This window comes from Podarcis bocagei (genome assembly GCF_964188305.1).
Source record: "Podarcis bocagei genome assembly, chromosome: 6".
NCBI lineage: Eukaryota > Metazoa > Chordata > Lepidosauria > Squamata > Lacertidae > Podarcis > Podarcis bocagei.
The window spans coordinates 51200876-51323230 of NC_138130.1; the positions used below are offsets into that span (position 1 = coordinate 51200876).

Below are 122355 nucleotides of genomic sequence, written 5' to 3' on the forward strand. Positions count from 1 at the left end.
CGAAAACCATGGCTATTTTAAAGTAGAAATTTGCCATAATGAGCAGGGAAATGAGGATACAGAATGTAGGACTTTAGATACATCCACTAATTCTGTCTGACTTAACTGATAATGGGATTTATATCTTCATGTAAGCCTCTGCCTTGTGGTTCAAGTTTGGTGTACACTGTATTAAGTAAGAAAACAATTCTTGGAAAATAGATAAGTTTATGAACTTTAATAAAAACTAAACATAGTCCTGATGGTCCAAAAGGGGGGAAAAACTGGATTTTGAACTTTAATAAATACATCAGTAGCAGTATACATATTGAAAAATACTAAAACAATTGAACAGCATGTAATATGAGTCCCTTTTTAAATAAAATAGTTCTATTATGCATCTTTGCAGACCAGAGACAGACTTCGAATTCTCTGGAATTTAAAAGGATGAACGGGGGGAAAGTACTACAACAAACAGTTAACACTTGTGCTTTTTTGGGATAAAATATACGTGTTTTTCTTTCTTCCTTTCTTAATTTATCTAAATTATTTTTAAATATGCAATTTGTATACAAATTGAGACTTTTACGCTGTAGAAAATATTGCGACTATTCCAATTGTCATAATGAAAATACTCAGCAGAATGTTTTGGTCCCAATTGTTGAGTGACTAAGGCCTCAAGCAACATTATTTTCTGCATATACAAAATGAAGGGGGAAATCCTGGCTTGTACAGTTAAGAGTGAGCACTCTGGAATGGTTGATCCAAAGCAATCTTAACTCTCCAAACCAATCATTAGCCACCAAATTTGACCAGCAATTTTAGAGGAGACCAAAGATGCTACACTGCTTGTGCTTCTTATGATAACACCCTCAACAATTTTTTTTTAAAAGCCTTATAAGACAAGGCCTGCCATAACTGGATTGGCTAGTGACCCTTCTTTTTAATCAGCGTTACCCAGAAGTCTAGATGGTACTGCTTATTAAATAAATAATAATAATAATAGGAAAGGGTACTGTTCTCCAGTTACTGACTCCATGAGATTAGGTTCAGAAGCAGGGGACTGGACAATTGCAGAGTAACCACCATATATACCCGGCACTTCAGGTTCCAACCCATTAGATACACAGAATAACATCGTTTTGAAACTGTACAGTGTGAAAAGTTAGTTGATTATGCTGGATAATAGGACAACCTGCTTTCTTATAACAGAATAAATATCAGATACCCAGCAACAGCCATTCTTAGCAAGATCAGACATAACATGAAGGACACTTTGTTCAATGTTTTGCTAATTCTTCTTAGCACACTGCAAACAAGCATCTAAAGTTAGCTCCATTTCCTTTAGATCTGTTTGCATTCTTATTTTTTTTTAAATGAAACCAATCATGTAACATAAAACTTACTTAAGACAAAATTAGTATCAAGGCGCATTTTCTTTGGCTCAGTTAGTCCATAAAATAGTTAACAGCTCCTTTCTTTGAGGACACTCTCCTTCCTGAGATATTGGTACATGTGCAAAATAAAGAGGGAGGAGTGGAGATGAATTTTGAAACCTTCTTCCCATAATCGTGCAAATCTGTTCAGAAAATGCAGCTCAAATGCAAAAAAAAAAAAAAAAAAATCAGCAACAAAAAATCCACAAAGACCAGGATCCAGAGAAATATGTGCAACTGGGATTCCCCACTCCTACTTCATTTTCAAGCACAGCAGCCTCCTTCTTGGTAGTGGGTCATAAATAGGCTCTCTGGAACACAGTCAAAGTCTTCAAAAAAAACCAATCATTTTAATTTACTTGTTTCCGGAAATTCAGTGTTCTTTAAACCTACAAGAGAACGAAGGATATCAGCAGTCAAGAAACAAGAGTTGATACATCTTGATATATAGTAATTACTACCTTCGAAGTAGGAAGCCCCACCACCACCTTAATTGCCTTTTGGCTTTCCAAGTGACATCTCACAACAGCTCAGGGCAAGGAACAGCTGTTTTAATTATATATAATTATCTATCATGGTCTTTAAGGTAAAGGTAAAGGGACCCCTGACCATTAGGTCCAGTCGAGACCGACTCTGGGGTTGCGGCGTTCATCTCGCTTTATTGGCCGAGGGAGCCGTCATACAGCTTCTGGGTCATGTGGCCAGCATGACTTAGCCGCTTCTGGCGAACCAGAGCAGTGCATGGAAACGCCGTTTACCATCCCGCTGGAGTGGTACCTATTTATCTACTTGCACTTTGACATGCTTTCGAACTGCTAGGTTGGCAGGAGCAGGGACCGAACAACGGGAGCTCACCCCGTCGTGGGGATTCGAACCGCCGACCTTCTGATCGGCAAGCCCTAGGCTCTGTGGTTTAACCCACAGTGCTACCTGCGTCCCATCATGGTCTTTATTCATATTTAATATATAGATTCATAAATGAAATCAATAAAATAAAATCAATAATCAATAATCAATAAATAAAACAGCTAAGACATTTCTATGTCCATTCCTGGGCGCTAAAAGCTTAACTAACCAAAAAGTGGTGTACAATAACTTTTGGAAAAGGTACTGTTATCACACTGGCTTAGGGCTAGTGTAAGGGAAAGCCCTTCCCGTTGTTCTTCAATACTGAGTGGCTACATATACTGCAAGTCATCTAGAGCCCAAGCTCCTTACTAGCATAATTGGTTATTTAGCACACTGAAATGGAATGAAACAGAAACTTTGTGCAGTAGAGTTTTGGTTTTATAAACTCCTTATTGTCCAGGCCTATCAAGAATCAGTATAGTGTGCCTCAGACCAGCTGCATAATCAGACATGGACACAGTCCAGTTCCACTTTAATTTCACATATTTGTAATTTTCGTAACATCAGTGGTAGGAAAGTATAAGGTGTATGCATAAAAAGAGAGTGATGTGCGCTGAAGGAGATGTTTGCTGCAGCAACTCCTGCTGGCAAAAGGCATTTTAAAAACTGGAAGAAGACCGTGAGTATCTATACCTTTTCTAGACCGCAGCCTAGGAAGCAAAGAATTTGCAATTTAAAAAGGGCAACAAATAACATGAAAACAAGTATCAGAGATATTTGGACTCATCTTATCTGCTCTTGCAACAACTAAAAGATTTTTTAAATAAATAAATAAAATATTTTCAAACAATTACTTGAGAAGCTGATAAATAGTACAGAAATCCAAACAGAGAAAAGAAAAGAAAATTGCCACATTGTTGTTGAATGGAAAGATATGTCAGCTAAATATAATGTAAACAGAATGTATTGGCACACAGGAAGTTAAGCCAAAACTTACAGGGTGCGATCCAGACTACATCGAAGTTCATTTCGTATAAGGCGGAGCAAGAACTGTATAGATAAAATAAAATGAAAACAGTGTCAAGAGCAAAAATGGCGCCTGACATGAATTCTTCATGTAAATAAAGATGGTGTCTTAAAATGAGGGACTGGAGAGCATTCAGGCAAAAGTGAGGGCAGACTGGAGGGAATGAATTCTCCTAGGACGCTGACAAAAGACCATGGCAGCTTATGTCATAATAATTTTTAAAGTCTTTAAGGTGCCACAATACTGTTTTGTTGTTCTTGCTACAACAAACTAACGTGGATACATCTCTGTAGGCCAGGTACCCGAAGCAAAGAAATGAAAGGAGGTACTTGGGTTACCTAGATAAAAGTGCTGTTTATGGACTAGTGGCAGATTACCATCTTCTAGTGTAAAGGGGCCAGGATGCACTATGGACCTAATTTTTTCATATGGGGAGCTTGGCAAACAAAAGGTTTTTGGAAGTCCCTAATTTAAACAACTGCCCCTTTTTAAGCACTGGACATACAAATTAATCCACTGGTCACCAAAAGCCCACTATAGCCCCTGTATAATGCATGACATATTAATCTGCTAGCCAAATATGCAGCATAATGAACCATGCACAGTACAGTGGTACCTTGGGTTACAAACACCTCGGGTTACAAACACTTCTGGTTACAGACTCCTCTAACCTGAAAGTAGTATCTTGGGTTAAGAACTTTGCCCCATGATGAGAACAGAAATCGCGCACCAGCAGCACAGCAGCAGCGGGAGGCCCCGTTAGCTAAAGTCGTACCTCAGGTTAAGAACGGTTTCAGGTTAAGAACGGACCTCCGGAACGAATTAAGTTCGTAACCAGAGGTACCACTGTATTATGTCTGAGACCAAGTGTAAATGTAAGTTCAGAGAAGCAAAACTGTAGCCGCAAATTGCTGAAGAGCCCAGTAGAGGGAGCGCAAGCCTATTGGGAAACAGACTGATGTGCTAACTGGGTTGTCCTTACACTATTCTGAAAGGGTATCACCATCATTTCCTTAAGTAACCAGGTTTATCTCTCTGATATAACGGAACTGTGAGGGAGAGACCCAGTCCTTTTTTTGGGTGGGGCAGGGTGCAGTGGTATGCATACCCCTAAACATTTTGTGAAGCAAAGTTTGCCCTCGTTGAGAGGCAGTATTTCAATATGAGTAGGAAAATGAGAGTACCCCTAAACATTTTTTTTTTTAAGGAAAAAAGCACTGGAGAGACCCCAGAGTAGAGTGGGTAAATGACTACTAGAGATACAAGATGTCAAAGAAATAGACAACTATCTGACTTTTAGAAGATATCTGAAGGCAGCCCTGTTTAGGGAAGCTTTTAATTGTATTTTAATATTTTGCTGGAAGCCGCCCAGAGTGGCTGGGGAAACCCAGCCAGATGGGCGGGGATTGATTGATTGATTGATTGATAGATACTATTATACACAAGAGCTTTGTGTGCATGTAATTTAAGAACACTTCTGCAGCAAAACACCTGCTGAGCTGACTGCAGCTGTCCCTGTTGCCATCTTTGTTACGCCAGAGAGGGTTTTGCTCAGAGATTAGCACTCTGGGAAATTGTACACAGTGCTGAAGCTGGAAAGGTCAAGCACTTTGTTCAGCAGCCTGCTAGATGCCCATGAGAAACCGTTTTAAAAAGAGGAACAGAAAGAAAAATGAACCCCTTCCTGGTGCCACCTGCTTAGAAGAGCCTACAAAGGCGGCCCTGGAATTTGCAGCGCCATTCCCCTCTCCTTCCAGGAGGAATTGAGAAGGGAAAGGATTTATTTTTCTTTCGGCAAACTTTTAAACTAAGTTTAATGATGGCAGGCACACCGAGGTCCTGCACTGTTGAATTTGGCTTAGCCACTGCTTGACTAAACAGTGTGTCTGCTGCCACACAACGTTTAAAACAGTAGCAAAGGGCCCCTCCCCTTCCCCTTCCAACACCATCTGATAAGTTGTGGGATGGGTGTGTTGAGAAAAAGTGGGGCAATCAGGGGAATGAGGTGAAAGCAGGCAGCAGATGTGGAGGGACCAGGGTAACTGGCTATTCAGGCCTCTTCAGGGCAAATTGCCCTAGGCTCCTTGAAACCTAGCAATGCAATGGTCGCTGGTGGTTCATTCTCAGCACTAAATTCATTTGACGTGCACAAGTACACAAATCGCCTGCATCTTCTGCAATAATACTCAAATTATAAACAAACACTGTACTTGAGAAAAACAGAAGGATTATTATGCAGAGCAAAGTCAAAATGAGAAAGTTTTTTTTAAAAAAGCAACAACAACAATAACATTTTGCCACCCTCCAAAAAGGACTGTCCTCTCAGTAATATTTCAGAAGATGGAGCTACAAACAGAGATGAAAAGATTTATCAACTCAGGGTGTGTATGTGTGTGTTGCGGGGGGGGGGGGATTATTGAAACCCTTATGCATAAATGAGGCTTGATTTTACAAATTGGATTCAATGTATTAACTCTTGAAGGAACCATTTTAGTATCTCAAGTTCCCTACCACTTCCTTAAATGAAATGTGAAGACACAAAAAAACTACCAAAGCCTACTTGCAGCTCCTACTCCTGCCTTTTAAAGGTTCTATCTTTGATAGTTTCTACTATAACCAATATTACTATGGTAACCTACCGTATTTTTCGCCCTATAGGACGCACCGGCCCATAGGACGCACCTACTTTTTTTGGGGGGGGGGAAATCAAGGGGGAAAAATTATTTCCCCCCCAGGTTTGCGCAGCCATCCCCAAGCTAGAAGAGGGAGACGGAGCGCTCCGTCTCCCTCTTCTGCCTTCAGGGACAGCTTGCCCCGCTGTCCCCCGAGTTTGTGGGGCTGGCGGGGGGAGAAGCAAGCTTGCTTCTCCCCCCTAGCCTCCAGATCAGGTTGGGGAATAGCGGGATGGCGGCGCTCCGCCATCCCCCTATCCCCCGAGCTTGTGGGGCTGGCGGGGGGGGGGGGGAGAAGCAAGCTTGCTTCTCCCCCCCTGCCAGCCTCCAGATCAGGTCGGGGAATAGCGGGGTGGCGGCGCTCTGCCACCCCGCTATCCCCCGAGCTTCTGGGGCTGCAGGCTGCTGCCCACAAGCCTTGTGAGCCCGCGGGACATCCCTCCGGGCTTGCAAGACTTGCGGATAGCTTCCTGAAGCCTGGAGAGCGAGAGGGGTCGGTGCGCACCCATAGGACGCACACACATTTCCCCTTCATTTTTGGAGGGGAAAAAGTGCGTCCTATAGGGCGAAAAATACGGTAATGCTTTCGTGGGGAGGTGGTGGTTAAATATTAATAATTATTAAGTGCCAACAATTGCATATTTCAGCTACATATAAGATTTTATAAAACTTACTGAATCCTCAAAGACAAAGTTTACCTTGCAAGAGAGTTTTCCAGTTAGGAATTGTTGCAGAGAACTTAAACGATTCTCTCAAAGGAAATTATGATATATATATTTTTGGCCCTAGCAAGGTTGGATGTTAGCGTAACTACTGATTTCACACTTACAGCAGCAAAAATAAAATATTATATTTTTCGCTCTATAAGATGCACCAGACAAGGCGCACGTAGTTTTTGGAGGAGGAAAACAAGGAAAAAAAAATCTGAATCTCAAAAGCCAGAAAAGCAAGAGGGATCGCAGCGCAGTGAAAGCAGCAATCACTTTTGCTGTTCTGGCTTCTGTGATAGCTGCGCAGCCTGCATTCGCTCCATAAGATGCACACACATTTCCCCTTACTTTTTAGGAGGGAAAAAGTGATTCTTATAGAGCAAAAAATACGGTGTGTGTGTGTGTGTGTGTGTGTGTGTGTGTGTGTGTGTATAGCCGTTAATGGTGTCTATGTAGGAGGCTTAGAGAAGTTCTAACAGTAATTGCTTCAATCAGCTTGAAATGTGAATAAAAAAACCTATGTTGGCTGGACAACTCATTTATATTCAAGTGCCTCTTTCCCACTTTCACTTTTGCATTAACAGTAGCCAGACATTTAGATATTTATAGCATGAGAGATGCTCAAAAACAATTCAAACCTCACAAGTAGAGACCAAAGCTCCCATTCTCTACATGTATTTTTTAAAATGAGGTCCATCTCCCACCCCATGGAGCTGAGAAAATCAGAACAAGTTACCTCAACATCATCACATTTATTTTAGGAAACCCAATTATATTAAAATTAAGGAGGAAATTTGATCATGTAGACTACAGCATAGTACCTTTGTGATAAAAAAGCACTATAAAACAGTGATACACTGTGTAAGTTGCACTCCTGAATGGAAATATAAATCAAGCCATTTGGGAAAATGAGACATTAAAAGTATTAAATAGAACTCTACACAGCTACAACTAGATTCTGACTCATCATCAGGAAGAACTTTCTGATGTTGTGAGTTGTTCGACAGTGCAATGGACTCCCTCAGAAGGTTGTGACTCTCCTCGCTTGTAGATTTTTTAGGCAAAGGTTGGATGGCCACCTGCCATGGATGGTTTAGTTGAGATTCCTGCATTCCAACTCTACAATTTGACGTTTCTATGAAATAATGCAGTCAACTGAACTCTACATTTTAACAAAGGAGCCTACAGGACACAGAAATATGGTACTATTCCATACTTTGACTTACTAGCAAGGCACAAGCATCTGCTATCATCAGCATATAAAACACATTGTTCCAACCAGAAGGAGAGAGGAGACCAGCTAACAAAGGTCCCAGAGCAGCACCTAAAACACAGGACACACGGGTTAAAGCAATACAGTGCAAGAAGCAGCACATCTGACAGGCTGCATAATATTTTACACGTTCCTGAGATTTCGACATCGATAACATATTCGGAAGTGGCTTCTAGGTATGTCACCACTGCTTCATGAAATCACAAATATTCGTCTTGAAATGGGAGAGGACAGAGGGCTCATCCACACTTACTTTTGCTCTGAATTTCAAGACAGAGGTCTGGACTTTCCAGGTCTGACCGCTTTTCTTTTTTGGCCCTCTGCTTTTCCTGCGAAAACCAGTTATTTACCGCTGAATCGAAGCAAATGGTCATCTGCGGAAAACCGGATTTGCCATTTGCTCTGATTAAATGGTAAAGATGGGTTTTTCTGGGGAAAGGGACAAAGCGGGGGGGGGGGGGGGAGATGCTCTGACGTGTTCCAGGAAAGTGCTTGGGTTTCTATTGAAAAATAACTGAGGGGTGATGGGCACAGATTTCCAGGTCTGCAGCTACACTTAGAGTCATTCTACAACGAGGCCCATCAACTGAACTTTTGTTCTTAAGGCAGATATTTTGGGAGCGAAAGCTTACCTACTGAACCTGTTCCATCAATGATAGCTGTAACAGTGGAGAGTGCTTTTGCATTTCCCTTGAGACTTTTATGGGTACCCTTTAAAAACAAAATGTTCAAACCTTAATAATGTTAGCACAGATAGTAGCAATATTAACAATCATTTCTCATTTATACAGTTCCACTTTTTTGAGCTCTTAGGACAGAGAGGTGGAATATAAATGAAATAAATAGTCTTTGTTTCACAAAGCTGAATGGGTGGATCTGGGGGTGCTCAACCTATATCAATCAAAACTAGACATTACAACAGTTTCTCTTAAATGCTTTTGCATTTGGGCCATTTCTGATGTTCCTCTATCTTGTAGTCCCACTACCACCACAGATCAGCAAGTAAAAATTCTTACACATGGTTGTGTTGAGTAACTGTAGACTGGGGTACTTTTCCAATACTGGGAAACACTGGCCTGTGAGCGCTCCAGTTGGAGAACAGCCTTTACCAAAGGTGTCATGGGCTTTGAAGACACTCAAACTCAGGACGCAAGGTAGAAATGTGCTAAGAGGAAGGTACGCTTGGCAAATCCACACCATGATCAACTCCCACCCGGAAACCAATGTCCCCACTGTGGAAGGACGTGTGGATCCAGAATTGGCCTCCACAGTCACCTATGGTAAAGGTAAAGGGACCCCTGACCATTAGGTCCAGTCATGGCCGACTTGGGTTGCGACGCTCATCTTGCTTTATTGGCTGAGGGAGCCAGCGTACAGCTTCCGGGTCATGTGGCCAGCATCACTAAGCCGCTTCTGGCAAACCAGAGCAGCACACAGAAATGCCATTTACCTTCCCACCAGAGCGGTACCTGTTTATCTACTTGCACTTTGACGTGCTTTGAAACTGCTAGGTTGGCAGGAGCAGGGACCGAGCAACGGGAGCTCACCTGGATTCGAACCACCGACCTTCCATTCGGCAAGTCCTAGGCTCTGTGGTTTAACCCACAGCACCACCCGTGTCCCAGTCACCTACGGACTCATTGTTAAAACCGTGTTTATGGAAGACAATCTTACTTGGCTACGAGTGATCGGCAAAGAAAGAAGACTTTTCCAATATTTACATTAAAGGATAAATAAAACGTATTTTCTGAACTCCTCCTTAAAACCATATACTGGAACTTGCTTTACGTCAAGACAGGAGCCTTTCCTAGCTTCCTTCTTCTCAAATTGTTTCCTATTGGATTATACAGATACTGGATACACCACCATAAACCCAGTTGTAGATTAGTGAGGATCTTCTTCAAGGGGCCATTCAACTCACACACTTCAAGGCTAATGGAGAGAGGAAGCCATGCTGGCCTATGGATTCTGTCCTTCTCTAGAACATTATGCCTCCTCCTTTCATGTGTCCCTGTTCTTATTAAAACGAAAATGACTAATATATTATGAGAACTAACCTGAACATTTAAGACAGATACATACTCACCAAGTCAGCTGAGACAGCTGTTGTGATCAACGCATAAGGGCCATTTACAAGAGCTCCACTGATGAGCAGCATAACTTGAAATGAGATTAAACACAACAAGCAGATTTTCAGAATTTGTGCTCGCTCTAACAATACATGGAGGGTGAAAGATCTATTAATCAATGCACATTTATTTCAAACAGACAAGTTATGAAATTATAAACAGTGGAAGCTCTGTTTTCCAAAATACCTTATAAGGTAAAAAAAAATGGTCACCCAGTAATAAATAGCCAGTGGATTGTTCTTGGTGTATATTACATTTGAAAGCATGGGAGAAGTTACGTAACAGAGGGGACTGGCATTCTTATCCTCATTTGACTTATTGGTAAAACTGAGCTGATGAGCAGACATTCAACTTAACACAGCCTTGGAAATAAAGGATGAGAAGGCATGGATAACAGAAAGAACTGGGGGCAAATAAGAGCAGAGTGTTGTGTTGTAGTCTGCATAAGACACACTGCTGCCATATCTGCCCTGCCTTGCCTTCTGCCACATTTATTTGCCGACTGCGAGGCAAATGATGGCAATCGGTCCTTGTACCTGTCTCTCCCACAGTGAGAACAAGCACAGAACGCAATAACTTGCTGCTACTGCTTACTTTGGACCTTAGTAGAACCAGTAGGCCTCCAAAGGCAAAAGAGAGGCACACAGTGAAATCCTATGCAAGTCTACCTGAGGTTAAGCCCCATTAGGTTCAGTGGGACCCGCTCACATGTACATAAGTTGGCAGAGGATTGCAAGCAAAGGATGCTATCTGCAAGCCACTTGCTGTTGAGCTGTACTTCTGAGCCTGTCAGTCCCGAGCCTCAGTGGCTAATTCCTATTTGCTACTAGTGACCACGCAACTCACAAACAGCAACACTGCAATGATCTACTTACTATATTAGACCCTTCCAAAGCAGTAATTACTATTTAGGTATACTAAGTAAAACTATGGCTGAAAATTATCTGTACTACTTATTTCCAGTTCCAGATTGTCAGTCCCAAGTAAGGAAGTAGGAAATATATTTAAATGCAGTGAGGAAGAAAGAAATGGAAGTATATTTTGTCCCTTCGCCCCCCAGACATTCACATGATTACTATCGGTTGGCTAGAGCCCCTCTGTGTGTATGTTTTGAGACTACAGTAAGGAATTCATACACCGAAGACAACATGCGCTGAATTAAGGGAGTAGAGCTAATTCCACTATCTCCCATTAGCTTTTGCAAAAAGCAAGCTATTAGCAGAGAAGCAATTTAGGCTCCAGATCACTGATGTTGCTGTAATTGATATGTGAGATTGTACTTCATGAGCTACACTGCTCTCACGAGCAGATGATTCTCGACTGGGGGGAAAACAACAAAACAGAACTGGTCTATAAATACCATTAGGAGCGACCATCTTAGACCTATGTTCAGTACTTATATTTTATAATATATTATGAGATACATTCCCAGATATATTTTTAATCATCCCAGATAGGTTAAAAAAATAACGCTAGAAAACAGAGAACTCACCTATGGTGGCCTCAAAGCCCATTTTACTGATTGCTGAAAATAGGTATAGCTAAAGTAGACATAAAGCAACAGTTAGCTCAACTCATCATGAAACTTTAACTTTTCAATAACAAGATCAGTTGTCTTTGCTGGGTATCAATTAATAAATCTGCATTATTTTGCATTGAGGGACCCGACTATAGGCCTGATGAAGCGACTATAGATCTCTGCTATGCAGGATGCAAGGCGAGTTCTAGGATTTTATAGTAATTTTCACATTAGTTAAGGCTAATCCTTCAAGGGGGAAGAGAATCTTATGTTTCAGTGGGGAACAAAGTCACTTGAACAGTTTCAACAGCAGAACATTAAAAATCCACCCCTCCATCGCTAAATCAGCACCAGCTAGCAGACACATCTAATTTTATCTCTGTAGTTGAAACAGCAGGCCGTACCGTGGGTGCTGCAATCAAAAGCATCATGCCACAAGTTGTAGCTCTTTTCTTCAGTCTGTCTGATATTATGCCTGCCAAAATTCCACCTGTGGAAAAAGATTAGGGGAACTGAATCTCTAAGTGAGGACATGTTTGCAACTACATTAGACACTAGCCATAAAGGGCATCCTTTTGTTTTCTTAAAGAAGTGACCTGCATATATTATTCATCAACAAAGCCAGTAGTACTATCGCCAATAATTTCTACAATGTAATTGATCAAAGTGGAATAAATAAGATGGGCTCATCTAGCCCGGCATCCTGTTCTCACAGTGGCCAACCAGATACCCGTGGGAAACCCAAAAGCACAAATGCACAAAATGTCCATCTTCTCCTCCTCCTCCTCCTCTTCTTCTTCTTCTTTTAGAACACACTCCTGTGGTCCCTCAGAAAGTGTCCCAGGGACCTTAGGAAGTTTCAGGTCTCCTTCTCAGGGGATGAAGAAATAAGTTTGAATTCGCAGGGGGAGATCCAACCTCGTAAGGCCCCTCCCAGCCACTGCGGAAACCTTGACAGGCCTTGCTTTACCAAGAGGTATCAGTTTGGTCACTGAAGGAAACAGGATGCTAGAGTAGACAAACCTTTGCAGGGCTCATGCATTCCATTTTTTTTTACTCTGTACTCTTTCATTGAGTAATCTTTCTTTTCTGAAGGTTCCAGCTACCACTTTTATGCGGAATGCTCCCAAATCTATTTCCCCATAGCCTCTTCAGTTTCAATCTCTACATGCCCACCGTCATTTCCCACTGGACCTCAGCACAGACACCCATGCAATAGTGACATCCAGACTAAACTACCATAGAGACTTCCGGGTTAGCGCGATCGGCTAATGGCGGATTCCCTCCGAGCTCCGGAGGGAATCGGCTTGACAGGGGGCTGGGTCTTGCCGTGCCGGCGACACGGGGACCCTTAAAAACCACGGGCACGGAGCCCGTGGACATGGTGACTCGGCGGGCACCGTTAGCGCCCTCCCGACTCGTGAAGGAGCCTTTTTAAAGGCTACGGAATGGGTGCCGGGGAGCGGTGTGGTGCTGTGAGTCCTCTGCTTCCCCTGCCGAGCGAAGCCGCATGCCATTTGTTGGAGAGCGCTGACTTCTTCCTGCTAAAATTTGGACTTAAAATCAAGAACAACAACCCGTGAGTAATTTGGAAATTGGATTACAAATAATTCGTTTGTGGATTTGGTACGAGCGGGGGAGGTGAAAAAAAAAAGGAAGTCCGTCTCCCCCCTATTGTAAACAGTTTAAAGCAAGGATCTGCCAACTAAGGTTGTGAGAAGAACTGTCGTTTTTTCTTTTCGTGATTGGATAAAAGATATAAATTCCACAGATTTAAAAGTCTAAGTTAACGTGTTGGAGGACGAGAGTTTATTTGTTTGGATTAAGTACCACTTTTCTCAAGCCCGGGAGTAACCCCTGAAAAGAGCCTGCTGAGGATCTACAGAAAACTTTTGACAGCTGTCAAATTAGCTGTCAAAGTTGGGAAAAACTGAAAGCTTAAATTTTAACCGGTTATATTGCTACAAAATATTGAAAGTAAAGAAAGATTGATACAAATAAATCAGACTTTTGGATCGGAAGTGAAAGGAATACTAAGTAACCGGAATCCCTCTAGAGGGGATTCTTGGACATTACAAGAATGGAATTAGGTCGGGAAATACGAGCTGACTTGCAGGAGCTTATTTTTCTCATGGGAAAGCTGCGAGAGATGTTCGAGCAAGGCCATGTTTTGTCTACAAGTCCTACAAAACCGAAATCAACAGAAAATATACCTACTGAGTTGGAAAGGGACTTGATGTTCAAAACACAGGCAGCTGGACAAGAAAAGAAATCAAAGATTGAAGAGGAGGAAAAGAAACTTGCTGAACAGGAGGAGCAGAAAGAAGGGGTGGCCGAAATGCTACAGAAGACAAATGAGAGCTGGAGACCTGTCAAGATGAACTCTAGTTCGACCAAGGTGAAAGCTGGACTATTTGGGACATATAGATTTAAGAAACAGAGCTGGAGCTCCATCTTTAAACAAGTAGGCCTGGCTGGAAGAAACATGGACAGTACTGAGAAGGTACCTCTTCGAGGTTGGGTGTTAAGCATAAGAGACCTCCGAAGAAGCTGGCTGAAAGGGACTGAGAGAGATTTGAGAGCCTCGGACGTAAGGTCACCAGGCTAAAAAGATGGACTAACTGAACCTTGGTTTGGGATTGAAACCGGGGAGAGAAGGGTGGGGTTTAGAAGTCCAAAGGGGGCCTGATTTTTACTTTGCAGTGTAAAAAATTTATGTTGTTTATTATTATAAGAATGGGGAATCCGTGGTTGGGAACTAGGGACAACCTTAGGAAAGGTATCTTTTCGCCTGTTTCTTTATCTCTTTTTTTATATATGATTAAGGTATATATTTTAAAAAGTTGCTGAATAAACTGAACTAAGTACAATAATGAACTAAAGGTTAAACCTATTACAAAGAAGTATATTAACAAATTATGACTAAGTAAATTAACAAATTATGGTTAAGACATTAAGGATAAAAACTTGTTTGAACAAACAATTGGAGCTGGAATACAAGAAGGGGAGGCGTGGGGAAGTCACGAAAAGAAGTTATTGAAAATGAGATTTAAAAGGTGGAACCTTTTTTGTTGTTTTTTGTGTTCTCTTTTGTTTTTCTGTTTTGTTTTCTGTACCTTTTGAAACTTTAATAAAGATTATTTAAATAATAATAATAATAAACTACCATAATGCACTCTACCTACATGAGGCTGCCTTTTAAAGGTGCTTCAGAAATTGGTTGGAGCCCGGCACTCGAGTCTGAACTGAAAGTACTGGTGTTGACCTTTAAAGTCCCTATCAGGCAGGGTTCATCCTTGGACACTTTCAAGTGGCATTAAAAACTCACCTTTTTTCATGACTTGTTGCAATAAATTGTGGTTTGGCTGGAGATTTGATAATCTTGCCTAATTCTGGTAGTTGCATTATTTGGTACTATGTTATATTTTGCTGGAGTATTGTTGGTTTCGATAAACAATGGGTTCAGGTGATCAATATATTCTAAGCAGTGTTAATTGTATTTTTTTGTCCATATGTTGATATAGTCTGTAAATTGCCTTGGGAAGAATGTTATTTTTGAAGGGCGGTATATAAATTTGTTAAATTAAAACATTTCTTGCCAATGTCTGAAATGGAGCATAGCAAAGATAATACTCTTGTTTATTCCTGACTGTTAATTTCAATCAGAAGGCAAGACTCTCTTGGTGGTCTCTGCTCAGAATGAGGAGTACAAGGGCCTGTGAATAGGCTTTTTGATCGCTCTCCCCACTGAGATGTAATTTACCTTGACAGTGTACTTGTTTTGCACACTTCTTTCATAAGGCTTTAGAGGTAGAGATCTGTGATGGGTGAAGTCAGTTTTGAGTACGATGCTACTGCTATATTAGTTATGTAGGTATTTAGATGTGAATTAGTTTAAATATTGTATTACATTTTGTTGTGCTCCACCTGCTACAAAAACCATCATCTGCTTAATATTCTCTCTCTCAGCTCAGCAGCTCAGTTTGTCCGACCAGTTCCCACTACCTGCTTTTCTCCATAGCTCTTGCCTCTGTGTTTAAGAATATCAAGTCAATTCAGAAACATATAGATTCTGTGTGTGCAATATCAAACACTAAGTCGCAAACTTACCAAAGATTCCTCCAACATCAAATAGTGTGGATAGATCGCCTGCTCGTTTAGCATCAATATGTTCTGTCAGTGAAGGAAATAAAAAAATACAGCAGGAATTGCTTAGATTTTTTTCAGGAGCCACAAAACTGGCTGACTGCCCCCATATGTGGGGGTCTTGTGTTCATGATGGAAGAAAGGCAAGGTATAAGTTTAACAAGCTGGCAGGCGGCACTAAGAATTAAGGTTACATATTATAACACATACAAAATAGGTATCTGTTCCAAGTTATTCAGGGCAAACCCAGATGTGGTGTGGCAGATCCATGACTAGTGTTTTGTTTTGATAACTAGCAGCCCTATGGGGCAACTTTCAAGGCTGCAAAAATGGTGATCTGGAAATGGGTGCTTTACTCTTTCCCAGGGTAACTCACCAACTTCCAAAGCTGCTATTAGCAATTACATGGTTGGAAGGGGTGTGTGTATCTTGCTTGATTTTGCAAGGCATCATTACTATACTCTGCAGAAGCAGCATTTTGCAAAGTATAGTAATGATGCCCTGCGAAATCAAGCAGGACCGCCCTCCTATTACATCAGCTGATAGGAGGACGCAATCATCATTAGCACTGGTTTTGGGTACACAAGAGGTCTCTTTGGGTGAGCGAGAGACCCAATTACTCAGTGGCGTAGCGTGGGTTCTCAGCACCCGGGGCAAGGCAAGTAATTTGCGCCCCCTAACCCGGGGCAAGGCAAGTAATTTGCGCCCCCTAACGCGTGGATTTTAGCACTCGAGTCTCTTCCGCCCCCCCCAGATGTTGCTTCAGGTGCAGCAGGCCCCCCTGCACCCCCCACGCTACGCCACTGCTCCCACCACAAGTCTTCAGGACAGCCACCCGAAGGCTGGCGCGGGGAGAAGGTCTCTCCGCCCCACCGCCAGGCTTCGGAGCATCCTTCTGAAGGCTGGCACGGGGAGAAGGTCTCTCCGCCCCACCGCCAGGCTTCGGAGCAGCCTTCCGAAGGCTGACGCGGGGAGAACGTCTCTCCGCCCCACCGCCAGGCTTCGGAGCATCCTTCCGAAGCCTGGCGGCGGGAGGAGGTCTCTCCGCCCCACCGCCAGCCTTCGGAGGAGGTCCGAGGACAGTGGGGTTCCTGCTTCCTCGAGGAGGGCCGGCCAAACACGCCCCCCCAAATGTTGCGCCCGGTGCGGCCGGCACCCCTGGCACCCCCCACGCTACGCCACTGCAATTACTTGCTTTAACCTCTGATTATCACTGGGGGGGGGGCTCCACTGGGAGGAAGGGCAGGATATAAATTATGATAAGAATAATATCCACCTTGATAATACTATCCTCCCTTTTGTCAGCCATTACTTCCCACTGTAGCAGGAAGGTAAACGGCATCTCCATGTGCTCTGGCTTCCGTCATGGTGCCCCGTTGTGCCAGAAGTGGTTTAGTCATGCTGGCCACACGACCTGGAAAGCTGTCTTAGGACTAATGCTAGCTCACTTGGTGTGAAAAGCAAGATGAACGCCACAACCCCATAGTCGCCTTTGATTGGACTTAACCGTCCAGGGGTCCTTTACCTTTTTACATTTACCTTACTTCAGAATACGTTTATCTTTATGTGGATCACATATACATGATTCTTTAAACAGAGATACTTACCTACATTTGTGATGTACAATGGAAGCCAGAAAAGAAAAGTGTAGCTGACCAGTTTGGCAAATAACAGGCAGAGAGAGAATTCTACAACTCCCTACAGAGAACAGAAGATTAAAAAAAAAATTTTTAAGCATACTTTTTTATTCCCACCCCCCTCCAATTTTAAAGTTACAACTTATATTCGGGCCAATATTCATCATTGAGTTTCTTAGTCATTTTATACAAAAAAGAAATTTCTCAAAATGACTTAAAATAATATACAAACAGAAAAAAAACAATTAAAAGGCAAATTTAGAAAGGTTTACAAAATTACTAAAAAGCTCATCCAGCAATACAAAAAGCAGGAGAAATCCCACTAGAAGGAGAGCACCACAGGTTAACTCAATCAGCAAAATACTGAGTAAATAAAAATGTCTTAGCCTGTGTTTCTGTGGGGAGAGCATTCCACAGATGTGGAGCCACAGCTGGAAAAGCCGATTCTTGTGTAGCTGCCCTCCACATTTCCATTAGATGAGACACACATGAGCCCTTGCTGAAGACTGCGAGGCCCAGGCTGGTTCATGGTTCAGATATTGCACACAACCAGTGAGGGAAAAAGGTACCTCCAATTGATGCATTGTGTTTTGTTTCCATGGCATGGCTACTGTCACTGGAGAAGCTGACATAGTAGAAGCTATTACTATTACTTTCATCTTCTGAAAAAGATAAGGGCCAAGCCTCAGTCCAGATTTGAAGATGGCGACGTATACTCACAGGTATTCGCAAAGCTCCAGAAAAACTTATAGCGGACTTCCTGTTTTCAGTTTCCTCACAGCCTCCATTGTTATGATTCAGTGACTTGTTGCACTTCTCATTGTCAGGGAGCAAGCAGTGCTTCTCTGGATCCTACAAAAGACCCCATCAAGTTCAATGAAGGCAATAAACCAAGCCACTCATATATTAATGTACTGTTAATGTACTGAAATAATTTTGCATTTTAATAGGTTAATTGGAAGCATAAACTACTTTTGAAACACCAATGGCTGAAGCAATTTAAACTTACTTATGGAATCATGTTACCTGCCGCAAGACCAGTTCTCATATAACATATTCAACTTGACAAAAATGCCATTATGTATGGATTTATTCAAGCTTATGCCACATGGCCTTATTAGCTAGTACTTTCTTAGGGGAGGTCTTTCCTCAAGATATTAACAGAATTAGCCCCATTCCAAGAGGTGTTTTCTTAAAGGAGGAAACACACTAACTGGACAGTAGGACATAGCAGCTTCATATGGAAGTAGGTCGTTAGATTATGGGTTTTTGGTGAGTAGTATCTAGGCGACATCTCATGTATTTGAAAGTGTAAGGCAGCCTTTCTCAACCTGTGGGTCCCATCACCCCTAGCTAGCAAGGCCAGAACTCAGGGATGATGGGAATTGTAATCCAACAACATCTGGGGACCCACAGGTTGAGAACCGCTGGTGTAGGGTGATTAATAGGAAGACATGTAAGCACACCATGAGCAAATCAGAATGAATGAAGGATGGATGCTCATTTTCATATAACCACCCACAAACAAATCAGAAAGAAATAAATCACAATAAAGACTGGATGCAATCTGAGCACCCCATAAGCTTTGCGCCTGCAAATCAGGATGAATGCTGAACAAACAGGCCATTTGGAGGAGCCCTGAGTCTGTAGGAAGAAGTGGAAGACCTTGGTCAAGGATAGTTGTTACTGCTCACACTATTATGAACTTTCTTGTCCAGGTTTTTGTGCATAGAATCTGTGTACCCTGTTCTCTGTGTGCAGAGAGCTAAATCATTATCCACATTTGGGTGGTGCTGTTAGTTTTACAATCAATAAGATATTGCATAAGCCACTGGGCAATAAATTTTGCAGAAAGAAAGATACTGCTAAACATACCTATTGCACTGCTAACTTGAAGCAAATAAATACATATTTACATGCCCTCCAACATCTCGCAGGATAAGACAGGGCCACTCTTGCATACACAAAACACCCCTGTTCTCATACTAATGATCTATTATTACTCCTTGCTGAAAGCTGCTGTCTACATGCTACTCAGCACACCCACATTTCTCTGCAATGCTTTCTAAACCACATGTATTCGTAAGTGTCCTCTGTTAAAAACTTGAGAATGCATTGCTTAAGCACACAATGAATTTGGTTCTAAATAAATAAAATAGCTGAAACTGAAACACATTCACTGAAATTAACTGTCAGGATATGCAGTTGCACAGGGCTGGAAGGGAAGCTTATGCACATGTGCATATATACTAACATTCTTTTAAAAATACATCTTCCAAGTCTTCCCAAAGGCAGAAGGGACAAAATAGAAACACTGATTTACCAAGGGCAGATAACAGAAGGTCACATCTGTCTCTCATAAACAGGGACAGTTGGAAAATATGTGATTAAGCAAATGTTGCTTCATGCAATCATCCCCCCCTCCCTCAAAGCATTAAGGTAATTTGCTTAAATATGAATTCATGCAAGCTTTGAAAAATCTAATTATGAAAGTATTTTTGATTTACCCAAGATAAGCTTGTTTTCTTAGCGCTTAATTCTGGTTTCTGAATGGTGTATCTATCTGGCCCATTCATGTAACTTTTTGAATTCTGAAAGATATTTTTATAAGAGATATTAAGAACAATCCTACTTGAAGGAAAGCCTTATTAAAGTCAATGAGGCATCTAAATAAACATTAGGATTAGGCTTCAATCTTTTTTCTCTTTTAACTGCAATGACAACTGGAAAGCTTGGTAATACATAAACTCAGATACTTTCCCTTATACTGCACATGAGGCAAACATATTTAGCCCATTCATCTTGGCCCATGTGGGGGTTTTTTGTGTGTGTTTCATGAACACTTCCCTATTTTCCACCCCAGATTTTTTGGGGGGAGGGGTTCACATAGGTTTATTACGGGAAAGTAGTGCTTTCAAGCCTTCGAGGTGTACAGAAGTCTTTCAAGCAGAAGGTTCAAGAAAAAGAGGGGAAATGAGACCCCCCCAGCTTTCACTCTGAACCATCTGCTTTTCTCCTTTATGTACACCCTCCATACCCCACATATGCTGGTTGAAAACTAGTATTGTGAAACTGGAAATGGAGAAAATGCAATTAATGAGGTCCCTAAAAGTCATTACTTACACTGGATGATGAACTTGTACAGTTTGCATCCCTAGGATCTGAAATAACACAACAGAAACACAGAAATTCATGGATATCTTCCAAGCGCTCATGGAAATGTTTATGGTTTGTTTTATAAAATGCTGCTAACACACAATATCTAAAAATGCATGATTATCATGAAAGCAGGCTTCTGACTGGATGCAAATTTTAGTAACTGCATTGTGTCAACTCCAAGTTACCCATAATCTTGGTTTGCAACCAAACCTGGAGGTGAGGATATAAGACTGCAGAATCACATACACATTCTTCTGCTCCATTCATCCACTTACCCGGCATGCACACTCAACCTCTTTTTTTAATGCAGCACAAGCTAGAGGATTTTGTGTGTGTATGGTCTATGAACAATATTGATCAATTACATTTATTGCAACCCAGAACCTGCTGTTTTGCAGAAATTCATTTCAGAACAGGTACTTACGTTCAATAAGAAACAGGAAGCAGACAATCCCCATTAAAGCTATTATAACGCCAGGCACCACAAAGGACAAACCCCAGGAGGTAGACACCCAATAGCCAGCTATTAGGGACCCTAAAATATTCCCCACTGAAGTGTGCGAGTTCCATAATCCCATGATCAATCCTCTCCTATAATAAACAAAGGAAAATGGTCTCTTTTAGAACTTCTCATCAACATTCATTTTACCCAGGTGAGACATTAGTGCATTTAAGTTTTCAGTACTTGAAATACTTCGAGTTGGGGGGTGTCTAGGTAGATTTTGTGTTGGGTTCTGATGTGCTTTCCTATGTATGCAGGACTGGCCCAAGAATTTGGCCTGCCCAAGGTGAAGGACAAGATGGTAGCTCCTCATTCCCCATTCAGATGTTGTTGACCAGCATGGCAACTAAATTTTACTTTAGCACTGTTGTTGGGATAGCGTCCTCCACCACACCAGAGAGTAGCAGGCTAGGATAGAGGGTGCAGGGCAGGCTAGGTGGCACAACACAGCTTTGACCTCCAACATCTTGCCATCATTCATTCACCGCCCTGCCTGGCACCCGCTTGCTACCTGCTCAAACAAAAAACTGCAGTGCAGCAGAAGTAGCACCTGCATGAATCATGTGAGCAGAGCAGTGCCTGCTAGCATTTGTGACCTATGCTGTCTGCCTCTCTGCCTGCTTGCTTAGAGAAGAGCATTTCCAAGCAGCACTCCCCATGACATATTGGAAGAAGGCAGGTAGATGAGACCAGCCCAGGTCAGCAACAAGCAAGCAGCCAGGGAAACATCTGGAAGCAGTTGCTTCACTTTGTCTAGTCTCAGGGCTTGCTCTGGGCTACTCATCCCTGCAGTCCTGAAATGCAGGTTTCTTCAACATGAAGTGCTCCTATTCAAATCCAAAGCAGCAGACAGGAACAGGCACATGACCGGTATGTATGGCTGGCAAAACCTGTGAGTAGTCTTGAAGAATGGCATCCTTATTCTCCAAGACATTTCCTATATTCTCAGATAAGTGCTTCAGTATCAAGGGGGTTGTGCCTCTAATATGCCTTTATGCCTATGTGTCAACAAAGACCCCATATACACTTCTCATGCTATCACTTTTCCCTGTCACTGTCTTTGATTACACTAACAAGGAATGTTAAATGGCACAACTTCACTGTAAAACATAGCTTTTAAAATCTGTGAGTTACTGAGTTATGAGGCAGACTATTTCACTTAGTTTGCAATGTGTCCAACCCCACCCAAGACAAACAGATTATAAAAGATTTACCTTCCTTTCCCAAACCAGTTGCCAATGCAGGTAACCACACTGGGCCAGCCAGTAGTTTGCACCAATCCATTAGCCATCTGAAATTTAAAAACTTTGCAATAGTTATCTTGAAACAACTGTTTCACCAGATAATGCAGTATGTCCAAGAAGCCAACATTAAAAACAATATTCAAAGTTGTGTTAAACATATCAGTCAAAGACCACAAAGCTTGCACAGACTAGTCAATCCTCATTGTTATATATTCTTTGTTTCCTAGACAGCAATGTCAACTCTCCCCCCCCCACTTGCCAGTCCCACTGATCGCAAGTGAATAATGACCATCCATTTATTCCCAAATGCTCTAGAGGCAAACTAAGGCCTGGGGGCCAGATCTGGCCCAATTGGCTTCTAAATCCAGTCCGCGGACAGTCCGGGAATCAGTGTGTTTTTACATGAGTAGAATGTGTCCTTTTATTTAAAATGCATCTCTGGGTTATTTGTGGGGCATAGGCATTTTTTCCCCTTCAAAATATAGCCTGGCTCCCACACAAGGTCTGCAGGACAGTGGACCGGCCCCCTGCTGAAAAAGTTTGCTGACTACTGCTCTAGAGCACCGTTCCCCAACCTGTTGTTCTCCAGATGTTTTGGAAGGCAAGTTCCATCAGATCTAGCCAGCATAGACAATGGTGAGTTGCTGGGAGTTGCAGTTTAACACACCTAGAGGGTGCCAGATTGGGAAAGGCTCCTCTAGAGCAGCTTCCACAGCTCATGTGCCAGCATGAAAGAGAAGTCATAGACTTCCTAACAGTTCAACACTTAGTAGTGATTTCCCTTGGCAACACATTTTTGTTAAGTTGTGGGTGAACATATCAGATGACACAACAATTCTTCAAACAGCTCTTGTTTATTCACAGGCCAGAACAGAACTGAACTGAAGGGTTCAGCCAGCCTGCTTATATAGAGCTCCACTACAACGCAACAGTAACCACTGAACATCACTTTCAATCCCTTATTTGCATATGTGAACCTGAGTGAAAATTATCTACAGTATAGATAGATAACAGGGTGAGAAGTTCAGTACATAACAATTTTAAAGTTCCTGATTGTGCATTGGCAGCTGCATTTCTACTAGGCCCACACCTGATGTCTCAACTAACATCACATGTGAGGCAGGTGGGCATGAATTAGGGAAGACAACTTCACAGGCCAAATCAGAACCCCTAGTAGGTCAAGATTGGTCCTCAGGCCAAAGGTTCCTCACCCCTGCAGTATCCTTTGGAACAGGAGGTGCTATGGAAAGGTTGTCATAGGAAACTAAGTGGATTTTGAGGAAGTTCCAGAAAGGCAGTTCTTTTTTTCTTATGTCTGAAAATTCCAGGTGAGAAAACAAACACAGGTGTGCCTACCTGAGCCACAATGTAGAACCACAGGCTGTGTATATTATAGAAGTAACCAAATCCAAACATGGCAGTGAAGAGTCCGCTGGCAAACATCCCTCCAGTGAGATAATACCGGATAGGCAAACGTTCACCTATTATGCCACTGTGAATTCAGGCAAAATAAAAAGGGATTGATTTCTGAAGCATGCTGAGCATATATAACCCTTAACATCTGAAGATATTACATGGGCATTTGCTAAGTAAGCTATGGTTAAAATCCAGAAAATGCAAAGTTTACCAATAACATTGTAGTAGCACTATAATAAAAAGAACAATTTGAGAAACTTTACAAAGTTGAGTTATCGTGAGTTGTTTGTATTCAGTTTTCATATTTCAAGCCAAACGTTTTGGTTTGTATTCAGTAACAAGAATCGAAGACATGAGCTGATAGTGCTCATCTTAAATCACGATCGATTCTTCTCAGCCACAGTAGGGACAGGATTTGAATTTGTTCCTTTTTAAGCAACTTTGGTATGCTACTGTAATAGGGAATATTCTGTACTCTAGAATCTACATTCCTAAAACCTAGGACACACATTGAAGAGAATAAAATTTAGGGGACCTTCCTTTGCTCCTCAAAAGCTTGTAAGCAACTGAGCACAGTAGAAGATCAGAGATTAAGCAATCATATATTTACAACTTGAAAGCATGAAAAAGGATTTTTAAAAGAGTAAAAGAATTTTACCTCAGATACATCCCAACTGCATAAGCACATAGGAATGAATAATCCAGGGCTCCCAACAACTGTTTGTAGTTGCTCTTATCTAGGAACACATGTTTGTTAAAGTTCATGAGATGGAATTTTTAAGGCACAAATAGCCATTAAAAGGTCTGAACAATACATATTCAGTCTCTTTGCAACTTCAAAGAGGGATTCTAGCAGGTTAAAACAATAGTTTGCTCCGTAAGCAAATTGAGCTTAATCAAATTATATACCTGTATAGTTTGTACCATTCATGAATAAATGGATCAGCTTGATATAACGGCCATTCATTATAGTCTCCAGAATTATACCAGGCCTTTAAAAAGTGGAACATCTTGCACAGTACAAGATTTATTTTCACAGGTGAAGTTTCAAACATGCCCGAGTCTCCCACTAGCACTGTATAACAAAGTTTGGGCATTCTCTTCCCCCTATTGCCAGCCGCCCTGCCCCACAAACCAGTTGTTATGTGCAGGAGTGCACAGAACTGTGAGGAATTGCAGAACAAAACAACACAATTTTTTCCTTTAGATTATATTCCAGTTTATGGGGTGGGGGATAGACTACTTACCAAATGGCTCCCAACCACAGCGTGACTCATTAGCAATTTTTTTAACAGGCTGAATCTGGATGGCATATTCTTTGTAGGTGTTATGCTCAATAACTTGTGGAGTATTACAGTGCTTATGTAGTTCTCCCTAAATTAAAGTAATAAAATTAATCTAACAGAACACCTCGTTGCATAGAACCAAATAAACTATTTTTACTTTACGAATATTTCAAATCAGGGCCAGCCCACCTACGACGCAAGTTGAGGCTGTTGCCTCAGACGGCAGATCTGGGACCGAGGAACATACTGCTTACTGCCGCCGCCACCTCCTCTGTGTTCTCCCTGTTGTGCCCATGGGGCGCAGAGGTGCAGGCGAGGGCACAGGCAGAGCTGCAACACAGGCCCAGAACTGTGAGGGACTGTATTGGAGTGTTTTGCCTCAAGCAGCAAAACATCCTGGACTGGCCCTGTTCAAAATAGGTTTTGCTGTTTAGAAACATTTACCAGTCAAAAGGCTTTCTTTCCACCTTAAAAAGGTTTGAATAATAACCTCAATGAAATCCAGCTTTGCAAGCTTTTTTTTTTTTAAAAAAAGAAAATTTAGTTATGTCAAGTGACTGCAAATTTCCATGAGGCCTCATCCTTCTTATGGATAAGGAATAAAAGACAAAATTTGACAGAGCCTAACTCAATCACTTGCATGCCTCGAGTCAGTTTTCCATACAGTAAAGAGTGGGACTAGTAATAGGAATCAAATACAGGCAGAAAGTTGTCAACATAAGCAGATTTTAAATAGAATAGAACCATGTGAAGCTCCGGTCAGGAGCAGTGAGGCAGTGTGGCTTGGCCTCTGTATCCAAAGGTGGAGAGGGAAGCTATTTCATTCTTTTTCCTGTCCAGTCTAGCTGGAATGGTTTTGTTTTGGATCCAGCAGATCCATGACAGCCCTGCTCCATTGCCTTGAAGAAATGTGATAGAGGTTGAAATATTTCAAAGGTTGAAATTATATATTATTTTAATAGTCTAGGCTATATATATAATTACATATTGTTGTCCAGGAACACTATAACTGCCATGTTGGAGGTTTGGTTGTGTGAGTGTTCCTGTAGAGTGTTATTTGATTGCTGAACAAGTCTGCAGAAATGATATATTAGAGCAGAGGTTGTCAATACAGTGCACTCCAGATGTAGCTGAACTACAACTCTCACAGTATATTTTCACTGGCAACACTGGCTGGGGTTGATGGGAATTAGGAGTCGAACAGCATCTGGAGGGCACGGTATACTTATTCTTGATCCATTCATTTTGTACCTAGTTAACATGTACAGTTCCAGTGGCTGGATGAGGAAGGACTGCAGAAACATGCTTGTGTGGTAGTGGTTAGAATATTAGACTAGAATCAGGGAAAATCAGGTTCAGATCCCTACTCCAACAGGAAGCTCACTGGCTTACTTTGAGCCAATAGCACACCCTCTGAGCAAGCTAACCAGGTGTGGGGGGTGGTGAGGATAAAATGATGAAGGGGCTTGAAAAAACTATGTATACCATCCTGAGCTCCTTGGCAGAAGTGAGAGTGTAAACAACAAAATAATAAAACAGAGAGATTGTGAATTAGCTAGGACAGAGAAAGCTAATTTGAGTAGATGAGTAAAGATGAGACACAAATTGGATCCCAATAGAATTGGTTGCCATGGATTGAAATGTTGAGCCTTAGCAACATGATTATGGTCTGGGTAGGAATTTGATTGCCTGCTTTGAACATGAGGAGACAGTCTGGAAAAATCTGAAGACTGAGTACATACTTATTTTCAATTTCACAGAACTATAAATGATACTTTTGCCTTTCTACACATAGCCTTTGTATATTTTCACAGATCATGGGCATCTTGACAATGAGACACCTACTTATAGTACACACAGTGCAGAAGCCCTTGTAGAACTGGATGTTCCATGTGGGCTCTCAATCACTATGAACATTTTAATGTCTTTTTATTACTGTACAGCATGTCACATTGTACTGCTGTATTGTAACACATATGGTAACAACACTTTTATGTAGCTTTAAAATGTACTTCCTTGTGTGATGTCAGATATGTTAGAAAGATATTTCCTTGTTACTTACCTTAACTATACTGATTGGTTTCCTGGATAAGTGGAAACTAGCATACAGCATAAAAGTCAGGACAAATGTGAGAGCCCTGTACCTGTGAACAGAACAAACATTTATAATTCCATGATTTGCAGCAATACACTTGCAATCATTTTAGGCTGTTCCATTGTTATATCCAGTTTCCCTTATTCATTTCCAATATTTACACTGATGTAGAAGCTAAATCAAACAAGAGTGAAAGGTTAACTACAATAGGTTAAGCAATTTCCGTTTTCATTGCACAATGCTCTAACCATGCCAAAAAAAAAAAAAAAGTACTGAGATGAACAGTTGTGGTGCCTTTTTATCTTTTCCAGAAAATGTTAATTATTATTAATGAGGTTGGGGTGATGGGGTGGGATGGCTGGGGTGGTAGGGTGATTTTTCAAAGCTGCTACCCGGTCACACCTCCCACCCCCAGCAGCTACCGTATTTTTCGCTCCATAGGACGCACCCGACCATAGGATGCACCTTGTTTTAGAGGGGGAGAACAAGAAAAATAAAATCTCCCCCTCTCTGCTCAGCGCCCCTTCAGCGAAGCGGCAGGAGAAACGGAGCCCCTTCCATTTCTCCTCCCGCTTGGCTGAAGGGGTGCTGCGCAGCTATCCCTCTCTGCTGAAGCCAGGAGAGTCTTGCTCTCCCAGCTTCAGCAAAAGGAACCCGAAGCCTCTGGAGCTCAGCAGGACCTCCCACTGCACTCCGGAGGCTTCAGGCGGCTATCCCTGAAGCCTGGAAAGCAAGAGGGGTCCCTCTGCGCTTCGGAGGCTTCGCGTTGCTATCGCTGAAGCCAAGGAGCCTGCATTCGCTCCATAGGATGCACGCACATTTCCCCTTAATTTTTGGAGGGGGGAAAAGTGCGTCCTATAGAGCGAAAAATACGGTAATTCCTGGCAAATGTCAGACACAACTGGGATCAAGCCCAGAGGTTGTGCCAAGAGGCAGCCACCAACGCTGCTGTGGCTAGTTGAGTCAGAGCAGCTCCCAGGAATCGGTGGCAATTGCTGCATAGCAGTTCTGTGAGGTGTGATAGCCAGATGATAAGCACGGCTGCCCGCTCTTCAATCTGCTCCTGTAGCTGCACCTTTCACAGTAGCTTGATGACCAGAACATAAATGTTGTCACCTGCCAAACTCCATGCTGTGGAAAGCTTCACCTGGGTTTTTTTTGCACATCATGGTATTGTTAAAGGTGTAAGAGAAGGCCAATTTCTTTCTGGTCAGATGACAACCCTAACCCTAAGTATACCTGGGTTCAAGGAGCAAGAGGGGGGCTTGTCAAAGTGGAAACGTGTCCCATAGTTATACTGCAATATTAGTTAGAAATAAGTGTGTGTGTGTGTGTATGTGTATATGTGTGTGTGTGTGTGTGTGTGCGTGTACACACACACACACACACACACACACACACACACCGCATAAACACATCCACACACCAAATTGGAACTTCACAATTCAGTTTAAAGGAGGACCTTTCTCTTCCCAAACACAATACAAAGCACAGGTATCCTTTTCAATTTTTCAAGCATAATAGTACAGAGGTACCTCGGAAGTCGAACGGAATCCGTTCCGGAAGTCTGTTCGACTTCCAAAACATTTGGAAACCAAGGCGCGGCTTCCGACTGGCTGCAGGAAGCTCTTGCAGCCAATTGGAAGCCACATCAGACATTCGGGTTCCAAAGAACATTTGCAAACTGGAACATTCACTTCCGGGTTTGTGGCATTCGGGAACCAAAACGTTCGAGTCGCAAGGTGTACATCAACCAAGGTACGACTGTAGTGATGATTATAATGTAAAGTCTATACAGAAATATACCTTTAAGCAAAATGCATCACTGTTCATTCTTATTAGAACTTAATATTTGAATTGAGATTTATTTAAGAGGAAGTCAAAGCCTGACCAGGCCAAAGCAATAGACCAGTGTTTCCCAACCGGTGTTCCGCGGCACACTAGTGTGCCGTGAGACATCGGCTGGTGTGCCGTGGGAGGAAGGCGGGCGAGTCGGGCGGTGAGAGGCGGCGGCGGCGGCGAGGATCCGCGTCGAGCCGGGGGCGGCTCCGCGGTGGTGGTGCCGAGCGGCGGGGCAGCGCGCGCAAAAGGGAGGATCGCGAGACAGCGGAGGAGGAGGAGGCCGGCATGTCCGGGCAGCAGCAGCAACAACAGCAGCAGCAACTCCCGCCGCCGCCCCCTCCTCCGCCCGCTATCGCCGCCACCACCACAACAGCCGCCGCCGCCTCAGCTGCCCTCGCTCTGCTGCCTCCTCCCACCCCGGCAAGGGGGAGGGAAAAAACTTTCGCTTTTGTGCGTCCCTCCCGGCGTGACGCTGCGCGCTGACGTCATGGGGCGGGGCTTTAATGGTGGTGTGCCGCGAGATTTTTTTCCGGCTAACAGGTGTGCCGTTGCCCAAAAACGTTTGGGAAACACTGCAATAGACTATAACTTACCACTGGTCTCTTGTAAATAAAGTGATCAAGCGAATCCCAGGTGGAAGTTCAGCCATTTACTTGAGTATCAGTTTCAGATATTAATTATTCAGGTGCTTCTGGTATTGGTTCCAGGTTTTCAACAGAACCAACTGTCACATTCATTAATGTCCTTTACATTTCTCCTTTGGTGTCACTGACCATCACTATGAGTGGCTGATTCTTCTTCCTGGTACATATTTTTATAAGAAAAGTGTTACTATGAATAACCGCACCCTAGGCCAACCCCAACATCTCTCACCACCAAAGGAACACAAGCGAACAGCAAAGAACCTGCGCAAACGCCGACACCAAACCCTACATATAGTAAGTAAAATAGAAACATCTCCCCCTGACCCCATCTCCCCCCACCTCTTTCCCCCTTTCCTTCCTAATGTCTCAGCAAATGAAACTGATTATGTAAAAATGTTACATGGGGGGGGGGAATATGAGAGAGAGAGATTGCAAACACTTTTGTAAATCAAGAAAATATTTAATAAAAAAGAAACAAACCAAAAAAGAAAAGAAAAGTGTTACTGATCATGCTACAACAATATTTCTCAGCTATGGTCATTATGAGAAGAGAACCCCCCACCCCATAAAAAAAAGTAAATTTGAAAGAGCTAATTTTAATGCAAAGCATTTTTTTACTATTTTCATGCTAATATAAGAAATAAAGAAAACAGAGGGAAATAAAAACATGATTTGAAAGAGATGACCATCAGAAACAAAGATCACCCCAGTATTAAAATCTATACAAGCAACTTGACAATATTTAACCAATCAGTAATCTCGCCCACTGCTTAACGCAACCAGGATAAACATGCCCAAGCTGTGTCAACTTAAGCATCACAATTCTGGAGCCAGTTTCTCAAGGCAACATGTACACATGCTACAATCCTCAATCCAGCTTCATTGTTAGAATGTTCACCTAAAACACTCTGAGCTGTTCTCTATGAACTGCAAACCTGCTGCCAGACTACACTAGAAAATTTCAACTATGTGCATCTCAACATACGAATTAAACGTTTACACTTACCCCATAGTGTGTAATACTTACAAAGCTTCCAAAGGGTACCATACTGTATGTACAGTAAATTAAGAATAGAACCCATGGTACAACACAGGGACAGGAGGAGGCAGAAATGCAGTCATTTAGTCAGGTTGGCATTTATTAGCTATGGAGGTCAAGTGGGAAGAGAGCAGGTGTTCTGGATGTCTCTAGCAGACTTGCCTTAAAAGTGGTGTCAAGGTTGGGGTGTATATAAGAGACTGCCCTCAAAATACTCTGCAGACTTGTCACAACAGGGTGTATGTTCCTGAAGCTGGACCTTTAGATCAAACTGCGCCACCCTATAAAGCGCTGAGAAGGGTTGCAAACCAAGCAACGGAGTTTCTGCAGGATTAGAGTTTAGAAACAATTTTATTATTCTTCTTCTGTTGTTGCTGAGGTCTCCAAAACCATCTTCTGGGAGGAAGAAATACCAAGGTAAAACTAAGTTGTTCAGTAGCACCTGGTATTCCTTCAAATTTACATGTAGTAGTGCTTGAAGATTAAGACCATGCTAGGCTGCACTTTACAGATCTAGTTGCCTTAGAGGTAAAATGCCATAAACTCTGCTATATGGAATTCTTTACAAGAGACAGAAGTGCAAACAAGTCAAAAGTCAAGTGTGGAACAGTTTCTCTCTCACAATAGCATAAGTAAACTCTAAGCCAGTTGATAGTCTACACTGCAGGGCATGTATGTAAACAGCCTCACTGCTTCTGCCTTCAGGTTAGCACTTTTTACCAAACTGAATCCAGGAGTTTGGATTTGCAAACACCAAGATTTGCAAAAACACATCTGAAAAAGTACCTTTTGTTTTCATCCCAGCTCTTCAGGAGGATCAAGCTGGTGAAGTGATTGTATCATATCTGAAGAATAGTACTGCAGATGTGTGCAAATAAATGTGCAAGACATGGGGAAATAGTGCCATCGAAGACTGGATCTGTTAAACTCAGTTGTGTAACCAAGATTCTTTAGAAAGATATCTTGAATATTCTACATGTATGGTCATCTGTCATAAGACACAACTATGCAAATTTGTTCAGCAACAAATCCATTGCCCTTAAGCTTCTTCTGGGCTATGTCTCCTGGCAAGGGAGTGTCCTCTGGGTGATTTCCCCATGAATACAACTTCCACCTGCAGTACACCAATAGGTGGAAGTGAAGTCTTTTGGCCCTGCTTGAAATACTTTTGCACCTAAAATGGCACCTCCCATGACAAAATACTAACATTAAATGACAGTTTGGTGCTCTTTAATGGAACTCCAAAGGGCTCAGTGATATAGCAACTGTCCCTGGTTCAATCCTACATCTCCAAGCAGGTCTGGGAAAGTCCCCTGCCTGGAATCCTGAAAAGCCACTGCTAGTCCATGTTGATACATACTGACCTAGATGGACTAATGACTCAGTACAAGACAATTTCCTGTGTTCACTAAAGTGGCTTGCTTATTTATTTAAAAGACTATACTGTACATAGAACACTTTGACCACATTGGGACACTTAACCTAATAATATAGAGGGGAAACCAGAAATATATACAACAGTAATAAAAGCAGTCATAACACCAGATTTTGAAGGATTGAGAGGGGGGGGGGAAAGGTAGGAGTTGGGGTTTTGTTGTTGTTGTTTGCCAAGAAGGCAAGTGAAGTTCCTGGGGAGGGGTTCCACAGAAGCTTACACACACACACCCTTCCTTTTAATCAAACTTAATGGGCAAAATAAGCTAAAGAGCATCACCATGGGATTCTATGTCTACTCAAAAGCAAGTCCCACGAAACTACATGGGATTTATTCCAACATTGCAGGGGGCTGGAGTCTAGCCGTTGGACTAGATGACTATCGGGGTTCCTTCCAACCCTACAATTCTGCGATTCTGTTCCTAGGTTATAAGGCTTGCAGCCGAAGAGGCTAATGGCATTAAGTTATCTGGAGTCTGTGCCCTAAAAGAGCGCGCGCGCGTGTGCGAGAGTGACGACACAAAGCAAGCGAGCCCAAACGCGCTCGCGCGCCCCAGCCTCCTCCTCGTCGCCCCCGCTCTGATGTCCATCAAAGGGGTACTCCGTTTCCAGTCGTCTCCATCAGCGGCAGGTGCAGCGCCGACGGAGTACACGCTGCCTCCCCCCTCAGGGCTCAGGCAGAAAGGAGCTGCCTCCTGGCCGATCGCGCCCCCGCCCCAAAGCTCCCATCTCCCCCCTGCCCGCATTGTTCCCTCTCGGAGGGTCCCACCTGAAGGGACGACGACGACCGTCTCCTCACCTCTACAGCTCCCTGGCGCTCCGAGGCGGAGGCACCGTTTCCTGGCAGCCACTTCCTGGTCGAGGCGCCGCTCCCGGGCGCGGTCTCGCTTCATTCAAGCCGAGCCAGTTCTGGTGCGCTGCTGCTACAAATAGTGACAGGAGAACCTGCTCTGCTCGCCGCCAGGGCCGCCTCCCTCTCGCTCTGACGGCAGCAGCTGAGAAAGAAAGGCGCTCCCAGGCAGGGCCCGAGGCGGCAGGGCTCGAAACTGCCGCCAGAGAGAGAATCCGGCTTCCTGATCATAAAACCGTATATGCCTCTTCGCCTTCGCCACACCACCAGGGAACTGGTCTAGCGAGGGAAGCTCATAGCCATGCCATTTTCTTTGAAAGAGATTGCTGGCTGCGTCGACTTGGCAGCTGCCTGGCAGGCAGAAACCCAACAGGGGCAGCTTTCCAAACCACGCCAGTTAAATGTCTGCTACCAAGCTTATGTCTGCAAAACAGACAGCAACCTTAGTTATCCATATTATGCCCACTCACTTCAAAACTTCCCTATCGGCTTGTAAATGCAGGACATGTCTGAGGTGCCTACGGCAGTGACAACTGAAAAGATCGTTTTCCTGAACATGTACAATCTTTTTCTCTCACTGCTAACAAAGTCAACCCAAATACATATGAGATTGCATCAGTGACTTTTAAATCTTCTAAGCCGAGTATGTGAGATGCACAACGACTGAAGCTCAGTGTTCATGTAAATTTCTTTTTAGCTCATAAGCTAAAAATACTAGCTTACTGCTGCTGTTGTTATTGATACAGTGCTCCCAGAATACATACTGTTTTTACAGTGTAAGTATAAACAGGACAGAGAACAAGAACCCAACTGTACGCATGTTTACTCAGAAATAAGTCCTGTTTAATTAAATGGGCATTACTTCCTAGTATGCAGCCTAAAGCTGTAATCATGCACAAATTACCTTGGAGTTGTACTAAAAAGTATAGAGGGGCTTCTGTGTAGATATGTATCAGATTGAATCCTAGAACATAAATAGTATTTATGGTCCATGAATAAACAAGCAAGCAAACTGGCTTCAAGTTACAAGAAAGGAGATTCCAATTTCCAACTAAACATCGGGAAGAACTTTCCAACAGTCAGAGCTGTTCAACAGTGAAATGGACTCCCTCAGGAGGTTCTGGACTCTTGTTCCTTGCAGGTTTTTAAGCAGAGGTTGGATGGCCATCTGTCATAGATGCTTTAGTTGAGATTCCTGCATTGCAGGGGGTTGGATTAGATGACCCCCAGGGACCCTCCAACTCTACAATTTGGATTCGATGAAACTGAAGACTAAAATCCTATGCACACTTATTGGGGCGTAAGTATCACTAAATGCAGTGGGATTCACTAACAGCAAATATAAAATGGTTTGGGCCTGAGGCTACGTGCACACATTTTATTCTAGAATCAACGGAGCTTGAGTACTTGTTTTTTCTACATAGTTCACACACACAATATAGTTCTCTTGCACATCTTTTTGCTCCTGAAAAGTGCTTTTTGATTCAGCACTAAAGAGCGGGTTTTCTGGGGGAAAGCAGCAGGGCAATGGCAAAACCACTTGGACCAGTGCCTAGAAAGCAGAGTACAAGCAGAAAACCACTCTGGCCTATGCTTTCTAGGCACGGGGCAAACTGAAGTATGGACAAGCCATTAATGCATTCCACATTCACCATGAAGTGCTGACTTGCTGGTGTGATCATTCCAGAAATCAGCTCACCTTGAACAGTATACTGTGTGATGAAGCAGGGGCCAGAGGCATACCTATAAAGGAGAGATGCTTCATGCATATATTAAACTATACATATGTTAAACTATGTTCCCATGGTTCTGATTAGATTCTGTTGGTTAGTGATTATACAAAGGTGTCTCAGGATTACACATTGTTCGTTTAAGTTTTGTCTAATATACACTTTCTCCAAGATACATTAAGGAGCCCTTACACATCCAACAGCACAATCCTATACGTGTCTACTCAGAAGCAAATTCTGTTGTTTTAGAATAGGTCTTACTCTCAGCTGAGTGTTGGTTGGGGCTGGCAGTGCACCAAAACAACTGCAGGGGAACCAGAGTGAGGAAGGTTGTTATACAGGACTGCAGCAGAAAAAACTGTATTTCCCTTCTCCCTTTCAGAGCTAAAATATGTATTTCTGAAATAATTAAGTTTTCCATGTAGTTGCATGTTCTGGCAGTAGTAAAGGGTTCTGCAATTTCCTGTAACTGCTCTCATGACTCTGCTAAATATATATTTTCCCAAGCTGCTTCTTCTAAAAGCATAAGTAACCTGTCCTAACGTCTTTTAAATGGTTAGCTGCACATTAGAGTCACGTTTGTTTCACTTTTGACTTAACTTTTTAGGGTTATTTTGAATACATAAGTACAAATGCATCAAATGTAAAACTGGAGTATTTTCTGATGATTTAGAACTAGCTCTACATGAAATCAAATTAATTAACATCAACATATGAAGTACCACTTTTGGATTTCAACAAGACAGCTCTCATTTTAAAACGGAAATTTTAAAAGCTGCATATACCACTTGCTTGACCAGGAAGACACATTCTAATGTCAATGCTGGTATCCACTCAATGAGAAGGGCGTGTGCTGACCTGTTTCCCCAAATAGACCATTATTATGTACCATGAACTGACTGGCATGCCATGGACTACACCCCGAACAGCAAAACTATGCTAAATTGTATTGCTACCTCTTGTGAAAGAAGCAGCATCCCCTGATAAATCCTTCCCAAAGGCAGTAGCATCAACACACATCCCACATCTTCTGGAAGCGTGGGTGGCACTCCAGACGCTTTGGAATACAACTCTGTCCAGCCCGGCTCCCACGGGCAGATGTCGTCCCTCCTGCGCAGCGCCGGGGCTTCCCTGGCCAATCGGGAGAGAGTGCGAGGCACGGTTGCTATTAGCGACCGCGCGCTCGGAGCCCCGCCTTCTGGGAGGCCGGGTGAGAGGGAGGCGGGGTCCAACGGGCGAAGCCGTTTCCATGGTGACAAGCCCGGACTGAATCATGTCTGATCTCGGCTCGGAAGAGATCGAAGAGGAGGCTGAGAATGATTTGGGGGTCAGTGTGCGGGGAGGGTGGGGGGAGGAAGATGTAGGAAGGGGTGCGTGTGCAGGTTAATAGTTTGGGTCAGAAAAAAAGCCCAAACGCATTTACTAGGAAGTAAGCGCCATTGAGCACAGTGGGACTTGCTTCTGAGTAAACATGCCCAGGTAAGACCATTTTCTGAATGAACTCCCCACACTCTTGAGTGGAGAACTTGTGGAGTAAAGAAAGAGGGGGGGTTTCTTGCAGAGAGTTTCATGCACGTTTGCATTATGGTAGAAACAGTTTGGGAAAGGTAAAACACCAGTTTCCATGAAGTAAAAAGTGGAACTTTTTATCATTATTATTACTGAGAGTTTGATTCAAAATCTGATCCACAATATGGAGACACACTCTGGTGCCTCGCCCTATGTTTCCAGAAATTTTTAGTCATTTACTTTGTCCAGCCATTGCAAAAGCCTCAGCGTCCAAATTGTGTGGCTGCAAAGGAGCCTTAGGCAAACTCTTGATTTACAAGATTTATTTAAAATAGAGGAAATGGCATGGTGAATTACGGAATTTGAGATTTTACAAAGCATTCCAGAGAGAAAGCTGTTGACTTTAAAGCTCTTGCTTAAGGTGCTTACTTGGCAGAAATCAAAATAGAAATAATTTAAAAACAATAATTGTATGGCTAGAAGAAATACTATGCATAGAATGCTGCACTGATGGAAGAGTCTATACAACAACATCTTAAAATTATTCATATTAAAACAAAAGAGAAAACTATTTTCAGGGTATCTATTAAAGACACACGCCATTTCACCTGCAGTTGAACTTAATAGGACTTACTTCTGAGTACACATGCATAGATAGGATTGCACAGAACGACAAAGAAAGAGATATTTGCAGTATATCATATTTTGTATTCACCTTGTTCTTTATGAGGAGAAGCCATAGCTAAGTGCATGCAGCAGGTCCTGGATTTAGGCCCCCAGCACCTCCAGTTTGAAACTAGAGAGCCGCTGCTATTCAGTTTCCAGATGAGTGGATGTGTTTGTCTGTTGTAATAAAAACAAGAAAGAGTCTTGTGCTAGCTTAAAAACAAACAAATTTATTATAGCATAATATTAGTCATTGTTGAGGTAATACTGGATTAATGGTCTGACTTTGTAAAAGGCAGCTTGCTTTGTTGGATGACCAGATGCAAAAGAGGACAGAGGTCCTTTCTCTTTAATAATTGTGTAGAAGGGAATGCTGGAGGCATAGTTTACATGACAAGCTACAGTTAAAATTACTGCAAAACCTGCATATACCTGCTGAAATCCTCTCTTCTACTACACAACTACTAAGAGTGAAGGAGCCCTCTCCTCTTGCTTTCAGCTACCCTATTCCTCTCTCTATACACAAAAGATATAAGTAGACTTCAGTCATGTTGACTCTGTTTTAGCTGAATGACAACTATCTGATCTCATTTAAGTAGGAATATGAAGGAGAACGCAATGAAGCTGGTGAACGGCATGGACAGGGAAAGGCCAGATTACCCAATGGTGATACCTATGAAGGACAATATGCGAATGGTAGAAGAAGTGGACAGGTATGACTTATTTTGAAAAGCATTTGCCCATTCTCTGTACTAATATCTTAGCCTATAATCCAAACACCCTTTGCTGTGGGGTGGGGCTAGATTGGGGAGAGAGACTCCCGCCTATGAAGTCACACCAGTATCACTCTGATATGGTGGAGCTCTCCACTCGAGTCACCAAATGGGTGGAGTGACACCTCAAAACAGAATATTCCAGGGACAGGAACTGGACTCAGCAAGTCCAGGCACCTCTAGTTTCTCAAGGTGGCCCTACAACCAACATTTGACAGGATCAAGGCCAATTCAGGCCTAACTGCTATGCCAGCTCCAGACTGTTACAGCAGTTTGTTTGCTCCCCTGCCTTTTTGTGAGTTTCAGGGCTGCAGATGCCCCAGTGATTCTGTCGTTGCCCAGCTGGGGTTTGGATTGTCTTGAAACTCATTTTATACTTCTTATGTAGTGGCATCATCCACACACAGGAAGGAAATGTTAGCATATTTGCAGAAATATTTCTTTAAAAGTAGGAAAAAAAAGTTCTAAGTAGAGCAGGGACCCCAAACCATCCAATGGGGACTGAGCATGCTCAGTAGACATGTAATGCTGACTGATGGGGGAACGAGGGCAGTTGCAGTTTCTGCTTGTTTAGTGTATATTGGCCATTTTCATAATATATATGCTTTAGTAAAACAACCAGAGCATGAACAAGAAGTCTCTACAATGTATATGTTTCAGGGATTGTACAGATTCAAGAATGGTGCACGCTACATAGGAGAATATTTTGAGAATAAAAAACATGGCAAAGGAATCTTTTATTATCCCGATGGATCCCGATATGATGGTAAATTGTATTTTCTCTGTTCGGATTTAAATGTGAGGATTTTGGTGACTAGTGAAGTGTACCCATTCGTGATCAGGTCCTGCTTGTGAGCTTCCCATATGCATCTAGCTGGCTATTGTGAGAATGCTGGATTAGATAGGCCTTTGGTCTGATCCAGCAGGGCTCTTCCTATGTACTTAAGATAACTCAATAAGTGAGTTGGCTGGGCCACAATGGTGGGTGCGAAAGCACAGCGACACAACGTATGGTCTTGCGTGAGTGCCAAATGCAGATTAGCAGAACCAGGATGTTGCCTCGCTGTGCCAACAATAACTACTATGATTAGATGCTGGCTCAAGTGCAATCGGCAAAGCGGCTATGTGAAACAAAGAATGAGTAGAGTGAGTGACTGGGGATGTTGAATCAGCTTCGCAGAACCCTAAAAGCTTGACTGTTTGGCTCCGAAGCGCCCTCTCCGATTGCATGGAGCCCGGACAGCCCCGTGGTTTTCCACGGATCTGAGGGCAATGAAACAATCGTTGAGACGGCTAGAGCGCCGGTGGCGGATAACTCATTCCGAATCTGACCGGACACAGGTTAGAGCTCAACGTCGAGCCTACCAAGTGGCGATAGCGACGGCGAAGAAGAATTTCTTCACCGCCTCTATTGCATCTGCAGAAAACAGCAGCAGGAGACTTTTTCAGGTGGTTCACAATTTAGCGGAACCACCTGCAACATCGGGGCCCAGTACGGGCCACATGTTCTCCTGCAATGATTTTGCAAAGTTTTTTGCAGATAAAATCGCCCAGATTCGGGAAGAAGTAGACTCCACCGTGGGAGCAGGGCCGGGGCGGGAGAGTGCTAGAGTTCTGTCTAGTCAAGTTGAGTGGGATCAATTTCAATCTGTTACCTCCGAGGATGTGGACAGGCTGCTTGGACGAGTGAAACCAACCACCTGTCTCCTGGATCCTTGCCCATCCTGGCTTATAAAAGCTAGCCGGGAAGGACTGGGCGATGGGCTTCGTGGGGTGGTGAATGCTTCCCTCCGTGAGGGAGCCTTCCCAGACCCGCTGAAAGAGGCGGTTATTAAACCGCTTCTTAAAAAACCATCTTTAGATGCGGCCACGATGGCCAACTATCGCCCAGTCTCAAATATTCCATTCCTGGGCAAGGTGATTGAGCGAGTGGTTGCTGAACAACTCCAGGCACGCCTGGAAGAAGCGGACCATTTGGATCCCTTCCAGTCGGGATTCAGGCCTCATCATGGGACTGAAACTGCCTTGGTCGCACTGGTTGATGATCTCCGGCGGGCTAGGGACAAAGGTGAGAGCTGTTTCCTAGTTCTGCTGGATCTCTCAGCGGCGTTTGATACCATCGACCATAGCATCCTTCTGGACCGTCTTGAGGGGCTGGGAGCTGGGGGCACTGTTATACAGTGGTTCCGCTCCTTCCTCCTGGGCCGTGTTCAGAAAGTGGTGGTGGGGGATGAGTGTTCAGACCCTTGGGCCCTCACTTGTGGGGTGCCTCAGGGTTCTGTCCTCTCCCCCATGCTTTTTAACATCTATATGAAGCCGCTGGGAGAGATCATCAGGAGGTTTGGGCTGGGTGTTCATCAGTATGCGGATGACACCCAGCTCTACCTCTCTTTTAAATCAGAACCAGTGAAGGCGGTGAAGGTCCTGTGTGAGTGTCTGGAGGCGGTTGGAGGATGGATGGCGGCTAACAGATTGAGGTTGAATCCTGACAAGACAGAAGTACTGTTTTTGGGGGACAGGAGGCGGGCAGGTGTGGAGGATTCCCTGGTCCTGAATGGGGTAACTGTGCCCCTGAAGGACCAGGTGCGCAGCCTGGGAGTCATTTTGGACTCACAGCTGTCCATGGAGGCACAGGTCAAATCTGTGTCCAGGGCAGCTGTTTACCAGCTCCATCTGGTACGTAGGCTGAGACCCTATCTGCCTGCGGACTGTCTCGCCAGAGTGGTGCATGCTCTGGTTATCTCCCGCTTGGACTACTGCAATGCGCTCTACGTGGGGCTACCTTTGAAGGTGACGCGGAAACTACAACTAATCCAGAATGCGGCAGCTAGACTGGTGACTGGGAGCGGCCGCCGAGACCATATAACACCGGTCTTGAAAGACCTGCATTGGCTCCCAGTACGTTTCCGAGCACAATTCAAAGTGTTGGTGCTGACCTTTAAAGCCCTAAACGGCCTCGGTCCAGTATACCTGAAGGAGCGTCCCCACCCCCATCAGTCTGCCCGGACGCTGAGGTCCAGCGCCGAGGGCCTTCTGGCGGTTCCCTCACTGCGAGAAGCAAAGCTACAGGGAACCAGGCAGAGGGCCTTCTCGGTAGTGGCGCCCGCCCTGTGGAACGCCCTTCCAGCAGATGTCAAAGCGATAAACAACTATCTGACATTCAGGAGACATCTTAAGGCAGCCCTGTTCAGGGAAGTTTTTAACGTGTGACATTTTACTGTATTTTTGGTTTTTATGGAAGCCGCCCAGAGTGGCTGGGGAGGCCCAGCCAGATGGGCGGGGTATAAATAATAAATTATTATTATTATTATTATTATTCTATCATTATGGAGCAAGGAAACAATAAGGAGGAGAGTAAACACAATGTGTGGTGGTCAGGCTCCCCTTTATAGAAAAGACAGGAGATCTACATTGCGAACATGGAAATTGTGGTGAGAAGAGTAAGAACCTACTGTTTTGATGCAACTTTGCACACATAATATTTGAAATAATCTCTCCTAATGAACATATATGTAGCTTCTTTATAAAACCAGACTATGTGTCTAGCTAGTAGAATGTATATTGGTCACACTCTTATCTAGGACATTTGTATTTATGTAATCAGTTACTTCAGTTATACTGCCTTATCACAGTACAGGATTATTTGTTTGCTTTAGATTTCTCAATTTTATTCAGTAATATTTGTGTTTTTAAGAAAATCATTATATAAATACTGAACACTTTCCACCATGATAACAAATGTATTATTTGTAATCAAGCCAAATGTTAAGTACTCTGGTTTATAAAGAAACGGATACAAAATAGTGCATATGTTTCTATTGTATTCATTGCAGGAGAGTGGGTGGAGGACCAAAGACATGGAAATGGCATTTACTACTATGTAAATGGAGACACATACGATGGAGAGTGGTTCAATCACTACAGGTTGTTCGACTGAAACTTTAGGTTTCTTTTACATTTTTGAGTGAATGATAAATTCTGGTGGGATCTGAAACAAATGGGTAGTGTATCCTCACCTCTTAGGAGTCCTGTTGTTCAGGGATTCTAGCCAGCTTCGAACAGGAGCCTTGTAGTGTTGTCTAGGCTTTTCAGGGAGACAAAAGGGTTCTTCTGTCCCTGCCTCCACTTCACATCCCAAGATCTTCTTCTGCTGTGCTACATACAGTGGTGCCTCGCAAGCCGAAATTAATCCGTTCCGCGAGTCTCTTCGTCTTGCGGTTTTTTCGTCTTGCGAAGCACGGCGCTTAGCGGCTTAGCGGCTATTAACGGCTTAGGGGCTTTAAGAAAAAGGAAACAAACTCGCAAGAACTCGCAAGACCATAGGGAAATTCGTCTTGTGGAACGACTCAAAAAATGGAAAACTCTTTCGTCTTGCGCGTTTTTCGTCTTGCGAGGCATTCGTCTTGCGAGGTACCACTGTAATGCTAGAGCACTGAGGTTTGGGGCTGACTGACAGTCCTGAACCTAAGCATTTTATTGCTGTACAGTGGTGCCCCGCAAGACGAAATTAATTCGTTCCGCAAGTTTTGTCGTCTAGCGAATTTTAACTTAACTTATAAATTAACTTTATAAACAAAACATGTCTTTGTTTTTAGACAAAGGAAACAAAGTCGCGAGACGTTTTTGTCTTGCGAAGCAAGCCCATAGGTGAAATTTGTCTTGCGAGGCAAATCGAAAACGGAAAAACCTTTCGTCTAGCGAGTTTTTTGTCTTGCGAGGCATTCGTCTTGCGAGGTACCACTGTATATCAGGTGTGCTTTCTGGGGAATGTGAAAGTGAAAACGTACCCTTTCCCCTCTTCTTCCTCCCACAATGTCCCCAAACAGTACAGTAAGGAGAGTTTTTTAGTCATTTGGCAGTCATCCTTGGCAGTGGGGTTTAAATTTGGTGCTGAATCCAAGAATTGGTTCCATACAAAATACTGGAAGAATTTGGGATTTTAGTGTAGCTGTGATTTGGCAGCTTCCTGCTCCTGTCTTACAGGAGAATACATAAGTTCTCTCTCCAGACAATGAGATTAGTTGCTCTAGTGTTTTCTTCTCTTTCTTTTTATTCTCTCAAACCTGGAAGCTCCAAATTTCTTGTTAGGTCATTTTGGTTCCTCTGCCCCCTTTCTTTCAATTTGCACATTTCAATACAGTGGTACCTCAGGTTAAGAACTTAATTCGTTCTGGAGGTCCGTTCTTAACCTGAAACTGTTCTTAACCTGAAGCACCACTTTAGCTAATGGGGTCTCCCGCTGCCGCCACGCGATTTCTGTTCTCATCCTGAAGCAAAGTTCTTAACTTGAGGTACAGTGGTGCCTCGCAAGACGAAAAGAATCCGTTCTGTGATTCTCTTCGTCTAGCGGTTTTTTCGTCTTGTGAAGCAAGCCCATTGAAGGATTAGCGGATTAGCGCTATTAGCGGCTTTTAGTGGCTTTTAGTGGCTTTTAGCGGCTTATCTGCTGATCGGATCAGCTGATAAGCGGATTAGCGGCTTAGAAAAAGGGGGGGAGGGGGAAAAACCAGCAGGAACTCGCAAGACATTGTCGTCTTGCAAAGCAAGCCCATAGGAAATTCGTTTTGCAAAGCACCTCCAAAACGGAAAACTCTTTCGTCTAGTGAGTTTTCCGTCTTGCAAGGCATTCGTCTTGCGGGGCACCACTGTACTGTTTCTGGGTTAGTGGAGTCTGTAACCTGACGCGTCTGTAACATGAAGCGTCTGTAACCCAAGGTACCACTGTATTCCAAATCCAATGGGGCTTATTCCCTGGTAACTGGATATAGGACTGCAATTTTAATTTTTAGCTTGTTTCCCCTAGAAATCAATTGAATAATCAATTTAAATTGGTTATTTAAATCACTTTGATTTAAGGGCAGGTCCACACCTCGGCTTGCTTTGCTGCTTTTCCCTGAGAAAATTTGCAGTGTCCTGCTGAATCATACAAAACAGCAACTGAGTTATCTGCAGATTGCTGTTTGTTCCGATTTAGCAGTAAAGAGCGGGTTTTCTGGGGGAAAGCTGCAGAGCAAAAGCAAAACCATTGGGACCTGTGCCTTGAAAGTATGGGACAAGTGGAAAATGGAAGCAGAAGTTTCGATGAGCACTTAATCCAGGCATGTCCAAAGCCTGTTACGGGGGCCTAATCTGGCCCCTGTGGCAGTTTATTTCCTGGGGTAAAATATCCCCAAAAAACCTCAATCAACAACTTCAATCCTTAAAAAAGGTCAACAACCTTGGTCGGCCCTCACACATGTTCACTTCATCAAATCTGGCCCTCTTTGAAAAAAGTTTGGGCACCCCTGGAATCAGTACAGCCTGTGACAATCAGAGGAAGATAACTTTGGTGTCCATAACCAAGATGTGAGGTTTCCACCTGTTTAATGTGAAACTGTTTTTTGTCTCTCCATAGGCATGGGCAAGGTACATATCTGTATGCATTAACTGGCTCTAAATATGTTGGCACCTGGGCAAATGGACAACAAGAAGGAGCTGCTGAACTTATTCACCTAAACCATAGATACCAGGGGAAGTTTGTGAATAAAAATGTATGTATGCTATAGTATTGTATTGATCTGTTGAGATTTTTGATGTTATCTTTCATTATCTTTCAAAAACATTTATTTATTTGAACATTGAACATATTGGACATTTATTTATTTATTATTGTTTAATTTTATTTAACTGAAAAGATTTATATGCTGCTTAATTGACAAAAACCTCTTAAAGTTTTGTGTAGAATAATATAAATTAATCATTAAAATACCAAATGAGATCAGTTGTTAAAACCAATGGCGGTATAATATAAAAATAAACAAATGGGGTAGGCAGTGTGCGGGCTGAAATTGGTTTTAACAATCTCCACTTTCTGAAATATGGCAACCCTTTATTATAGAGTGATGCGGCATTAAGTTACAACAGCAGCAAACTGTTGGTATGGAAATGGGTTTTCCGATGGGGCCCCTGGGGTCACCCAGCCTGACACCTGCGATGCCAGAACCATCACTATGGAATCGCGTTGTACGATGGGGACCCCTGGAGCCTGATCAAACAACACCTTTCCATAACAATGGTTACGGTCTCCCTGGGGTCAGGCTGTTGTGACACCTGGGGACCCATCACACCCCTGTTTCCATAGCGAAGGTTCTGGACTTGCAGGGGTATGACTGAGTGATCAGGCTGTCGTGACTCCTGGGGACCCATCGCACAACCCGTTCCCAGAGCGATGCTCCCATTTCCATAGCAATGATTCCGGCCTTGCAGAGGTCGGCCTGGGACGATGACGCACAACCCGTTTCCTGAGCGGTGATCCTGAGCTCGCAAGGTTCAGGCTGTTTGAACCCTGGGTCTGCAACGTACAAGCTATTTCCATAGTGACAGTCCCATTTCCATAGCAACGCATCATGCCTGACAGGCTGACCCTCGGGACTCCGTCAGAAAACCCGTTCCTCGAGTGATGGTCCCCAGCTCTCAAGGGTCAGGCTCGGAGACCCTTGGGTCCCCAATCTAAAACTCATTTCCATAGCGACGGTCCTGTTTCCATAGCGACGGCCCCTGCCCCTCAGGGGTCAGGCTGGGTGACCCTTGGGACTCCGTCACAAAACCCGTTCCTCGAGTGATGGTCCCCAGCTCGCAAGGTTCAGAGAGCCTTGGGTCCCCAATCTAAAACTCGTTTCCATAGCAACAGTCCCGTTTCCATAGCGATGGCCCTTGCCTCTCAGGGATCAGGCTGGGTGACCCTTGGGACTCTGTCACAAAACCCGTTTCCTAAGTGATGGTCCCCAGCTCGCAAGGGTCTGGCTCGGAGACCCTTGGGTCCCCAACCCAGAACCCATTTCCATAACGACGAACCTGTTTCCATAGCGACAGTCCCGTTTCTCACTGGGGTCAGGCTGGGGGACCCTGTCAGAAAACCCGTTACCTGAGGGATGGTCGCCAGCTCGCAAGGGTCAGGCTCGGAGACCCTTGTGTCCCCAACCTAAGACCCATTTCCATAGCAACGGTCCTGTTTCCATAGCGACGGTTCCGGCCTCACAACAGTCAGGCTGGGTGACGCTCAGGACTCCGTCACAGAACCCGTTCCCCAAGAGATGGTCCCTGTGCGACAGCAACTTAAAGCCCATTTCCATAGCGGCGGTCCCATTTCCATAGCGATGGCCCTTGCCTCTCAGGGATCAGGCTGGGTGACCCTCGGGACTCTGTCACAAAACCCGTTTCCTAAGTGATGGTCCCCAGCTCGCAAGGGTCTGGCTCGGAGACCCTTGGGTCCCCACCTAGAACCCATTTCCATAGCGACGGTCCTGTTTCCATAGCTACGGCCCCTGCCTCTCAGGGGTCAGACTGGGTGACCCTTGGGACTCCGTCACAAAACCCGTTCCTCGAGTGATGGTCCCCAGCTCGCAAGGGTCAGGTTCAGAGAGCCTTGGGTCCCCAATCTAAAACTCGTTTCCATAGCAGCGGTCCAGTTTCCATAGCGACGGCTCCTGCCTCAAAGGGGTGAGGCTGGGTTACCCCAGGGGCACAACCCATTTCCTGAACGAAGGTCCTGAGCTCGCAGAGGTAATGCTGGGTGATCTATGCGGCTGCAACTTAAAGCCCGTTTCCATAGCGACGGTCCCTGCCTCACGGGTGACGCTCGGGACTCCGTCACTGAACCGTCACTGAACCCGTTCCCCAAGTGATGGTCCCCAGCTCGCAAGAGTCAGGCTCGGAGACCCTTGGGTCCCCGACCCGTTTCCATAGCGACAGTCCCGTTTCCATAGTGATGGTCCCTGCCTCACAGGGGTCAGGCTGGGTGACGCTCGGGACTCCGTCACTGAACCCGTTCCCCAAGTGATGGTCCCCAGCTCGCAAGGGTCAGGCTCGGAGACTTGGGTCCCCAACCTAGAACCCATTTCCATAGCGACGAACATGTTTCCATAGCGACGGTCCCTGCCTCACTGGGGTCAGGCTGGGTGACCGGGACTCCGTCACTGAACCCGTTCCCCAAGTGATAGTCCCCAGCTCGCAAGGGTCAGGCTCAGATAGCCTTGAGTCCGCAAGCTAGAACCCGTTTCCATAGCGACAGTCATGTTTCCATAGCAACAGTTCCTGCCTCACTGGGACTCCATCCTAGTCCCCAGCTCGCAAGGGTCAGGCTCCGCGAGCCTTGAGTCTCCAACGTAGAACCCATTTCCATAGCAACGGTCCCATTTCCATAGCGACTGTCCTGTTTCCATAGCGACGGTCCCTGCCTCACTGGGGTCAGGCTGGGTGACGCTCAGGACTCCATCACAAAACCCGTTCCCTGAGTGATGGTCCCCAGCTCGCAAGGGTCAGGCTCGGAGACCCTTGTGTCCCCAACCTAAGACAAATTACCATAGCAACAATCCTGTTTCCATAGCGACGGTTCCCGCCTCACAACAGTCAGGCTGGGTGACCCTCGGGACTCTGTCACAAAACCCGTTTCCTGAGTGATGGTCCCCAGCTCGCAAGGGTCTGGCTCGGAGACCCTTGAGTCCCCAACCTAGAATCCATATCCATAGCAACGAACCTGTTTCCAAAGCGACAGTCCCGTTTCCATAGCAACGGTCCCTGCCTCACTGGGGTCAGGCTGGGTGACGCTCATCACAAAACCCGTTCCTCGAGTGATGGTCCCCAGCTCGCAAGGTCCCCAACCTAAAACCCATTTCCATAGCAACGGTCCCGTTTCCATAGCGACGGTTCCAGCAGTCAGGCTGGGTGGACCCAGGGGCCCGGTTGTATAACCCATTCCCTGAGTGATGGTCGCCAGCTCGCAAGGGTCAGGCTCGGAGACCCTTGTGTCCCCAACCTAAGACCCATTTCCATAGCAATGGCCCTGTTTCCATAGCGACGGTTCCCACCTCGCAACAGTCAGGCTGGGTGACCCGTGACTCTGTCACAAAAGCCGTTGCCTCAAGGGGTCAGGCTGGGTGATGCTCGGGACTCCGTCACAGAGCCCGTTCCCCAAGAGATGGTCCCCAGCTCGCAAGGGTCAGGTTCAGAGACCCTTGAGTCCCCAACCTAGAACCCATTTCCATAGCGACAAACCTGTTTCCATAGCAACAGTCCCGTTTCCATAGTGATGGTCCCTGCCTCACTGGGGTCAGGCTGGGTGACGCTTAGGACTCCATCACAAAACCCGTTCCTCGAGTGATGGTTCCCAGCTCGCAAGGGTCAGGCTCTGGGTCCCCAACCTAAAACCCATTTCCATAGCAACGGTCCCGTTTCCATAGCGACTGTCCTGTTTCCATAGTGACGGTCCCTGCCTCACTGGGGTCAGGCTGGGTGACGCTCAGGACTCCATCACTCTTGGGTCCCCAACCTAGAACCCGTTTCCATAGCGACAGTCATGTTTCCATAGCAATGGTTGCTGCCTTGCAGGGGTCAGGCTGGGTGACCCTTGGGACTCCGTCACAAAACCCGTTCCCCGAGTGATGGTCCCCAGCAAGGGTCAGATTTGGAGACCCTTGTGTCCTCAACCTAAAACCCATTTCCATAGCAACGGTTCTGTTTCCATAGTGACGGTTCCTGCCTCACAGCAGTCAGGCTGGGTAGACCCAGGGGCCCGGGTAGACCCAGGGGCCTGAGTGATTGTCCTGACCTCGCAAGGGTCTGGCTGGGAGACCCTTGGATCCTCAACCTAGAACCCGTTTCCATAGCGATGAACCCATTTCCATAGCGATGGTCCCTGCCTCAAGGCTCAAGGCTCGCTGGGTTCGGTTTGGGTGACCCTTGGTTACCCAAAGTACAACCCATTTCTATAGCGACAGTCTCATTTCCATAGTGACCCCTCCTGCATCGAAGGGGTCAGGGTGCATGACCCCTGGGATCCCGTTGTAATACCCATTTCCTGAGTGTCGGATCTGGTCTTCCAGGGATCGGGCTGGGTGACCCCTGGGCACCATCACAGAACCGGTTTCCTGAGTGATTTTTACAGCTTCACGGGCGTCAGTCTGGGTTACCTCTGTTTCCAATGGGGCCCCAGGGGTCACCCAGCCCAACCCCTGTGAGGCTTGAATTGTCGCTATTGAAATGGGGGTTCAATGGGGCCCCAGGGCTGACCCAGCCTGATCCCTCCGAGGCAGATAAGGCACCAGGAACCTCTGGAGGTGCTGAAAAGCAGAGGCCCAATATCTAGATGGTAGCCAGATGTTCAACTAAAACTATACATCTGCACAATCCTTGAAATTGAAGCAGTACTATGATAACTCCTTGCCATGTTCCCACCAGACACTGCACCATCACCCAATGGTGGAAGGTATTTTTTTTTAATCCCCCAAACCCCCAAACCCATACATAATAGTCCTGATATCCAGGATCTCCAGTGTTCACCCAGAAGCAAAGCCTCAGGTAAGCAAGTTTGTTTCATTTACTTTTGCCTGGAGGTGATTCCATCTGTCCATATGCAGCTTGGCTTGCTCTGAGAATGTGTGCTTTTATTTTAGTAAATGGTATATACATCTTCGAACAGCTACAGCAAGAACAACTAAGTGCCTATGGAACCTTATGGTCCATCACACTGATAATGGCATAAGCATTAAGGAATGGAGTTATATACATGAGTGGTAAAAAACACAGGTTCAGATGGAAATGTTGTTTGTGGTAATTATGCTAAATAAGAACAGCCACTTTTAGATCAATAGCAACGTGTCTTGGGAGGCTGTGATGTTCTGTCACTGGTTTCTGAATATTGGGTGTTTGGTTTCTGATGTTAAATTTCTGTCCCTTTTTTACATGGAGAGTGATCTGTTTTTCTTATGTTAGACTGCAGAAAGACATCACTGATAAATGCCATGTATGCTAAAGAATACAGTTTAGGATTTGATATTGTCAGAATAATACTAATTTTGGTTTGTTTTTTCCTACAGCCATTGGGTGCTGGGAAGTATATATTTGATATGGGATGTGAACAACATGGCGAATACATCCACGAGGTAAACACTACAAATGGTAACAACTGGAGAACCCATTCATTATATGCCTTAGAACTAATGAGTGACTGAACAATAGCCTGGTTGAGAAATAGGACCTTTGCTGTACATCTAAGTGCAAGAGTAACAATTCTACTTGCTTGCAATGCTTAATTCATATAGACTTGCATTCACCAGACGAGAAGGATAGATTCTCTATTCTTTCAGCCAGTTGCTGTTAGCAATCCCAGGGGTGCTTCCAATTGGTGTTTGTTGAGCATTCGTTTGCATCTATTTTCTTACCATACTTTCTGCAGTAAGATAAACAGCCACTAGATGGTGGTAGCATATAACGGCTGCACAAATCAGGATGCACAAACAGAATAAACGCCCATGGATTCCACACAGTACCTGCTTGCTATCCTCCCAACTCCTTTTGCTATGTTCACATAAACACTGGGGTCATCATAAGAAATATCTATTGATACAGTTAGTAAGACTTTGGCACCTGTACTTTCCAGCATGACTGGACTTTTGTTCAGTGAGTGTTGTGAATGCTCAGCCTCCACGATGAGGACCAGCTTCTTGATATAAGTGTATTCCTGTTATTGACACCTGACATGAATGACTCTCATAAGCTTGCTGTTTAGCTTTCAATGAATAGAGTATTATTCTTTTGAAAAAAATGATTAAATATTGTCTTTAAAATCTGTAACTCAAATCTGAATATTAATGTTTTTTATTAAGTAGTGAACTGTGAATTATTAGTATTCAAATCTGCAAAAGTTGTTGATTTCAAGATCTGATATTAATGCTCTTGCCCCTTATTTCTATCCTGCAAAATAGGCAATGCTCTTCTGTACAGGGCTATGGGGAGGAATCGGCCTTTGGCAAAGCATATTACAAACTATGGCTCCAGTTTTCCTAAACTGAAACATTCATTTAAAAAGTGTATTCTACCCTTTTGTGAATCTTGTGCTGCAAGCCTCACTTATTCAATGAATGTGCGTTTCATTATTTTCAACAAATTTGTGTTTTTTTGTTCTTCTTCTGCAAATGGAAGCTTTTGACTTTGTATAGTAGAATTCATAGTTCACTTTGATTCCTTTTCCACAACTTGCTTAGCTCATGCAAACCAAAAGCAAGAGAAGAGGCAGCAAAGAACTGCCTTCTGTGCAGAACTATGAGAAGCAACCAATCATTGAAGCCTTTATCTTCAAGCAGCCTAGTACAACAGAGGTGCCCTCTGGCTTTGAAATGGAGTGTTACTGCATGGTTTGCTTGCATGTGACATAAGTTAGAAAGGCTTTTGAGGGTATGGGGGGCAGAAATTAATCCTTTAGGGCATTGGTTGATATTATATACCTCTAATTTGCATTTTAATATATATTTTTAAAACAACTACTTATTCTTGCAATCTCTTGCAGAGTTTTATTATTAATGGCGCTATTCCATTTGCATACTCTGCAATATTGGGGAAAATAATTCTTTGTGACCTAGAATTTCCAGATAGCAACATGGATATATTGTTAGGTTATAGTGAACTTCTGGAGCAGTGCAGTAGCATAGGGAGGATGGTGGCAAGGAAGACTGATTGGGTGGGCTCACTGCTGGGATGGCCAATAGCATGCATACCTAAATATTACTGGTCCTTTGGGAAGAATGTTTGAGAGGCTGTGCAATAAAGAGACATTAAAGGGATTCTTATCTGCACTTCTCATATAGCACTTACAAATGTACTGCTATGTCTTATTATTAACGTTCGTTTTATTTCTATACCTCCTTATAGTTTCAAGAAAAAATATCAAAGCTGTTTACAACCTACATCAAAACATCAAATAAAACATAACTGAAGAAAGTTTAACATAAAGTATACATTCAAAGCAACATAACTAACATAATTAACACGACTAAAATATTATCTTAAAGATTTCAAACTAAAACATTGCAAAGGAGGTAAATACTGAATGCACATTTAACACAGTAAAGTTAGCAAACAAAAAAATGTCTTAAACATTTCAAAAGAAAGCATTACTAAATGAAATCAAATATAAAATGCACATCTGAAACAGTATAATTAACAAGAGAATAAAACATATCTGCTGCCACTGCTCTTAGGCTCCAATGACTAAGAGACAGCTAAGATAGTCTTACAAATCGTACAAATGAAGATGTTGATAAATCTTAAGGGCTGCTTTGGATGTAATGGCAAGTCATAGCTTCCTTCTGTATGCACCTGCATAAGCCTCAAACTTCTTCTCCCTGCCACAAGGATGTGCTCAAAAGCTGTCACTTCAAAACTAATCACAATTTGCTATTACAATAGCAGCGGATGGTGTGGCAGAGCTGCCCTGCAAGCACCAGAGTTGCAGCAAATTACCTGGCTGGTGGAGAGGGTGGCAGCAAGGTTGGGGCTATGCAGACACACCAATGGAAGTGCTGGATTGGCTCCACCAGTGAGTCCATGCAGCCCTGCGACACCCCAGCACTGTCTAGGTAAGCTGCAGCTACACCAATGTTGTAAGTGCAGCTCTTCTCCACTGCAGCAGCTTCTACTGACATCCAAACTTGGTTTTGGGAACAATACCACTCAGTCTTTACCTTGATAAGACAAGCTTGCACCATCATACATAGGAAAATAGCTAACGTAACAAGTAAACCTATGTTGGTCAACCCAGCCAGACGGGTGGGGTATAAATAAAGTCGTACCTTGGATCCTGAACGCCTTGACTCCTGAACATTCTGGTTCCTGAACACCGCAAACCCAGAAGTGAGTGTTCCAGTTTGCGAATGTTCTTTGGAAGCCGAATATCAGGGGCGGCTTCCGCAGCTTCCGCTTGAGTGCAGGAAGCTCCTGCAGCCAATCAGAAGCCGCACCTTGGTTGTCGAACGTTTTTAGAAGTCGAGCGGACTTCCAGAACGGATTCCATTCAAGAACCAAGGTATGACTGTAATAAAATTATTAGTAGTACTAGTAGTAGTAGTACTGTGGGCATCAGACAAGTGTCTCTGGGGAGTGTATCCTGCAACCAGGGCGCCTGTGCCACAAAGCTCTGATTTTAAGTCATTGCAGCAAGATGGCAGCAATTAGAGAAGGGCCTCTCAGAACAGCTGTTTAAAAGCTGGCATGTGTTGTAGCGAATGTCTATAACAGAGGCTGGATCAGGATTCCTTCTGGATCACTTTGATGGGGCATTGGAGCAACCAAAGCTGTTAACAAATACTATGGTGTTGATGTGGGCCTGTGTATTGTTGCAGGTTGAAAGAAGGGTGTGTGTGTGTTTATAATGAAACAGAAATATGTTGTGAGTTATAGGACTGGTCATTTCCTTTTTCATTCAAATCTGTATCCTGGATATTCATCTGATCTTCAGGAAAAACCAGAGGAAGAAGAGGAAGAAGAAGTTATGGCTCCATCTATTCCAAAATGGAAAGCATCAAAAATTACTGCCCTAACACTCTGGGCACCTGAAGAACCACCTCCCCCTCCTCCAGCAGTAGAGGTTGCAATAGTCGAAGAACCAACACCTCCAGGTTTGTATTTTGCTGCAGGATCAACCCTTTATTCACTGAAGTGGTCCATCTACTACATTCATTTCAATGGGTCTCACATTTTGCAACATTAGTGAGATGTAATGTTTTATGATACTGCACTATGCAGGAGTTTCTAAATGAAATTAGGTCCAGGAGCATGGAGGATATATCCCACCACTCAGTTTGGAATGTGCTGCGTGATAATATCTGTGCATGGAGAAATTCAGAGATTGTTTGACCCGCATAGGTGATTGGAACTTTCTTAGATATAGGGGACGTCAATGCGATCTCCTGTGTGGCATGGCAACAGAGGTTTACAAAACATGCACACAGATTGAGGGTATATTCAAATATGGGGGGGGGGGAATCAATAATAAAGCCCTGTTAACTTTATAGCCAAGGCAGAATGATGTTTTCGCTCAAGAGCCATATTCTCTTATGGCTATATGCTGGTGATGGGTGGACCCAAAGGAAAGTGGGGTTCCTCACATGCTCTCTTTCGTGCCCACACATGCCCACACACATCTGTTAGCATACATTCATGTACATACACAAAATTCATATATGTCACACACATACATATTCACGCATATACACATTCATTTGCTGGTAAATAAACTTTTAAAAAAAGCCTCCCATTGTGACAATGACTGGCTTTCTCAAGCTTTATTGCCATGCAGGAAGCAGGTATTTGAGGAAGGGGGACGGTTGCCACATGAGGAGAGGGTTCCTTGCTGTGACTCCCCCACCCCCTTAAAATCTCCCTCCCTCTCCCCCATAGTGCAACTGTGGCACTTGGGGGAAAAAACTATCCCATGGGAAGGTTGGTTAAATTCCAAAGGCCTGGGTAAACAGAAGGGTTTTTATCTTGTCCCAAAATGAGGCTGATGTGGAGAAAAACCAAAAATAATTTAGAAAAGCTTGATATGGGAAGGAAGCTGATGATGACCATCGTAGGACCAGAATGTTGCCTCAATAACTTGTAACCTAAATGAAGCTAATAAGCAGGGCAGCAATGCTTTTGTTCTTCTAACATTTTATTTTTTCTTTCTGTTTTCCACGTCAGCTGATGACACTGCAACTGAAGTTCCTTCTGAAACCACTGAGCAACCTGCAGAGGCAACAGAGCCCACTGAAGAGACATCTCCTCCTAAAGAGGCTGAGGAAGAAGATGAGACAGCTAAAGAAGAGCAAGGTGAGGGCTAGTGCAGGGGTCAGCAAACTTTTTCAGCAGGGTCCACTCTCCACTTTTTCACCACTGTCCTGCAGACCTGGGGGGGGGAGGGCTGGACTTTATTTTGGGGGGGGGGAGAACAAATAACTATGCCCCACAAATAACCCAGAGATGCATTTTAAATAAAAGCACACATTCTACTCATGTAAAAACATGCTGATTCCCAGACCGTCCACGGGCTGGAATTAGAAGGCGATTGGGCTGGATCCTGCCCCCAGGCCTTAGTTTGCCTACCCATGGGATATACAGAAGGTGCAGTGAGTGATTAAGATGCTCCCTTGCTTAGACGGGATATTGGCATCCTATTTTTTCCTTGTATCTAGAGGTGTACTGCCCTTGTACATAGAGATTCCATTTTGTTATCATGGGCAATAAAGTTGACAAAAAATGTTCCTTGTGGAAACAGACACATGGATAACAACGTAAAGACATAGCTACATCTAACCCAGCAAGGCTTTGCAAGGGTTACCTGCTTGCAAAGTCACACAATCTAGTCCACAGTGCTCCACTGCAGTACAGTGCTGCAAAAATAAAATAAAAAATGCTATAAAGCCCAGCTGGCTCCCTCTGTCCAAGGCTACAGGAAGGTGGTAGAGGGAGGCTCCCATCCTTTTCTGTCCCATTGGCATCAATGGGAGGAAAAGTCACTACATCAGCTCCTGTTCAACCACAAAGCTGCACTTAGGATGGGGCATAAGATGCCTTGGCCAGCTTTATGATTCTGGTCTGGTGGTTTTTTAATTCTGTGTTTCTATAGTGTGAGTTACAAGCCTGATATTTCAGAAATAAATAATCATCCCTGTTGTACTTCTTTCCCTCCATTTCTTTTTTTGCCACAGCTGCAGTCATAGCAGAAGAAAAAGAGGAGGAACTTGAGGCCCAGGACTAAAGGAAAGAAGTGACAAATGTTGCATACAAAGAAATGAAGCTCAATCCAGTCAAGGTTAAGTCCTGTTAGTTTTAATTGAGGTATACTCACATGCTCAACTCTCCCATTGAAACCAGTGGGACTTAAAAGTAGTTGATTTTGATAGGATTGTGCCCATACTCCTTTGGCAGTGCACTTATTATCTGAACTGCTTTCATATTTCAAGGGGCAGCAATAGTCTCACTGCTGTGGCAAGGGGCAAAAGTCTGCCCTTCCTTCAGCACTCACTTGTGCTCCTCCTCCTCTATCCTGTCTCCCTGCCATCAAATAGGTGGTGGTGGTGGTGCAGAAATGTTCTTTTTAAATTAAAATGTCTTTGAATAAAATATAAGTTTGGTTGTTCTTGAATCTATGGTTTCTGGGGTGTGGTTTTTTAAAATTATTATTAAATACAGAATATAGCCGAACCAAGTTAGACTGTGGGCATTTGGCTTTTGCTTTTCTGTAATGGAAAAGAAAACCTGCATTGACTAGATTGTACTTTTGACTTAAAACTGTTCTCTTCCACGTTTGATCCTATGTTAGCAACAGTGATGTTTTCATACACATAGGTGGTGTAAATGTTAAGCTACAATTTAGCACTATACAAATGATGCTGAGTGACCCTGGCACTCAGACACCTCCTTCTCCCTGGTGCATTTCTTCCCCCTGTGGAGGAAATAAGAAGCTTTAAGGCTGCAGTGAGGAAGAAGTGCAGGTGGCTAGATTGGAGGGACCAAGGGAGCAGAAGACATCTGTGGCGTTCGTCCGGAGCCCCCGGTCGTCTCACAGACTATTGACCTGTACACCACTAATCTGCTGTCACCAACCAGGTCCTCCCTGGTAAAACACTTAGTCTCAGTCAGTTTCTTAAGTTAACAAAGAAGAGTGTAGTTTATTGCAAATACAAATAAACTTTAACCGCATTCAAAACGTTGTTACTCTTTACCTTCTTAGTCTTATTTTATCCTGTCTCTAACTCTTCTACCTCCCCTCACACAAGAACCAACTGCACTGTCTCTCTGTTTCCAATTGTCTGCCAACTGCTTTCCCAACTGCCTTTCCCAACCAACCAACCAACCAACCAACCCCACTAACTCACACCCAAACATTGGGCTAAGCCCCTTTTATAAACAGGTAGGCTCCGCCTCTGGCTTTTCTATTGGTCTATTAACTCTTTCTCTCCTCCTGTACAGACATTTTCAAACGAACTGGCAAATGCCACAACATTTCATCTGGTCCCTCCTCAAACCTGGCAGCACCTTGGGCATGCCCAGACACTTGGATGCCAACCACTAAATCAATAAAGCTTGGGTCCCCCCTTTTCCTCCACTAAAAACACATACAGTTTTCCTTTGGAACTGCCCTGTTAGCTGTAATAGGGTACTCAGAAATAAATGACGACTGACTCATGCACTACATTTTTATCAGGGGGAAAAATAAAAATAACAAAAAATACACATGATAAATACAAATATATATTTTTAAAACATGTTTGATACAAAACATGCTACACGGAGCTGCCAATAGATTTCTGCAGATTGGCTGCAATGAGCCAGGTGTATTCCAAATGAGGTTTTCAAACAGTAATGTCAAGTGCCTTCATTTTTGTTTTGGTCTACTAGATGTCGTCCTAGATTTGCTATACAAGCACTCTCAAATTGCAGATTTAAGAGCAAATATTCAAAGCTCTGTCAGCACCTGGTGTCATCATTCCAAAGTCAACAAAGTTACCCACAAGCTTTTATGGTGCCTCAGGACTATAGATCAGACTTCTTGTCCTCAGCATTTTAATCTACTTTCATGCAATGGCTCATGGCTCCAAATCCCGATTTCATTCAGGCCAAGTGTGGCAGCCACTTCCGGCAGCTGAGTTTGAATGTAGTGAAAGGGCAGGCAATTGTTAGTTATTTAATTCATTATTGTATCTTTATACTCCCAGGGAGAGACACTTGTGGGATTTTCTGCCTTGGGTGTGTGCCATTTTCTGTTCTATCTCTGGCAGCCAAATGAGGCCATAGCCAGCCCTGAGGCCATAATCTGCTTCTCAGAAATGATGTATAAAGCACATGTGAGATACTCGCTTGTAGGGTTTTCCAGAAGAATATGATTATAAAACCCCAAAGAAGATGCATGCTTTGTTGAGAGAAAGCGCAGGGCCCTTACAGAGGAGGTACTGTGTAGCTATTTTGGCAGTTCTCTCTGACCTGACCAGGGTTGAAATACTAACCAGCAGCAGAGCAGAAACCTCTTTAATGATATTCTAAGGCACTTCCAGACAGTCACAATTTTGTGAGTGGGATTCAAGAGCATATCAGCAAAATCATGTTATGCAACAAAAGTAAACTTGGAACTCTTGAGCAGCAAACCTGCTTTAAAAAATTGGACTTTTTGCAGAAGGGAAATTAATAGGGGAATGGACTGAAAAGTGTGGGATTGTTTGATGCAGCATTGTATAACCTTCCTATAAACAAATCAGAATGAATGCCCAGTAAACAGGTCATCTGGGAGCAGCCCTAAGCAGCTTAAAAAAAAAAAGAAACAGAGATCGACAGCTTTCCCCCAGAGGGTGACATGAGAAAGGTGTTGTTGAAGACTTAAATGGGGAACCTCCCATCAGCCCCAGCCAGCCTGGCCAGTGGTTTGGGATGATGGGCATTGTAGTCTAGCAACATTTGAAGGCTTACAGGTTTTCCACCCTAGTCTAAGAACTTGAGAGAGGCGTAGTTGCCCATAATGTGTACACTCATTCCACTATTGCCTTCAGTAAATTGGTTTTGGAGGGTTTTTTAGTGTTTCGAAAACCTGCACAAGCTTATTTTACCATTGGCAAGTACTGCATACTGCCAGCTGGGGGAGAATGGAGGTTGCAGATCAGCATTGGGCAGGATCCTTAGTCTAAGTGGACAGGGGATAGCCCGCCTCCAAAGGATCAGGTTATCCCCTTAAAGGGATCCAGGGAGAGGTGCTTCCGTCTGGATACCCAAGACAGGGTATCCTGATGGGCCATAGCACCCCCAAAATGGTGACCTTGGAGGGGTTGCCTTGATTTAATGCACATCATAGGGCAATCCTTAACCTTGGTTAACACAACCAAATAATGAACTGGGCTGGTTGACTCAGGATACATACCCAATGCTTATGCCAAAACCTGCAGACATCTGTAATCAATAAATTTGTGGCCTATTTAAATCCCAGTTGGTTGTTTTGTGGTTATTGCAACTTTATTATGCCTTGACCCCACTGCTCATGGCTCCATTGTGTCTGGACCTCCAACAGTGGATAAAATAGGTGTGTGGATCAAGGGCACTTAAGTCTTTTAAAAGCAAACAATCATATGCCAGACCCAATCCACACTATACTCCAAAGTGTCTGTTAGCCAGGAGCTGTCCTGAACGCCTCCCATCTGCTGTTGTGATAGAGCAAGAAAGGGAGAGGAAGACTAGGGGAAGATGGAATTTTGTCAGCAGAAGACATGCTGTCTATAGATGGAAGTGAGAAGGTGTGTGTTTGTGTGCAGAGTGCTTCATCTTAGAATTTAAGTGAGGACAGAATCTAAAGTAGTCGTCATGATTTTATCACACAAATGCCAACTCAGGAAATCACTGGCAGATATGGAACTGAAATGTGAACTTGATATTATCAGTGATGTACAGTTTTTGCAACAGCAACAGCAATACTTTTATTCTTGCTTCATAAAAAGAACTGTAAGGCATTTAACAGTTCCCGTATCTAATTACTGCTGCAGTTATTTGATGGAAGCAAGTGTGGGAATCAGAGGAAATTCCACTCCTCTTTATTACAGTAGAAATGCAGTTAAAAGTGAAATGTGTAGATTTTATTTCTCGGTTGAAGAAAGACGGAAACAAAACCAAAAAACCATAAACGCATTTCACGTAAAATGTAATAGCCAGTTCCCAAGTTCCATTCCATTATTTTGCTGTGACCAAGAAACAGCCTGCAGAGCAAGGTTTTGAAATAACAGTGAGATTCTGTTGAATCAGAAAAATACAAATCCACAATTAGAGTGAGTGAACATTGCTTAATGATCCGGAAGGTTGTGCTTCCAACTGAATGGAGCATTTGCTCCATGGGTTAACATCTTGACTGGTGGCTTCATCACTTGCCATTTCTTCTCTTCTTTAAGCTCTTCACAGAAACACATGCCCAGTGAAGGAATCTAGTAAAGCAGAAAAGATTTCAAGATGGGGTTTTTTTAGGGCAAGAAAGGAAGTTACCCCATATAAGCCAACACCACCACGAGGTAACTGAATAGTGTTAGGGGCATGTCACTCGAGACGTTTAAAAGCAACAAATAATGGCTCACAAGGGCTTGAAGGAGTGAAGGTTATTTAAGCAGCAGAAAGTGGCTCAGAGGATCTGATAATTATGCTGTGGGTCCCTCTTTCCTCACTAACAGCACTAAGGATATTGTCAGCCAAATTCTAGTAATTTTCAAGGGTAAAGGGGAAAGCATAGTTCGTTCACTTGACTGCAAATTAAAAGGATTAGGTATTGGGTGAGGGTAATGACTGACCTCTACCTGAAATCCTTTTGTTCTGTTACCCACATGTGTACACTCAAATGCTTTGATCGACCGAACTGGCACCACTACAGGTGCCATATAATACCCATTCCACATTTGTAAGAACTTTATTGTTTAGTGTTGCAGCACCTTCTCTCAGCCCCACTCACCTCACAGAGTGTTTGTTGTGGGGGAGGAAGGGAAAGGAGAATGTTAGCCGCTTTGAGACTCCTGAAGGGGAGTGAAAGGCGGGATATCAAATCCAAACTCTTCTTCTTCTTCTTCTTCTTCCTTCCCTTTCGAACCCCCTGCCTATTGACATCAAACAGACACCTTCACTGTACTCTTTTTGGTGCCTGCTAAAAACATTCTTCTTTAGACTAGCCCACACAGATGCTTAGAAAGCTGAGGTAATTTTAACCTGTTTTAATACTTGTATGTTTTAATGTACGGTTATTAATCCCCCCCATTTTATTGTTTTATCTTTTTGTAAACCCCTTTGAGATTTTCTTTTGTTTTCACAATCAAGTGGTGTCTAAATTTCATGGAATAAATAAATAAAATAAATATTGCTAGGCGAGCAAGCAGTCTGATTTGGCACAAGGCAGCTTCTTCTGTTTCTAAGAGCAAACATTTTGAATGCAGAGCAGAAAGGCAGGAAACTGCTTTGTACAGAATCAGACCACTGGTTCTTCTAACTCAGTACCATTGACCTTCACTGGCAATGATTCTCCAGGATCTTGGGGGGTGGGGTGGGTTTCTCTGCCACTGAGCTATGGTCCTTATGGCAAGAAAAGTCTTAATCTCTGATGATTATGCACATACATAATAGGGGCAAACAAGCCTGAACAACCAAGTTATTTCAAGCCAGTGTGGTTGGAATGCTGGGAAATGACCTGGGAGACTGGGTTTCAGATCCCCACTTGGCCTTGAAGCTCACGGGGTGAGCTTGGACAAGTCCCTGCCTCTCATCCTAACCTGCTTCACAGGGTGGTTGTAGGGATTAAACGAGGGGAGGGAAAACCACAAATGCCACCTTGAGCTCCTTGGATAAAAAGGTGGGATATAAATGCAATAGATAAGAGAGAGCCTTACCTTTCGAATGAACTGGGGAAAGTCACCGCTCTTTCTGGCAGGAAGACCCAGTAATGGTCGAGTGAGGGAATCTAGAGATGAGCCATGGCCAACAACCAGGATGGTGCCTATTGTCGGAAAGGGATCTCCTTAGAATAGTTTATTAAAGTAGTGCAGGGGTGGGGAACTTCAGTGCTGCAGGAGGACAAATGCAGCCTTCCACATTTCCTTATCCAGCCTTTTGGACTCTCCCCAAGCCACCCATCTCACTTGCACTACTTTGCACCTCCTTGAGTGCTTTTGCCAGGCTGGAATGTGCCCTTGCATTCAAGCAATGGCCCTTGCTTGCCTGGATGAAGGCTAAAGAGGGGTGTATGAGGAGTGTGTGTAGAAACTAGCCTACAGTGGAAAGGTAAAATTTACATTCATCGCTCTGCTCATTTTTGCCTCTGGCCCCTCCCATCATTGCCATGTGGCTCCTGGAAGGTTGCTGAGAAAGGAATGGGGCCTTTAGACTGAGATGATGATGATGATAATAATAATAATTTATTATTTATACCCTGTTCATCTGGTAGGGTTTTCCCACCCCTGAAGGAGGACTAGTGGTGCTTGAGAACCTTCAGGTCTGCATATGTTCTAGCCTGCCTATATTTTGGCTGCCATAAAGGCATTTTTTAAATAGCAAACTAGTGCTTGTGATTCTGTCCTTGAAGATTCAAAGCAATGAAATCAAGAGTTACCATAGAGTTACCTTCGGTTGCACAGGAGCCGACAATCTGTTTTATACTTGCAGAGCATCTGTTCACATAGTCCTCATAGCTTTCGGATGCCATCAGAGAAGAAAGAGGAAAATGAGACCTGTTAACGAAACCCAATTGGTTAACATTTGTTGGCTCAAAGGAAAGGTTAGGCTTGGAACATCTGAATGCCATTCCAGGCTCCATCACTTAACCTGCTTGATGGTTTTAGGAAATTGTTCATTTATAGCATGAGTGGGGAACCGTATTTAGCCAGTGGGCCAGATCCTTATCTCCCCCAACCCTGTATGGGACGACTTTGGCAGGTAGGCAGAACCACTCACCTTGTCATCATGATGTCAGGTGAATGATACCTGCCAAAAGTCACCTGTCATTATGCTGTCAGGTGAATGATACCTGCCAAAAGTCAAAGGAGGTTGCTGTAGCTACTAAGCTGACTGGCAGTAACAGCAACCTCCTTTAAGAGGTACTTTCATCACCTTTGAAAGAGACTTGATGTAGCTGATCAGCAGTTATAAAGGGAAGCCCCTTTATAATCAAGGGGTAGAATCTATAGAACATGCCCTTCTCTTTTGTAATGGATTTGATGGAAGATAAAACCCCAAAAGTATTGCTGTTAGTGCCTAAATTTCTATCAGTAGTGGTGAGAACAAGAGAAAACCCCAGCATCTGAAACAGCATCTTCAGGGACTAGCTTGAAATTATTGTAGCTTTATATAAAAGTTTTTATGTTACCCTTTTGAATCTGTTTTTCTCTGAGATTCCTGTGTTTTGGTCTATTGGTGGTAATAAATGGACTGATTTGATAAGGGGAACAAATAACAAAGAAAAGTATTTTTCCAGCAAGCCTTCCTCGCAACCTTATGGGATTTGATGAGCAAAACATGCTGCCCTGAGGTCACTGAAATATAGAAGTTGTTTGGATTTGTACCCCCTGCCCCCAAAAAATTCTCTATAAGATTTATTTATTTTATTATTTTGTTTTAGTAATCAATTTTCTATCCTTCCAAGGTGCCCAGGGTTGGAAAATAACATTGTTGTAAAACCGCTTTTGATAAAAGGGGAGGGGGGGATGATTTTGCTAACAACTCCCTTTAAAGCTGAGGATGTTGTTCTGTGCTGAGTCATACAACAAACAGATAAGAGTTGTTTTCTCACCCCCTCCCAGAGCACACATATGGTCAGCCCAGTCATTTTTTTTATCAGCTGAACAATTTCCACAGTTGAATCATTCACCGCAGCCTTTTGCCAAAAGGACTCCAAGAGGAAGCTACGAGGCTACAATCGATCCTGTGCTTGTTATTGTTTCCTGTTCTGTTTGAGGTTTTGCAAACTGCGCTGAACCACAGAACTCCATTGCCACAGAGGGTTAAGAAAGAGAAGACTAAGCACGGTTGATGAAAGTGCAAGAATAACTACTTCTTACAAAGTATGCAAACTTTTTGTACCTATAATATATGGTATTATTGTTCAGAAATGCGATTAAACATAGAATCCAAGCTGCTTTGCTTCCAAAGTGTCTCCACCAACGCCCATCGTTGCACTAGCAGCGACTGCTCTTGATTCTTCCCAAAAACTTGCTTGTTATGTATTTCGTTTTAAAATGTGTTACCTTTACTTTGATATATTCTGCAGCTAGCCTAGATCAAGGGTAGTTTGGGGGTCTGGATCCCCGAGCCATTTTTCCTTGCCTCTCTGAAGACCTCACCAATTTTAGCAGCAGTGGCAAAATGAAAATAAAGGAAAGTACACATAGTGCTAGGATAAGTGAGGCCCAGTGCTTGGATGGGGATGCAAATCACCCCCTCCTTGATCTTCAGTTTGGTCATTCAATGAATAGAAGGGGAAATGAAGCAGCTGGGAGGTGGGGGACACAGTGTGCCTGTGTCTACGTGTCTGCCTCAGAGTACATACATGAGAGAGTATTGGCTGCGTAAGAGATAACATGGCCCTTGGGCAAATAAAGCTTAGTCACAGATAATATGACAACATTATACACTATAACGGAAGTACTATCAACCTCATTGATTTAAGAGATCTTGGTTTTCTCCTGCCCCTCTCCCCCCAAACCCTAGTTGCAATGAGAGAAGACTACACTTCCCTTCTGCTGTCCAGCTCATTAAAAGAGGCATTGGTTTATTGCACTGGAAGAGCTTATTTCTACGCTCTTGTCTGCATACTGTAACAGAGCATAGAGTTGGCCTTAGGTGCCCAAGCCCAAGAAGACCCTGTCTCCTTGATTCAATGACCTCCCCTTACACCATAAGGTAAAGGTAAAGGGACCCCTGACCATTAGGTCCAGTTTGTGACCGACTCTGGGGTTGCAGCGCTCATCTCGCTTTATTGGCCGAGGGAGCCGGCGTACAGCTTCTGGGTCATGTGGTCAGCATGACTAAGCCGCTTCTGGTGAACCAGAGCAGCGCACAGAAACGCCGTTTACCTTCCCGCCAGAGTGGTACCTATTTATCTACTTGCACTTTGACATGCTTTCGAACTGCTAGGTTGGCAGGAGCAGAGACCGAGCAACAGGAGCTCACCTTTGAACCGCGACCTTCTGATCGGCAAGTCCTAGGCTCTGTGGTTTAACCCACAGTGCCACCCACGTCCCTGTCTCCTTGATTCAATTACCTCCCCTTACACTATACCACTTGCTTGTTCCAGCCACTGGTGCTGCCTCTTCAGCAGCAGCTTATAGATTTTCTTACAGTTAAGGGATACTCTGTAGACATTTTCCTAAATAATAAATAAGTTAAATAAAGAAGGGCATCACTTAGACACATAGGACTTAAGCACTTAAGCACCAATGATCTAATTCATCTAAAATTCTGTTTCCAGCAGTCACCATCTAGATGCATTCAGAAAGTACATAAGCAAGGCATAAAGGCAACTTTAATGTTTATCAGCCAACAACTGGCTTTCCATTGGGCAGAAGCAAGGAATGGGTTTTCTTCTCTTGCTCCAGTCCTAAGGCCAACACCACAAATGTGGGCCCTCGGTTTCTAGCACTAGCACAGCCTTGCTCTAGCAAGGAACACAAGCAAAGGAATTACTCCATGCTTGCAGAGATAAGTGAAGCATCCATTTCCAGGTCTGCCTTTCACAGGATGTTGTAGTAGCCACTAAACCACAATGACAACAGGAGCAAATAGAATTGGGCTGAATTTCTTAGAAGTTGGCTTGCAGTACTCCCATCTAATTCCCAACTGTAGTATTAAATGATTAATACTACTGTACATTTGACAATGAATAGAGACTATCCTACCTGAGTGAATAAGAACATACTTGCTACATTCTGTTAATTCTGATGACCATAAAGAGAAGTGTTTGGTTCAGCACTGGGTAGTCACTCACATCATAACATTTAGGCACCATTCTGGAAACATGCTCATGGTTTGTCTCACTCCAGATGAACCGTGAGCTGTAACCAAGGTTTGTTCTTGGTTTACCACTTGTGGTTTGGCTGGTGGAGGTTCAGGCAGAACGCTAAGCCAAACCATGGCTTGGCCATGAGCAGCTTGGCAGCAACAGGACTGGGGGAAGTAGTACAGTGAAACCTGTACATTTACCCATTTGCGCTAAGCCATGGTTTGGCTTAGTATTATATGCTAACTGGGTTTCTGTAACTGTAGCACTTACTTGTATGTGGTATCTATACTGTAATTGGCCTCTGTCAATTCTCTCTGTGTCATAAAAGAGGGAACAACTGTGCTTATCTCCCATTTAGTCCATTCAAAGAGTCCAGGTTCTATACAAATCTTGGCTTTTTGTTCCAACTGAAGCCCTGCAAAAATCAAAGCCAATATTATAACAAAGAAAATCATATAGAACCTGTTTAAGACCAAATCTTGCATTCAATAAACATTTCAAAAAGTCTTATGAAAAGTCTTATGTGGTGTGATCTGCAATAAGCAATGTCCCAGAGGTTAATTATTTTGTCTGTCTGTTTCTCTCCCTGAGAAAAACAGTTCTGTTTTCCCTCTGCAGCAGTAAAAATGCCACAGTAAAAAATTAAGGCTGCACGCAGACCCAAAGAATCCTGAAAAATGTAATTTCCCCCAGTACATAATTCCTAGCACCCTTAACAAACAACAGTTCCCAGGATTTGTTGGGGGAAATATTTATTTTATTCATTTCATAAAATTTATATACCACTTGATTGTAGAAAACAACAACTCATAATGTGATTTATATGTATGGTAAGGTTACCAGATTTTTTTTCAAAGAATCCAGGGGCAGTTCTTTTTAAAAAAGAGAAAACCAGTTATTTTTTAAAAAGTTATATCTTCTCTTCTGTGGTCTCCTCTGTTGCGCAGCCTTAATCTGGGCACTGGCCTGCTCCCTTGGAGTGCTAGCCACCATGGAGTAGGCTTGGGCCGGGGCTGGGCTCTTCTACCTCTCCTCAGTGGCGGCAAGGTTGGGGCTCCTCTCTTTTTTCTCCTTCCTCTTTCTCCCTCTTCCTCCTCCTTCTCCTCCTCTCCTCCTTCTCCCTGCGTTGGCTCCAGGGTTTTCCTGGCCCTGGAGCGCCGCTGGGCAGTCGGCTGGATGGCCGGGCGCTCTCGTTCCCGGTTCAATTTGGGTCATGGAGGGGGGTCAGTGGTTCCCCCAGTTGATGCGCTCTGCATCCCAGGTTCCCCCTCGGCAGCGGCAGCGGCAGTCTCAGCAGCCCGGAGCCAGCCTGGTAGCGCAGTTCGGTCTGGCTGGCTTCAGGAGCTGCTCACTGCCATGGCGCCTGCCATTTTGCCTCACCAGAAGTCCCCATATGATGTGTCTTGTGACATTGAACCAATCACACAACATTCATTCCCTACTAATAAATCTACAACACTTAAAATATAAATCCAGGGACATTAAATGAAATCCCGGGACATTCTGGGGACGGATTTTGTCCGGGGACAGATTTGTAAATCCGGGGACTGTGCCCGGGAAACATGGACGTCTGGTAACCATAATGTATGGTGTGCATGCAGCCCAACAGAACAACCAAATCAACTGCCTGAACTGGCTTTCTCACTTTGCCTAGTGGTATAACTGGCCCTGAGAATATGCTTCTCCTTAAAAATAATTGAGATACCAGTATACCACTTCAGCCTTGATTGGTTCCATACATCCCTTCTTTCAGAAAGGGTCACTTACCTTCTAATACATATTGAGAAGTTTGGATACAACGTAGTGCTGGGGAAGAGTAGACACAGCTAACTACCACTTCCTTCTCAAGCAGGGCTTCTCCTGGGAATGAAGACGCACAAAAAAAATCCTTCACAAAAATAAAATATGGGTTCAAAGCATGTTCATATGGATTGTGGGTGGGGGCTTTCATTCCCATATGTATTGTTTTGTGTTCTAATATACAATTGAAATGGATGGACTCACAAAGGATACTTTCTGAATTAAGAAGCAATGAAGAAGACTAGAGTCTTTGTGGAAATTGGGTCGAAATTTATGATTCTCGTTAAACAAGTCTGTAAAGGGTGCCATTGTATTGCCTGAAATATATTCACACCTATTTCTGTTTAACTCTGAGTTGCTGTTTGTCTTTCTACTAGTGTTGCCCCACATTACAGCCCTTGTGAGCTGCTACGTTGTTGCTCTTCCAAAAGTAAGCTGAAAGTAAAATAAAATGGAAGTTCCATGGCCTACACAAGCGCTTCATAGAATGCTATATTATCCAGTAATTCATTGCTGCCCTTACCATTATTACATAGAATGAGGTGGTCATTCTCAGCCTTAAAAGCTGGTCAGCAGCCCCAGGCCATTCCTCCCGAGCCCTCCAGCCATTTCCCTCACTTGGAGGAGAAAGCTGTGTGTACCACGCCAGGTCCTGTGCTTGCCTAAGCTAGCTTGAAGCCTTCAGTTAAAGTGGAGAACACTTTCCCATCACCAGTGCTGAACTTAGGTGGGCATTTTGTCCTTTGCCTCAATATATCTTTGGCCAGCCCTGAGCAACGCCCTTCTCCATGACCAAGATCTTGCACCTGTTCGGCAAAAGGCACCCAGATACATCTGACAGTGTTGCCAAGAAGTAGTTGCTTGTTTAAGTTTTGACCAAAGTTTGGTCAAAGGCTTCTGGTTAAACGAGATGCTAATTTCTGATGAGAAACTTTGCTGTCATTAATGAGAATGAGATCATGGATTGAGGACACCTGTGTTATCCAATATGCACTGGACTTAAATTCTGTTATGGTGGACAAGCTCCATGAAGATACCACGTCCACCTTACAGTTCTGGAAAGCTACTGCCAGCATGGTCTCTGATTGACTATGGAAAATCTGAACCACCAAGCCCTTCTTTCTGTTGTCCCAACTTCTGTTTAGCTTACCTATTAGTCTAGACTGGAAAATACCACAACATGATAAAGGAGGATCATATTCAAAGTTCTTGATGCTATCTTTTCGATTTGGTAGACTGGTGGGGTAATTGAGGTCAGCTCGATGATATTTTCCTGGAACAAATTCAGAATGCTTTTACAACTAATGCCAGAACATCCACAGGAAATCTAATTTTATTTCTCTTAGGTTTGCTTTTAATCCATTATGGCCTAGGTGTCCTTAGAATGCCACCACTACTACAATCTCAATTCCCCACCCATCTAATAGAGTAATAGAATCATAGAATTGTAGAGTTGGAAATGACCTCAAGCGTCATCTAGGTTAACCCCCTGCAATGTAGAAATCTCAACTAAAGCATCCATGACAGGTGGCCACTCTACCTATGCTTAAAAACCTCCAATGAAGGAGAGTCCACAACCTTGGAATCTCCTTTCTTGTAACTTGAATCCATTGGTTCAAGTCCTACCCTCCAGAGCAGGAGAAAACAAGCTTGCTCCATCTTCCATGTGACAGCACTTTAGATATGTGAAGATGGCTATCTGATATCGCCTCAGGCTAAAATACCCAGCTCCTTCAACTGTTCCTCATAAGGCTTGATTTCCAGACCCTATCTTAGCCTACGTTTACTGATTTTAGAGTCTGACGCATAAGCTGCACAGCCCCTGAAAATGCTGCTTTATTAATTCATGATTAACCCATTTCAAACTCAAGGCAACTTGGGAACTCACAGAGAGATCATTTCCATTCTCAACAGGGTTTCCAGGGAGCAGATGGGCTAATCATTTTTGTTTGTTCATTACTGTTAATATGATACATTGCTTTAGGTCAAATCTGCTGTATCAGATCCCCAACCTTCTACTTACCATCTGCATCAAAACACTGCTGGAGCCAAGACTTCCCAAACACTTGATCTACCCTTTCTCCGTGGCGAATAATCAAGAGGCCTCTTGGGGCTGTGCTTTTCCCAGGGAGCTGGAAGAAATTGCATTACAACTCTGCTCATTAAAATGACAGAAACTTTTAGATAACCAGAAGTTTAAATGAGCAGAAGTATTATTCGCACCATGCTGCACTGGCATAGCCTCTACGAAATGACACCTCTATAAGTTTTAAGTGCATCAACCAGTGGCACTGACACTCTTGTCACTAGGACAAATGGTGCAAGTTCAGATCGTGGTAAGAATGTAGGCATTTCCATGTTAAATCAAAAAGTCTGGCCTATATAGTGTAGCAGGATTGGGGAATCTCTGAGCCTCTAGTTGCTGGGGAATACAACTCTCATCATTCCTGGCCATTGGCCATGCTGGTTTGGGTTGATGGTAGTTGGAATCCAACAACATCTGGGGGGAACCACATTTTGTCCCCAGCAGAATTTAACCAGCTGCTTCTAAGAGGCTCACAAATAGGGTGAGATGCTTGCTGCCTCTGAACATGATGTTCACATTTAGCTATCATGGCTAGTGGTTGTAACATAGCTAGATATGCTGGATAGTTGAGATTCTCACAATGCCGATTCTTCTTCTCCATTCTGAATTTGGGGTTGCTTTTATGATAAATCCACCAAAAGACGACGTAGTCTAGGAGTACAAAGCAGTCTATTAAAGCAACATGCTTTCGCACGCCAACTACAATAACTTTTTGCCTTGTGGAGATCTGAATATAATGCATAAGAGAGCCCTGAGGCAGGGATAGGAAACCTGCAACGCTCCAGATGTTGAACTACAGCTCCCATCACCCCTAACCATCAGCCATGCTGTCTGGGGTGATGGGAATTGAGGTCCAACAGCACCCATAGGGCCACAGGTTCCCTATCTCTTCCCCAAGGTTTTGAAAACTGGTTCACTTCTGAAAACAGAAATCCTTCTGCCTAGGCAGGTTTCTTAATGTTACACTCCATGTGATGGTGAAACCCCAAAACTGTATAAAATTTTACTTGCGCAAACCTATTTTGTACAGCAGCTTTTCTTACACTAGCATTCATGCACACTCCATAGGATGAAGACATTCAAAAGCCAGTTACCTGAAGAGGAAGTGTTTTGCCTGCATTTCTTGGCAAAGGATTTGGGTTTTTCAGTTTATTGCAAGACTCATTTTTATTCTTAGAATGCAGAGTGAACATATATTCTCTGTAAAAGAAAGTTGGATGCCAATGACTGAGAGGGATAATAAAACAGTGGAGCAATCCAGGCTCACGCTTCTTTTTGAAACCAAACACAAAGTCCACGCTATGTGACATTAAGGCCACCCCCAGGCTGACCAAACCCACTGATCTCTGCAAAGAAGGTGGAGCCCACAATGGTTCTCTAAATACGTAACAATATGGCAGATTGTAGAAACAGATAATCTTTGAATATAGCCAATGTATATTTCCAGGGGTATTTGCTATATTGTGCTCACAATTTTCTTACATGGTAAAGAGGGCAGCCTCTTAAAGTGCCACTTTCCTTGTGATTTATGGAGATGTATGGTGGTTGTGTGACATCTGTTTATTTACAAATATTCAAGCTGAGTGTGGGAGTTAGAAGGACCTTGTTAGAAAGACTGTGTTAGTGTCTAGGTCTGAGAAAGATAATGCTAGCCTCTAGAGTGCTTAGTAAGAGGTTGCAAACATGCCTCCTGCACGGATCACGTTCACAACCCGACATATGACTGTATGAGCCTGCACTGACATGCTAAAGATAAGGGATGGAAAGTCTGGACCCAGTTCTATTTGTTGGCTGCTTTGCTAATAATTCTTGAACTTATGCAGCTTTTCCGGCACTTATGCAACATCGTGGAATACTACATTATTGTCTATTATACAGTGATCAATCTGCACAGGGTTGATTTAATAACTAAAAATGAAGGGTAATACAACTCAACTCTTATACAAGTGGAGAATGATATAGAATAGTTTGCACACATGCCATAAAAAAATCTGAAGCTCAGTAATACTAACCTATGTTTGACCCAGGTATCCGACTCGTTGGCTTTTTCTGTGTAATTTTCAGGAACAAATCCCCGGCACCCAGTTCTGTGGGAGATGCCAATCACCCAGCCTTCACAAACTTCTGTTTGCTTTGCCCGGTCAACATAAACCAGATCCCTAACATTCAGCATCAGTTCATCAATGTTCTGAGGCTTATACTGGAACAGGGCCCTCAAAAGCTAAGAGAATTTGATTATTATTTTTTAAAGAGGAGAACAATAATGTGAGAGACGTTTTGTCAGATCCAGGAAAAGCAGAGACATTGCTGACATCTGCTTCAACTTTATTTGAGACATTGAATCAGTAACAGGAGAAACCTTAGGGCTCAATGAAAGAGAAGCTCACATGCTTTACTGTTCATGGTATAACTGTGATGATCTGATTATGTTAGTATGATGTGTCATGGAAAACAGCTGCTTATCACAAAAAGGTTAAAAGCCTTTTTCAGCTGAGCAACTCACCAAGAAGGGTGAAACCGCTGCACTAGCTGGTGGGTCACTGTTGTTTCCCGGACCGGAGAGGGCTGAGGTAGTTGGTGCAGTGCAAATGCACTGACAGAACCAAACCAGTTCCTCTGTCAGGGCATTTGCACTGTACTGACCTCTCTGACACCTGACCCCTTTCCCTCCTGGTAAGCTACAATGATGCATTTGCTAAGAAGCTAACATAGAGGCTCTACCCCACACAGCAACCTGCCTCTGCCTTTCATATATTATTCTCTGTATATTCACTCAATGCACACTAAAAATAGATCTTTTTTGGTATAAGGCTAAAGTGCAGCTTTAATTCAGAAAAACAGGTGGGAGTAAAAAAAAAAACAGGGATGGGTGAATATGTCATTTTTTTATTTATCTCAGTTTCTCAAATATTAAGTTCAATTCCCCACATTTCAATATCAATTAGCATTTTTTAAAAAAAGTGCTCATGAAAATTCACCAGCAATTTAGTGCAATATTCTCCTAGAATACATAGATTTGCACACATTTGCTTAATAAACCAGTTTTAAAAGCAATTTCCCCTAATACAATGTTGTTGTTTTTTGCATGTTACCTTCACTAATATACACATTTATACACCCACATATGCATTTTGTACACTTTACTTGGCTGGAGAACTGCACTGCAAAATTCAGAGAAGTGCAAATTTGTGTTGTGGTTCACACATTGTGTGCAAATTCCCTTAAATGTGAACTGAATTGAAATTTTCAGCTACCCCTAGTGCTATATCTATCAGTGGTCTGAGAAACCCTGGCATAAACACTGTTAGGAAATTTCGGAACCTGAGGCCTCTCTTTTGTGCAAGGGATCTGGAGCTCTCCAAGAAAATTCCTGGCATGCAAAATGACTTTTCAGAGTAGAATGCCACATAGCCAGACTAAAAGAAAGGATATATTTCTGTTTCATGAATGAAAATAAAGCGATGCATTGCCAAAAGCTTATCACGAAGGTGAGCACTCTATATCTAACCAACTAAACACCCACAGAAAGTTTTTTCCAATTTCAAAGAGTAAGGTATCTAGTATGGGTGTTAATTTATTCAGAGAGTCTTCTCACATTTCTGAGTTGAACCACACTTTTAACTCGGAGACTCTTTAAGCTTCCAAGTGGCTTCAGCTGTCCAAAAGCACACATGAAAACCAAAACTAGGGAAATGCCCAGAGCTTGAGAGGGGAGGAAATGGGTTGGAGAGGTGACAGATCGTTCATTTTGATGGACAGGTCTAGCTTTTAAACACAGTGAATTATTTCCCCCAGACATTCAAATCACAGCAATGTGGAAGAGGGAATTAAACACTGTTTGTTTTTCATGTGGATTTATGCAAGTAAATAGAGATATCTCCCTCCAAATCCTAGCGTTTGTGTCAGAAGCCCATTCCCCAACAAGCCTTATTTATTTATTTATTTACTTACTTAATTTATATAACGCCCTTCATCCAAGGACCACAGGGCAGCTTATAGTATAAAAACACAAAATACCTAACGTAATAATAAACAAAACATCCTTCCTGAGGGATTGCACTTTACCCAGCCTAGTCTTTCCTAGATCCATGCCCCTTTCTCATCTCTACATCCTATTATTCCTTTAGTACCCACCCTGAAAGAGTAAAGCCTGCACTTGCAGGAAGACAACTGCAGCTATTAATCTGAAATTCAGCAACTGCCATTTCCTCAGATGGGGCAACATTGCTAGCAAATTCCATCCACTACTAACAAAAAATTTAAAAAGTTATATGCTTTTCTATTGTTAAAAATTTTAAACTTTAGAGGTGCTTTGAATCAAAGCCCTGAACGTATCTGCCTACAATTAACCCACTCAAAAAGGGTTGCTGTGCCTGCAAATTTCACCCACTTATGTGATTGGGGGATGGGTAGAGCCATTTTTAGATACCCCATAATATTGAATTGGGGGTAATAGTAGGACTTTGTTTTTAACAGATCTAATTTGATTACAAATAATGAATTGAACTGGAAAGACACAGAGAGGATCCAAAACAGATCAATCTACTTTCCAAAACTACAGATACAGATATAAGGAAAGCCTTATGGTCAGTGCACATCCTCAGTATCTTGTAGTGTACACACCTGGTAATGTACAAAGCGCATATCTCTGGAATACAGAACTGCTGTCCACTGGCAGCTTTGCTTAGAATTGACCGATTTCGCCAGTTGTTCCAAAGTCTTTTGATGGTGAGGGTAAAATTTGTTGGCCAATGTAAGATGGAGCTGCTTTGTTGAAGGTTTTACACAGCAATCTACAACAACAACAACAACAACAACAACTGTCAAATAGTATTGAAGGATGAAATTAGTTTTCATTCTATTATTCCCAGAGTTGTATTCTATAACTTTTTTTTACTATGCTGAAAAAAGTCATTAAAAAAAATGCATTATAGCTCCAATTTATGGTGCAATCCTATGGGTGTCTACCCACTGAATTCAATGGGATTTACTTCCAGGTAAGTGGGTAGAATTGCAGCCTTAGTACACACAAGCAGTTACACACCTGCAGGCTCCAGTGCACTCACAAAGCTACACACAAGAAGGGAGTTCCTGATGCTGCTTGATGTCAGAAAAAAGACGACCTGTACAATATGCAAACTCATGCAGAACTTTTCGTGAAACTGAAATGGAGAGGGCAGCTTCTCTGCTTATGTATGCCAACATGAAACAGGGAAAATCTCAACAGTGACAACGAGTTTGTCAAAGTAGTTACCTGCTAAGACAATAGCCTCTGAAGCAAAAGCTGCAGCAAATGACTTGAGGACATTTGCAGGGCCATCGCTAACGAAGAAGCCAATGTAGGTGCTGGAGGAGTGTAGTGATAAGGAAATGATTGCCGGGAAGTAACCAGAGAACCTGTCGCCTGCTCTTTTCAAGGCTTCGTACAAGCCATCAACTTTTTGGTCTTCACACTGAAATAAAACCCACCAGTTACAGGTTTTCAATGGACCCCCTTGCCACAGGCACCATTTACAAGTGAGATCTGCAACAAAACTCTGCAGTGAAGTGTTTCAGCCAGCCATTTCCTCTTCCAAAAGACTCCATTACGGTCACCCACCCACCTGCTTTCCCACACGCTCTCAAAATGTTCAGTTGACCTTTCAGGGTCACTGAGTATGCTAATTCCATATTAGCCAGTTTTAGCCCCCTCCCTTTAGAGTCCCCCACCCAAAGGGTTTTTTCTTTGTCTTTTGGCACTTCTGTAAATTTTGGAGCTTCTCCAGGTTGTCTGTTACCTTCCTCTTGTAAATTGGTGCTATTTTTTTTGGCTAAGCAAGCAACAACACTCATTCCTGAACACTGGAAATAGATGGAATGGCACACTTAAGATGATGAGAACAAGGCACACAACCAAGTAAAACTGGATGAATTAAAAAATGGCAAGCACTCAAACAGGTTCTGGGGCTGATCTTGGCTTAAATCAAGAGACTTCAGTCATTGTCATCACAATAAATACTTTGTTCACTCACCGTAAAGAATTCAGAAAGTGTGATGTGTGGGAAAACTTCATGGGCTTTGTTTTTCCCACATTGGTTTTTGCTTTCTTTCCAAAATTCCATCAGTGTGTCATTCAAAGCACCCGTTGGGCACAAATAAAGGGCATATTCCTGAGGGATTGGGTCTTCCAGTGAGGGATCATTGCAGTGAGAATGCAACCTACAATGTAGAGATGAAGTTATAAACTTATGACGGTCTTCTGCAAGAGCTGATTCACACTTTATGTACATAGGCTACATGGTGGTACAAAGTGATCTCACCAGAACTTGGCACACATGCTGGCACCACTTCTCTGCCAGTAATTGCAGGGGCACTGCCTTGGGGGCTTCTGCTGCCTGAGGCAGCTGCTTCACCTCTCCTTGTGTATGTGCTGGACCTCATGCAGGGCATTTTTAACATACAGGTCACACCCACACTATGGCTCCCCATCCCCAAATCCTGGGAACCATAATTTTTTTAAGATTGCTGAGAACTGTAGCTCTGTGAGCAGTAAACTACATCTCCAACTCATTGAAAGTGTCCATCAATGGTGTCTCCGAAAAATTTTACACATCACCTGGGAAGACAGGCGAAATAATGCCAGTGTACTGGAAGAAGCGAAGATCACCTGTATCGAAGCAATGATTCTTCAACATCAACTTCGTAGGACTGCTCATTTTGTGCGGATGCCTGATTATCATCTTCCAAAGCAACTACTCTATTCTGAACTTTAAAATGGTAAGCGTAATGCTGGTGGTCAACAAAAGAGGTTCAAATACTCTCTCAAGGCAAATCTTAAAAAAGGAAGTATAAACACCAACAACTGGGAAACAGTGGCCTGCGAGTGCTCCAGTTAGAGAACAGCCTTTACCAAAGGTGTCACGGGTTCTGAAGACTATCGAACTCAGGACGAAAGGGAGAAATGCACTAAGAGGAAGGCACGCTTGACAAACCCTCACCATGATCAACTCCCACCTGGAAACTTATGTCCCCACTGTGGAAGGATGTGTGGGTCCAGAACTGGCCTCACAGTCACTTATGGACTCACTTTTAAAACCATATTTATGGAAGACAATCTTACTCGGCTACGAGCAATCGCCAAAGAAGAAAGGAAGGATGTGATCTCAAAGTGGTGGGGAAACTCCCCACCAGTTTCTTTTTTCAGCAGAGGTGGTGAAGAATAGTTGGGCTCAGGGGGTGGTAAACATTTCATTGCAGGATGGAGTGGTGTCCGCCATCCTAAAAGAGGTTGTACTGCTGGCTGGAACTGATTGAGGTTGGTGGGGCAGAGCGCCATTTGCCCTAACAGACCAGTCACCATAGTCATTCACTGCCTGGTTGCAGAGGAATGGTGGGAGGCAGCAGCTGGGGAATCCCCAAGGGAAGAAGTCTCAGGGCCAGGGGATTAAGGTCCACAAATGACAACATTTTGGAGGCCCCAGGTCTCAAGGTGGTTAGATTGGTCTCAGCTAGGGCCAGGGCCTTTTCAGTACTGGCCCCGACTTGGTGGAATGCTCTGTCTCAAGAGACTAGGGCCCTGCGGGACTTGACATCTTTCCACAGGGCCTCCAAGACAGAGCTGTTCCACCTGGCCTTTGGTTTGGACTCAGTCTGACCCTTATGTTTCCCTCCCCTTATGGTTTTGATCTATGGGCTACTTTTAAAATGAGGCTGCATTTTAAATTGCATTTTAACCTGTATTTTAAATTGGTTTCCCCCCCTATTATGTTTTTACTGTAATTTTACTGGTGTTAGCCGCCCTGAGCCTGGCTCTGGCCGGGGAGGTATAAATAAAATTTACTATTATTATTATCAAAGCTAACATGCTGCCATACTGAATTTTCTCATTCCATTGCTGAAATATATATTTGAGTTTGCTGCAATTTTGTAGCATCATTTCCTACAATGTCAGATACAGTGTTAGGAGGAAACAACCCTCCCCCCGCAAAAGATAGAACAATACCTTCTAATTCATGTCATTGAGAAGTACAGCTTTTGCACACTCACCACTTTGCGGCATCTTCTGCTGACTTTTGCCCAGTAGCTGCCAGAGCTTTTAACCTGAGGAAAGTACAATGAACCCACTATGTGAAAACAAAGCCACAATCACACTTGAACAGTATGCTGCACTTCTGGTATTTGGCTGTGGGAAAGTTTTCTGAACATAATGACTTACTACATCGACTAAATTTAGATTCTGAAACCAAGAATATGGCTGCCTATCTTGCATTTTAACAAGTTGTTAGATTTTCCACTTTCCAAACACCAGGACTTTCACCTGAATAAAGAAATTGTAGTTGATTTGCCATAATGGGTTTTGATTCATTAACTGATCAGTTTTGCTATTCCAACCCGGCCAGACACAAAAAACTATGAGATTCAGCAAACCCCCAAACAGACATGATGAGCAAAAATGGGATAACAGCAGTAGAAAGGTGTGCTTTTGTAGGCCTCTAGATTTTGTAGGACTCTGACTCCCATCTGCCCCAGCCAGTATGGGCAATGGTCAAGCGAAATTGAGTTGTAAACAACATCTTGGGAGCCACATATTCCCCATCCCTAGTCCACAGAGAAGCTTACAATGGATAAATACGGCTTTTGCTGAGACAGAGAAGTTGTGTGTATGTGGCCTTGGCAGCTGGACTGATAGGAGGTAGAGAACGGCCTCGTGAATTGATAATAGAGATGGATGAGAAATCCAATTTATTCCATGTTTTAATAAGAGATGATCTAATTTGCAGTTTTCGAACAATTAGAGAATCTGAAACACAGGTATCTCTCAAAATTCATAGTTCCCAGAATTTTACGATTAAGTTCTCCAGTTAAATAATATGTACTAAAATGCATACAAAATAGGGAGGAATGTGCAAAATCAAACAAACCAACCCACATACATTAGTGAAAAATAACAAAAATGCTTTCTATTCGGGAAAATGGCTTGCAAAAATGTATATATTAATCAAAACTACATACAAACATGGGTTTATTAGAAAATCACCATAAAATGCTAAAGAATATTCATTAGGATTTTTTTGGCAAATAATAATTGCAGATTGCAGCAGAAATGTGGAGAACTGAATATAAGATTTGAAAAATGAGAAACTTAGAAAATCGAAATTGACATGTTCATTCACCCCTAGTCGATAATACTTTCATTCTCCCAAATTTGTCAGTGACTCAACTATCATTATGAAGAAAGAAACACCCATTGTTTTGGTTAAAAGAGGCAGACATGACAGGGAAAGGGGAGCGCCTCTTCTCAGGTACAATCTCCATCTCCTGTGCTGTTGTGGTTTACTTTGGTAAGCAATGATGTTAAAAATAGTTCAAGTTTAAAAATCTATTTCCTGTTTAACTGGGGAAACTTTTAAATCTATGTGAAGATTTTTTAATCAACTAAATGTTGCAGCCTTATATGCTTAAACATTACACCCACTCTTCTGGGTCTCATTCTCTTCCCTCTCTTCATGGTTTTGTTCCTGTGACTTTAAAAGCAGCCTGACATGAAGACATTAAACTGGTGAAGCTTTCTCCATCACTTTACCTCCCTGAAACATTTAACCTGATTAATTTCTACGTGCCAGATGACCATTACAGACACCATACCAGGATCACTGAAAAGCGGAAAGCCTGCAAAATGTTTCCATGTTGGATGTTGTGTATGGAAAACACTGCTCATGTGTGATCATAACAGGTCCATTCATACGAGAAATAAGCACAGCTATCCAAGTACTAGAGACACAAAGTTTCAAAAGAGATCAGAAGAAAATCCTGAGTGTGTAACTTCAGAACGTGTGCAACTTCTTTTCCTGTTCCTTTTTCTCACGTCTTTCAAATCACAAGCCATTGTTTTAAACTGTAAGCCATCTTGAGTGCTTTGGCAGAACGACAGCATATAAATATAGGCAGTACAGTAGGAAAGAATAAAAGCAAGCAAATGGAGCATTCAATCTGAGCTACTCTGACACACAGATCTCATTTGGGAACCATAATTTGAAACATATTGCATGGCTGCCGTTATCATAATAAAAAAAAGTGAATTGCATGGTATACTCCCCTAAACATTTCTATCCTCTCTCAAGTGAGCAACATGGACTTACAGTGGTACTTCAGGTTACGAACTTAATTTGCTCTGGAGTTCCGTTCTTAACCTGAAACCATTCTTAACCTGAGGTACCACTTTAGCTAATGGGGCCTCCTGCTGCCGCCGCGCAGCCGGAGCACAATTTCCGTTCTCATCCTGGGGCAAAGTTTGTAACCTGAGGTACTACTTCTGGGTTAGTGGAGTTTGTAACCCGAAGCATTTGTAACCCGAAGTGTTTGTAACCCGAGGTACCACTGTATGTGCATCACATGCCCACCATAGTCCTTAGCAAGGTGCTCTATGCTTTCTGCTGTTCCATCCATCTCAGCGTTCCAGTGTCACCGCAAAAATGGTTACTGCTCCAGCTTGTGAAGAAGCTATCTCCAGCTAGGACTCCCTCAAAATGCCACCACGAGATGTGACTAAGCACCATGAGTTAGATTAGGGAGCTCATTGCAAGGCACTAGGGAAGGCCTATCTTTTTAAAACATTGTGTCAAGAGCTTAGCTGCAGGTGCCACATAAATTATAAATGTTTGAGTTATTACTATTAGCATTATTATTAAGCACACTGAGAGCTGAGATTCCCCACAGGAGTCATTTATTTCATAGTGCATTTATTATTAGTGGTAGTAGTTGTAGTATACAGCTCTATACCCACAGGTCTCAGGGCAGTTCACAACATAAAATCACAATATAAAAACAAAAACAAAAACAACCCCCAACTATTCTGGGGTTTCAGGCTCCCTTACAGCTCTTGCCGTGGCACATCTGAAACAATATGCAGCGGCAACGTACTGGTCAATACAATACATCATGACTTTATGGTAAAACTATGTCATATAATCTCCTTCAACAGGTTTGGCCGAAGAAAATCTAAGCATACCCATAAGTCTCTTGTGATACCCAACCCAAGAGCCGAGCTTGCTGCAATACAGAAGGGGATGTTCCGTGATGTTGATGGCTCCACACAGCCTTTTAGCTTACAGATTAAACTTTGCAAACAGATCAGAGAGGGCTTTATGGCAATGTAACTCCAGAGGTACTCACGCTGTGTGTACAGGGAACTCAGCGGCCAAAAGAGGCTCCAGTAAGGACTGGGTCGTCCTGTTTTTGTACTTGTTCAAGATCTTTGCGTAGAGCGGTGTCTCGGCCTCTGCCATCTCTTCTCTTTCTCTTTGGGGAATGCATGTAAGACAAACACAGAGAGAAAAAGTGGGGAGGCAGTCTGTGAAGATAAAAATCAAAACCTCAAAACCTCCTCCGATCTTTTTGACACAAGCTGATATCCTGTTTTTGCAGCATGTTGTGGCTCTTACAATTACTATAAGTAGGCTGGAAGGGAAAAACTGAATACAACACACAGGACAGGTCCCATGTGAGCTGCAAATGTCTATATACTGCAGTGCTATATGTAATTCTGTGACATATATAAATTAACTATATCAACATTTCTTGGGTCATAATTTATTTTTACTCCAAAGAAATACTGAGTCAACATTAATGGTATTCTAGTGCTGGATGTTTGTTTGTTTGTTTGGAGGCCTAATGAGATATTAATTGCTTTTTTATTTTATATGGGTGGTATTCCAATACTTTTTATTTAGAATAGACCTAATGAAATTAATTACTAAGTTATATGGGTCTACTATGAGTTAAATTTAGTTGAATGACTACCCAGATTTGTATCCCACTTTTCTCAAAGGTGGAAACAAAGCAGCCTTAGCAACAACCAAATTAAACAATAAAAACACAAAGCAATTAACCAAAGATAAGCAAAACACACTTCAAAACCACGTTTATTATTTAAAAAGTGATTCTCCAAGCCATAGAGCAAGAAAACAAATAAAGAAAAACAAATAATAAGAGGTTTATTAGGCCCAAAGCCTTCTATGCTAAGCCAGATGCATATAGGTCGTCCTTTGGGACAGGATAGGGAGGCACATTCTATAGAGCTTGTGCCACAAAAGAGAACCAAAAGATGCCTGCCCAAATAGTTTCATTTAGGAGGGTCAAATGGAGCACCGTCTCATATATGCAGTGGACCATGCAAGAGGTTACATATGGGGGAAATGGTTCTTAAGGCACTTAGAGCCACAAGATTTAGGGGTTGAAAGGTACAAATCAGGCCAATTTCTTGAACTGAACCAGGAAACAGATGGGCAGTCAGCGTAGACCATACAAAATCAGAATAATATGCTCTGTACTGCACACCTAGTGCCAGCTAACAACATGATGGCAGCATTTTGCACCAGTTAAAGTTTACAAAGCCTTTTCAAGAGCAGCTGTGTGTTACCATAACTTAGCTATTGAGGTTATTAAGGCAGGGATGGCCACAACCATCTCTAATGTCTCTAGGAAAGTTTACAGTTGGAGTACCAGCCCCAGATGGTGAAAAACACTCAAAAATTTTTCCATCATCTGATTATCTAGAAGTATCATCAAAGTACTGAAGTAGCAAGGAGCATCAAGTCTTCAAGTAGCAGAAAACTGTTTTCACTTGTCATGCCATATCTCGGAAATATCTGTTGGTTCAATGCGTATGAGAGATTAAATAACTGCCACTGCTATCTTTCCAGTATTCCTGGAAGCACATCTCTTCTCTGTTACCGAAATGTTATTTTATTTAGGGATCATCTTATAAGATGCTCTTTGCTCCACCACAAGCAGGATCCTTTGAATTAATGAAGACATCCTGTCCCAGCCAAATAACCAGTTTCTTCTGTTTTGCCTGAAATGAAAAGGCAAGCATACATGGTCAGAGATTATTGCCTTATGTTTGCAAATACTTCCACGTTACTGATTACAGTTAATTAAAATGATTGCTGCCTTTTTACCTTCCTGGTCCTTGGAACGATGCCATTCTAGGCTACCTGATACCTTTGGACAGGTTGAATTACACTGACGCCAGTAATAATGTCATCTGCTACAATGAATCAGCTAGCGATTCTGGATGAAAATATCTGCAGAGAGGATGGCAGGCTTTCTAGCTGGCTAAGCTTTATAATGAAAAGAGAAAGCCGTTGGGCTTGCAACAATGGTAAGTGGATCCCTAGCGGAGGGCAAACATTTCTCTCCTCTTTCTCTATCACATCCCATACTTTGAAGAGCTGTTTCTTTTAGAGTAGTTGGTTCTCAAGAACGAGGCAGGAGGGAAGCTGTAATGGGAATTGTAGGGGTGTAAGAACTCATCCATCTCAAGTGCGCATGCACAGGAGCTGTTCCTAGTGACTGTACCCTGTTGGTGCAATCGTTAAACTACACCCTGTGCTCCATGGGTGAGGAGCCGGTAGCCACCCATCAGCCCAGGTCATCATAGTTATAGTTAGGGATAGGCAAACAGCTTGCTAGGAATTGATAAGACAAGGGAAGTTCTTACCAATGCTTTTTATTCAATATTCACAGAGAGAGGCTTAGAATTGCAGTCTCTTGGAGTAATGGTGTTGCTCCGAGTGAAACCCTGCTCTCCTACTTTCAAGGCCCACCGTGTTCTAGGAGGGGGGGGGGTCTGGAATGCTTTCTAAATACACTGAGTCCACCAGCTGTCTCTCCTCTGGTGCTTCTTCTTCCTCCTCCTCCTCCTACTCTACCCTTCATCTGCCTCTGAGCTGTGACCTCCCTCAAACCCCTGTTGTAATTCTGAGCTGTCTCCTTCTATGGAAGGGTCAGGTTGGGGAGGTCTCTACCACTCCTCCTCTGCCCAGTCCCTGACATCTAACAGTTCTCCACATTGCCACAGCGGTTTGTGAATTTATTTATTTTTTAAAGTCCTAGTGGAAATTCATAAGGATTTTAGGACAATTCATCCTGGAAACTCTTCTCTACAGTTCCAAAAATAGGGGAGGTGATTATAGATAGTCACTGGTAGGTGAAGGGCATTTGAGAGATGCCCAAAGGCACAGGCCACATTGCAACATCCTCTCCTAATGTTCCAACAGGACTATATGAATATACTTAGATGGAAGAGCATATTGGCATTGTGGTGTCAGGCTCTCCCACCCTCCAGCTTACATCCCACCATCAGACTGCTTGTAGAGAGTTTTCTGGGTGCATGGCCAGTGCATGCATGAGGCTTCCAGCACATGTTTGAATGAATGGGTTCAGCCCAGGGAAGACTCTGCTACCATAGTGCCTCTCTCCTCCCATTTGCATTCATTTAGCCCAGGGGTAGCCAATGCAGTGCCCACGAGATGACTCGAGCTCTCGTTAGGTCCAGGAAGCAATGGCCACTGATCAGGGATGATGAAAACAGCAGTTCATGTACTTCTGGAAGGCACCATATTGGCTAAACTTGATATAGGCCACATAGGCTGAAGTTAGGCCTGTGTGGAGTCACAAAGCACATCTGATTCTATGTTGGATCATTGTGACTGTTCTCTGTTATCACGACACATTGTCCAGAGCTGCACATGAGGCTAAGTTCTACTTGTTGAGCATTTGGTTTGAGTTAAGGCCAGGAAAATCTAAATTAGTAGTGTATGGATATGTGCCACAGGAAATCTCTACGAGCAAGAGCTGACAGGGCTATAGTTTGCTCATGAATCTTTCTGGGGTGGGCTTTCCAGTTTGATGCAAGCTGTGCTTTCTATGTATGCCTCTCATTTGGGAATCATTCCAAAGCCTTCCTATGGAAGAGAAAAAACAATCACCACCAAATTAGACCATAAATAGTTGTTACAACGAACACTTCACTCTTCCTTCCACTATAATGTCTACCAGGAATGCCAGGCTGAAAGGTTCTTTTGTTGAATTTAAAAGGCTCTGTGAGTCAGATGAGAGGATTCTGTGTGCATTCCTAATTTGAATGGGTTGTTTACAGCTGCATTAAGGCACGAGGAAAGATCTTTGGCTTTTAATGGAGTAATTTGTGTGACTCTTCTTGGGAGCCAAATTAATGACAGTGTAGCAATAGCGAAAGACAGAGTTGACCAACACTTTAAGTCCTTGAAGTTCATCGACCAATGTTTTCTAGCCAAGGGCCAAACTTGACTGATGTTCTGAACTCTAAAATCAAGACAGCTGGGATTTGGAAAGATTTTGTAAGATGTTGGCAATGCATTGCATTGTATCTAATAGCATGCACCGCTTTTCATAATCAGTATTTTTATCCCCCATATTACAGATTGAGGGTGGGGGCTAAGGCTGAGTGAGTTTGGCTTACCAAGCATCACCCAGTGAGTTCATTCATGGCAGAGGCGAGATTCTGACCTTGATGATTCATAGTTTAGGGCAAAACTAGACATTAGCTAGATATGTGGTGTGAAGCTATGTATCAAGTTTTTTTCTTACTAAATTACAGGCACCAGGAAAGTAGATTGTGTGGAAGTGTGGAGGCTTATCTCTTACCCCTTCCCAGTGCAATTGGAAATTTCCTTACAGGCCACATGCAATAAAAGCAAAATGGGTTTTCAGTTGACCCTCAGTAACTCTATTTTCCTAGAGCAGTGTGAGTACTTGCACCAAGAAGAAAAAACTTTGAAAGTCTTCTTTTGGTAATTGACTTGACCTGAATTTGCATTGTCTAACAGTTTGTGTGTTTGTGCTCTCTCTCTCTCTCTCTCTCTCTCTCTCTCTCTCTCTCTCTCTCTCTGTTGGCTAAGGTTGAAGAAATAGATTCCAGTCCTGGATCCGTTGAAATTGTCTCCGTTGTAGAAGATGAACTGCCAGGATCTGAGCTCTGCTTTTTCTACAAAAGATTGTTCTGCCTGCAACAAGCAAAAATAGATCCCGGTGAAAATGAAAATGGTAAGAATGCAAGAAGTTCTGGGATGGAAATTAGGGGCCCTTTCTTCCCGAACCTCATTTTAACCCCTCAGATTTAGGGAAATCTTAAATGACTTACACCAGAGATGGGGAACTGGGGACCCCTCAGATGTTATTGAGTTCCAGCTTCCATCAGCCCTGGCTAACATGATTAATGGTGGGAATTGAAATCCAAGAAAACATGCCCAGATCCATATTTATTCTGGAAGGTATGACAGTGGTATGGAAATCTGCCCCCATGTTGCCCTTTTCCGGGCCAAAAGGACCTGTGTGTCAGCAATCACACATCAATTGGACACACCTAAAATGGTTGCTGCCTGTATATAATGCAGGGCATCAGAATATAAAATAGAACATCAAAGAATGAATGCAGCTGATGCTATTTTTATTAAATATAATTAGTGCAAAATTTAATGTTGTATGTCCTGTTCAGAGGTTGTTTCTTGCTTTTTTATTACTCCAGGAGAGATCTCAACACCTCCGTGCCATGGTTTAATTCCACTCGGGCAGCTTCCCCTTATCCTCGCCTTATTACTCACTGTAATCATAGCAGTTGCCATTGGCCTGGGAGGTGAGTGCCAAATAACTTATTTATTAGGTTCTCAACTAACCATTCTAGAGTCTGCATTTTTTATAAGTCTCCTACTGAGAATAGGATGCTGCCAAAGGTTGCCTATTGATTTTAAACACACACACACACACACTCACACTTTAACTCCTCAGCATGAGATCTATAAAACAGAGCTGGTATTTAATAAAGTCATTGCCATAATCAACAGAATGCACGCTGCCAGAAGATATCAGTTAGGATCAGCTCACATGATTACTTCCAGTGTACAGTGGTACCTCTGGTTACATACGCTTCAGGTTACATACGCTTCAGGTTACAGACTCCACTAACCCAGAGATAGTGCTTCAGGTTAAGAACTTTGCTTCAGGATGAGAACAGAAATTTTGCTCTGGTGGCGCAGCAGCAGCAGGAGGCTCCATTAGCTAAAGTGGTGCTTCAGGTTAAGAACAGTTTCAGGTTAAGAATGGACCTCTCGAACGAATTAAGTACTTAACCCGAGGTACCACTGTATTGAGATTGACTTATAGCTGCCTGTGCAACATGGTGACTAGGTTCAGACCTGTGGCGCATGTGGAACTCTGGGATGCAGCATTCATGTGGTAAAGGTAAAGGACCCCTGGGCAGTTATGTCCAGTCAAAGGCAACTATGGGGTTGCAGTGTTCAGGTTGAGGGAGCCAGCATTTGTCCACAAACAGCTTTCCAGGTCATGCGGCCAGCATGACTAAACTGCTTCTGGCGCAATGAAACACTGTGATAGAAGCCAGAGTGCATGGAAATGCCGTTTACCTTCCTGCCGCAGCAGTACCAATTTATCTACTGGCGTGTTTTCGAACTGCTAGGTTGGCAGGAGCTGGGACAGAGGAACGGGAGCTCACTCAGTCACGGGGATTTGAACCACTGACCTTCCAATTGGCAAGCCCAAGAGGCTCATGTGGTGCATGGAGCTCTGCAGACCAAGCATCAATTCCTTTCTGTTTGCATCATCAGGACAACTGCATGAATGTGATGGCAATTTGAACCTGGACACTTTTAACATTTCAGACCAGAATCCTCTTGGTCTTGGAAATCAGGTGGTCCAGCACAGCCAATCACGTGCCATTATCTGCTGTTCAACCAAGCCTGAGAAATATGGGGTGTTATTCAGAGCAGAGGTATAGAAATGAATGAGCATGGCTAAGTTTCATCTCATGCCACAAATGATGGAGGTGTCTCCACCATTACTCCTGAGCCCCCCCATACATCCCTCACAGCTTGCCCTGGGCCTTCTAAACTAAACTGTCACTCTCAAGTACAGTGATCAGGCGAGGAAACTATTGGATCACCAACGTTGATGTAAATTTCAGCTGCCAGTCAGGCTGGCTTCTGTATTTGGGGAAGTATGACAATGCTATCTTGTCTTACGTAGGGTTGCCATACAACTGGATACGGCAGTCAGAAAGAGTGCCCAAGCAGAAATCACTGAAATGTCTGGGGAAACCTGGGCATATGGCAACCCATGTCAGAAGTCAAAATATTGGTGAATTTTCTTTAAAATAGCTCAAAAACTTCACTTTTTAAAGATTTAGCCAAAAAAGCTTAACAACTCTGAGCAAAACTAACAACTTTTGTGTCCGGAATTTCACTTTTTGAAATATGGCAACCCTATCTTAGGTCTGTAATTCACAAATTCCCTTTCAAACCTTCTTTCAGCATGTTTATCTAAAGGAATATATCTTAACCGCTTTGAGGCTTTACTACAATTAAGTGGTATATAAATTAATCATCATTATCATATTGCTGCCAAGCCAAGGATATGCTGTATTAATTTGATATGATTTCCTTTCATCCTGTCAGTTTACTTCAACTGCATTGGGGGATTTCGGTGCAGGTCGTCCTTTAGGTGTATTGACCAAACAGCAAGATGTGATGGAGTCTTCAACTGTAGAGATGGAGAGGATGAGTATAGATGTGGTAACTTTGATTTGATTCTGGATTATACATGCTACTTCCCCTCAAAACTTAGTTTTGATATTTTTTGTTAAAAACTAAATCCAAGCTCTGTTTGAAACATTCCACTCAATATTCCCAAACAAAACATGGCTGACCATTGTTTGCTGCATTCTTTTTGCACGAACAGAAGTTACTATTGTTACCTTTCAATATGGCAGGACACTGAGGGCAATTTCTAGGTCAAGAGAGCTCATGATCACATGTAGAGAAGGTGCATATCAGCAACAGAAATTATGCAGAATGGCAGAATGGCTGTGCCACAAATAAATGTGTTATTCCTTGGGTAGGGATGGATGAATCTGACAGTTTTTGTTTCTCTTACTTTTCTCATTTTTTCCCAGTCTTAAATCCAATTTTCCACACTTCCACAGCAATTTGTGGATTTTTTTTTAAAAAAAAAATCATTGAAATTTGTCAGCATTTCAGTGCACATTTATCCTAATACATTTTTGTATGTAATTTCCCCTAATATAATGTATTTTTGCATGTTATTTTCACTAATGCATTTTTATATGAAGTTTTCCATAATATATGCAGTTGTAGACACATCATTTGGAGAACTGCATTGCAAAATTGGGAGAGGTGCAAATTTAGAAGAATGGCTGTGTTTTGGTTCAAGAAGTGCGACTTACGTATTTTCTCATTAAAAATTACAGGGAGGGGTGGACTTGATGAACTTTGGGGTCATTTCCAACTTTACAAGTCTATGATTGTATGATATGATTCTATGAAAAAGCAAAGAAATTTGAATTTATCTCCCATCTCTATCTTTGGGCCTCTCTAGATTATTAAGCACACAAAGATTTGCTTGCACAAAGATTACGCAGAAGTCATATGATGACTGTGCTTTATTGAACATTCATGCTGAATTGCTTGAGGGGAAGTTATACTACAATAAGCATCCATCCTGATTTCCTTGTGGTTAAATCGTTTCCTGTCAACCAGTCATTTATCCCAAACTTTTTAGTGTGGCTCCCTATCAGTTTCCCAGCCACAAAAGTCCTTTGTGCTTTAAAAAAAAAAATCAGATTTATTTTGACAGTGAACTTCAATCCATTTTAATGACACAGACTAATACCCCAGTACGTGATTGAATCCCATCGACAAATTCTGGAGGCAACCTTTAAGGCACCACAATACATTACATTGGTTTTTTTGGGCTGCGAGAGGCTGATATGGCTACCTCTCTAGAACAATGTTTCCCAAACTTACCGTAATTGCATAAGCTTTTGAGAGTTTAGTCTTACAACCGTGTCCATTCTCAGGTGAAGATACTTTGAGAGTAGTTTTAATAATATTATTTTTTGTAAACTAGAGCAAATTCTGCTGTTTACCCTTTAAAAACTCTTGGCCTGCTTCCGAGGGCACATGTACCACATTTTGGAAAGCACTGCTCTAGAAGATTGCCAAGTGCAGAGTATGAGCAGAGCAGGCGTGCCAACTTGAATAAATATTGGGAGAGCCAGGTAAGGCCTGTCCCGCATAATCGATCACAGGATGTGGCGTGCACATACCATTTGAATGGCAATGGCCATCAAAAAAAATTTTTTTTGGGGGTGAAGGGACCTTGACCCCTAGGATTTGGCTTCTACCCCCTCCCAGAGTAAGGAGGGGGTAGAAGATCTCAACCTTCATGAGTTTTCAAGATAGCATTTTTTAATTTTACATTCATAACCTATTTTGTTATAAAGCCCTGTTTCAGGAAGTTTTTAATGACTGATGTTTTAATGTATTTTTAATCTCCTGTTGGAAGCCACCCAGAGTGGCTAGGGAAACCCAGCTAGATGGGCGGACTATAAGTAAATAATAATAATAATAATAATAATAATAATAATAATAATAATAATAATAATACCTTTATTGTATGAAATAGGAACAAATGCACAAAAACCAATGCCAAAATTCATCAGATCTCGAGAGACACAGTACATTAGTACACTGATTCAGTCGCAGCAGTTGCTTATTAGCTATTTACGGCCTTTCTCTCTGTATCTCACAGTCAGACTGAGTGGGAAGAAGGCTGTGTTGCAAGTGTTTGCTTACGGAGCCTGGAGGACTGTGTGTTCAGAAAACTGGCAAGAAACCTATGGAAGAGTTACATGTAAATACTTAGGTATCTCAAGGTACTGTATAGGAAATGACCATGGAAATGAAGGGTTCGTATGTCAAACTGTTGCTTGCTTTAAAAGAGAAGTCCCTCTCATTACACCCGGCTTTCTGAAATACAACCCATGTACTAAAAATCAAGGTGGTTTCTGCAGCAAAGTGCTGGTTACTTTTTATTTCTGCAGAAAGTGCATATTTACTACAAAACACTATTAATCAGTAAAGCCCCTGGAAATATAACTTTGTGTTATGTGATTAGCATACAAATGTTGTAAACAAACAAACAAATGGCATTAACAGAACTTTGCCAAGAAACTGACAGGGGCTTTTTGTTGCTGTCTCTGTGTCACCTGCTTTTGACACAGGATGGCACAGGAGACTTGTTGCGACTCTATGTTTCATTTACAAATGTAAAGGTAGAGTCAAAGGGGAGGCAAGTAGCAAACAGCCCTAAAACCAGCAGGCCTGCTACCCTATGTCAGTTCCACATTTCCTACACAAGGGGCCTTCAGCCAACTTTGAGCTCGCTCTCTGATTCCATCCCTTCAGATAGTGCAAACTATTTTTTCATTCATGCACATAAACACCCTGGCTGGAGGGTGGCAAGCAACAAAGCAGAGATGGGCAACCTGCAGTTCTCTAGATATTGTTGGACTCTAGTCAGCATGGTGAATGGTCGGAGATGATGGGTGCTATAGTCCAATAATATCTGGAGGGCAACATGTTGTTCACTCCTGGTTGACTGATATCTCATTCAGATACAGAGATCCCCAATGATCTCCAAAACATTAGCTCTCTCTTGAGGAAATGCCAAACTATAATTTTGGGCTATACTCAAGCAATATGAGCAAGAAGGCTGGCCTCAGGTTGGCATGTTCTGACAAAGCCCTTTCCGAGCGTGCAAAGGAGAGGGTGTTGCGGGCAGGTCCCTACCACATTCGCGGGGGCTTCCCTTGCCCCCGCGAGACTTGGGGGAATCCCCAGGCGTGCCTGCAACCCAGCCCGCCAATTGGCGGGCAAGGGAGGCGTGGCCCAGGCTATTTAGGGCCAGGCACGCCTGGGGACCGCCCTCTTTTCCCCCTCGCCCAGCTGCTGAGCGGTTTGCCCATCCCACCCACCCTTAGGTTAGCTAGACTTGGCCTTGCTATGGACTCCGGTTGGTCGCCGCAAGGGGCCTGGTAGGAATTTTTCCAAGTTGGCAATTTTCTGCCTTTTGGTTTTTTCGCCTACCTCGTAGCAATCGTCACAACTTTCTCGGTATTGGCGGTTAGGCATTGGCATGGGGCAATTGTTAGGCAAATGGAGGGGGGGGGAAGGAAGCGCCATCACCTTCCCCCAATGTGAAGGGGTAGTCCGGTAGAGGACTCCAGGGGGGCATGGCCTTGTCCGAAGCCTGGTGAGGTAGGGCCTCCGGCACGCCCCCGAGCGGTGACACCCGTGGGATCCTAGTTGGCGTACTTCAACAGGACTCCCGCGGTTTGTGTTCAACCCTTCCCGGTCACCATGCCGGGTAGTCAATAGGAGACAATGCCTAAGGCCAATACCTTCAATTTCCGTAATCAATAAAGTTGTGGCCTTTTATGCCCATTAACCTTATATCATTGTGTCCGTGTCTTCATTTCATTTGGGGGAGGAAACTTGCCACGCAACAGTCAGAGGCTGGATAGGATACCACCAGGGAACCATGTGTATGTTGCTTTGGGTTCCATGATGAGAGAAAGGCAGGATATAAATGGGAATGGATAAGTAAAATAACAGCAGGATGATTCATCAGAAGCCACAGTGGGATTTTAGTGTCTGTTCATTGATTATCCATTAGTTTAATACAGGGTTTCCTTAAAACTACGGTATTTGCAATATTTCCATAAAAACTTTATAGCAAGCCACCTAACATTTGCAAGCCAGGTAGGCTAGCCATGTGATAGATGAAGTAAATGTTCAGAATGTTGCTGAATTTTCAAGACAATTCCTGTTATTTACAGCTTTGTGAGTTCGAGGGCCTACCCAGTGACCGCTATTGAAGAAGCATTTCAGAGGCATTTTGTTGCTGCAGATCATTGGTTGTCAGCCGATCAGCTGACATCTCCACAGAACACCACGTCCTTGCGGTATGTCTCAGATGCTAAATTACAGAAAGATAAGTACATGAATTTTAAAATATAAACTCTTCCAACCCAGTCCTGCTGGTAGGGCTGGACTGCAGTACACACCATTTTATACCCTTAGACCCATGGCAGAGCCTTTTCAGTGGTGATTCCCCAGTGGTGAAATGCCCTCCCTTTTGAGGTGCACCTGTCTCCGTAATTATTCAGGAAGTATTGGAAAACATCTGTGTTTACCCAGGCATTTGGTGGCTGAAGAATACTGTTCCAATCTTACCACCTCGCCAATAGGAGGGGAAATGGTTCCCTTTTTCTTTCTTTTGTTTGGGGGTGGGGGAAAGGAAAAGGGGGTCTGTTCATTCCTCCCCACCCCAGCTTACCAGGCAGGTACACTGACTTGGGAAAGTGATGGGTGTCACGCAGCAGCCTGGCTTCCATGGCCAGCGGCTTCTTGGCTTCCTGCCACCCCCATAGGCCAGGGGCTGCTTTCCCTCTGCAGCAGGAGAAGGAGGAGCTCCCATGTTGTCGGCTTGTGTGACAGCGCCGTGTCTGAGCATTGTGTATGATGTTGTGATGTCACATGTGATGCCTGAACGAACACTGAGGGGCCTCAGTTCTCCACTAACAAATATTGGGGGGAGGGGGCCAAAGGGGTTCAGCCCCTAGGAGTTGGCACCCTTGTTCCCAGGTGGCAGGTGGTAAATAGACAGGTCCTTTTCTTTCTTTCTCTCCCTCCCCAAAGCAAAAGAAAGAAATTTTACCCCTTCCCACCACCATCTGGTGTGTGTGTGTGTGTGTGTAAGAGTGAACAACCAGTGCAGCAATGGGGGAGGGTGGGAAGGGAAAGAAAAGTGCACAGGACCCCTGGAGCCCCCCCCCCAAAAAAAACATTGCCTCATAGTAATACAAAGGAAGGGTGCTTTATTTATTTATTTAATTCTGTTTACAAATCGCTTCTTATAAAATAAATCAAAGCAATTTCATATCTTTAAAAAGCAGCAAAAAATACCACCAATGATACTATGTCATAAATGAAAACACTTAGAACAGTTTAAATAAAAATGAAAATGAAAAGGCAACAGAAGCTGGAAGACTACTTTTAAGAAGGGGCTCCTTTTTTCTTTCTTTTAGACGTAACACATTGAACCTCAATTTAATTTGATGGATGAAGTGGAAAGAGGTAGCAAGCATTCAGGTCTATCACTTTGTCTTCTTTTCATTTCAGAGAAGAGTGTGCCTCAGGCTATGTGATCATCCTAAAATGTTTGGGTAAGCGCTTTGAAAAACAGCAGAATGTAGCATCAGTATCACAACAAGAATTGTGGGAGAATGTGCAAGCTAAAAGTTTGTTTGTGCAAGTTGAAATATGCAAGTTGAGAGCATGGTAGCTGCTCCAATTCATTTCCAGGGGTCAAATCATGTACAGGAGACCTTCCAGTGGGTGAAATTTGACAGCAGTTCTCAGAAATATCTCCCTTCTGTAAATAAAAATTTAGCAACTAGGAGAGAAAACTTATACAAGCGAGAACTGGCAGATGAGCTAGAGAAAAAGAGAGAGTGATTTGGGAACACCCCCAAAGTAAGACAATATATTTCTCAGGAATATTCTTATGTGTCTCTTTGAGTTAAGCATGACTTAGATTCAAGAACTGGGTCTTTAAAATATATGTGCACAGAGACATAACTAGGAGTTGGCGAGAACAGCCCCTGCTAGGGGCTCAGGCCTGGGTTGGTTTGTTTTTTATCACAAAAAAATCACCTATTGGACTATAGAGTGTATGAAGTATTTGTGTGTAGTGATGCACCAACACTGTCACGGTGAGATCAAACACAGGAGAAGTTTCCCATCCTCCTCACACTGCAGCACAAAGGTGTGTGAATTTTTTGCCCTTCCTCCTCACCTCATCCTCACTCCAGACACTTCAAGTACTTGTGTAAAATATAGTACTTTCTAATGTGGCTGTTGTGCTAAAGGGCCTTTCCCCCAGGAGGGGCACTAATACAGCTCCTTGCACAAGGGACCCTAGGTACATCTCTGTATGTACAGCTCGTCCAGATAAGGACTCCTCACTAGTGATTCCAGTGATGCTACTTTCCCTTTTCTACAGCGTGTGGCGCTCGGTCCAGGTATGCCCCCCGTATAGTGGGAGGAAATGCGTCGATGCCCCAGCAATGGCCATGGCAAGCCAGCCTTCAGTTTCAAGGATATCATTTGTGTGGTGGATCTATCATCACCCCTTGGTGGATTGTAACAGCAGCCCACTGTGTTTATGAGTAAGTGCCATGTCTCGTTCGCCATGTTTTTGCACCGCAGACACCTATTGCGTGGGTTGTTCCCAACCAATTGTTGACCCCAATCCTAGCTGGGCCACAACTGTGAAGTAAGTGTCCTGCCCACATACTGGCCAGGTTTTTAAATGAGGCAGCAGTGCCAGGGAGTGAAGCAATAGTAACGTTTCTCACATGTGGCAGCTAGACTGGTGACTGGGAATGGCCACTGAGACCATATAACACTGGTCCTGAAAGACCTACATTGGCTCCCAGTATGTTTCTGAGCACAATTCACAGTGTTGGTGCTGACCTTTAAAGCCCTAAACGGCCTCGGTTCAGTATACCTGAAGGAGCGTCTCCACCCCCATCGTTCAGCCCGGACACTGAGGCCCAGTGCCAAGGGCTTTCTGGCGGTTCCCTCACTGTGAGATGTGAGGTTACAGGGAACTAGGCAGAGGGCCTTCTTGGTGATGGTGCCTGCCCTGTGGAACGCCCTCCTGTCAGATGTCAAGGAAATAAACAACTATCTGGCTTTTGGAAGACATCTGAAGGCAGTTCTGTTTCGGGAAGTGTTTAATGTTTGATGTTTTATTGTGCTTTTAATGTTCTGTTGGGAGCTGCCCAGAGTGTCTGGGGAAACCCAAACAGATGGATGGGGTATAAATAATTTATTATTATTATTATTATTATTATTATTATTATTATTATTATTATTAGTCACTACTGAGATGTGTAAAGGGCACAATACTATGCTAGGAAAAAGAAGGGCAATTTCTTGACACAGGAAGGTCATGAAAAATCAGTTTTAGCTTCTGCAATAAGAGATGCGGTTAAATATGAACAGGTACAGATGTTAGGCCCTGGGGAGAAATTAATTTCAGTTCACATTTTCATGAGGTCTTTTACAGCAAGGTTCACAAATTGCTGCAGAAATGTGGAGAACTGAATTCAAGATTGGAAAAATGAGAAACTGAGAGAACTGAAATGGTCAGATCCTTCCATCCTAGTAATGGTACATACTGAGGAACAACTTTAAAAAGACTAAAATAAAATAAAAAGCACTATCAGTGAAGGATTGTAACAACAAATTCCTCAGGAAGCAGACTGCAGAGGATTACAGATGCAGCACTGACCAAATTAATGTCAATAGGTGGATTGGATGCATCATTAGAAGGAAAAAAATGAAATCAGCAGGGTACTACTACTATTACTACTACTACTACTACTACTACTACTACTACTACTACTACTACAGTACTACTACTTTATACCCTGCCTTTTTCCCTGACATGGACTCAAGGCATTTTACAGATAAAGATAAGAATAAATGTTTTACTAGCAAGCTGGGCATTAGAAACTGATTTATTAAATATTTGATACTAATAAGCATTGTTTCCAGATCTGAAATTAATCATGGCTGAGCACTGATGAGTATATAAAAAAATCCTAACAAGCTGCTATAATTATTCACGATTTCTAGAATGTGAATCTTAGTGTAATTCTGTCATTGCTGGAAATGACTTCTTGTGCCAGAATGGATTTAGCACTGAGGCCAAAAATGTGTCACACAGGTTTGGCAAATGATTTTAAATGTTGGAAGCCACTAACCCTTTCTCTTTCTAATGTCTTTGTTTCAGTTTGTACTTCCCAAGAGCTTGGAGTGTGTATGCGGGCTTTGTAATACTGGAAGAAGGCCCTGCTAATCCATATTTAGTGGACAAAATTATATACCATAAAAATTATAAACCCAAAACAATGAAGAATGATATAGCATTGATTAGGCTGGCCAAACCACTTGCGCTAAATGGTAATTTTGAATCTGTTGCTATTTCTTTCTCTTTCCCCTCTTGTTCCGCATTTAAACTTAGAATTGATTACTACTGTCACTAAAAATATAATATTAATCTGTGGTAATCTGAATCAAGAACCAGCAGTCCCACAATGATGCCTAATGGAGATAACAATAATTTCTGATTTTAATTTTTATGTGTCTTTTATTATGTTTGTATAGTTGTAAACTGCATCATTTTCTAAAAAATTGCTGTGTACGTCTTTTTTAAATGAATAAGTAAATGATCCCACAATATGAGCAATCCCACATAGTAACCTGATTTACTTGTTTTTTTGGCATGTCAGCAACACTCTAAAATACACACCCAGGTTTTTTGGAGTGTGAATCCTCTTGCTCTCAGAATAACAAAGACTGCAGGATCTGTGCTGATCCTGAAGTCATCCTTCCATTCGTATGAAGGAATGTGGAACCCTTGCAAGTTTAAAAAAAGCACTGTGCATGTGGATAGCGAGGACTGTAAGCATAAAGAATGCATCTGGTTACCTCAATGAAGAGTGACCTGTTGGTGGTCCATGGACCACAGCAGTTTTATCATACCCACAGGGCTGTTCTCAAAAGGTTGCCCATAATTTTGTTTATAAGGGAAATAAATTGTGTGAACTATGTCATGTCTAGTTTTTGGTCCTAAGTACCAACAGAGTTAAGCGAGAGGCCCTGTAAGAACAACCCAGCTGGACCAGACTAAAGGTCCACCAAGGCTAATATTCTGCTATCCACAGCAGCCTTAGGGAAGCCCGTAAATACAGCATGAAGGCCATAACCCTCTTCTGCTGGTGTTTCTCCACAACTGGTATTCAGAAATATGTTGCAGCTTAATTTTCCACATGCAAAGTATGTGCTCTGCATTGAGCTACAGCTCTTCCCCCCAAATTTGTATTTGCAATCACTGGTAGTTCATCCATGTACTTGGAGTCCTTGTCATGAGGATGGGCTGAACTTCCCAAAGAATATTGGAATGGAGAGCACTTATTTTGACCCATGGGTTTGCTTCCACAAACAGAAAAACCCACAGTATATTTGTTTAAAATGCTGAGGAATATATTCCTTGATCTAGCATAAGCTAATGCACCACAAACAGACCCATTATTTATATGATGAGGTAGAGTGAATAACCCAAAATAGTGTGTGTGGGGGGGAGCAAGCTTGAATGTACACATCTCCAGTATTGTGTTTTTATTTGAGGTGCATTTTCATGGAAATGGAGAACTACAATGGTAGTCTATATGCTCTATCAAGTTATACAGTAGCAAATTAACTGGATGGTTAGTTCAGATCAATACATTAAACTTCCTCTCTCCCACTCCTTGTTGCCTCTTTAGAGTTGCTTGTTGGCCACAATGAATCTTCTGAACAGTCATCAGTTCAGGCTTTGGCTGAATGTCAAAGGCTTGACCTCCATAAGTGCAATACAATACAGATGATGGGAGTCAAGGCACATTACGCAATTCTACTACTGAAGGCATGTCAGGCTGAGTATACACTATATCTTTAAAGCACATACAAAGCATATTTCCCCCCTCAATGAATTCTGGGTACTGTAATTCATTAAGGATTGCTGGGAATTGTTACCCTGTGTAGGCTAAACTACGAGGTCCAAAATCCTTTGAGGAAGAGAATGTGCTTTAGATGTGCTTTAAAGGTGTATTGTGTATTCAGACTTTGTCTGGACCTGACACTACCTATATTGGAAGCATAGCTGTCAACTTTTCCCTTTTCTTGCGAGGAATCCTATTCGGAATAAGGGAATTTCCCTTAAAAAAAGGGAAATGTTGACAGCTATGATTGGAGGCCACTTGCAGACCATATTGAAGTTGCTCACATGACTATCAAAAATATGTATTATGAAACTGCTAGTTTGGAGAGCAGGTATTTCTTTTTACACAGGTAATATAGAGCCAATTTGTCTTCCTAATTTTGGAGAACATTTTCCAGAGGGGAAAATGTGTTGGATATCAGGATGGGGAGCTGCAGAAGAAGGAGGCGAGTATTTTAGCATTTGAATCTAACAATGTATTTTTTGATAACTGAAAATTTGCTATGTGTGAACAATTAATTCAAGAGATACACTTAATAAATACTTTCCCATAAGCAGAAAAATTCCAGTCTGACCAAAAGTGTCATGTACAGAGACTTCTCCTTTTCACATCCATCAGCTAGGGGTGAGAAGGAGCCCCAAGTCTCCATGAGACACTGGTTGATATCCAATAATAGTCATAATAATGGGTCTACTCTGAATTGGACTAAAGTTGGATATTACCCAATAATATTGGCTTGATTGCTTTCAGTGAGACTTAAGCTCAGCTAAGATCTCCACAAAGTCTTAAAGAATTTCTGGGTAGATTTGGGAATTCCTTCTTAATATTAAAAAAAATGTATAGGACTGAACAAATGTTTCAACTACAGTGGATCCTTGGTTTTCGAACGGAATCCGTTCTCGGAGACCATTTGACTTCTGAAATGTTCAAAAACCAAAAACAACACGGAAGCCTCAATACAAAAAGGAAACTAAAAATGGAAGCCTTGTGGCACGTTCGGCTTCTGAAAAGCATTTGTAAACTGATGCAGTTACTTCTGGACTTTTGGCGTTCGAAAGCCGAAAAGTTCGACTTCCGAGATGCTTGAAAACCGAGGTTCCACTGTATTTCTAAAGAAAACTAAATGCAGCATTGGTTGGCTGGCATTAATAAAATATATGAAATTATAGGAAAGTTTTTTGTTTTTTGTTTTTTGTTTTAAATGAATTTTAAAAGTAAGAGCTAATCACTTTTTAAGATGCCATATCTTCGCTATCCCTGAAATGGAGAATTTAACTTCTGTCTTGGAACAGGTGATACGTCAGAGATTCTGAATTATGCTGGTGTCCCTTTGATTTCTAACAAAGTGTGCAACCACAGAGAGGTCTATGGGGGAATTGTGGCTTCGTCAATGCTCTGTGCAGGTTATTTACAAGGAGGCATAGACACATGTCAGGTAGGGGCATTTCTTAAAGGTGACTGTCTTAACTGAGCAATCTGATGGTGGTGAAGATACTACCAATATCCCAAGATGTAAAGGGCCTTAGAGGCAAAAGCAGCACTTTAAATCGGGCCCAGGAACAGTCTGGGAGCCAATGAAGATAACGAAGTACTGGCACAATATGTTTATAATGCCCAATTCCAGTTATTAGAAAAACTGGAATGAGGAAGTGAGTAGCTTGCTTGTGGGTGGCATACAATGAAGGGCAGGTTAAAAATCTAATCCATTTGAGGGAGTCAATGAGAAGGAGAGATGGTCATTCATTTGTACTTGCTGAGTGATTTAAATAAAATCCTAAACTTAAATCCAGGTACATTGGATTGCCGAATGACAACCCTCAAAGCATGATGAAGTCAAGACATTTGCAGCCTTTCTCCATGGTTCCATCAATTGGTTTTTGAATGACTAACTTCTGCTAGCTTAAGCGTTATTAGCAGCTCTCCCTCCTGTTTCTTTTTGAGATCCAGACAAAAGCTTGTTTTCCTGTCTCTTTCAGGGAGACAGTGGGGGACCATTGGTATGTGAAGATCGGAATACTTGGAAGCTGGTAGGAACAACCAGCTTTGGGGTGGGCTGTGCGGAAGAAAATAAACCAGGGGTCTACAGTCGCATCACCTCATTTCTGGATTGGATACATGAACAAATGGAGGTTTACTTTCCAATAGTTTCTTCTCCCCAGCCTAACCTTAATAGTGGGGTCAAGGGGCTGTTATGCTTCTACCTTATCAATGGTTTCCTTATTTGCAACTTCTTCCCCCTGTTCCATACAAGTGAATGGAGCAAGGGGAGGTGATTTTCACTCCTTTCATGTATTATGTTGGTTGTAGGAGCAATTGTTAAAATTCACTGTTTATTAAGGGAGGGTGGGATCCTGGACCCTCAGTCCTAAACTGGGGGTGGGGCGTGGGTGGGGTGTGGGCAGGGTGGTTAAGCATGGGAAATATACAAAGATTTGGGCCAGCCCAGGAGACTTGAGCACCAACCCTGATAGGAGTGATAGCTTGGTCACACCCTAAATTTCTTCTGTTTGCCCATAGATAAGATAGAAAAATGGGTAAGAGTTGCAGGGCTGTGTTTAAGCAATTCCTGCTGGGTTTTGCATAGCAACCCTTTCTGAAGCAGGAACACAGATTGCACAGAGAACAGCAGGTATTACTTAATGCTCTTTTAACTGTGGCATTTCACATGGCGAGGGAGTGCAGAGTAGTATATTTTGAAGTGCTTGGATGCTATGAAGCAAAGTGGTATTGCAGTGAAGGAAGCAGAAGAATAGTCTGTCCAATTAAAAAGCAGCATTCCTTTATGGTAAAATAAAATAAAACCATATCGGAATCACATGTCTAGGACATTATTAACATTTGTCACTCACCATCTGTGAATGAGAATACAAGTTCGATTAGTAAGAACTATTTGCCCATTTCCAGCTCCCATCCTATCCTAAATACTGACTTTAAAAAACTACCATAACATAGTGAGTATATGGCTAAAAGGGCACAGAATAGGCGTCAATTATTATATGTCTTATTTTTCTGCTGTGATTTTGTGTGGATTTTGAAGTAAATTTCATAGCTAAATGCTTTTTTTCTTCCTGAGAAGCAATACTATTGATGTCTCAAATGGTGCCTGCTCATTTGTATTTGTAGAGAGAAGAATGGAAGAGAGGAGGTTAGATCATTACCACATAAACTGTTCAAACTGTTTCTATGGGACAGAGAGGACAATCAACTTTCATCCTGCACAGTTTTTGCACTTCCTAACAGAAGAGCTGCTACAACTATCTTTTGTACTCATCCCTTTAAAACGCACTATGTCACAATGAAGAATATTCATGTATTTTGATGCTGTCACCCGGTTTTCAGGTGTAAGCATGCCTGCATGCCAAGAATCCTTCTCTCCTAACCCACCTATTCCTGGTGAACTGAGATGGAAAAGGAAGATTCCAGATCATTAGGCCAGCGAAGTGAAAAGTATGGACAGGTTTACTGGGTTTGCTGCCTGCCTGGAAAAGAAGATACAACCAGGGCAGGAAGGAGGTGCCCATCTCTCAATTGATGGTAGAAATAGTGTACGATGTTGGTTGGGTGCATTGGCACTAAAATACTGATGGATTTTCTTTTGACCTTTTTAAATCATCATCATTATCACAAACTGATGTGGAAATGTGAAGAACTGAATTTAAGAAAGAAAGAGGAAGAGAAACATAGAAAAAACAAAACTGGCTGTTTTACCCATCCTTTTTTGAGCAGCTAAAGAGTTCTGATTTTTGGCACCTAAGCAATAGCTGAATGCAACTAGAGTGGGGCAGTGTTTGCCACCAACAAGAACACAAACAAAATCACATTGTCAGCTAGTTCTTGCTCCTTAAATTTTGTTGCATTTCCTGTCTCAAAAATTACAACTGCACTGCTATTTCTCTCCTACATATGTTTAAGAACGCCAGGCTCAAGTCTTTCCTTTCCACATACTGCTCAGCAGATTGGTTCACTGTAAAACTAGGTGGGTGGAAAGGAACAAGGAACGTGATTTACTTTGAAAAGCCCTCCCCGCTTTTCTTTGAATCCAGCCTAAGAAATTCTGTGAATCAATGCTCTTGATCTTTAACACAGTTATTCTGAGATTTCTAAATTACATATGGTGCCTTGTCGATGCAAAGGCACATTGTAAATAAGCAGATGTGTAATCATCTGATGGTGCTTGATTTATAGCCTTAGATGGCAAAATACTAGACTTAAGGCATGTTGTAAATAAATGAATAAATAAGTAAATAAATGCAAACATATCAGTCTGATGGAGCTTGATTTATAATCTTGGAGGTAAATTTTAAAAAACAACAACTACAGGAGCTCTGTCATTTGTTTCTGGGCATTCCATTATGAATGAACATCTTCCTTTTAACTGGGCATTCTGTGCAACCCAAAAATTATCGAACAAGTAGTGATCTAGGTTCACAGAGTATACCGAGGAGAGGAGCCACATTACACAGTTACCACAGAAAGTCTTTAGGCAATGAAGCAAGCAAGCAAGCAAGCAAGCAAGCAAGCAAGCAAGCAAAATACATACATACATACATACATACATACATACATACATACATACATACCCATTCTGAAGCATCAAGGCAGGCTGTGATACGTTTAAGGCTGGAATATGAAAATTCATTCTAAAAATATAGCTTACAGATGGCACATTTTTTAATAGTGGGAGAATTGCACATTTATGGGAGAATCCTTACAGAAGCAGCACATGAGAGAAATGAGTGTGACATGCCCCAGAATGTATGCACTATTCCTTAACTTATGTATAGTTAGATTGTAAAGCGAATCTACACTGGTTGGTTGTAAATGTGTTATAGAAATGTGACACCAGAGGGCGCTGTAGAGCAGGGAGCTTTCGACAATGGAAAACTGCACTGAGAGTTATATAACATTAGTTAATAACATTTTTACGATCAATGTTGATCCAGCCCCAACGTATTGCCTCAGTATTTATAACAAATTATAAATAAACTAGCATATTGCTCTTTGTTAAGTGGTGTGCGAAATGGTGGAGTGATTTCCACACCTATATCCCAAGTGAATAATACCGGTGTCTTTCTTTATGACTATACCCAGATAACTTGCTTGTTGCAGGGAGACTAGACAGCATTGTCACAGAGGTACAATTTTCAATGTGGTTTAAGAATCCCTCTTCCCAGTTTTGTGGGAATTGTAGTTCTGTGAAGGAAATAGGGGTCTCCCAACGATTCTCGGCACCCTTAATGAACTATGCTTCCCATGATTCTTTGGGGAAGCCATGGCTATTCAAAGTCATATGATGTTTCTTTAAATATATAAATGCAGACTGGGCCACTGTGTCTCAGCCTAACTTACCATACAGGAGAGAACCATGTTACCTTGAGCTTCTTGGAGGAAATATACAAGTAGATTAACAGCTTCAGAGCTACCAGCCAAAACCACCATGTAAAGCACATACATTGCCACATGATTGCATTATAGCCACAGGACGGTTAAGTCCAGTCAAAGGTGACTCTGGGGTTGCGGTGTTCATCTCGCTTTCTGGCCAAGGGAGCCGGCCTTAGTCCACAGACAGTTTTCCGGGTCATGCAGCCAGCATGACTAAACCACTTCTGGCGCAATGGAACACTGTGACAGCGGCCACAGGAAGCATTTAGAAAGGGAAGAAACCAGTTAAGCTAGGCATAAATTTCACAAGCAGTAACACATTAAAGGCTTCTGGAACAAGCCGTTGGGCTTGTTAACTATTTCACACCCTAGAAAATCTCATGCAACAGTGGATGCAGAAAAGTAGCTGAAAACATAGCACACAAATGCCTGCAAATTCTTGCCCTTACTCCTGGGACAACAAGTGAAGGAGAGTGTTTCTCATTGTTAGTGAGTTGCCGTACAGTTCATGAAAACTGCTGTTTAAAATAAAAGCAGGGCAAGCCAATGGGAAACACATTAACAATAGTACTGGAAGGGGGAACCAGCAGCCATCCAAATATTGTTGAACTCCTGCTCTCCCCAGCCCCAGGCAGCATGGCTATTAGTGAGCAATGGTGGGAGTTGCAGTCCATCAGGAAAAGAAGAGAAAGAAATTGGGAGGCTCCCTCTCTGTTTGACTGTGTTTCCCATTGATTAGTTGTACTTTGATCTGAGAAAGAAATTGCAAGAACTGTACAGATTACTGTACATAAAACATAAGAAATGCAATTGCTCACTCTTTGTCCCAGAAGTAAATGCAGGAGCTTGAACACTTTAACAATCCACAGGGAACTAAAACTGATCTTATACATTCAATATTGTACAACTATGGTGAAGTTGGAGTGCACATCCCCACAAATGTTTAAAATAAGACTTTATAATGCTGGTCTGATCCTGCTCCCCCGCCCCCTCCATCACACATTCTGGTACTAATAGCGCCTTTTCCTAAATTAGGATGGTCAGTTCTGCTGGTAAATCTTTGCAGTGTTTCCCCCCCAAAGAAACAATGAGCAAACAGCACCTAACTACTTGTCTCTCTATTCTAGAATTAAATCTAAGAGATTTATTTCACTGTATGCAAGTCAACCCTAGAGTCGGACACGACTGGCCCGTATGGGCAGGGGTACCTTTACCTTTACCTATGCAAGTCAAATATGCTGTTTAACTTTAGGGAAGGTTATAAAGGTAAAGGTACCCCTGCCCGTATGGGCCAGTCTTGACAGACTCTAGGGTTGTGCGCTCATCTCACTCTAGAGGCCGGGAGCCGGCACCGTCCGCAGACACTTCTGGGTCACATGGCCAGTGTGACATCGCTGCTCTGGCGAGCCTGCACCAGTGTAGCACACGGAACGCCGTTTACCTTCCCGCTTTTAAAGCGGTACCTATTCATCTATTAGCACTTTTAAGGGTGCTTTTGAACTGCTAGGTGGGCAGGAGCTGGGACCGAAAGACGGGAGCTCACCCCGCTGCGGGGTTTCGAACCGCCGACCATACGATCGGGAAGTCCTAGGCACTGTGGTTTTACCCACAGCGCCACCCGCGTCCCTAGGGAAGGTTATAGGCGGTAGCTATAGCCAGACCCACTGCGAGTACACAGCTTTGACTTTGGACTGAAAAAATGCAACCAGAATTTGAGTTTAAGAATTGGCAATATTACACATTGCAGTCCTGTGATGAGCATCTCTTGGCTTTATGGGGGGAAGGGGAGAAGCAACCCTGTAGAGTGTATGTAATTCTTCCTTAATGTAGTCTAGTAGTTGCATTATGTTAATATTTTTTAGACTGCTTTTCTGTCCCAATGGCTTCGAAATGGCTTAAAAATTAAAAACAAATGGCTAAAAATGATAAATGCAAGTATCAGCATGACCACCTCTGACCAGAGAAATACAATAGAGAACCAAGGAATACACACACACACACACACACACACACACACAGAGAGAGAGAGAGAGAGAGAGAGAGAGAGAGAGAGAGAGAGAGAGAGAGAGAGTCAATGCCAAAGACCTGGTGAAATAGTTCTCTCAGAACTACTCCTCTCTGCTATAACATGTCTCCAATGTTGCCTAAAGCCTTTAGGGTCGGAACTCCCTAGTGTGTACCCTGTTTCAATTTCACTGGAAGTGGGTGGGGTTTTTTGTGATATGTGATTTTTATTGCCATGTATGGTTTTATTTACACATATATACTGACCGAAGGGGCAGCTTAATTTCAATAGATGCCCCAAATTCACTGCTCTGCATCCAATTTCTAGGGCAGCCACCAGAACTACCACATTTCTTATGGAGAGCAACTTAGTCATCATCCCCACAGGTAGGGAAAAGGTGGGAGGAAAAAAGACGCACGCTGCTTCCAGATAGAGTCTGGCTATTTCCTTAGCTATGCAAAGACCTGCCATTCAGGACCATCTAAATCCTGCCAACCAAAGGGAATCTGCCAGGTGACACTTGTCTGAACTACTTGACCCACTCTAGCAGCCTCTTTTCATACCACCAATGTTCACAGAGTTAGGGGGAAATCAAAATGGCAAAAGCAATCCATATGGCAGACATGGGTTTGTATAATACTGGGGATCTCTTTTCAACTGCATGTGTTCTACCTACCCTGGCTCATCAATGAATGGTGTATAAACAGGGTGTATGTCTGATCCCAAAGCTCACTCCCATGACATACTGGATTTAAAGAGTAAATGCTGGAGCCTTGGGTGGAACCTGCCTATGTGTAAACAGCCTTTAGCAAAGTTTAATATCTGAACCAGTTTTCTTTTCTTTTAGAACAGCTATCAGGGAAAACCCGTCACAGTGAATGCTGGTAAATGTGTTAATGGTCTAATTTTAATCAAAAAGAGATATCAGGAACAGGATTCCAAAAAGCACCACCTTAGGCAAATATTCTATGAAACCAAGCCAACAAACACAGCCAATATATAAAACAAAACTCTCTCTGGTGTGGTTCTCATTTACAGATTCTCCATCTTCCTTTCCTTGAGGCCGATCACAGACGCTGCAATGGGAAACAAAATGATCTGGGTTCTGGCTATTTTGACCATTGTAGGGCTCAGCAATGCCTTGCTGCGTAAGTGCACGCATTTTCAGTATTTCTTTTATCATTTCTATTATATGAAAAATCAAGTGGCATACAACGAAGCTACACTAGCGGTGCAAGCCTCTGCAGTTCTGCTTGTAACATTGCAGCCAAAATATCAGTTCTAAAAGGCGGGTGAACTTTCTATTATATATTGCTAGATCTGGCTGTCTTGATGGGGCAGTATTGGAGAGCTATCTAGGAATGCATTTCTGTGCAATTCTAATAAAGAAGGCTTCATTCCTGTTTATGTTCTAAGCCCCAAACCTTGTATTTTGAAACCAAGAAAACCTGAAATAGGAGTGTTTAATATTATGAAGTTGGTTTTATTTTATTATATGAATATAAAAAATAGCTCACCCACATTTACTCTCTGGTTATTTCTAAAGGGGGCAAGAGGTGGGGGGAGATTTGTCATAGAGGGCATTTAGGATGTTGGTAAGTTTGCTCAGAAAGGCGGAAATCAGGGACATGCAAAAGAACTGGAATTGGTGCCAAGACAATTCATGAGGCAGTGGATGGATGCTGTGTCTTCTAACCATAGACAGTATCTTCTGGCTTCTAAATGTCCATATATTCTAAAGCTCCTTTAACAGATATACAGCCCACACTAACCAAATTAGCTCATTAAAAATAGAATTAAAAAGAATGAAAGCTGGGAATTTGTGGCAGCTACTGAATCTTTTGTTATATGGCATATTATGACATTTTTTCCAGGTTTACAAACAAATATACCCATGTCCAATGTTGGATATGTAATATCTCAAATAAAACTATGTGGTAAGCTGAATATGTGTCTGAAAATAATAATTTTGGTTAATCTATATATCAGGCTTTTGAACTGGTTTTGACCTTATTAGTGCTCTCATAATAATCTAGCAACAAGGTTCTGATCATTAAACTCACATTGCTGCCATAACAGGCCATTGTGTTATTCTCATGAATGAAGAGAAGTTTTCTTCTTTTCTAGAGCAATGCTAGGGCAGGTGCTTCTTTAAGAAGTTGTGCTTTCATTCTTCATTCTGAAGTGGGGGCTGTATGTGTGGCAAACAGGGAACTCTCCCTTCTTCTGGTTTAATATGCTGGCTGTTTGCCATAATAAACTGACATTAAAGCAATGAATGATGAAAATACCAGGGTTACTTTTGCACTAAAACTATCAGCATTAATGTGACTAGAATTGTAATTAGTGTGATGATTACAAGAAGATCAAATAGATGTAATTGTTTCATTTAAAAAGCAAAGGAGTACATGAATTTATGAGGGTGCTTGGTGCCTATATAAAGAGCATTCGTGATCATCTTCCTCACAGAAAACAACTTGCTGATATCAAACTTTGCTTTAAATAGCTTCAGGACAATGCAATGTTCCAGCAAGATCAAGAGAAAATTGTGGCTACCCAGGCATTGGTGAAATTGAATGCAGTGCAAGGCAATGTTGCTTTGATTCAAACGTGATTGATGCCCCCTGGTGCTTCAAACCCATTTCAATAGAAGGTTAGTATCCACAACTCTAATTCGTTTTTGGATTCCAGTGTCAAATACATTTAATGTGTGTGATTTTTGGTACATAAAAGTACAATATAAATGTCTTGTTATAAGAGCTTAAATTATTCTAAACGTTTTCATTAACGTAACCTTGGCACAAGGCAGGACTGAATCCCAAAATCAGTTGTGCTAGTCTCCTTCTGAAATTATAAGTATTGGTGTTGTGCAGTGGCCTTGTGATGCCAAATACGTTTCTAATTTTTCTAATTTGTTATTTTCTAATTTGTACGGTGGTTCTCTAATAAAGCAGAAATCGCACCTGAGGGCTTGATCCTCTAACAGATGCATAGAATCTAGGGTTGCCAAGTCACAACCTGGGGAAGAGAGCTGCATCTGAAAAGCTCAGCTCTGTAAACTGATGCAGCCTCAGAGATGCATATATCACATTCCCCATCTCTCCAGCCACTCTCTCACACACATGTGCTAAACCAGCCCTTTCCCAAACAGGTGCCCTTCAGATATATTCATCAACATCCCAGCCAGCACAGCAATGCTGACTGGGGCTGCTGAGGATTGTGGTCCAAAACATCTGGATAGCACTGCTCTGGGGAAAGGCTGCACTAGATCAGGCTGAAAGGGAAGGATGGAGAAAACAGGTAGCTGGGGATTTGTGTAATTGGGGCAGAGATGGACAGGGCACAGGGTTGGGCTAGGCTAGCCAGATGCAGAGGCCCCCAAACCTTTCAAAGTAGAGTAGAAGAAGGAATTTCAGGAGGTGAAGTTGGTACGACAGCTGCTCAAGGTGTGGGAGCTCTGTCTTCTTTTGTAACTGGCCATCCCGTCCCCAATAAAGGTATCTGAGTAATATGTAAATCAAATGAATAACATGACATCAATCATGTTGCAAAATTCCCCACACACTTAAAAGCAGGAGACTGGGAGGTGGGCATTGCAATGGCATCACACATCACAATGCAGATTTTGTATTAGCAGATATTAGTACAGGGAAGAGGTTAAAAAAGATGAATGGACTGCTCTATTGAATGACAGCTAAGTGAGCTGTTCTCATCACTACAAATTATATTTATTTTATGTTGATCATTTGGGAAATGTTTGGAATGTGCATCAGTATGTTTAAATGAGGTTGTTTTTTTAAATGCTTGAGGCGAGAAATGCTCTGATGAAGTGGATTGTGTGGCTGATACTATTCTTTCACTTTCTCCATCCAGAGTGTGTGTTATAAGGAACGGATTCAGTGATAGTAGGAACCACTTCTCTACACGAAGAAGCTGTGCACAAGGCACTTCATCATCACGGACCCGTTTCTTGACAATGTTGGCAACTGAGATCCTGCAGAATTCTGAGACTAATTGAACCACTTAAACCATGCTGTAGATTACTTCTTCTGATTCTTCCCCCCTACTGTTCAGCCCTTTGCTCCTTCCTGAAGCAATAAATCAAAGCAAAAGTGTGTTGCGTCCTTAATTTCTGCTTTCCTTCTCTTTCTTTCAAATTCAGAGATTTAGTAAGATGCACCCACCCTCATCTCTATACATGCCTGCCAAGTACTTCTCTATATTGAAGAAATAAGCCTTTCCAATGCACAGTTGTGGAGAATTTAGATCAAATGTGCTAGAAGAGCTGTTTTTCTAGGGTAGGGAAATCATTTCCTGCTGTGGCCCTTGCTCTGTTCTGCCAGAGGATAGGCTGCTGTTTGATAGCACTGGCTCAGAAAACTGGCTACTCAGTGTTTACCAAAATAATCAGGTGCACAGCATGAACAACTTTGGGTGCGAGTCTGGAGGGCAGAATGCCATCATAATATACCACATGGGGAAACAGAGAAAGTACCAAAGCTTTCTCAGAAAAAGAAAACAAATCAGTAAATTACTCTTTAACCATGAAGGCTATCCCAGAGATGGGAGGGAAGGAGTGGAGGGGTGTGTGAAGTGATGTTGTTAAGGACACGAGACGGCGATTGCCTCAACTTTCAAAAAGAATGCAGTCAAAATGGGGCAGTGGGCCAGAGAACAAGAAATGCACACCAATTACTTGTATGTTTTCCCTGAGTTTACGATCATTCCATGTGACAATGGCTGGAGAGTGAGGTTTATTCCAGGGAGTCTTGGCTGTATAAGGGATGAACTGTATCTCTGTTGTGCATTCATCCCCATCTTTGCACATTTTATTGAGCTCAGCCACCATTTATAGCACAGATGGGCAATTTGTGGCTTTCCCCAATGTTGCTGGACTCTAATTCCCAACAATCAGGGATTATGTGAGTTGTAGACCATCAATATATGAAAGACCACAGATTTCTCATCTCTGGTTTGTAGGCTATATTAGTGTAAGGGAGCATTAGCCCAAAGGTAATGCTATATGTTGTTTTGTTGCATCTGGTCTGGTATCTCCATACAAAATTATCACCTACAGAAAAATGCATCCTAATCTTGTGATGGAAGTGTAGAGTGGCTTGTGCTGCCATACCATAATAGACCATGCAGAAGCAGCAGGACAAGTCAATCTTGCTGCAATGGATGTCAGCTGCAGTTCCATTTTCAAAGGTCCCCAACAAAAACAATGAGGGCTGGATTTAGATGGAGAGAGGCAATAACTGAACTTTGTAAACCTTATGTGGAATAAGCATTATTTTTTTTAGGAAAATGAATTTGTAATGTTATTCTTAAAAAACCCCAAAGGGCCTGATTTGCTCTGCCCATGCAAGAAGTCTTGGGTTTGTAATTTTGGGAGAGGAGAGACTGTGGAGCGGGCAAGCCCCCTAGATTTAGAGGCCAAGTTGTCCTGCCCTTGTATGAAGTCTTCAGTTTGCAATTTTGGGAGAGGGGAGACTGCCCACTGTGGAGCGGGCTGGCTGGCGAGCCCCCCTAGATATAGAGGCCCTAGGCTTCAGCCTACTTAACCTATACATAAATGCGGCACTGAAAACAATTAAGTTGCCTGTAACACTGCATGAAGTATCTTCTGGGAAGCAGTGAATTTGATATGTGCCTTGCCTTATGTTCTCTGCCCAAATGATTATCTGCCTGGCAACAACTGTTTATTGCCTCCCAAACAGAGCCCTTCCTCCTGGGCGGACTCTGGATGCCAGTACAGCTCCAGAGGTCATGACATATCTGGGTACTGATTGTTCCTCTGGATCGGATTCCTCATAGGATCTGGTCGTAGGACAGTAAACTAGCTGAACAGCAGATAAATATTTGGGAAGCTTGGCCTTCTGCCCAAAGCCTGAACTATCACATATAAAAAAGCCCTTTGTCCTTTGTCCTTTGAAAAAATGAAGCTTATATGCTCAGTTCAGACATGGTGTGACATCACGGCTATTAGATGCTGATCTGCAAACTAAAAGCCATTATTCAAAGAATAATCCTTGGGACTGAAGAAGACAGGAAATTTTCTGTTATCTAACATCTAGGTCTGGCAGCACCAGAATCAAGCCACTTATGTCTAGCTTCTCACCATTTCAAGTAAGCCAAAATTTCTACATATTTCTTTTACTTTGTACATTACTTTATGTAAATGTCAGGGAACTGCCATCGGCTCAGGGGGGAGAGGTGAAAAGCCGGATGGATTACAGAGAGCCCCCAAAGATTGTGGGAAGCAGCTCCTCTTCAGCGGAGGAGAGTAACCACGCCTCCAGTGGAGAAGAGCTTCAGGGCTCGGAGGAGGCGAGGCGGTGCCAGGACACCTTGCCTTGGCAAAGCGGGGAGGAGAGAGGTCCTCCTTGCGCAGTAAGCTTTCCCGCCGAGAGGGGAGGCGCAGACTGGGCGTCAAGAAACTGCTTTGCTGGGGAAGGTTTAAGGACCGCCCACTCACGGATTCTGCCAGTGAATGAGCCAGCCACGGGAGAGTGGCGCTCTGGACAGATAAAGTTAATTTTGGCATCAAAAGCAAGGCTTCACAGCCGAGCAGGGAGGCATTTGCCTGCTTGCTCTTAAGCAACTCCTTGGAACCCTAACAGTAAATCATTGCCATATTTTTTCAAAGGATGCTTAAAATGTATGCCTCAAAAAACTTTTTATACTATTTTGGAAATAATATCTTTAGGTTAATTTTTTTTTACTCTCAAGAGCAAGATCTGGAGTGTTATCATTGTTCATAGTCCCATTCCACAGATCTGTGCACTTAGATGTGAGGCATGCACACATATATTCACCAAATAGATGGCAACATTACAGCAAACTCATCCTTCAAGTGGTGATCCATAGGTAGCCAGTATGACATTATTCCACACACAAGGAGGAGGCATCAGCAGAAGTACAAAAAAGCAAGAAAGTACAAAAAGTCTTGGACCGATGTGGACTCAACATGTTCAGCGGCCACAGAATGCAAAGTGTCTGTTGGCAGGGACATAGAAGATGGGGGGATGGAAGGGAAAAGGCCATGACTGGCTTTTGAAGCAACTTTTTTTTCTTTCCAATTTCCACATGTGATTCTATGATTCAAAGGGATGTCACAGGGACCCAATCCAGCATGAATTACTCAGAATACTCTGGATCAGGAAATTTTTCTTTTATCATGTTGGCTGTGTTTAAAAAAACACCGCGCTATATTGTTGTAGTCAATACCGTTCTAATTTCTGGCAGAAACATTTGTGGCAAGTGTTAAACAATTATTGACTGCAACTATATAACTCAGCAGTCTTATAATTTTATATAGTTTACTTAAAGCATGGGGAGCTTATCCCCTAAAACAGATATTTTAGAAGATTGTTGTCCTAGTCAGTGCCGGATTTATGTATATACTAAACAAGCTATAGCTTTGGGCCCCACTCTCTTAGGGCCCCCCCAAAAAAACTAAAGAAAAAAACCTGGATGTGCATTTCCAAAATATAAGATAAAAAACAAATAAAATAAAACCTACATATAGCAACAGTGTTGTGTGTTGTGTAGGCTCCTGTGATGTAAGTAATGGGCCCCGCCTGCTAGCCTGCTCCCTAAAATATCACTGGTTTGCTCATTTCTATATCAATTGCTTTTATAAAATACATATTTTGTTATGTGCAAATGGCTTTAGATACCTATTAGGTCCATAAATTACCATAGAGCATATATTCAACAAAAAAAAACAGCGACAATTTGTTGTTGACAAAGGACAGCTGGACATATAAAGGGCCCCATTACCTTCAGTAGCTTAGAGTCTCATCAAACCTAAATCCGTCCCTGATCCTAGAGTAACAGAAAAGAGAAGAAAAAAGGATTAGTATTAGCATTTAGACTAAGTGCACCATAGTATGAGGCCTGGCCAGCAATGGATGCTGTGTGGCTTGTAATTTTTTTGTACAACCTGGACTGGAATTGCTCTAAGCTCTGGTGAAGTGGAACACGCAGAGCACGGACTTGATTCCCTTTATGTCACACTGGGAGGAATTCAATGTAGCACTGAGCAGATCAGTCCAACAACACAATCATTTGCCTTCTCCTGCCTGCTGTTCCAAGGTTTCTCTCGACCCCCCAGAGCCAATTTGTGATGTGTGGAGGACGCCCATGGAGTGGAGAGAGGAGGAAAACCTTAAGGCACTAGCAGAAGTCCCTATGCCAGCTTCCATTGGTGTGACTCATTGATCGAATCGTGCCCGATCCTTACTATCTTTTGGTGCTGGGGTTACTTGCTTCTTGTTTTTCTTGCCACTTTGGTAAAGGAGAAGCAATGATTCCATGTATCATGTGGCTGACTGGTAATGAAGGGATGTAATCAAATGCCAGTTCTTCTCCGAGTAAACCCATTAAAATTAATGGACCTAAGTTAGTCATGCTCACTAATTTCAACAGGTCTATTCAGAGTAGGATTAGCACTGAATACAACCCAAAGAGTTTTTATTTCAGGCCGTTGTTAGTGTTGAATCATCACATTAAATGCAAACAGAGATTCCTCATTGGCTAGACAGGTGCACTCTGTGTATGCTCATACCATTTATTTCTGAGGCTCATAATTCTAAATCACATCTGCCCCTGCTTTGTTTGAGCTCTGTAGGCTGTGTCATGCTTTGATCGGGTAGAATATGACCTAATCCACACTTTTCAAGAAACTAATCCTGTTTTGTTTTATAAATAAAAATAAAAGATAAATTAAATTGCAATTCTTCCTGCATTTTGTCACAGTGAGGACTTCATATCATCAGAGTCTCCCACTGCACTTTACAAGCCTGTTGTTGGTTTGAGTACCACATTCCCAAATGTAGAGACGATTAATATTTTTAAACCTCACCCATATCAAGTGTGACTGGTGAAAGATTGTTCAACACCCTTAAAAGAGTCCATTACTAACGTTCGACTATAACTCAAGATCATTGAATGAGCTCAACCATTTTAGCGATTGAAAGGTCTGCATTACAAAATGTAGGTTATGACAGATTAATTGACAATTATTATGCATTTAGCTCCATCATAACTTTGGACATAGTCTTGTTTATTTAGGTGAATAAACAGGATCCTCCCAAAAGGACTGAGCACAGGACCCTGTGGACCATGAATCTGCCATTGAACAGCATTTTTTCACCGATAAATTTTGGGAAGAAATAAACCAGCTTAAGTATTTGTATTATTTTAATTCAGGGATATAAATGTAATGTAAACATATGTTATTTCAGATCAGTTTTCTTGGAAAGTATTAAAGTGAACAAGGTGGATATAGCAATGGAATGCAAGCAATGGTTATTATTGGTTGCTGCCCTGTGCTTAGGATCTGTCTGTTCCCAAAATAGAAGACATCCACCATGTAAGTATATATTGCATATAATATTTGTTTCTTAATAAACAAAAGAAGCCGAGTTAATGACGAACAGCAAATCTATTCAGAAACAACAGGCAAACGCAGTCATCTATAAATTGTTACTAAAAATAATCCCCATAGAAGAAATTATTATTTTCTCTATGTGAGGTCAACTGAGGATAACCTTGAGTGCCGCTGTTGTAGCCCATAAATTGCTTTAGGCATTCTTATTATAGCTTCATAAACCCATGTTACAGTGCCATGTCCTATAGACACCCACCCAACCACTGTCGCCATCACTGTTGACAAAGAGAACAGAAGACAACCCACACCTGCTGACCAAACATTGGTTTGTATAAAATGATAATGTTGGCACCAAAGACAAGGAGACTGTACCAGCCCCTGTGAGGCAGGTATCTGATGGATGTGCAGCAGACTTCTTGCTTGTTGTAATGTTAAGCTCCTGTTACTTATAGGCTGCGTTTGCTTATCCCAAACTCTCACATTAAAGCTCATCCAGTTACAGCCAGATGGACTCTTCACAATAGGAGATAGGAGCCTTGTGAATTGGTTGAGATATTTTGAATCCATGAAGAAATGCAAAGTATTAAGGGACCTTTTTTTATTATTTTCTGTAAACCCAGCTCACAATGTGACACACCAACTGTCCACCCCACATTTGGTTACTTTACAATGGAGTGGTGAATATGGTTGCTCCAAATATAGCATTTCCTTCCAAACAGATGCATGCCAATGTCTGATGGATGTCCAGGCTAGAAAGAGGTGTGATTCCACTTCTGCAGGCATCACTGCAGAGCAATGCACAGAAAAGGGCTGCTGCTTTGATGCAACTGTGCCTGATGTCCCATGGTGCTTCAAACCTTCTGGAGAAAGAGGTAAATGATACACGAAAGGTTTGGGGGAGGAATGGGAAGTAGCTAGGGACAGGGTAGAAATTAGATTCGTTTCACATGACCTAATCCACACTTTCTGAAATGATATGAGAACCAACATGCAGCCGTCCAAATTTTGCAAACAATTCCTCCAGTTGCTCAATCTGGATTCATGAATTTAGTGAAGGGCAGGCAAGAAATGGAATAGCTAAAATAACTAAAGATGTGCTCATCATGCTTCCTGGGGGAGGCATTTCAGAACCTGGTTGCCACCACAGAGCAGCTAGTCTCCTGTGCCATTTTACAGCACCCTTCAAATAAAGAATGCACTTAGAGCAGGGCTTTGCATCTTAACACATGGGACAGGCTGCAGTGGGAAGAGGCAGTCCTTCGGCTGTTTGGGCTCTGTGCCAGGGGGTGGGGTCTAAGCTCCAGGACCTTGATTTAGGTCCTTGGATTTTGGTTTTGATGAGCTTCATTTAAGCCAACAAGGAGTTATTTCTCAACCTAGGCTGAAAGCAACATTACAAGCTGCCTAAAACATGGCATATGGTTTCCAATAGCTTCACTCCGATATGCAAAGAGAATGATTGAACCGCAAGCAAGAGTGGACTGTGGCTATCAAGGGATCACGCGCAAGAGGTGCAAAAGGATTGGATGCTGTTTTGACCGAAAGGCTTCTGACACATCAATGTGCTTCTATCCCCCAGTGAATGAGGGTAATGACTTTGTGTTAATGTTCTCCAAATTCAAGAGGGGAAATATAAGCCCATTCACAATCATGTTCCTTTAGGTTCTTATGTAACCTGATGTCATGTAAACAATCAATAGTTTTGTTACAAAATTATTATTATTATTATTATTATTATTATTATTATTATTATTATTATTATACCCTGCCCATCTGGCTGGGTTTCCCCAGTCACTCTGGGTGGCTTACAGCACATGTAAAACATAGTAAAATATCAAACATAAAAAACCCTTCCTGATACAGGGCTGTCTTCAGATGTCTTCTAAAAGTTATGTAGTTCTTTATTTCCTTGACATATGAAGGGAGGGCGTTCCACAGGGAGGGCACCACTACTAAAAAGGCCTTCTGCCTGGTTCCCTGTAATTTCACTTCTCACAGTGAGGGAACCACCAGAAGACCCTTGATGCAGGACCTCAGTGTCTGGGCTGAATAATGGGGATGGAGAGGCTCCTTCAGGTATACTGGGCCAAGGCCGTTTTGAGTTTTAAAGATCAGTACCAACATTTTGAATTGTGCTTGGAAACGTACTGGAAGCCAGTGAAGATCCTTTAGGACCAGTGTTATATGGTCCTGGTGGCCACTCACAGTCACCAGTCTAGCTGTCACATTCTGGATTAGTTGTAGTTTCCAAGTCACCTTCAAAAGTAGTCACATGTATCCAAGCAAGAGCTAACCAGGGCATGCACCTATTGAGGACTGGTTAATGGAAAAGGAGAGTTCCTGTTCCACAGCCTGTTTCTTCCCCAAAGAGCACAAGGCAGGCAACAGTAAGCCTCACTGGCTGAGGATAGCTCCGTCAGTAGAGCATGAGACTCTTAATCTCAGGATCATCAGTTCAAGCCCCATGTTGGGGAAAGGATTCCTGCATTGCAAGGGTTTGGACTAGATGACCTTTGTGGTCTCTTCCAACTCTACAGTTTTATGATCTCTGTTCCGAACACTGGTGGACAGAAGTGATTTCTGCCTCCTCCAAATTCCAGCCCAATGTAGAAGAGGACTCCTATCCACATGATAGTGAGAAAATAGGATTGGGCACAACCCTTTGACCAGTTGTTAATTGTTTCTGCCTAAGTCATGGTCCATAACAAGTCTTTTAATGGTTTGTGTATTCTATGGTTAAAATAACCAAACAGATAAATACATGAAAGGCACATCTATAGAAGTAACAGAAGCCTGGTACCGTAGTAACATGATTCATTTTTCTAAACAGTTTCCCAGCATTGTGTAATGGACATGAGCGCAAGGGAAGACTGTGGATACCCAGGCATCACTGCCGAGGAATGCCAGGGAAGAGGATGCTGTTTCAATTCATATGTTGTTAGTACTCGGTGGTGTTTTTACCCAACATCCGTAACAGGTAACAGAGCAGCAACTTGCTTGTGACAACAGATGTGTTGGAAGTAGAGAGGGATGAAGTATGCCTACAGAGAGCAGTGTAGGGATAGCATCTTGATCCATGTCCCTAGAGATTCTGTCCTGGAATGAGAATACCAAAATATTGGACGGACTATAATATTGCATTTACTTATTGTTGAGGTATCACATTTTTATTGCAAAATCCATATTTCCCAGAAATAAAAGTAATGGAATTATGAGGATTTTGCCCTCTGTATTTTGAATATTCTGATTGTATTTGGCAAGTCAGTGTTAGCACAGGCATTGTCTGGTTGCTACTGGAACTGTTTCCTAGGACACTGGGCTGCAACTACAGTCTTGTGCCATTTTAATTTTTTTTAGTTGCCCATTTTTCTCCCCACCACTTCAATTCTGTGTGTATAGGATATGACAGCATGTCTCCAGCCCCAGTGTCAGCTGACTCCAGCTTCAATTATTTTATTTGTAAAAAAAAATAAAAATCTTTTTGGACAAGCACTGTGAAGAGATGTGCTGGTCAGGTGCCATCTTCATTCTCCTTAATGTGTCTGGGTCCCACCCCATCACAGAAACAGCGGGGTGAGTCCCAGAGGCATTGGGAATAATGAAGATGGCAGCAGCTGCCACTCTCTCATCTAGTACTTGTCTTAACAACTCTGGTCTGAGGAGGAGCCAGAAAGGTAGAGCTGCCCTGCTTTCAGCATCATGGCCCACCCCTATTGCCAACCACCCACACCCACTGTCATCGGTTTCCTGGTAAGCTTGGGAGAGTATCAGAGTGATGCTAAGAGGAGCTAACTGAAGGGCACCCGGACAAAGCTCTGCCTCCCCCCCCCAAAAAAAAATATCCTAGTGCTGGCCCTGATAGCACATCTTGTAAAAACAACAACTTATGATTGTAGAAATAAATTGAAGTAAACTAAAGATCCAATAGGTTTGCAGAGTATTTTATATCAAAAGCCTTTCCCATTTATTTTTCATTTGAATGTATCTTCTTCCTTTACTTCAAAACATATCAGGATCTTATGCATTCTAGAACTCAGACATATCCAATAATACTGGGAGGAAATAGGCAGAAGAACAAATTTACATTGCAGGGTGCAGAAGCTTTCCTGGCTATTAAAGTAGATCAGCATCTACTTTAATAGCCAGGAAAGCTTCTCTCCTCCATGTATAGAGGGATCCTTCCTTCCTTCCTTCCTTCCTTCCTTCCTTCCTTCCTTCCTTCCTTCCTTCCTTCCTTCCTTCCTTCCCTCCCTCCCTCCCTCCCTCCCTCCCTCCCTCCTTCCCTTTGGAGTCTTCAGCCTTTCACAGCATAAAGTAAATCCCCCCCTGCAGTATAAAGCTGTATGGTTCAGAACCTCATCAGCTTGTGTGAGAGTACTATAATATAATATAGACAAAAACTGATTCACATTCATAGAGGAATTATGGGGCAGCTTCACTTTTTTAAAAAACAAAACAAAAACAAAAAACCCTGAGTCAAAAGTTCTTCTTTCTCATTCTTTTTCATTTTAAGGACCTCCCAAGATGTGTGGAATGGCACCAAACAAAAGGGTGGGTTGTGGATTCCCTGGCATCTCTGCCGATGAATGCTTGAAGAAAGGATGCTGCTTTGAACATTACCAGTATTCCCAAAATGTTCCCTGGTGCTTTGAACCTTTGGCGAGGCAAGGGAATTTTTCACTATGAAGAACTGGAAGTTGTTTGGGGTGGCTGAAGAGGATGCTCTGCGGAATAAGGGACCACAGCATTTCCTTTGCACTACATTTTTGTCTCACCTTTTCCATTCCCATATGTATAAATAGCAAGAAGGAGTCCTCATATGCTATGCTAAAATATATTAAACTATCAAAATATCCAGTGTTCATCTTTGTTGGGTTGTCTGACACTAGTTCTAATTTCTCCAGTAGGAAGAATGTGAGCATATGTACTAGAAATAGTAATAAATAACAGATCGGTGGGAGGCTCGAGAGACTAAGATTAGCCCAGCATCAGCCAGTTCATGCAACTAAATTAATACATTTGGAATGAGGATCAAATAGACATATATGGAGTTTGTTGTGCATCCGCTTCCCCAGACACCCTGTTTCCACAACTGCTGAAAAATAGATGAAACAATGGAATTGTCAAAAATATAAGCTGGGGTTGGTGGTAGAGTGGTGGAAGGATACAAATATGCAGATATCTGCGGGCTGAGTCCTCAACAACCTATGGTGGGCTGCGAAGGTTAGGCATCATCTTCCAGCAAACTCTCATGGGGTTATATGACCAGGAGCCAATTTTTAGTCAGATAGCAGATCCCACACCCATCTCCCAGTGTTGCTAACAGCCAAGGATAAGGTGGTTCAGATGCACAAAAGTATTCTTAGAGAAAGTGGGATTCTAACTCTCAGAAAACTGACATTCTGTCTAGCACTAGCATTGGATTAATATATCAATCCACACAACCTCACATGTAGCAGTGAGCTGTACACATGCGACTGAGCATGTAAATTCCTACATGCTCTTCTTCCAAACACATGTTCGGTGCTGGGTGTGGTGGTGGTTGGAATGGCAGCTTGAATTTACCCTCATTAGATATGCAAATAGCAACAGAACCCTCTGACATTTGGGGGGTTGGAATGTAGCCTACAAAGGTAAGAGACATTCACATCTGTTACTCCACCCATTGTTCTCTCGGACACTGTCTGCCACTGGAATCTGCTCACTTGAAAGCTGAGAGTGTGGTGTAGTGGTTAAGAGTGGTAGACTCGTAATCTGGTGAACCGGGTTTGTGTCTCCGCTCCTCCACATGCAGCTGCTGGGTGACCTCGGGCTAGTCACACTTCTCTGAAGTCTCTCAGCCCCACTCACCTCACAGAGTGTTTGTTGTGGGGGAGGAAGGGAAAGGAGAATATTAGCCGCTTTGAGACTCCTTCGGGTAGTGATAAAGAGGGATATCAAATCCAAACTACTACTACTACTACTACTACTACTACTACTACTACTACTACTACTCTTCTTCTTCTTCTTCTTCTTCTTCTTCTTCTTCTTCTTCTTCTTCTTCTTCTCCTCCTCCTCCTCCTCCTCCTCCTCCTCCATGAGGACTGAAAAAGATTCCTTGCCATCTGAAATAGCTATTCCTTCTGAAGGTAACCTTCAGCAGTGCCACCAATGAAGACATTTTGACATCCAACTCTCAATGATCCTCGCATACATCTGAAGGAGAAGTTGTCCAGGGGAAATGTCATGGGCTGTAGACAGATGAAGCTAATTCTTGCACAACTTTCCCTGTGCAAGTTCCCCTTCAACTGTTTCAAGAAGTGCTGCATGCTGTCAGCTGAAAGGCACATCTAGCTAACAACACTTCTTCTCCGATGTCCAAAGCCACTCAGATAGCAAGATATTGGTCATAGATATCATTACTACATTGAAAGGAAGCCTGAAAGTTAGGGGACAGAGCACCTTCTACATATGTCCCCCATAAAAAAAGAAAGGAGAGGGAATCATAAAGGGAAAGAGATGGCACACTGAGCTTTCTCGTTATGCCTGAAAACCAGCTCTAAGGAGGATATCCTCCCCAAACTCTTGTTTTCTAACTGAAACAGTGTTGAAAAAAAAGGTAATGGAGCTGTTGTAACAAAGATAATCACTTTTGTAAGGAGTTACCAACTCTATGTTGCTGCTGTTTCAAACAACGTATCAAAGCCCATATCAGATTAAACTGTTTGTTGGAGGTACCAGACTTGTATTTACATATACAGTTACAAAATCCAGTGACCTCCGTTGTGGAGTCCTCACATGCTAAGGGGTGTGTAGGCATACAAAGTGCCAACTCAAAGATAAGAGGAATAGTTAACAATTGACTACAGCAGTGACCTCCACTGATAGTGTATCAGAGCTATGACACAAATCACAGATATTTTCTGCCCTGTTGCCAGTCGAGGAGCAAAGATCTTCATTTTTTCCATTGAAATATATTTTATACTGCAGTGTTTCTCAAACTACGGGCTGCAGTCCCAGAAGTCACATGGGGGTTTCAGTCTGACTGGGGGGGGGGCATTGGTGGTACAGCCTATCCCCAGCTGCAGTCATATAGCTTTTTGGATGGACTGAGCCTGGAAAATCCCAACGTATGCAGAACATGGGAGCAGAGGTTGGTTAGAGAGTCAGGCAATAGCCAGGGTCAGAGGGGGAGAAAGGAAATGGAAAGAGATGAAATACAGTCGTACCTTGGTTTTCGAACAGCTTAGTTCTCAAACATTTGGCTCTCAAACACTGCAAACCCGGAAGTGAGTGTTCCGGTTTGTGAATGTTCCTTTGGAACCTGAATGTCCAACGCGGGTCCCATATCTTCCGATTGGCTGCAGGAGCTTCCTGCAGCCAATAGGAAGCCGTGCCTTGGGTTCCAAACGTTTTGGAAGTTGAACGGATTTCTGAAACGGATTCCATTCGACTCCCGAGGTATGACTGTAGATGGCAGACAGACAGACAGACAGAGTGGTTGTGCCAGTATGAGAGAAGGAAGCGAAAGAATGGGAAGGAGAAGGGACAGACAGACTGGGAGAAGGGACAAGGGAAGTGCCTGGGGCTTCTGCTGTGCCCTTTAGTCCCTTTGATTCACCCCCCACAACCACAACCTTCCTTCCTTCCAAAATTAATTAATTTTAATTAATTAATTTAAAATTAATTAATTTTATAATGAATGATTTTAGAATGTTGTTTATGCTGTACTTTTGTACTGTTTTATTGTTGTTAGCCGCCCTGAGCCCGGCTTCGGCTGGGGAGGGCGGGATATAAATAAATTTATTATTATTATTATTATTTCTGTTTCTACCTTTAATGTGTAGGAGACAGAGTGCATTTGGGCATCTGCAAAAAAACCCCCACAATTGGTATAAAAAGAATTCTTGTGCAGTTCTGCACATGATCACATCCAGACTGCAGTTTTTTTGCAGCACATAACCAAAGCATACATGTGCATCAGTAAGAATGTAAACAAACTGAAGGAATAGATAGCCGCAGCAAACTGTTTGTGTTCCAGTTCTAGAACCAATTTCAGAAATTCTCTAATTGAACTGGAATTCAGGAGCAATGGAACTACACAGCAGAGTGAACATTCAGGAGCAAACAAAGAAGCGAATGAAGAGAAATGTTTAGCAAGTTGGCACTTTACACTATTGCCTTAAAATGAATCAACAAAAGATAGAACTTGAGTAAAGAAAGAAAAAAGTTTGACGAGGGTCAAAATTCTGAAACTTAAAATCATATTCTGATTTTTTCATAATGTTAAACATTATTCTAGCATCTTTATTATTTTTTAAAAATAATAATATGAAAACCTGGATAATTTCATGGGCAATCCCAAAGAATTGCCTTGATCACAAAAATTTCATATGAATTTTGATTTAGGGCTGAATATTGCTATTTGTACTGGTCTAAATCTGATGCAGAAATACAAACTACAGGTATGGCTAAAAAGCAACACTTCCTTTTATGCATGTCTATTTAGCTGTCTAAAATGGTTGCCATGTGAAGCTGCTCAGATGTTTGGAATGCT

The 122355-nt window shown here is 42.8% G+C and overlaps 6 protein-coding genes across 13 annotated transcripts; 4 read left to right on the plus strand and 2 right to left on the minus strand.

The window, feature by feature from the left end:
* Positions 1-202: 202 nt before the first annotated feature.
* Positions 203-35745, minus strand: SLC37A1 (solute carrier family 37 member 1). Of its 4 annotated transcripts, none has more exons than XM_081199151.1 (20): positions 35575-35745; positions 29515-29722; positions 27047-27128; positions 24946-25072; positions 24357-24435; positions 23639-23774; positions 22253-22329; positions 20961-21127; positions 20501-20538; positions 19885-19968; positions 18098-18229; positions 17348-17438; positions 15705-15767; positions 11999-12084; positions 11568-11616; positions 10033-10106; positions 8579-8657; positions 7900-7997; positions 3262-3314; positions 203-1804 (listed from the first exon to the last, which is right to left on the minus strand). In XM_081199151.1, exons 2-20 carry the CDS (start codon positions 29568-29570, stop codon positions 1789-1791), a joined length of 1587 nt encoding a protein of 528 aa, XP_081055277.1. In that variant the 5' UTR covers positions 29571-29722; positions 35575-35745; the 3' UTR covers positions 203-1788. The 4 variants fall into 4 exon arrangements, with proteins under 4 accessions (XP_081055277.1, XP_081055276.1, XP_081055275.1 ...); XM_081199150.1 differs by lacking the exon at positions 35575-35745 and adding an exon at positions 32838-34642; XM_081199149.1 differs by lacking the exon at positions 35575-35745 and adding an exon at positions 32808-34642.
* Positions 35746-35808: 63 nt separating this feature from the next.
* Positions 35809-55504, plus strand: RSPH1 (radial spoke head component 1). Its single transcript, XM_081197231.1, has 9 exons — positions 35809-35945; positions 37393-37506; positions 38227-38332; positions 41400-41490; positions 43961-44096; positions 49419-49484; positions 52835-52994; positions 54061-54189; positions 55068-55504. The coding sequence occupies exons 1-9, from the start codon at positions 35892-35894 to the stop codon at positions 55115-55117; spliced, it is 906 nt and encodes a 301-aa protein (XP_081053357.1). The 5' UTR covers positions 35809-35891; the 3' UTR covers positions 55118-55504.
* A 3447-nt stretch (positions 55505-58951) lies between these two features.
* On the minus strand, positions 58952-80636 carry UBASH3A (ubiquitin associated and SH3 domain containing A). 2 transcript variants are annotated; one of them, XM_081197182.1, is made up of 14 exons: positions 79896-80636; positions 76770-76823; positions 74756-74942; positions 73999-74197; positions 73368-73537; positions 70757-70965; positions 69839-69944; positions 68682-68790; positions 67809-67931; positions 66626-66718; positions 65129-65273; positions 61486-61592; positions 60756-60862; positions 58952-59315 (listed from the first exon to the last, which is right to left on the minus strand). In XM_081197182.1, exons 1-14 carry the CDS (start codon positions 80006-80008, stop codon positions 59178-59180), a joined length of 1860 nt encoding a protein of 619 aa, XP_081053308.1. In that variant the 5' UTR covers positions 80009-80636; the 3' UTR covers positions 58952-59177. The 2 variants fall into 2 exon arrangements, 1 of the variants encoding a protein (XP_081053308.1); XR_014008862.1 differs by having other exon boundaries at positions 59176-59315; positions 61475-61592.
* TMPRSS3 (transmembrane serine protease 3) lies at positions 62247-101243 on the plus strand. Of its 4 annotated transcripts, XM_081197200.1 has the most exons (14): positions 62247-62921; positions 81714-81885; positions 84446-84590; positions 85072-85179; positions 87014-87130; positions 89169-89292; positions 91258-91383; positions 92603-92646; positions 93486-93651; positions 95286-95455; positions 97385-97480; positions 98328-98470; positions 99012-99164; positions 100159-101243. In XM_081197200.1, the coding sequence occupies exons 2-14, from the start codon at positions 81883-81885 to the stop codon at positions 100183-100185; spliced, it is 1422 nt and encodes a 473-aa protein (XP_081053326.1). In that variant the 5' UTR covers positions 62247-62921; positions 81714-81882; the 3' UTR covers positions 100186-101243. The 4 variants fall into 4 exon arrangements, with proteins under 4 accessions (XP_081053326.1, XP_081053324.1, XP_081053325.1 ...); XM_081197198.1 differs by lacking the exon at positions 100159-101243 and having other exon boundaries at positions 99012-99356; XM_081197199.1 differs by lacking the exons at positions 97385-97480; positions 100159-101243 and having other exon boundaries at positions 99012-99356.
* A 4181-nt stretch (positions 101244-105424) lies between these two features.
* LOC308588541 (trefoil factor 3-like) lies at positions 105425-108592 on the plus strand (the record flags this gene model as incomplete). Its single annotated transcript, XM_081196952.1, has 3 exons — positions 105425-105570; positions 106929-107075; positions 108585-108592. Exons 1-3 carry the CDS (start codon positions 105504-105506, stop codon positions 108590-108592), a joined length of 222 nt encoding a protein of 73 aa, XP_081053078.1. The 5' UTR covers positions 105425-105503.
* A 1757-nt stretch (positions 108593-110349) lies between these two features.
* LOC308589773 (uncharacterized protein) lies at positions 110350-118676 on the plus strand. Its single transcript, XM_081199191.1, has 6 exons — positions 110350-110551; positions 113674-113801; positions 114539-114691; positions 115252-115407; positions 116650-116796; positions 118333-118676. The coding sequence occupies exons 2-6, from the start codon at positions 113720-113722 to the stop codon at positions 118503-118505; spliced, it is 711 nt and encodes a 236-aa protein (XP_081055317.1). The 5' UTR covers positions 110350-110551; positions 113674-113719; the 3' UTR covers positions 118506-118676.
* Positions 118677-122355: the final 3679 nt, after the last annotated feature.

What these genes read in the sequence shown, in the direction of transcription:
- SLC37A1 (XM_081199151.1), bottom strand. Translation starts at nt 29,570, where the DNA reads ATGGCTGAACTTCCACCTGGGATTCGCTTGATCACTTTATTTACAAGA. An exon ending in TGATGTTGGAGGAATCTTTG is followed by an intron (nt 12,085 to 15,704) that starts GTAAGTTTGCGA and finishes CTTTTTCCACAG; the next exon opens with GTGGAATTTTGGCAGGCATA. An exon ending in TTTTGATTGCAGCACCCACG is followed by an intron (nt 11,617 to 11,998) that starts GTACGGCCTGCT and finishes TGTCTACTTTAG; the next exon opens with CTATACCTATTTTCAGCAAT.
- LOC308589773 (XM_081199191.1), top strand. Translation starts at nt 113,720, where the DNA reads ATGGAATGCAAGCAATGGTTATTATTGGTTGCTGCCCTGTGCTTAGGA. An exon ending in AAATAGAAGACATCCACCAT is followed by an intron (nt 113,802 to 114,538) that starts GTAAGTATATAT and finishes CCTTCCAAACAG; the next exon opens with ATGCATGCCAATGTCTGATG. An exon ending in CAAACCTTCTGGAGAAAGAG is followed by an intron (nt 114,692 to 115,251) that starts GTAAATGATACA and finishes GGTTTCCAATAG; the next exon opens with CTTCACTCCGATATGCAAAG.
- RSPH1 (XM_081197231.1), top strand. Translation starts at nt 35,892, where the DNA reads ATGTCTGATCTCGGCTCGGAAGAGATCGAAGAGGAGGCTGAGAATGAT. An exon ending in ATGGCGAATACATCCACGAG is followed by an intron (nt 49,485 to 52,834) that starts GTAAACACTACA and finishes TCTGATCTTCAG; the next exon opens with GAAAAACCAGAGGAAGAAGA. An exon ending in GACAGCTAAAGAAGAGCAAG is followed by an intron (nt 54,190 to 55,067) that starts GTGAGGGCTAGT and finishes TTTTTGCCACAG; the next exon opens with CTGCAGTCATAGCAGAAGAA.
- UBASH3A (XM_081197182.1), bottom strand. Translation starts at nt 80,008, where the DNA reads ATGGCAGAGGCCGAGACACCGCTCTACGCAAAGATCTTGAACAAGTAC. An exon ending in GCAAAACACTTCCTCTTCAG is followed by an intron (nt 68,791 to 69,838) that starts GTAACTGGCTTT and finishes AATTTCTTCCAG; the next exon opens with CTCCCTGGGAAAAGCACAGC. An exon ending in CGGCTCCTGTGCAACCGAAG is followed by an intron (nt 60,863 to 61,485) that starts GTAACTCTATGG and finishes TTCCGACAATAG; the next exon opens with GCACCATCCTGGTTGTTGGC.
- TMPRSS3 (XM_081197198.1), top strand. An exon ending in TCCCGGTGAAAATGAAAATG is followed by an intron (nt 84,591 to 85,071) that starts GTAAGAATGCAA and finishes TTATTACTCCAG; the next exon opens with GAGAGATCTCAACACCTCCG. An exon ending in CAAACCACTTGCGCTAAATG is followed by an intron (nt 95,456 to 97,384) that starts GTAATTTTGAAT and finishes CTTTTTACACAG; the next exon opens with GTAATATAGAGCCAATTTGT.